At 43.2% G+C, this 144,179-nt stretch overlaps 1 protein-coding gene across 2 annotated transcripts; it reads left to right on the forward strand.

The window, feature by feature from the left end:
• Positions 1 to 16,723: 16,723 nt before the first annotated feature.
• Positions 16,724 to 87,438, forward strand: DYTN (dystrotelin). Of its 2 annotated transcripts, none has more exons than XM_068246926.1 (7): positions 16,724 to 16,891; positions 25,213 to 25,286; positions 27,255 to 27,351; positions 54,195 to 54,265; positions 77,059 to 77,218; positions 80,336 to 80,780; positions 84,737 to 84,910. In XM_068246926.1, the coding sequence occupies exons 2-7, from the start codon at positions 25,231 to 25,233 to the stop codon at positions 84,808 to 84,810; spliced, it is 903 nt and encodes a 300-aa protein (XP_068103027.1). In that variant the 5' UTR covers positions 16,724 to 16,891; positions 25,213 to 25,230; the 3' UTR covers positions 84,811 to 84,910. The 2 variants fall into 2 exon arrangements, with proteins under 2 accessions (XP_068103027.1, XP_068103026.1); XM_068246925.1 differs by lacking the exon at positions 84,737 to 84,910 and adding an exon at positions 87,270 to 87,438 and having other exon boundaries at positions 16,726 to 16,891.
• The last annotated feature ends 56,741 nt before the right edge of the window (positions 87,439 to 144,179 follow it).

A 144,179-nucleotide genomic window follows, 5' to 3' on the forward strand; every position in this document is an offset into this window, starting at 1 on the left:
CGATATAATTGAAAAGTCGCACAGTGATTGGTCTAACCCAATTGTGCTCGTACCAAAACCAGATGGCACACTACGCTTCTGTAATGATTTTCGGAAGTTGAACGAGGTGTCTAAGTTCGACGCATACCCAATGCCCAGAGTTGACGAGCTAATAGAGAGGCTCGGTATATTACTACGCTTGACTTAACTAGGGGTTATTGGCAGATACCTCTTACTCAGGCCTCCAGAGAAAAGACAGCCTTTTGTACTCCAGAAGGGCTGTTCCACTATAAGAAGATGCCCTTCGGGCTCCATGGAGCCCCGGCCACTTTTCAACGCTTGATGGATGAAGTCCTAAGGCCACATCACAAGTTTGCTGCAGCTTATCTGGACAATGTTGTGGTATACAGTCAGGACTGGGAAAGCCATCTCCCCAAGCATTAAGCTGTTCTGAGTTCGATCCAGAAGGCAGGCCTGACAGCCAATGCAAAAAAATGTGCTATTGGTCTGGAAGAGGCCAAGTATCTAGGGTATGTCGTGGGTAAAGGACTTGTGAAACCCCAGAGCCAGAAAGTTCAAGCAATTTGGGACTGGCCACGTCCAAAGTCTAAGAAGCAAGTGTGTGTTTTTTTGGGGATAGTCGGGTATTATCATCGCTTCATTCCTGATTTCGCCACCAAAGCTGCTCCTCTGACAGATCTAACAAAGGGTTCAGTCGAATGTAAAGTTACATGGTCTGAAACCACTGAAAAAGCTTTCACTGAGCTGAAGAGAGCCCTTTGTGAAGAACCCGTCCTACTTGCTCCAGATTTCTCCAAGGAGTTTATAGTCCAGCCAGATGCATCAGAGGTGGGGCTGGGAGCTGTACTGTCCCAGGAAATTAATGGAGAAGAACATCCAGTGATATATCTAAGTAAGAAGCTAAGCCCCGCCAAACAAAACTACAGTGTGATTGAGCGAGAATGCCTAGCTATCAAGTGGGCACTGGAAGCACTTTGCTATTATCTTTTGGGGCGAAGATTTAGACTTGTCACAGACCACGCGCCATTGAGATGGATGGCTCTGGCCAAAGACAGGAATGCAAGAATCACACGCTGGTTCTTAGCTCTGCAGGATTTCAAGTATTCAGTGGAACATCAGCCTGGGAAACTTCATGGCAACGCGGATGCCCTCTCCAGAATGCACTGTTTGGTAGCCCACTACATCCCTGTTGGAATTATTGTCATAACTATAACCATTACAGAGATATTCACGTTCGAACCCTTTTCTGACTTTTCTTCAATTTTGAGCTTCTGGTGCACAGGGGAACCCCCAAGTGAAATATCAAGTCAATTCAAGAGGTTCAAAGTGATTTTTAACCACTTGCCGACCGCACACTCATACCGTGCGGCAGCAAAGTGGTAGCTGCAGGACGAGCGATGCACATCTGCGTCGCCGGCTGCAGGCTAATTAATTTGCTACGTCACACTACTCAGCCCCCTTGTGACGTCAACCCGCTGGCCAATCCGCAGCGCCGGCGGGTTGTAAATCTTTGAATGGGCCAATAGAATGCGTATAATACAGTTTGTTTACGAAACAAACTGTATTATACTGCCTGCCTACCTGCTGGTGGTCACACTTAGCGATCGACCACCAGCGAGGAGAGCAGGCACAGTAAGAGAGAGACACACACACTTTAGGAGCCCCACAGACCCCCCGGTCACCCGTAGCACACATCAGACCCCCCCCCGTACCCAGCTGCAGCCCACAGTGTCCACCTAACCACCCCCCATATCACAAATCAATCAATCAATCAATCCCTGTTCCCACCTGTCACTCCTATCCATCAGATCAGACCCCCAACTACCCCTTAGGGGTATCTGATCACCCCCCACCCCTTCAGATCTCCCCCAACCCTGTCCCCCCCTGTATACTACATTTGTCTGACTCTCCTGTAATTGCCCACTAATCTGCTGTCAGTCACCTGTCAGTCATCCCTTGTCACACCTGTCACTCCTATCCATCAGATCAGACCCCCAACTGCTGATCACCCACCCCCCCTTCAGATCTCCCCCACCCCTGATACCCCCCCCCCCCCCGTATACTGCATCTATCCGTCTTCCCTGTAATTGCCCGCTGATCAGCTGTCAATCACCTGTCATCTGTCAATCATCCCTTGTCACCACCTGTCACTGCCCCCATCAGATCAGACCCCTAACTGCCCCGTAGGGGTTTCTGAACACCCACCCTTTCAGATCCCCCGAGCCCCCCCCCGATCACATTAGCAGTCCATTGTTTACATCTGTCTTTCCCTGTAAACACCCACTTATTACCCTTCAATAGCCCATCTATCACCCCGTCACACCTGTCACTCCTATCCATCAGATCAGACCCCCAACTGCTGATCACCCACCCCCTCAGATCCTCCCCACACCTCCCTAGTGCCTTGCTTGGGTATATTCTCCCCCCTGCCGTTGTGTATCTTATCTCCTGTCTGTAAGGCTTGATTGTGCTTTGTTTGGCTACAATTGTCTCAATTGCCCTGTGATTGGCATCAATTGTCACGTAATTGGTTTTCGATTGCTCAGTGATTGGTTTCAATTGCGCCGAGATTGGGTTTGATTGCACCAATTGCCCTCTGATTGGCTGTTTTGCCCTGTGTCTCGATTGTCTCAATTGCCCTGTGATTAGCATCGATTGTCGTGTGATTGGCTTTGATTGTCACGTAATTGTTTTTTGATTGTAGTGTTATTGGATTCAATTGCTCCTTGATTGGCTTTGATTGCGCAGATTGCTGTAATTGTGTTGTAATTGCCTCGTGATTGTTTTTGATTATTTGTGATTGCTCTCTGATCCCCAACCAGTGATCAGTGAAAACTGTCACTTTTTTAGTATCACTAGTGGTAACAGTTATGCCAGTTAGCTAGGCAAAAGGGTTGTTAGTGTCAGTTAGTGCTCAGCCCACTGCACCACAGTCACTAATTAGCGTCATCACTGTCGCTAATCAGCATTGGTACTACAGTATATAGTATCTGTAAGTGATCATTAGTGATCACAGTCAGATCTATATTAGGGTCACTAGGATCCACAAAAAAAGGCAGTGTTTGCCCGATCAGACCTGATCGTTCGCCTGCACTGCGTTCAGCCCGCCCCACTGCAGTGACAGAATTTTTTTTTCTGATCACTGCAAAAAACACTGTACACTAGCTGTGGCACTGTAAACATCAGTTTTGATTTTTTTTTAATCAAAACTCATTGACCACAGCTTTCTACCTCTCAAATACTCCCTTTCACTAGGTAGGTGCTCTTTTTCCTGGGTAGTCTCAGAGGAATACCTCCTAAATAGTTTAATTGTTAAGGGTTCTGCCTCTGACACAGGAGACCAGGGTTCGAATCTCGGCTCTGCCTGTTCAGTAATCCAGAACCTATTCAGTAGGAGACCTTAGGCAAGTCTTCCTAACACTGCTACTGCCTATAGAGCGCCTCCTAGTGGCTGCAGCTCTGGCGCTTTGAGTCCGCCAGAAGAAAAGCGCGATATAAATGTTTGTCTTTGTCTTTTTTAAATTTAGCAGGCCACCATGGCAAAAAAGAGGTTTTCCAATGAAGACATCTACAGGTACTTGGACCAGTCAGATGAGGATGATTGGGTCGACTTATTCGACGAATCTTCTGGTTCAGAGTACGATCCTGTAGACAGCAGTGGCTCTCTGACCGATAGTTCCGATGACGAGGTTGAGGTCCCGTCTAGAGCCAGGTGTACCACACCCCATGTCACTGGACTGCAGGTGGCAGAAGATCAGTCTCAAGGGCAGCAGAGTGGTGCTGGCGCTGATCTGATTTTTCTTGGTGAGGCATGCACCAGCAGCACAGCATCTCCTGGACCTATCAACACCAGTACTACTGTAGAAGACCCTGGTGAAGTGGCGAACACCAGCCTGGTAGTAGAAACTGGTTCGGTGGTACGTGCATTAAGACCCGATTCACAGCCACCAAGTAGACGGGCCCGTGCTCCCATTAGTTTTCCAGAGGTGCTGGCAAACCCTGATTGGCATTCCCCTGATCCCGCCGCACCCGTACTGCCCCCTTTCACCGCCCAGTCTGGAGTCCAGGTGGAGATAGTTGAACTAGGATCGTCCCTAGACTTTTTTGAACTGTTCGTCACCCAGGATCTCCTTGACTTAATTGTGGCTGAGACCAACCGTTATGCCACACAATTTATAACCGCCAATCCGAAAAGCTGCCACGCCCAGCCTTTTCGGTGGAAACCACTCCAAGTTTCCGAACTTAACATTTTTTTGGGCCTTCTCCTCAACATGGGTATTACCAAAAAAAATGTATTGCTCTGCTGCCATGTCCAGGTCACGATTTGAGATCATCCTGTGCTTCCTGCATTTCAATGACAACAAAACCTGTCATGCAAGAGACCACCCAGATTATGACCTGCTCCACAAAATTCGGCCCCTCATAGACCACCTGTCATCCACATTTGCAGATGCTTATACCCCTGAACAGAACATCTGTGTAGACGAGTCCCTCGTACATTTTACCGGGCACCTTGGCATCAAACAGTACATCCCAAGCAAGCGCGCCCGGTATGGGGTGAAACTGTATAAGCTCTGTGATAGGGCCACAGGCTATACATCTCGTTTTAGGGTCTATGAGGGAAAAGACTCAAAATTGGAGCTGGTCGGATATCCTGACTACCTGGGGAGCAGTGGAAAGATTGTGTGGGACTTGGTGTCACCCTTGTTTCATATGGGGTACCATCTTTATGTGGACAACTTTTACACAAGTGTGGCCCTCTATCAGCACTTAAAGTTAGAAGGAATCCAATGCTGTGGCACTGTGCGGCCTAGTCGCCGGGGCTTCCCCCAACGGCTCGTTAACTCCAGACTTCAACGGGGTTAGAGGGCCACCTTGTGTACCGATGACTTGCTCTCGGTGAAATGAAAAGACAAGAGGGACGTTTACCTCTTGTCTACCATTCACACAGAGACGACAGTACAAATTACACGGGCAACAGAGGTCATTGAAAAGCCCCTCGCCATCCACGACTATAATGCCAACATGGGAGGGATGGACTTCAATGACCAGATGTTAGGGCCCTATTTAATTTCCCAGAAAACCAGACGCTGGTATAAGAAAGTGTCTGTGTATTCAATTCAATTGGTGATGTACAACAGCTTTGTTCTCTACAGTAAGGCTGGGAGAACGGGATCTTTCCTTCAATTCCAGGAAGAGATCGTTTTGGCACTCCTGTATCCAGGAGGTGCCAGAGCCCAACCCCCAAATGCAACTAGCCGTCTGCATGGAAGGCATTACGCCTACCTGATTCCCAGTACCCCAACTCAACGCAACCCCAGGAAAAGATGTCGTGTCTGCAGCAAGGCTGGAATAAGGCATGACACCTCTGTTTACTGTCCCTCCTGTCCTGACCAGCCTGGCCTATGCCTAGGGGAGTGTTATGAGAGGTACCATGAGAAGGCACACTTTAGAACCTAGGGAACTACAGACACAGCAGTAGGCACACAAGGGTCTCTCAGTGCTATTTCACACTGGCGCGATGCGTTAGGGCAAATTGCCTAAAGTCGCACTTTGCGGTCCCCCCCTACGCCGGAAGTGCTTGACTTAACGCTAGTGCATGCCTACGTTATTGTGTGGCTTTTGCGGCAATTTGGGTCAGCCCGCAAGTCATGTTAGTCTACGGCGACGCAGTTAATTACTAGGCCGAATTCTACTCTTGTGGTATTCCCTGAAGGTCTGTTTCAGCTCAACCGACCGGATAGGCCAGTATGCAGTGTGAACCCAAACATCAGGTTTTGAGAGATCCAAATACACTGGCCTGCCAGAAACCTCTCCTTTCACTTGGGACAGAATGCATAATGTACTTCGCCACATACCTGTGCAATTTGCACTTTGCACATTGACCCATGGGGGAGGAGAAGTTTGTCCTCAGATCGCAAGTAAAGAAAACAAAACAAAAAAAAAACAGGTAAGCAAAAAAGTTTAATGTTTGGTTACCAATGTTATTGTTTGGTTTGAACATATTTAATAAAGTTTAAAAAGTTAATGTTAATGTTATTGAAGTGCTTTGTTGCTTGCTTGCTTTTTATTTATTTATTTATTTATTTTTCTTCTTCTCTCTTTTTTCCAACCGACCAATCAGCTGCAGCACTGATGGTGCATCCTGACAGAAGCATTGTGCTTCTGTCAGGTTTCACAAAATCGGTGCATGCATCGCTGTAGGACGAGATTTCTCCTCCACAGTAAAAAAGATACGTTTGCCGAGGCATATGGGCTGAGGAGCGGTGTTGGGGTTCATATGGTTTGACAAGCACTTTGTATCAAAAAAGAACTCAAGCAATGATTTCTCCATTCACATCGATCGATGTGGATGAATAAATCAGGTTTGCCTGGGCATACGAGCTGGTGGGTTTGGATTTTTGGGGTGGCAGCTCCTATGTCCAGACGGACGCCTTCCCCTCTTTCTTTCTTTTTTTTCACATTTTTTGGCAGATATTTGTTCATCCACATTGATTGATGCAAATGAAGGGATGTTTGCCATTCATTTTTCCTTTCAGCCCAGAATGCACTACCTGTATGCCCAATATAAGGAGTATAGCAGAAATACTGGCCATACATGTTATGATTGCAGAGACCCTAAAATGCCAGGACAGACCCCACAAATGACCCCATTTTGGAAAGAGGACACACCAAAGTATTCTGTGAGGTGCATGGTGAGTTCATAGAAGATTTTGTTTTTTGTCACAAGTTAGCATAAATTATTGTTTTTTTTGTTTTTTTTTACAAAGTATCCTTTTCTGCTAACTTGTGACAAAAATTATTTTTTTTTTTATAAACTCACCATGCCCCTCATTGAATACTTTGTGGTGTCTTATTTCCAAAATGGGGTCATTTGTGGGGTTTGTTAACTGCCCTGTCATGTGGGGGGGGGCTAAATTGTGAGCACCCCCGTAAAGCCCAAAGGTAGTCATTGCACGTTGGGCCCCTTAGCGCAGTGAGTACATTTGAAATCGGCGCCAGTAGACTTGGGCGCAGGATACAGCGGTATATAGCTGATCCTGCTTCTGCACAAGTCCGGGCCGATTTAATTACTATTCCCCCTCCAGGCCGACATGGATAGTGGGGGAATGAAGTAATTCGGCTTCCAGCGATTGCTGGAGGCCGAATTATTATGTTTTTAAGCAACTTCGGCTCCGTCTTCTGACGGAGCCGACGTTACTCACTGAGCGCTTCAATAGGAATGATTCCTATTGAAGTCTATGGAGGCGCCGGCTGCGCCCAAATCTAGCAGCGCTGAAAAGCACTGCTCCGTGCGCAGTTAGGCTGCAAAAAATCGCCGTACCCGGGAGAAGTAGTATAATGTGTTTTAGGGTGTATTTTTACACATACCCATGCTGGGTGGAAGAAATCACTCTGTAAATGACAATTTTATGATTTTTTTTTACACATTTTTTTTACACACAATTGTCCATTTACAGAGATATTTCTCCCACCCAATATGGGTATGTGTAAAAATACACCACAAAACACATTGTACTACTTCTCCCGAGTATGGCAATACCATATGTGTGACACTTTTTGTTTTGCAGCCAAACTGCGCTAAGGGGCCCACAGTGCAATGACTACCTTTAGGCTTTACAGGGGTGCTTAAAATTCAGCACCCCCCAAAATGCCAGGACAGTAAACACACCCCACAAATGACCCCATTTTGAAAAGTAGACACTTCAAGGTATTCATTGAGGGGCATGTTGAGTCCATGGCAGATTTCATTTTTTTTGTTACAAGTTAGCAGAAATGGAAACATTTTTTTTTTTTTGTCACAAAGTGTCATTTTCCGCTAACTTGTGACAAAAAATAAAATCTTCTATGAACTCACCATGCCTCTTAGTGAGTACTTTGGGATGTCTTCTTTCCAAAATGGGGTCATTTGGGGGGTATTTATACTATCCTGGAATTTTAGCACCTCATGAAACATGACAGGTAGACAAATCAGAGATGCTTCAAAATGGGAAAATTCACTTTTGGCACCATAGTTTGTAAACGCTATAACTTTTACCCAATCCAATAAATATACACTGAATGTTGTTTTTTTTAATCAAAGACATGTATCAGAATAACTTTCATGCTCAAATGTATAGGAAATTTTACTTTATTTGAAAAATGTCAGCACTGAAAGTTAAAAAAGTCATTTTTTTGACAAAATTCATGTCTTTTTTTGATGAATATAATAAAAACTAAAAATCGCAGCAGCAATCAAATAGCATCAAAAGAAAGCTTTATTAGTGAGAAGAAAAGGACGCAAAATTCATTTAGGTGGTAGGTTGTATGACCGAGAAATAAACCGTTAAAGCTACAGTGGTCTGAATGGAAAAAACAGCGCTGGTCCTTAAGGGGGGTAAAGGCTGAGTCCTCAAGTGGTTAAGAGAAAGGACTGCTCGCAGCGATGCGCGCACCTGCAAGAAACTAGGCATAATTGTGGCACATGGGTGGGGACACTGTCCTCCTAGTATCACATTTCCTCAAACAGACATAACAGTATACAATGACATATATGTCTGGTATTCCTAGTGAGCATCAGTACTCACTGCATGTGCACAATCATGCCTAGTTTCTTGCAGGTGCGCGCTTCGCGCTGTACTGGCATGCCCCCCCCCCCACCCCCATTGCGAGCCCTATGCAGGTATGTGCGGGTGACACATTGCTTATTGCTGCTATGGCAGCCGTGCAATGCGCCCGCTACACTGACGGCGAATGGAGAGCCAGGATTGGCCGGTGGATCCCAGGCCCATACCCACAATGTGACGTGTTTGCTTGGTGGGATAGGCCTGGCCGTTTCCACAACAACATCTGATATGACGTTTCTGGTGCATGGCAGGGGTTATGGTTACCACGGCGACGGGGTGTGGGATGCTCCGATCGCTTGGCGGATGTGACACAACGGGCACTTGGAGCACTCGGTATCGGTTGCAATGACCGTGGCGCGAAACAGCAGCCTATGGAATTTGAATGGGGACGGATTTCCGCCCCCACTGGCATTGATGGACACAACGGGGTGAGTTAACACTGCCCTCGTGGGCATTCTTAGACTGGCATGATATGCATGACTAGCTCTAATGTGTGAGCCAGATGGCATGACCTCTGCATATAGTTGTGTAACATGAGGATCCTTTCATGCGATGACTGGTACTGTATAAATCTGTTATGTTGTTTATATGTGATGGGAGGAATGAAGGGGAGGAGTTACTCTTTGATTGTCATGGGTGGCTATCCACCTTATAGAGCATATATTTGATGTGCACTGATTTGGTGAATTGTTTGTTTGCACTATCTGAAGAAGGGGACCCGCCATGGCCCCAAAACAATTGTCATTTTTCACGTGCTTATGAAGCAATAAATTGAGACAATCTGCATTTTGAAAAGGTGTGCTGACCTGGACTTTACCTTTACCTTGCTGAGGAATCATGCTCTTGATCCGTGAGGGAGTGCAGACTGATTGGCTGCCATGTGCCTGCTGACTGTGAAGTAAGGGGTCAAAGTTTAGCCTAATGATAATGTATGGGGGCGGATCAAATATCAGACACTATAACTACACTATATATGCACTATCAAACTGAAAATATATTATGCAACAGTTCGAACGCAATTTAGTGATAATAACAGATGCCCTGGAGCACTAGTGTGCTTGTAGTGGGCACAGGTCACAATGATGGGTGCCTGTGGGCTGTGGAGTGTCACACTCAAAAAAAAACCACAGCAGAAGCAGGAAGTAGCCTTCAGAAGGGCTGTTTGGGGTGATTAAACAGCAATCAGCCAGCGAGGATCAAAATAAACAAACCTAGCTATCGCTTTCTCTATCTCCAGCAAGCTCTGTCCCTTCCTCTCTCTAATCCACCCGAAGACAGACTGGAACATGCAGGCACGGGGGTCCGTGAGGGAGTGCAGGCTGATTGGCTGCCATGTACCTGCTGACTGTGATGTAAGGGGTCACGAATACCTGACCTTCACAGAATAGTGCTCACCAGCAAACTATTCGTGCCATTTAATAGAAACCCACTATGAGCCCACTATGATCATTTTACTTCAATCGTTTAAATGATCATTCGCACCATCATGAACGTGGTAGTGAAGATGGATCAGGGCACAATAAAATTCTATTATCCACAATAGTAGAATATCAGTAATAAAACCGATATTCTACTATCACCCACTGTGCCCTAACTCTCACCTGAATCCTCCGCTAACTATGCCTAACCCTAGCCACCCATCAACTACTCCTAACCCTAACCACCCACCACCTACTTCTAACACTAACCAGCTCCTATTTGAGTGAACTGCAAAACAGCCATTAACACACCTTGTGAATAATGGATTTATGTGAGTTCAGTTTGTTATCAAAAAACCCATATGTGACCTCATTTTAATCATAATGAGTTGTAGAATACATTTTGATGTGTCTTAACCACTTAAGTGGTTTGAAATGGTATTTCTAAATCCCGTAGGACTTTAGTTCCTGCCCAGGGATGTAGATATTCGTCTACTGCAGTGGATGGCCAATGCTGCATGCACTCGCGCGGGTACTCGTCACTGCCCCTGAGAGGGGAGAGGAATAAATGGTAACACAGTTCCCCATTCATTCATCTAAGTCCCCGTGTCAATGATCGCCGGCATCAATGAGATGCCGCAATCATTTGTAACATCCGAAGTAACATGTCCCCGCATTACTTCCTGTTAGTGTTCTTCCTGTACGCTAACAAGAAATAATGCGCCAGGACATTCTTTGGCGAAATAGTAAAATTACACCTACATTAATTTATTTTAATAAAAAGACCCATATATACATATAAAATTAACCCCTTACCTCCCACCCTCTCCCATATTTACCTAAATAAATTACATGCATATAAAAAAAATGATGAATATAAAAAATACATAAGTAGTTAGCTTAGGGACTGAACTGTAATAAACTTATCTGGTATGATCTCGAGTCTGGAAGCTTTTCTGATAGTGTGGAGCAGCTGGAGAAAGCTTCCTCTTCCTCTTTGATCAAACACATCCCCAGTTCCCCTGTAGACGTAAATCAGCATGATGGCATCCCCCGCTCCCCTGTAGATGTGGGTCGGCGTGTTGTTTCTGGCAGGACACGCGCAGCTCAGAGCTGCCTTTATAGGCTGAGGAGGCGTGTCTGATGGGGTGTTAGCTGTGATGTCATCAGCTGACACCTTTTTGCAGGAGGTGCTGTCAATTCTGGGGGCTGGGCTTTTGCTCTGCCTCCTGAGTACTTAAGGCCAGAGTATTCACTTGCTTGTTGGCCTTGATACTAATCAGTTTGCTGGTTCTTGGCCCTAGCTAGGGAGAAATTGAGAGCTACATTTTATATATTGTGCATCAGTGCAATATATATGTACACTGCCATCTGATATATGTGTATTACTCGGCCTGTCCCTAACTTTGCTACTGTTTGATCCTTCCAATACGACTGACATCTGACTTATGTGTATGACCCTGCCTGTTAATTGACTACGATTTTGCCTAACTCTATTGTACTTCTCTCATCTGCTCTTGTGAACGACTTCGGCCTGACCCTGACTACGCCTTTCTCACTAGAACTGAGAATTACACTAGTTACGCTAGATCTCTTCACGTATCAGCGTGATATTAACTTTTTTTTATATGCATGTCAAAAGGGTATATTTCGTACTTCTTGGACAGCACACCTATCTTGCTTCAACGGCTGTGCCAGGTCTAGCCTGTGTGGCTGATACAGACTTGATGTAAGCAAAAAAGTAAAGATGACCAGCACTTGCCAATTCTTAAAAAGCTGAATATTTATTCACAAAAAAGAGTGAATAAAAATAGCCATGACATCCGGACTCCCAGAATGTAACTATAGCTCTTGGTAGTAAGTATAGCTCTTAGCTGCATACAATGGCATGAGGACTTCCTCCAGAATAGGTTACGCCTCCATTGCAGCCCAATTCTAGTCACAAAGGACTGTCGCCGTTTCAAACGGATAAACCGCTCTTTGTCAAGTGAAAGCATGGTTTCACTTGACAAAGAGGAAGTCCTCATGCCATTGTATGCAGCTAAGAGCTATACTTACTACCAAGAGCTATAGTTACATTCTGGGAGTCCGGATGTCATGGGCTGGCTATTTTTATTCACTCTTTTTTGTGAATAAATATTCTGCTTTTTAAGAATTGGCAAGTGCTGGTCATCTTTACTTTTTTGCTTGTCAAAAGGGTATATTAATGTCATTTATGAAATTATGGTATTGTAATTAGTGATGGACGCAAAATTTAAAAAATGCACCTTTATTTTCAAATAAAATATTGGTGCCATACATTGTACTAGGGAAATATTTTAAATGTTTTAATAACTTGGGCAAATAAAGTGTGCGGGTTTTAATTACTATAGCATGTATTTATATTATTAATATTTATTAACCACTTTGTCCTGACGTATTTATACATCAAGGAGGACAGGCACGCTCCCGCGGCCGATCGCGTGCATGCACACGTGCTCCCAGCCGTGGATTCGGTAGTCCAGGAATCAGGGAATCGAGCTATGGTGCCCGATCACTGATTCCTCTCCCCCGCAGAAAAAGCGACAGCTTCTCTAAGAAGCTTCGCTTTTTCTAATTCCCATGTCCCTCTAAGCGTACATTGTACGCTTAGAGTGACGCAATGTAAACAAACTCAAGGTTGCCATCTTGTGGCCAAAAAGTAAAACTACATCTAAAAGTAAAAAAAAAATAACACACTCATATATTTCCCTAAATCAAACCCTATTTACATCCCACCCTTCCAAAAATGACCCCATAAAATGTTTAATAAAAAAAAACAAAAAAAAACATTACAATAAAAAAATAAAAAACACATAAATATTTACCTAAGGGTCTAAACTTTTTAAATATCTATGTAAAGGTGAAATATTTCTATTTCTTTTTTTTTATAAGCTTGTAAATAATGATGGATGCAAAACGGAAAAAATGCACCTTTATTTCCAAATAAAATATTGTCACCATACATTGTGATAGGGACATAATTTAAACGGTGAAATACCCAAGACAAATGGGCAAATACAATACGTAAGTTTTAATTATGGAGGCATGTATTATTTTAAAACTATAATGGCCGAGAAATAATGAATTTTTTCCGTTTTTTTTCTTATTCTTCCTGTTAAAATGCATTTACAGTAAAGTGGCTCTTAGCAAAATGTACCCCCTAAAGAAAGCCTAATTGGTGGTGGAAAAACAAGATATAGATCAGTTAATTGTGATAAGTAGTGATAAAGTTATAGGCTAATGAATGAGAGGTGAACATTGCTCGGATGCATAAAGTGAAAACGACTGAGAGCTTAAGTGGTTAATATAATGGTTGAAAACTGAGTAATAATGCATTTTTTTCCTTCCCCCCCCCATTTTAATCCCCCCGATCTATTTACCTGTGGCTTCCTCCAGCTCCTTCCATGCGAAATGTCCCGCGACGCAGCTCCGCTCGCGGTGTCCCCGCCAGTACCGAGGCCATAGTTCTGTGCCTGCACAGTACACCATGTACAATGTGGCCATGATTGACAGTGGCGATCGCGCAGGCACAGTACGAGGCCAACCCTGAGGTCAGCCTCAGTACCGGTGTGGACACTGTACTGCGAGCGGAGCTGCATCATGAGACATGTTGCTGGGAAGGAGCTGGAGGAAGCCACAGGTAAGTAGATTGGGGGGGATAAAAAATGGCTGATGATTCGCTTAAAGCTTCCTTTAAATAGCCCTGGTTGTTATAGCTTTCCATAATGGTGACATTTGTGGTCCTTTTTCTGATGGCTATTCTGGGGTTATGCAAACAAAGAATGATACTGTAACAAGTAGTGCAAAAAATGGCCTGCAAAATGCCATAGGTCCACCTTGAGATTTATGGATTGCTCTGCATCTAGTTTGTTATCAAATGACGTATATGTGATTTCAATTTAATCACAAGAAGTTGTAGAATAAATTTTGATGTGTCGTATAGCTTGAACCCCTGTCACCTTTAAAATAGGTAGGGACAAACTCAGTTATGATCAAACTTAAGTTTCAGCAAAACTACACAAATCGATAGCTTACAAAATGCCCACATTTGAATTGCCCTGGTTTTAGATTTCCATAACGGTGAAATTTGTGGCCTTTTTCTGCTGCTAGGACTCTTTTAGGGCTAAGCAAACAAATCATGGCACCAAAATACTTTGTGGAAAATTGGCCTGTACAAAGCCACTTGCACACTTTGGAGTTAATGGCCTGCAAGATGCCCGACCAACCATCAACTGAGACATATGTGGTATTATTTTAACTGTGAAAAGTTGTAGAATAGATTTTAGGGGGTTTTAGGGTTGAGGCCTATGTGTTGTGAATTTTTTTTTGTGACAAACTGGCAAACTGAATGAAAAGCAATAAAATGTTTTGTTTTTTTTTCATATATTCTGTACCAACCTATAAAGCTTGTAAAAATAAAACAAAGAGACAGAATTTAACCACTTCCCTTCCCCCAGGATGAGTAACTACATCCATGCAAAATCCCATATCTCCTTGCAGGAATGTAGCTACTACGTTTTCCCCGCCACACACTCCTGCTCGTCCGCCCCCAATCCCCCACCTTCCCCCCGTGCGATCATTACTGAAGCTGATCGTTAGCCGGAAGATCAATGTATGGGAACCATCCATGTGATGGCATCATCATTCACAAACTCCAATACTTACACGTCTATGCATAACTTCCTGATTACGTAGTAATACTATGCATAGGGAAGTTATGCGCAAGGACATCTTGTGGCCAAATAGTAAAATTAAATCTAAAACCTTTTTTTTTTTTGTTTTACTAACAGACTTTTTTTTTACATTTAAAATTAACCCCTTACCTCCCACACTCCCCAATAGTTCCTCCCCAAAACATTTAAAAAAAAATAAATAAATATACAATTAAAAAAAATACATAAATAGTTACCTTAGGGAGTGAACTTTGTAATATTTATGTCCAGAGGTATATTACTGTTTACTTTATAAATGATGGGCTTGTAATTAGTGATGAACGTAAAACTGAAAAGATGCACCTTTATTTCCAAATAAAATATTGGCGCCATACATTGTACTAGGGAAACAATTTAAACGTTGCAATAACCGGGAAAAATGGGCAAATAAAATGTGTGGGATTTAATTACGGTAGCATTTATTATTTTAAGATTATAGTGGCCAAAAACTGAGAAATAATGTTGTTTTTTTTTCAATTTTCTTCTTATTTTTCCTGTTAAAATACATTAAGGGCCCTTTTCCACTAGCAATCACTAGCGTTTGTGCTGAACGCTAGTGATTGCGATTCAGCAAATGCACAAAATTTTGCGGCGATTTTCCAACGTTTGCGATCGCAATTTTGCTATGCTATGCACTGCATAGCAAAATCGCGGCAATAATCGCTCCGCCGCACGATCGCGATCGGGTAAAAAAATGAATCGCGGTAGTGGAAATGACCTACCGCGATTCCTATGTTAAAAGCAAACTGTAGCGATTTGAAAAATCACTAGCGGTTTGCAGTTTTGCGATTCAGCCATCGCAAACGCCGTAGTGGAAAAGGGCCCTTAGAATAAAATAATTCTTAACAAAAAGTACCCCCCCCCCCCCCCAAAGAAAGGCTAATTGGTGGCTTCTGCACATATGGCCTGTAGTCTGCTCAGGCACAGTACAAACCTGATGATTTGGGGGCATTCCTACGCATGTGCAGAAGCACAGACCTGCAAACGGTTCGGCAAGCTTTACAGGGCAAGTTTACGGGGGAGTGGAACAGTGGGGAGCACCCGAACTGAGGCGAATGGCCCACAAGACTTCTAGGGGCTGGAAGAAGCCCCAGGTAAGTAAAGATTGCTTTTCTTTTTTACATAAGGAGTCCTTTATATATGTAGGCCATGAGGGTATACGTGTGCACAAAAGCAAATATGATAAACTGTTTGGGTAACAAAAAGTAGGAAAATGTTTTTCATTGACTATTATGCCCGAATTAAATCCTTTCATTTGGATTTTTATCCGGATAAAAGGAATCCTATTACCTTATTACCTTTCTAATAGTTTTTCAGATTATGGCATTGAGGGCTCGTTTCTACTATTGCGGTGCAGAATCGCCTGGATTCCACGGCTGATGAAATCGCATGCAGGTGCGTTTTTTTACGCGTTATTTTACGCGATTACGCATGCGGTTAGGCTATATGCGTTTTTAACCATGTCACTGCTTGTGTTAATTTACATTGGTTCCTATGCGGAATCGCACTAAAAAAACGCGTAAGAAAAACTTATGCGATTTCCCTATTAAATACATTGCCTGCGATTCGCATGCATTCCACTCGCAGGCGAATTCTGCGGCTCTTTTGTGCGTTTTTTCACCGCTAAAAAAAACGCACCTCAACAACGCTACAGTGGAAACAGACCCATCCACTTGCATTGCATGCGTTGGATGCATGCGGATTCGCGATAGTGGAAACGAGCCCTGATGGGTTATCTACCCTCAGAATAATCTAGGAATGAAAAAGCACAGCAGTTTTTTCTACAATGTTTTAGCTGCAGAACCAGTATATATTCTGCGTGCAAAGCTTGATTTCTATTTCTCAATTTCTTTGCAGTTAATTGTAAAGTTTTTTTTTTTACAGTTAATTGTGTTTAACCTCTGATCAGTATCATGTATGTAACCCTGGCTTCATTATGATACTTGTATTACTATTACAGGAAGTGTCTAAATTAGGTTATCTACTTCCAGGCTCAAATATGAAGGTTTCCACTTGCTTCTTCAGTTACTAGGGAAACGTCCAGTTTCTAAAGCAACAGGAATTGCTTTATATTACCTAATACTGCATCCAAGCAGCCACGCTAAAATTACCTTCTGAATGAAGATCAAGGAAGGTACTTTAATTATTCAGGGTATCCATTACTAATTAATGAACTGCTTGATTAGTCATACTTGCACAACCTACACGTTGCTGTACAGGCAGGCTTTCTCAACGAAGATAGCTGGAATAGCCAGGGACACAGTAGTTTAGGTATATCTTATAGTTACAGAGATATAGAAAAAGCATTTCAGCGTGATTCACAAGGAATGACAGGAAGAAACTACAATTAAGGTAGGATACTGCACTGCCATATGCATATGGGTACATCAGAAAACTGGTGTGCTTAATCATTTATAACTGCACCACACACATACTGTACCTACCTACATACATACACATACAGTGTTTCTAGAAGAGACCCTTTTTTCCCTTTACATTCATGTGTGTAATTTGCTCTTCAACTGTTGGTTTCCTGATGTTACAAGACATGTACCTATATTATATAGCAGGAATACAAAAGAATGTTAATATGGAAGATACTATTATGATTTGCCTGAACATCATGTACTTAGTGCATTTTTATTTGATTATTTTACTTACTTATTTTAGATTAAATGTTGCATATTTCAAAGGATTTTCTTTTAACTACTTATTGTAGCCATTTTGCTTATTTATTATTGTAATGTCTTGCACCATGTTGGCTAGATTGGTAAACTGCCTTTTCATTAGATTTTTTTTTTTAATCACTTATGCTAGGTACACTCAAATCAATTTCACTTCCAATTGACGGGTAATCTGACAAGAAGTTGTATTATGCGTACATATCAGTTTTCCTATGATGACTTTGCAAAATTGACCCTGTTATCGATCGGGAGCAGGTCGGACATGTCAGAAATAAACTCCCAATCCCATCAATCAGACAGGAAATTGCATCACGTGTATTTAGCAGTTAAAACAAGCCTGCATTAGTTGCAAGAGAGCACACACCAACATTCCTCACACAACAACATTTTAAACCTGAACCCAGGGCCGGATTTGTGGGCAGGCCGAATAGGCCCGGGACTAGGGCGGAGCTTGAGCTGGGGCGGAGTTGCAGCTGACAGATCAGCTGTTCCATAATTACCTCTCTGCGCAGGGACTTCCTGTGGCCGCCTGAGTCTCTCTCACACACGCTGTGTGCAATGACCCATCCCGCCCTCCCTTCTGACAGTGGGGCAGAGAATTTGGACAGACTGTTCCAACTTCCACAAGAGCAGAGGGGTTGATGCTGAAGATGCGGTAGAATCCTCTTCCACACAAATGTCACATTTTCCCTGTCACGGAGGGAAGACTATACCCGCCCTCCTCACAGATCAGGAGTTTGGCCAATAGCAGCAGCAGCAGCTGATGACTAGCCAATGCTGTTGCTGTTGTGGCCATTCAAATGTCCAATAAGAAGTGGAGGGAGGGGCAGCATTTCAAAGAAGCCCGCGCAGTTCTGCACTACAGAAATCACTTGCACTGCAGAGAAGTCAGCTGGGATCACCTCTGCCGTGCACTGTGTGCAGTTCTTCTCTCACATGATGACAGAGTGAGCTGTGCGAGTGAGTGCAGATTCAGGAGGGCCCTCCCCTCCCCCCTCCCCCGTTTTTTTTTTGTTTGTTTGTTATAGCTTTTCAGGGTGAGATTATGTGTTGTTGCATGGAGAGGAGAGTGCTTATTATCAGCATTGCGGTCCTGTTGTAAAAGGAACCCCTGCAGTGAGCTAATTTAAGAATGGGATGCACATCAATCAAGTGTTCCAATGTCTCTGGCACAAACTTGTTTTTATCACTAAGAAAAAGGAAGACCTGATTGATAGTATTCCATCCCACTTGCTGTTAAACTGGTCACTGCTGTTCACTTAAGGCAGCCATACACTGGATGATTTGCCATCAAATCGACCAGCAGATAGAGCCCTCTCTGATCGAATCTGATCAGAAAGGGATTGTATGGCTGCCTTTACTGCAAACAGATTGTGAATCGATTTCAGCATGAAATTGATTCACCATCTGTGGAGCTGCTTTTGTGTTTTGTGTGCGTGCGGTATGCTGTTGGTCAGGGGGCGGCTGGTGATTGTGGGCCTAGGGCGGTAAAGAGTACAAATCCGGCCCTGCCTAAACCTACAAATATCAATTCAAAGTAACAATAAGGATTCTTTGGTGCACAGGCCAGTGGATTCCCCGGCCATTACCCGTGGTCACAATGGCAAACTTTCCCTCCATAATAGATTCTCATTGAAGGTACTGAACAACAGGCAGAAAAAGAAATAAAAAAAAATAGATGTAAGCTTTAACAATGGTAGAGAAAGAACCATCGAAAGTTGATAAGGCAGTCAGACATTACCTGATATCACTGAGGAAGAGCAATCTCGCCATGGTGCGCACCAGTCCAGCACGGTTGTCACTATACAAACAGCTATTTGCGGTGCGTTACACAGTGATTTTGGTGTGTCAGTGTGAAGCAGTACTCTAATTACACTCCCTGATTGATGTATACGTATGTAAGATGTTTTAAAGCACTTTAGGCCTGCAATTTAGCATGAAATGTGATTTCTGCCCTTAAAACGCCGATGTGCGTCAAATCCATATTTTTCCCCGGGACTTTTGGCGTCTATCCCACTCATCCATGCAAAAACTCAGATGTTAGACCCCTTGAAACATCTTTTCCATCACTTTTGTGGCCAGCATAAATGTTTCTAGTTTTCAAAGTTCGCCTCCCATTGAAGTCTGTTGCAGTTTGCGAAAGTTCACAAGTTCACGAGGTTCGGGCTATCTCTAGACATCACACAGCTATTATTATTATTTAGTACTGATATTGCGCCGACATATTACGCAGCGCTGTACAGAGTATATTGTCTTGTCACTCAACTGTCCCTCAGAGGGGCTCACAATCTAATCCCTACCATAGTCTTATGCTAGGTACACACCATACAATTTTGTGTTAGATAGATGTTTGGATAGATAGATTAGATAGATGAATAGATAGATAGATCGATAGATAATTTCCAACATGTCAGATCTTATTTTCGATTGTTTTTCTGATCGATTTCTCATAGAAGTGAATGGAAATATATAAGAAAAGATAACAGAATCGAATCGGAAATCGATTGGATGGAAAATCGACCAAAAAAACGCATTGTGTGTACCCAGCTCCAATCAGTATATTTAGGCAGCACTGCCTCCCAAAACACAATCAGGCAAAGTTTGATACTTGTATTAGCATATTGTTCAATAACCAAGAGGCCTGAATGACAATTGTAGCCCTCAGCCCACATATAAAATACAGCCTCTCCCCCACATATGAAATGCAGCCCTCACCACCGACATATGAAATACAGTCCTCAACCCCACATATGAAATGCCTCCATTACCTCCACATGCAAAATGCAGCCATTAACGTGACATGTGAAATTCAGCAGTCACCACCCTCACATTGGAAATGGCCCGAACAGTTCGCTGGTGAGCAGTATTCTGCGAACATCCGCTGTTCACATTCACGGCAAACAGCGAACATTTGCTGTGTTCGATTTGCCCCCTATACATCATCATTGAGCTAAACTTTGACCCTTTACATCACAGTCAGCAGACACATGGCAGCCAATCAGCTAGCACCCCTTCTTGGACCCCTCACCCCTCTATCAAAAAGCAGTTGCAGTGGCCATATTGAATCAATTCTCTGCTAGATGCTGACTGTTAGTGAGAGCAGGGTCAGACTTGCTGCAAATAGGTAGGGAAATTAATAGCTAGGCCTGTGGTCTTGTTCCTTACTTGCTGTAAAAGTACTCCAAACAGCCCTTTTGAGGGCTAGCACATCGGCCTCCTGTGTTTTTTTGTATGTGACACTCAACAGCCCACTGACACCCAGGTCCCAGAGCTGTGTGCACACTACTGCTGTTGCCTCATTAAGTTGCAGGCACAGAACCACTCCAATGCATTATTATTTCACTGTATGCTGATAGTACTATTGTATCTCTCTGTGTGAGACACTCCATAGCCCACTGACACCCAGAGCTGTGCATAATGTGATTTCTGCCCATTAGGGTTTAAAACCAAACTGTGTGTCAACTCCATAGTTTTTGGTGAGACTTTTGGCATGGGTCCCCCTCTGGCATGCCCCTATCCAGATGTTAGACCACTTGAAACAACCTTTTCATCACTTTTGTGGCCAGAAACAGTGTTTGTAGGTTTTAAAATTTGCCTGCCCATTAAAGTCTATGGCGGTTCGCTAAATACGCCTGTTCGCGAACATTTTGCGGAAGTTTGCCGTTTGCGAACAGAAAATTCTATGTTTGAGACATCTCTACCTCACATATGAAATGCAGAAATCACACTCACATATGAAATGAAGCCATTGCTCCCACATGTGAAATGCAGCACCTACCCTACAAATTAAATGCAGCAATCGCCCCACATGTAAAATGCAGTAATCACCCTTACGTTATTATTAGCTTTATTTATAAATGTATAGACAGCCTTTAACAATAAATAGGAGAATTATTACAGTTTTATTATGCTCAAGCCCACATGAGAGGGTGGCCAATGGGGTCAATTCTTCGGTTGATAATGCAGGGGAGGAGGCATCCTCAATTGTGAGGAGAAAGAGTTTATCAAGATGAACACTTATTGTGTCCCCTTGCTCTACCTGATACCCAAGGTTAACATGAACCTCAACCACCCCCTGGCCATTGTCCACGCCATTGAAGGCCCCACCAAAAGTTTTGGTAAGTGGGTTGACGCTAAACTACAGGACATTGAGGTTGATGCACTAAGCTGCTCTGCTATAGCAGCATGAGTTAAAATCAGCAGCGTGTGTTATGAAATCAATGCATGCACACTACGCGTGGTAGTGCTCATAGCGTGCGCTCCTATGTTACCCGTTATTTCAAGTACCGGGCGCTCCTTACTGATCTGCCGTGAGATGTGAGGGATCCCAAGCGGTATACTTCACTAGACGCTCAAAAATTATCGCAAGCCTTCACATCTCGCAGCAGATCAAAGGAGTGCCTGGTACTTGAAAGCAGCACAGGTAACATAGGAGCGCACATTACGAGCACTACCACGTGTAGCATGCGCACATTGATTTTTTTAAACGGCGCTGCTGATTTTAACTCACGCTGCTATAGCAGTGCAGCTTAGTGCAACCCTATTGTGCCCTCCTTGCCCTTATTTGTTCAGGATACCCGTGATGTGTTGAGGAACTTAGCAGATGTCAGGGTTGAGCCAGAGGATATTCTAGTGGGGATCGACGTGGAGAGTCTCTACATGTGGATCAACATTAGACAGGGTTGGCAGCTGTGGATTTCTTTTTACAGGATGCATATTCCGCTATCCCTGCCCGTAATCTGTTTGTGAGTACAGCTATGAGGTACACTCTGGAGTACATCTGTTTAAATGTTTGGTGGTTCCCACTATAGGCAGGTGCAGGGTATGTCTATGGGAGCTGCCTGCGTACCTGCCTATCCCTGTCTCCATCTAGGCAAGTGGGAGCAACAGGACATGTATCCCTTGGAGGCGTTTGAGGCACACGTTTAAGTGTGGGTCAGGTACATTGTTGATGTGCTGGTTACATGGAGGGGGAGTAAGGGGGGGACTAGAGCGGTTTGTTAGTTTGCTTAACCGCAGCCAGTGTAACATCAATCTCTCGTATGTATGGAACTGCTCTGGGATTTCATTCCTAGATTTGTGGATTTAGATGGAGAATGGTAGTTAACGTATCAAAACCTTCCATACACCAACCACAGGCAACACTCTCTTCCCCACCACCAGCCATCACCCTCGTAGTTTGAAGGAGAGATTCCCCATAGGTCAATTAATGCAGATCCGCCGCAATTGTTCATGGGAGAAAGATTTCACAGGAACACGGAATGTATTGACGCTTTCACAAACGGGGATACAAGTAAGAGACGTGCTACAGCCATGAAAAAGCTGTAAGTATATTTTGACAGGAACTGCTGTTGGGTAGAAGGGATCACAAGAACCCTGGTAATGTGTTACGCTTTTGTAGCCCCTTTAATTCATCATAGGCCTGTCTTAATGACGGACCCAAAGACTGCGTCTGTAGTTGGAGCTCGGCTTATGATGGTGGCACCAAGGGCCCCTAGTCTGAGGAACATGTCATTTCACTCCCTTGTGCCCCCCATAAATAATTCAACATGGTTGGGTGGACGACCACCGAGTAGAGATGTCGCAAACATTACATTTTGGTTTCGCGGACACTGAACTCGAACTTCCATAAAATTTTGAGTTCACTTGAACTGGGCGAACTGCCATAGACTTCAATGGGCAGGCACATTTTAGAACCTACAGGGAGTCTTTCTGGCCACAAAAGTGATGGAAACGTTGTTCCAAGGGGTCCAACACCTGGACTGTGGCATGCCGGAGGGGGGTCCATGCTAAAAGTCCCACCAAAAATGACTTAGTTGACGCAGAGTCGTGTTTTAATCCCTAAATTAAGGGCTGCTTTAAAATGTCTGGAGTGTGTACACGTGGTGGTAGTGTAAGGGTTATGTCCACTTCACACTGACAGACCAAACTCTATGTTTAACGCACTGGAAACAATCGCAAAGAGTTGTTAATAGTTGACACTCTCAGGTGTTAAATGTTAGTCCTCTCGGCGGCAATCTTTGTGTAGTGGTCGCCATGCTTGTGTGTACGTTGACGAGAGTGCAGGTGATGTCGGTTTTCCAGCTCCTATGGTCAGGCGTCCTGTCATAGCTGGTGCGGCCATCTGAGGAGGAGGATTATTGGCACCTCTTTACCATCATGCTGTGGATGCATGCTGTGACAAAATCTGGGGAAAAGCCCACCTCAAAAACCGCACCAAACTGATGGCCTCACGTGCATCCTGATGATCAATGTTGGTATAAAGTGACTCAACATCACATGTAATAAAATACGATCCTGGGGGTATAAAAATACCATTTAGTTTGCCAATATGATCCAAGGAATCTCTCGCATATGAGTCCAACACAACAACATGGGGTTGCAGAAAAAAATCAAGAAAAGCACAACTTTTCTCAATAAGGCTCCCTATACCTGCCACTATCAGCCTACCTGGCATTTTATTTTTGTTTTTATGCACCTTAAGGAGCAAATAAGAAGTGGGTGCCACTGGTTTACTAATCGTCAGATATTGTTTCTCTCTGGTTGAGATGAGATGAGATGAGATCTCTTAGCTGTGTCCAGGAGGTCATCCAATTTCTTCTTGAAGACTTCTGTTGGATTTGTTTTTAGGATCCTGTAAAATTTGGTATTATTAAGTTGTTTACGCGCTTCAGTAATATAATCATCAACAGCCCAAATCACCACATTTCCCCCTTTGTCTGCCTCCCTGATGATGATATCATCCCATTTAGTGAGGGTTTCCAATGCCTTTTTCTCATCTGGAGAAAGATTAGAACCTATACCCCTATTGGTAGGTAATTTTTCTATGTCTCTTCAGAGTTTCATTAATTGCAACTCGGGATGGACCATATATCTATTTACGCGTCCATGCCCAAAGATGTACGTCGGCCTGGCCACTAGACATTTGAAGAAATTTGTTGAGAAACATGTGAGATGAAAAGTGGCAAACAAAATAATGCTAATATAGGAGTTCTGTGGCAGAACACTTTGGAGCCGTACATGGGGGTAATCTGGCTGGATTAAAAAATTAATGGGGATACATAAATTGTTTAACAATAGGAGAGGGGGCAATAGAGAGAAGGCACTTCTCCAGAAAGAATCTCGCTGGATATATACTCTCAATACATTGGCACTTGTTGGTCTAAATAGTGAACTGGACTTTGCCCCTTTTCTCTGAATGGGCCACTGTTCATGTGGTATGCAGCCTCTCACCCTTTCTGAGTGTCTCTTCCCCTTCATCCTCTTGAGGAGATCTGTATACTTCCAATTATTGATAGTGGTCTAAAGTAAAAAGTGTTTCCCCATGCAGCATATTCTCCCCTCCCCATAGTGCAGACATCAACCTCCATCATTAGCGCTTAGTAGCCTTTATCAATGTGCCTCCTCAATGCAGCACATGCCCCCTATGCAGTCACTATCCCAAAATCAATAGTGTCGGTGGGCAAAATGCACTCCCATGCAGCATATTCTCTACCCCTTTACCCCCAAAGTGCAAGTGTAGTTTTTCAGGCCCCTGTTTGTGACACATAGTGGCGGCAGTGTCAAGACTTGGGAGAGGAGGGAAGGTGATTGTACTGGCTTGGACATGCATGGGCCCTCTCAAGAACATGGGGGCAGTCAAGGCTGTGATCACTGCGAGTGTTGGCCCTACGTCCGTGTGTGTGTGCGCTTGTGCGTGTGTATATCCTATTGTGCTACATGTCGCTACTTTAAACTTATAAATAACACTTTTTTTGTTTTACTTTTGCAGAGTCATCATCACCACAAAATGTTTATACTGGAGGAAATGGAGAGAATCAGGAATTTAGCAACTGTCAAAAAAGAGTGAGTCAGAGACATTCAAACCTGTATCGTGCTCCCCGTAATGTTTTGGTTTTAGTGTAAACATTTCTGCATGCGCCAACTGTTTCATTAAATATATAAACCAAAAATATTTTGACAGCATTAATAATTTGTTTTAAGCCCAACGTTGAGTAAAACTTTTACGTAGTATACAGTTGATGGAAAATGTTGTTTTGACCAAATGTTTGTTTCTTAATCAACTATCCATTGTTTTACATATAGTGGATCTGACTAATGTTGTAGTGCATGCCAATTATACTGTAGTGTGAAGACTTGTTTTGACAAATAGTTCTAAGAAATCAGAGTAGAAAACACCTGCTATTTTCCACTCTGACTGGCCAAAAATACTAGCCAATCCGCATAGTGAAAGAGATTTACCAAAACCAATACAGGGTTACAACAAAACTTCAAACCATCAACTAGAATAATTTTTCTTATTGTGTGTCTGCTTCCTATTTATAAAACATAGTCATTTTTCCAACTGAATAAGGGATTTATGGAGTGCAGACCAGACACAACCTGAGGCTCCTACTGCAAGAAAAAACTTTTTTAATTTGTCTGTGTCTTTTTTGGGTGCTGCTGATATACAATACAACCTCATTTCTATCTAAAAGTTGGTATGTAGCTTTCAAAGTGACCAGTCCTCACCACTCTACCTTTTTTTTGTTCTTAACAACATGTTCCCCAGACATACTACGGTAAATCATGGGCATCCCATGCTATTTTGTTGTATTTGGATGCTGTAGTTGAACTCCAGAGGCCCGAAAATGCCACCTAAAATGTGCAACCTTTTAACACCAGTAGTGGTCAGGTTCAATGCCGTTGGAATCCTGAACACTTGGATCCTTCAGCTGAATCATCCTTAAAGGGACTCCGAGCAGTGCAGAAACTATGGAAAGATGCACATCATTTTAAAGCTTTCTTTCTCCTCTTTCCAATGATATATAAACCGCCACCCTACGCCTTTTAGTTTTCTCTATTGTTGCGATTTAAATTGCCGCGGCCGCGATTTCAATAGCGAAAATAGAGAAAACTAAAAGGCGTAGAGCGACGATTTGGGTGTCGCCAGAAAGAGGAGAAAGAGAGCTTTAAAATGATATCCATCTTTCCATAGTTACATTGTATTACACAGGGCGACTTTTTCTGCTGAATTGAGCTGCTGACACTGGGGAAAGTGTCGTCCTGTGTAATACAAGTAACTATGGAAAGATGGATATCATTTTAAAGCTCTCTTTCTCCTCTTTCTGGCGACACGTAAATCGTCACCCTACGCCTTTTAGTTTTCTCTATTTTCGCGATTGAAATCGCGGCCGCTGCAATTTCAATCGCAAAAATAGCAAAAACTAAAAGGCGTAGGGCAGCGGTTTATATATCATTGGAAAGAAAAGAAAGAGAGCTTTAAAATGATATGCATCTTTCCATAGTTTCTGCACTGCTCGGAGTCCCTTTAAAGTGAATGGAAGCACATTCACTCATCCCTAATTGCTATTTCATTGGAGGTAACAAATAGGTATATGTGCCTTAGAATTGATCTATCACATTTGTTCAGTACTGTTCTTCAACTAGCATAAATAGTAAGCACTATCAACATTTTTCAAAGTATAGCTATAGTTTATTTTACTATTTCAAACAGTTTATACAGCTACAAACAATGCAGCATTTTACACTTATGAACTGCAGTCTGCAGTTGGTTCCCGTTGAGATCCCCCGTAGGGACCATGTTATGGCATCTGTTTTTATGCAGAGATCACAATACTTTTTCATGACTTTTGAGTGGGAGTTAAGGTACGGATATCCCTGCACTTCTTCTACAACATCACAAAATAAAGCCGTGTTTTGGAGAGATTTGCATCGAAGTCAACCATAGGTACACTTTCCTGAAAGAAATTTTGAAATGTATTTAATTTTTCTATTTAATCATGCAAAATATTCTATGTATTTTTATTTTAGTACAACTAAGCAAAGACCAAGAAATACGGAATTATGTGGATGTCAGAAGGAAAAAGAAGTAGAATGTTATAAATGTACAGAAACCCAACCATTGCAGGTACATCTTTTTTTAGAAGTAATGGGTTAAATACTAATAAAGATGCATAGCTGTGCTCTGTGGCAATAAAAAAGACTAAAATGTAGACGTAAAATGAAAAATATTAGTTTCAGATGCAGGAAGTTTCTGTTTGCATGCTGCCTGGCATGTGTAGCATAGAGTTCAGTTCTACACAGGGATCCTTGTTGCTGGTGAACTGGCTTTACAACTAACTAACACTGAGGCCTGGGACCAACTAGAGCATTTTTTTTTTTAGCATTTAGGGTTCGCTTTCAATCGCTAGCGATTTCCCTAAACGCTCTGCCAATGTAAATGGATGGAACAGATTCCCCTAGATTGATTGCGATTAGGCAAATTGCAATCGCAAAACTTGCAGCATTTTGTGAGTGTTTCCATTCTAATGTATTGTATAGGAGCAGGGAAATCACACCCAAAATCCCTTGCAAAGTGCTACCACAAATCGCTAGCGATTGCGATAGCACTTTGCGCTTTCTAGCAGGCCCCAGGAGTAAAGTATTATTGCAAACTAATAACTATTTTGTTTTGGAAACTACCTTTATGTCAAAATATCTGTATGTATAAAAACAATAGTATAAAACCGCGCATAAGGATCTTGCGTGAAACCAGTACTATGGTGGAGTGCTGTAATTTAGACCACCCAAAAATCCAAAATGCATACAATCCAATTATTTCAGTGCTCAGTGTTCAAGTGCAGCAGCATCTAATTACTGCATACTCCTCTGATCACATTAACACCGTAAAAAATAAGCAAATTAAAAAAGACAGATCATAGTGTAGACTGAATTATTCACTGCAAAATCAACTTGTATATGCCCACAAAGCATGCAGCCGCAGATTATCACGGGAGTGTGAAAAAAATCAGTCACTAAGATATCGGGGTCACGCCCCCCTTCATTCCCCTGCTCACCAGAATATCTCTTGTATGCAGTTTTATCAAATGATGTCGCTCCCTTTAGCATCCAGACAAGACCATCCAATTGCACCTCAAAGACAAACGCTATCCATGTGTAAAACCAGCGTTGTTTTAATAAGCAGACACTAAAACCTATATGCGTACATTAAAAACCTCTTGTAACAGACATCGCATATTCACCATCTCCTCAAAAGGGGTCCCGGCCACGGCTGCATACAATCTTCCTTCCTTGTGTAAGTCCATCGCGTCTATATTAGCTCCGCCCGACTGGTTTCGTCAGCACTGCTGACACATCAGGGGCTGGAGAGCATGTGCCAGGACTTAGATTAAATAGCTTAGACACCGATGCGTCTAGCGTAAGCACACCCCTCCCCATCCACACTCTAATTGGTTAAAAATTCCCCTTCCTAGCTGTCTATCAAGCGCGTCCTGGAGCCTTTCATCCAGACAGAGTAGATTATCAAAATACACAAAAAATACATAAAAATATACAAACTTTTGCTGCCAAGCATGAGAATGTTCATTCCCTAATGGAATTGGGCCTTAAATAAACTTCTGGATCACGCCGCAACCCACAGTGGCAGTCCTTATGCATTCCACTATTACATCGGTATACCGTAATACTCCCAGTTGAGTGCATATACCTAATTCCATCTATAAACGACGCTTTTTACATAACCCTACACATGCACATATCGATCCCTGATTGCATTGTTGCAGCGTGATCCAAAAGATTCCATATATCGGCAATATAAACCAATAGTCAACTGATGATTAGAGATGGCCCGAACTAGTGTTGGGCGAACAGTGTTCGCCACTGTTCGGGTTCTGCAGAGCATCACCCTGTTCGGGTGATGTTCGAGTTCGGCCGAACACCTGATGGTTTCGGCCAAACTGTTCGGCCATATGGCCGAACTAAGAGCGCATGGCCGAACGTTACCCGAACGTTCGGCTAGCACTGTGATTGGCTGAACGGGTCACGTGTAGTGTTGGGCGAACATCTAGATGTTCGGGTTCGGGCCGAACATGGCCGCGATCTTCGGGTGTTCGAGCCGAACTCCGAACATAATGGAAGTCAATGGGGACCCGAACTTTCGTGCTTTGTAAAGCCTCCTTATATGCTACATACCCCAAATTTACAGGGTATGTGCACCTTGGGAGTGGGTACAAGAGGAAAAAAAAATAGCAAAAAGAGCTTATAGTTTTTGAGAAAATCGATTTTAAAGTTTCAAAGGGAAAACTGTCTTTTAAATGCGGGAAATGTCTGTTTTCTTTGCACAGGTAGCATGCATTTTGCTGCCATGCAGTCATAAATGTAATAAAGATAAGAGGTTCCATAAACAGGGACCGGCAACGCTAACCCAGCAGCAGCACACGTGATGGAACAGGAGGAGGGTGGCGCAGGAGGAGAAGGCCACGCTTTGAGACACAACAACCCAGGCCTTGCATGAGGACAAGAAGCGTGCGGATAGCAATTTGCATTTTGTCGCCATGCAGTCATAAATGTAATACAGATGAGAGGTTCAATGAACAGGGACCGGAAACGCTAACCCATCACAGATGTTCATTGTTCATGTTACTTGGTTGGGGTCCGGGAGTGTTGCGTAGTCGTTTCCAATCCAGGATTGATTCATTTTAATTTGAGTCAGACGGTCTGCATTTTCTGTGGAGAGGCGGATACGCCGATCTGTGACGATGCCTCCGGCAGCACTGAAACAGCGTTCCGACATACTGCTGGCTGCCGGGCAAGCCAGCACCTCTATTGCGTACATTGCCAGTTTGTGCCAGGTGTCTAGCTTCGATACCCAATAGTTGAAGGGTGCAGATGGATTGTTCAACACAGCTATGCCATCTGACATGTAGTCCTTGACCATCTTCTCCAGGCGATTGGTGTTGGAGGTGGATCTGCACGCTTGCTGTTCTGTGTGCTGCTGCATGGGTGTCAGAAAATGTTCCCACTCCAAGGACACTGCCGATACCATTCCCTTTTGGGCACTAGCTGCGGCTTGTGTTGTTTGCTGCCCTCCTGGTCGTCCTGGGTTTGCGGAAGTCAGTCTGTCGGCGTACAACTGGCTAGAGGAGGGGGAGGATGTCAATCTCCTCTTTAAAGTCTCCACAAGGGCCTGCTGGTATTCTTCCATTTTGACCTGTCGGACTCTTTCTTCAAGCAGTTTTGGAACATTGTGTTTGTACCGTGGATCCAGAAGGGTATAAACCCAGTAATTGGTGTTGTCCAGAATGCGCACAATGCGTGGGTCGCGTTCAATGCAGTCCTAGGCCGAAGAGGTCATAGCCTAGGGTCACAAAAACCAGTTTATTTGGGCTATTTCAATGGTAGTGATGGTGACGTACATAAATCTCAGCCATGGCCGTTAGCAACGTCTGAATTTCACGAAATGTCTCATGCAGGTAGAAGACATATTGTTAGACTTGGATTCCAAAGATGGGGTCCCTACATCTCTGCAAACCAGAGTTACAGGGCTCCAAAATTGGTAAAATCCCCCATAGGCTTTAATTGGGCCTACTATTTACCGTTCCAAAATCTCACACCATTTCAAAGGGCAATGGCTCAGCAGTGGCAAAACTCACCAGTCATGATCCCCCTAAGGGTCCCTACAATGCTAGAAAATTTGGTACTGCTGAGCCATTGCCCTTTGAAAAGATGTGAGATTTTGGAAAGCTCTAATACCTGGAGCCACACCTAATTGAGTGAAATACACATCACTGCTGGAGGACCCGCCCACCCTCCCTCCTCCAAGCAAGGTCCTTTATACCATTTGCCTACCTACACTAATTAGTTATGGGACAGCTGCTACACACTCTGCTAGGGAGATTCCGGTAGGAGGGAGGAGGGAGGGTGCAATTAAAATCTCCCTAGCAGAGTGTGTACCAGCTGTCCCATAATTAATTAGTGTAGGCAGACAACTGAGTAAAATGGTATAAAGGACCTAGCTTGAAGGGAGGGTGGGCGGGTTCTCTAGCACTGAGAGCAGTGTTTGACAATAACATGTCTGCTGACAGTGATATGGAGGGTCAAAATTTTGCTCTAATAGAGCATTATGGGGCGAATCGAACTTCCGCAAAAGTTCGCCTGATGCAGGCGAACGCGAACCCCCAAAGTTCGCCTGGAACCGTTCGCAGGTGAACCGTTCGGCCCAACTCTATTAGCAACGTGGTGTGTGACAATGGCAGCAATCTCCTTTCCGCGTTGAATTTGGGAAAGCTGACACATGTACCCTGCATGGCACATGTGCTGAATCTAGTCATTCAAAGATTTGTGTCGAAGTACCCAGGCTTAGAGGACGTCCTGAAGCAGGCCAGGAAGTTGTGTGGGCATTTCAGGCGGTCTTACACGGCCATGGCACGCTTTGCGGACATTCAGCGGAGAAACAACTTGCCGGTGAGATGCTTGATATGTGATAACCTGACTCACTGGAATTCGACCCTGGTCATGTTCTCTCGCCTGCTAGAACAGGAGAAAGCAATAACCCAGTACCTGTACAATTACAGTAGAAGAACACAATCTGGAGAGATGTGGATGTTGTGGCCCAACAACTGGACACTGATGCGAAATGCATGCAGGCTCATGCGGCCGTTTGAGGAGGTGACCAACCTGGTGAGTCGCAGTGAAGGCACCATCAGCGACTTAATCCCCTACGCTTACTTCCTGGAGCGTGCCGTGCGTAGAGTGGTGGATCAAGCTGTGGAGGAGCGTGAAGAAGAACAGTTATGGCAGGAAGGGCCTTGGGAGCAATTTTCATCAGAACTAGATGTTTCCTCAACACCTGCGGCAGCACAGAGGGGGGAGGAGAAGGAAGAGTTGTGTGGAGAAGAGGAGTCAGACTCGGATGATGAGGAAGGTGTTTCTTTGGAGGAGGAGGAGGAGGCGGCGGCACAAGAACAACTGCAGCAGGCATTGCAGAGGGCTTGTGCTGCTCGACGTTCCCATGGTATTGTTCGTGACTGGGGGGAGGAGGAGGACTTACGTGATGTCACTGAGGAAGAGCAAGAGGAGATGGATAGTACGTCTGGATCCAACTTTGTGCAGATGGCGTCTTTCATGCTGTCCAGCCTGTTGAGGGACCCCCGTATAAAAAAACTCAAGGGGAATGAGCTGTACTGGGTGGCCACACTACTAGACCCTCGGTATAGGCACAAAGTGGCGGACATGTTACCAACTCACTAGAAGGCAGAAAGGATGCAGCACATGCAGAACAAGCTGGCAAGTATGCTTTACAAATGCGTATAAGGGTGATGTCACAGCACAATGCAATAAAGGTACCACTGCCAGTAATCCTCCTCCCATATCCACGCAGGGATATGGACGCTACAGCGATCTCATGGTGATGTCGGACATGCGGACATTCTTTAGTCCAATGCCTCGCCTTAGTGCTTCCGGATCCACCCTCCACCAACGCCTGGACCAACAGGTAGCCGACTACCTGGCCCTAAGTGTGGATGTAGACACTGTGAGCAGCGATGAACCCTTGGACTACTGGGTGCGCAGGCTTGACCTGTGGCCAGAGCTGTCCCAATTTGCCATCCAACTTCTGTCTTGCCCTGCCTCAAGCGTCCTGTCAGAAAGGACCTTCAGCGCAGCTGGAGGCATTGTTACTGAAAAGAGAAGTCGCCTAAGTCACAAAAGTGTTCAGTACCTGACCTTTATCAAAATGAATGAGGCATGGATCCCGGAGGGCTACTGCCCGTCCAAAGACTAAGTCAGTCCCCACACACAGCATCACTGCCTGCACGCCGTGTGACTGGCTGCCTGCCCCAAGACTAAGTCGCTCCCCACACTGCACCTCTGCCCGCAGGCCGCTTGACTGCCTTCTCCACCACCACCAACAGCTTCCAGGACTCCAGGCGGATTCCTGAATTTTTAAGGCTGCTGCTAGCAGCGGCCGCTATAATAATTTTTCTGGTTTGTGTACATGCCTGCCTAATTTTTCTGGCTGCACTCTGGGGGGCTGCAACAACAAAACAAAAGGCATGTACATGTACCCATTCCCCTTCATGATCATTACCTTGCCACGGTGAAGGGGCTTGCATATCACAATGAAGCAATGACCGCCGGCTATATGAGTGTCTCGGGGGTTGGCACACCAAAGATAATAAGGTCGTTGCTTCATTGTGGTCAGACCAAATTTGATCAGCTGGACAGTCACTGTTGTTCTATCATTGAGCTTCCACAGCCTGGCGACCATATGGGCTTGAAAACCACAGCCTGCACTCTGGCCATGGTGCGCACCAGTCCAGCACGGCCGTCACAACGCAAACAGCTGTTTGCAGTGCGTTACACAGTGAGTTTGGTGTGTCAGTGTGAAGCAATACTCTAATTACACTCCCTGATTGATGTACACATATGCAAGATGTTTTAAAGCACTTTAGTCCTGCAAATTTAGCATTCAATGTGATTTCTGCCCTTAAAACGCTGCTTTGTGTCCAATCCAGATTTTTCCCCGGGACTTTTGGCATCTATCCTACTCATCCATGCCCCCTCCAGGTGTTAAACATCTTTTCCATCACTTTTGGGGCCAGCATAATTTTTTCCAGTTTTCAAAGTTCGCCTCCCCATTGAAGTCTATTGCGGTTCGCGAAAGTTCTTTTGCGGTAGGTTTGCGAACCGGGTTCACGAACCTAAAATCGGAGGTTCTGGCCATCTCTACTGATGATCTAATTTTTGATCACATATACAATACCACTCGCATAAATTAACATTTTATATTTATTTATTTATTTACTTAAGTATTTATATAGCGCCAACATATTACACAGCGCTGTACAGAGTATATATTGTCTCTTCACTAACTGTCCCTCAGAAGGGCTCACAATCTAGTTCCTACCATAGTCATATGTCTATGCATGTATCGTGTAGTGCATGTATCATAGTCTAGGGCCAATTTAGGGGGAAGCTAATGAACTTATCTGTATGTTTTTGGAATGTGGGAGGAAACCGGAGTGCCCGGAGGAAACCCACGCAGACACAGGGAGAACATACAAACTCCTTGCAGATGTTGACCTTGCTGGGATTCGAACCGGGAACCCAGTGTAGCAAGACAAGAGTGCTAACCACTATGCCACCGTGCTGCCCCATTTATATTTTATATCTAAATAGCATGCATATTTAACGACCATAAACATTCGCCATATCCTTATTGCCATATACTGCTATTAATCTATTGTTCAATCACATAAATTATTATGCTTTTACACCTTATATTTTACACCTTTTATAAATCCAATATAACCAAATAGCATAATTTAAAGTTAATATCATAATTCGTAATGCAAAATTACTAACCCGTGTATTCCTAAACGCTTACATAACCCATTTTTTATTAACTCTCTATCTACACCACTATTTTTGCGCTACACTTTTATATTACCCTGCTGTATTAAAAATTACCAACTACATCCCTACAAATGCTATAAAGATTTTATACAATCTCATATATACTTGCAGATGCAAATTATACATGATACCCCACACCTCCATGTGAACCCTTCTCACCTACACTCCTACAGAACAGGGTGTATACTCCCCTAGCTTTATTTTATTATTATTACAAATCAATGTACATCATAGTGTTCCCCATTAACACAAAATCAAACGGAAAAAAAATGAAGAATAGACACCAATAAGGTTGCATATTATTATGTGATCAAATCCCTCAATCATTTGTCAAAAATATCATATCAATATTCAGTCCATCAGGTTCAAGGGTGTTATAATTTAAGTAGGCCTCAGTTACTTGGCCTGAGTTTTATGTAAAAGGCTTGTCCGCAGTGTATGCCTTTAAAATAAATAGAGGTTTTGTGATGAAGGCAGAGGCATCTCAGGGTCTGCGTGTAGCAGAGGATACACGCAGATACTGAGAACATGTTCCTAAAAGAAGGCCATCGGACTACTCTGACCTCAACCACAGGAACAGAAAACATTGGCCATGTTTACTAAACATCCACGGTCCTGCATACAGGCCAAATGCCTCATTGATTATTAATCAAGTAGGTGTGTATGATGACACCACGAGTGGGTCCACCAATAATCTGGTCTAGGGGGTGGCGAAGATGATGTCATATTTAACTCTTTCCTAGTCAGTATTAAAGGCTGAGGGAGCTACGAGAGGTCACTTCTGCTTCTGCTTCTTCCTTCTGCACTAGCTAGCAAGGCTGACTGGGACGACTTCTAAGCATGTTCTTCCTTTCTGTAATCTGATATAATGTATGCTGTACATAGGTAGTTTAGTGTAACGTAGTTAGGAAGAAGGTACCTGATAGACTCCAGCAGGGAGTCTAATCACGAGCTTGTAATGCAACATGAAGATTGGCATGGCTAGGATATGATGTATGTATCTATCTGTATTCCTGTTTCCTGAATAAATAACGTAAACATTGAAGAAGCCTGAGAAAGTCTATATCCTGTTTGCGGTGTGGAGAGTCAAGTGATCTCACAGTCTGTGAGAGGATGGTGTCGAAGCAAGGTGATTAGAACAGTTTATAACAGTGGTGCTGAAATCCTTCCCTGCCTAGCAATACAGGCAGACGGGGCCGGGGCCGAAGAAAGTGGTTTCAAGATATTCCACAGCAAAACAAGCGGAATAGACGGACACGGACTGTAAAGCTTATCAAGCTGATACTGATAAGCTGGGGTGAGTGTGTGGGAGCCGAGCACACACGGGCTGCAATTCGAGGGAACCAGCGGCGACACTCGTGGATGTTAAACTTTGACTGTAAGTGCACATCAGTCATAGCCTAAACCGGATCGCAGGTGACTGGAACGCTCCGAGGCCGGCTGGCAGCTGCCGCTGGATATCGATCCGCTGAGCCAGTGTGGGTACACAGAGATGACGCTCAGGAGTTCCAGAGATCCACTCAGTGTCGTGAAAAAGTTGCCATAAGCTGGTCGAATTCGCAGGCTTACGAAGTCCTCTGCTCAGGCAAGTATGTTTTACGTTGTTATGTTGCATTATCTTTATTGTATGAGAGGAGGATAATGTGTTCTGTGTTTTGTGTTAATTGCAGCGTGGAGGCTGCGGGTTTCGCATCTTGTAAATACAGAATGTGTTTTCAGAGTTTATGCGCTTTGATTGTTTCTTAGGATTCGATGTTCCTGTGTGGCAGATGTTTTGTTTTCTCTCTCTCTGGGTTTTGTTTTGTTTTTCTCTCCCTGTCCAGAGACTGGGCAGGATGATAGATAAAGGGGGGGGGGTCCCCCGCGGCAGAGGGAAACCAACAGTGTTAGTGGTGGACAGGGGAGAGAGGTAGCCGAGTAGACAGGAGAGGGAAGGAGAGAACAGTTGTAAAACTTAGAAGTAAGTTTTTTCTCGGTGAGCTGTTTTTTTTCTTTTTTCTTTTTTTTCGGGGAGCTGGGTGGACAGCCCTTGTCTCTGGGTAGCTGTGTAAGTTCGCATAGTGACAGCTGAGATAATGGGTGAGGTTTTTGTTTGTCTTTCCTCCGTGCGTTTCCAGTCAGAGTTGCTAACATGCTTGTACATATCCGCATCTGTTATGTTGTTCAGCCAGCTCGTCTGTTGTTCGTCTAAGCAGTACTAGCCGTTAATGTGGTTTAGAGTCATGCGGCGTGCTGTAGTAGTTCTGAGTTATGGCTGAGATAAGCTGCAGGTGATTTGTGGAGAGAGGGAGTTTTCCACGTCCCAAGGATTTCTCCTTGGGTTTTTACGGACATCCAGGAATGTATGATTTTTTTTTTACTCTGCATTGTGGATAGATGCTTTGTAATTATGCATAAAATGTTTGTTCTGTTTGTATTTTGTTTTATCTCCTAAGATATAGGAACGAGAGGCTGCTATGGGAGCAGCCATCTTAGCTGGCAGTCCAGGACTCAAAATGGCGGCAGTGGAGAGAGCCCGCCCCCGAGAGTCATGGCCCCCACACGTCATGGCAGGGGGGGAGGAGGGGCTGGGGGATCCACGTCACGTCAGGCTGTGCTCGCGGCTCCGGGCAGAGCAGCTGAAAGGGAGGGGGGTAGAAATACAGAGACATGCTACTGTGTGTCTCGGGTCTCAAAGTATTTCCCCAGAGGTTTTCCCTGAGTCCGTGGAAAGGAATGCCAGGATACGTGCAACAAGCTATTACTGTATGATTAGCAGGAGCACGGATAGGAAAAGTGTCCCAGCTAGGTGCAGGGACACACGTAGCAGTGCAGGTCAGGGAAGTGTCTGTACTGAGTTGCTTACGGGATTATTCCTGTAAGTGGGGCACCTTAATGGGTGGTGCAGCATGAGTTCCCAATAGAGTATAGGGGGGGACAGGGCATCAGGGGGGTGCCGGAGTTGGAAAAAAGGGAGTTGACCAATTCGGGTTTCCGTCGCCGCTTCTGCAGAGCGGTAACGTTTTTTTCCGGTTTTTGTCGTGGACAGGGCCAGAGCTTGACTGAGTGGTCTATGCTGGGCTGGGGCTGTTTTTTTTTGTGCGTTTTTTTTCGTCCACTGATTGGTCAAATATGTTTTTTCCAGCTCCTATCAATTGTAACACAAAGAACAAAAACTGACCGCAGTTCTTGGGGCAATTATACAGATGATAGAATTGCCATGTACAGAGTGACAGTGTATCAGTACGCTGTTTGCCATGTGACTTCCTACCATGTGGGTATTCAGGGATCTGCATACAGGCATGCGACGCTGGTATGCTTAGCCCTGCACCCTGTGTAGTTTAAGTGCAAAGTGCTCCTTCCTACAGGGAGGCAGCCGTTTTTTTTGGTAGTCTAGGTAGTGGCACGGCAAACATTGATCAGAGGGTACAACACACAGAACTTCTAGCAGAGCTGGTATCGCGAGGAAGTTCTAGATAAGTAAATGCGATAATGAGTAAGAGCATTGAAGGCTCACCTGCAAAGCAGCATCAGGTGTGGCATCCGTAATCTGTGCATGCGACGGCCCCGCATGGACAGATGAGGGGGGATGTGGAGTGAGCTGCAATGGGGTGAGAGCTTCCAAAGGTAAAGCGAGCTTCCAAAGGTGAAGTCCGCGGGAGCATATTTTAAACTGTTAAGTACTGAGGATAGTACTGAGGTAGGGGGGTGAAGTTTAACTCCAATCTACCAATAAGAGTAAACAGAGTTCATGAGAACCATAAAACAACGAGATCAATTACGGTATATATTGATCATTTTAAAGGGTAAAGAATACAAGCCGCAGGGCGAATCCCAAATCATTAATAAGAATTGATGTGTTTGTATTTCGATTTCAGGTGTTTGGCAATATGGAATGGAGACAGCTGCAGTGCTGGCAGCAAGGATGGAGATATCAGTCGGATAAGCGAAAGGTTCCAGATGCCAATCTAAGCTTGGAGGAACACGAGATTCCTGAAATCGGAAAGAGACTAAAACACGAGATTCCTGAAATCGGAAAGAGACTAAAACACGAGATTCCTGAAATTGGAAAGAGACTAAAACACGAGATTTCGGAGATCGGAAAGAGACTAACAAAACTGTCTGAGCAAAGCATAATGCAAAGTGCTAATGTTTTTCTTTCCCAAGGTGGTGCTTTTATAATGAAGAGTACCATGCTGATGGTGATCCTAGGTTGCCATTCCGTCCTAGGAGAACGAAGAGAGGACATTCTCATGTATAATAAGGGGTTAATGAGAATGCAAGGCCCAAGCATGTTAATGTTGGGTGACAAAGGTACTGATCCTTTCACACCTCCCTCTGATTGGCACAGATGGACCAAGCAGGGATGGAGGGAAAGAGCACTTGTGCCAGGAGAAAACAAATTTCATGGCACAATGTGGGTGAAAGGTTTGAAGGGTCAGGTGTGCGGGCAGTGGGGATTGAATGGCAGTGTAAATCTGCTATTTAATACCACACTCCCAGAATCGACGCACCGATCCAAAGGTTTGTTAAAAGGTACATTGCAGTACAATGGGTACGTGCAAAAGGTGGAGTGTGTGATTCAGGGGTACCTTGTCTTGGTTATGCAGAGTGAGATGGTTCCAGATTGGAGAGGAACGAGTAGGAGGCGTCAATTCTCCTGCCGGAGAGACGCGGGGGACAACATCACACTCTGGAGCTACCAACAGAGAGTGCCTCTGAAACAACTTTACACACGTAAAGGCTGGAAAGCCGAGGGTGGGTGGTTCTCGAAACAAGAAGTAAAAATCGAGATCAAGCCACATTTCCAGGTGACAAAGAGGGTGGGGAGAGCGGTCCCGGGGGAGGGAAAGCCCACACAGGGAACCCCATTCACACCACACGGGTCACAACAGGGGACGATATTACACAGTCCATATGCAACAGCTTATCCTCATGATAGTTGGGTAAGTGAAGAGGTACTCTTAATCGAACGATTGCAGAGAGTACAATCTTCCCGACCTCAGGTACATAGTGTGCCTCAGGACATAAGGGGGGAAGAGGTCCAATCAGGACAGCTGGGGACATATTTTGTCAGCGAGAGATTGGACAAGGGGAGGTATATTAATTTTTCTGGAGAAGGATCTTTTGCATGGCAGCTTCGAGATGTTTGGGTGAACAAATGGAAACGGTGCAACATTCCTTTAGGCACCGCCACTTCCTTAGTTCCCACCTCAACCCGGGTCTTACACCAGGACCTGAGAGGTCAACCTTTTTTGGTGCTAGACGGGGAGGTGAAGCAAGTAGAGTTGTCCTCATGCGGGCAATTCTTGCAGAAGTACCTGCGTTGGCCGGGGCAAGTCAAATTTAGTGAAGAAGCCTGCAGGCTCAATAACGCAGAATGCGAGGCTACCATTCAAAAGATCCACCCTGAAGCCCAACCGATAGTTCCGGTGGCGGAAGGAAAGGTTTGGTTTTTTAACATAAGTTCTAATGATACATTCAAGGAATATTCTCATAATTGTTCCGATAAGGGGGAGTTTCCAAGGGGAACATATTGTGGGAGCGGAGATCCCATATGGATCCAGTCATCCAGGTTGTATGACGTTGTTTCTCAAATTGTTAAGAGAACTCAAAAGTGCAAAGTTTCATGGGTAGTTTCCGTCCTGAAAGAGAACATGACATGGGACAAAGGGGAACAGGTTTTGATCCAAGACGACCACATTTTGTTACAAAGGTTAAACAAACAGTACACTAAGTTAGAGGTAAGATTTCACCATGATACAGGTGATCTTCACGAGGTAGAATACAAAAATGAGCAGGTGAGTTCCAGTCTGACCTGGTGGACAAAGGTTCCGGTGATGTTCCAGGGACACTCGGACTGGGCCTCTGCGGTTCCAAAGTTCTTTCTACACCCACTGGTCGTCTGGATGGGGATGACAACTTTAGGCATCATTATCCAGGTGAGGTTGCGTGTTAAAATTACGTAAAACAAATTAACCTGGTCCAGAGATTGGTGCCTCATAAACAATCTCCTGAACCGATATTTTCAAATTAAGGGATATACAGGGTTACGGGTATAGGTTTAGTAGCAGTGGCGTAGCTAAGGAGCTGTGGGCCCCGATGCAAGTTTTACAATGGGGCCCCCCATGCACTCTATACATAGCAATTGAAACGGCGCACTAAAAGCTGCCAATGGCAACTACAATGTCAGATGTGCAAGAAGGGGATGGGGAATAGTTTGTTAATGATTACCACTATTCAAAGTATCTATAGAAGTGATTATTATGAGCACAGGACCAATAGAGAGCTAATACTGTAGTTGAGGGAGGGCCATTCGGGGCCCCTCTGGCCCAAGGGCCCCGATGCGGTCGCTACCGCTGCACCCCCTATTGCTACGCCCCTGTTTAGTAGTACCTGTGATGGAGCTGATTGTATAAAGGCGTTCTTTTAGAAGGCACCTGGCACTGCTCTCTTGAGTAACAACCAAACGAGTTTCACTTTTCTGTGGTCATGCAAGTTTGTGAGTGATACGGAAGTGACGCAAATGTTGAGCATGTGGTATAGAGGGACTTAGAAGTAGGGCCTCCCCAGAGAGCCTGGTTACAGGAAGACCAAGAGGTCTTGCTCTCTCTCTTCCAGGGGTAATCGCCGAGAGCAGAGAAGTTGTGTGAGCACGAACATCGAGAAGTGAAACATAAAAGAAAAGAAACCAGGTACTGGGAGGTTCAGACGCTGGGATCTGCGGGTCAAGCCGTTTTAGGGGGGATTGTTATAATTTAAGTAGGCCTCAGTTACTTGGCCTGAGTTTTATGTAAAAGGCTTGTCCGCAGTGTATGCCTTTAAAATAAATAGAGGTTTTGTGATGAAGGCAGAGGCATCTCAGGGTCTGCGTGTAGCAGAGGATACACGCAGATACTGAGAACATGTTCCTAAAAGAAGGCCATCGGACTACTCTGACCTCAACCACAGGAACAGAAAACATTGGCCATGTTTACTAAACATCCACGGTCCTGCATATAGGCCAAATGCCTCATTGATTATTAATCAAGTAGGTGTGTATGATGACACCACGAGTGGGTCCACCAATAATCTGGTCTAGGGGGTGGCGAAGATGATGTCATATTTAACTCTTTCCTAGTCAGTATTAAAGGCTGAGGGAGCTACGAGAGGTCACTTCTGCTTCTGCTTCTTCCTTCTGCACTAGCTAGCAAGGCTGACTGGGACGACTTCTAAGCATGTTCTTCCTTTCTGTAATCTGATATAATGTATGCTGTACATAGGTAGTTTAGTGTAACGTAGTTAGGAAGAAGGTACCTGATAGACTCCAGCAGGGAGTCTAATCACGAGCTTGTAATGCAACATGAAGATTGGCATGGCTAGGATATGATGTATGTATCTATCTGTATTCCTGTTTCCTGAATAAATAACGTAAACGTTGAAGAAGCCTGACAAAGTCTATATCCTGTTTGCGGTGTGGAGAGTCAAGTGATCTCACAGTCTGTGAGACGATGGTGTCGAAGCAAGGTAATTAGAACAGTTTATAACAAAGGGTTCTTAATGTATATACAGTATCCATTTTGTTTCCTTTTTACTAACTTCTTATAATTTATGACACCCTCTCCAATTAGGTTCAAGTTTTTCTATAGCACACACCTTCATATTGACTGGATTACAAGCATGTTTCCCGTTAAAGTGTCGAGAAACACTGTGATTGTCAGGTCCTTTATTTATTTTGTTTATATGTTCTCCTATACGATCTTTAAGTAGGTGTGTGGTTCTTCCCACATATTGATACCCACATGTATATGTTAACAAATATACTACACTAGGCCTAAGGCCCATTTAAAAACAGGTGCTAAGCTCTGGACACGACCCCCACACTGGCTCTCCCCGAAAAAGCCACCCGCGCGCACACGCCTGCCCCCCCCCCCTGGCCCAGTCCTCCTCATTTAAAAAAAAAATCACGCAAGAGCAACATCTTGTCCCCAGCTCTGCACACTGCTTCCCTGTTGCCCTAACAACCACAGGGATGCCCTCAGAGCTGTTAGAGACAGCTGAAATATGCACATGTGCACAGATGGTTTTCAGCATGGACACAGGGACATGGGACGCAGAGACACAGGGATATTATTATATAAGATGTCTACTATTACAGGAAATTAATTGATTAACCTTATATTCCTGGTTAGTGACCTTTGAACAAAAGGTAGCAACTTTTTGTGTCAGACCCAATTTGCAGGCCCTGCAATCTCTACAAGGAAAAAAAACTACTTTACCATCCCCGCAGTCTTTTCTTTATAGGGGGTCCACACAACTTGGGACTAGTTCATCTCGCAGGTTCAATGCCATGCGGTGTATAAACTTAGATACTGGGAGTAGGCATATTTTAACCACTTCAGGACCACAGTCTTTTCGCCCCTTAAGGACCAGAGCCTTTTTCTCCATTCAGACCACTGCAGCTTTCACGGTTTAATGCTCGGTCATACAACCTACCACCTAAATGAATTTTACCTCCTTTTCTTGTCACTAATACAGCTTTCTTTTGATGCTATTTGATTGCTCCTGCGAGTTTTACTTTTTATTATATTCATCAAAAAAGACATGAATTTTGGCAAAAAAATGATTTTTTTAACTTTCTGTGCTGACATTTTTCAAATAAAGTAAAATTTCTGTATACATGCAGCGCGAAAAATGTGGACAAACATGTTTTTGATAAAAAAAACCCCATTCAGTGTATATTTATTGGTTTGGGTAAAAGTTATAGCGTTTACAAACTATGGTGCCAAAAGTGAATTTTCCCATTTTCAAGCATCTCTGACTTTTCTGCGCACCTGTCAGGTTTCATGAGGGGCTAAAATTCCAGGATAGTACAAATACCCCCCAAATGACCCCATTTTGGAAAGAAGACATCCCAAAGTATTCAGTGAGAGGCATGGTGAGTTCATAGAAGATTTTATTTTTTGTCACAAGTTAGCGGAAAATGACACTTTCTGACAAAAAAAAGGAAAAAAAAAAGTTTCCATTTCTTCTAACTTGCAACAAAAAAAAATGAAATCTGCCACGGACTCACTATGCTCCTCTCTGAATACCTTGAAGTGTCTACTTTCCAAAATGGGGTCATTTGTGGGGTGTGTTCACTGTCCTGGCATTTTGGGGGGTGCCTAATTGTAAGCACCCCTGTAAAGCCTAAAGATGCTCATTGGACTTTTGGCCCCTTAGCGCAGTTAGGCTGCAAAAAAGTGCCACACATGTGGTATTGCCGTACTCAGGAGAAGTAGTATAATGTGTTTTGGGGTGTATTTTTACACATACCCATGCTGGGTGGGAGAAATATCCCCATAAATGACAATTGTTTTATTTTTTTTACACACAATTGTCTATTTATAGAGATATTTCTGCCACTCAGCATGGGTATGTGGAAAAATACACCCCAAAACACATTATACTACTTCTCCTGAGTACGGCGATACCACATGTGTGGCACTTTTTTGCACCCTAACTGCGCTAAGGGGCCCAAAGTTCAATGAGTACCTTTAGGATTTCACAGGTCATTTTGAGAAATTTCGTTTCAAGACTACTCCTCGCGGTTTAGGGCCCCTAAAATGCCAGGACAGTATAGGAACCCCACAAATTACCCCATTTTTGTCACAAGTTAGCGGAAATTGATTTTAATTGTTTTTTTTCACAAAGTGTCATTTTCCGCTAACTTATGACAAAAAATAAAATCTTCTATGAACTCACCATACTCCTAACGGAATACCTTGGGGTGTCTTCTTTCTAAAATGGGGTCATTTATGGGGTTCCTATACTGCCCTGGCATTTTAGGGGCCCTAAACCGTGAGGAGTAGTCTTTAAACCAAATGTCGCAAAATGACCTGTGAAATCCTAAAGGTACTCATTGGACTTTGGGCCTCTTAGCGCACTTAGGGTGCAAAAAAGTGCCACACATGTGGTACCGCCGTACTCAGGAGAAGTTGTATAATGTGTTTTGGGGTGTATTTTTACACATACCCATGCTGGGTGGGAGAAATATCTCTGTAAATGACAATTGTTTGATTTTTTTTTACACACAATTGTCCTTTTACAGAGAGATTTCTCCCACCCAGCATGGGTATGTGTAAAAATACACCCCAAAACACAATATACTACTTCTTCTGAGTACGGCGATACCACATGTGTGACACTTTTTTGCAACCTAGGTGCGCTAAGGGGCCTAACGTCCTATTCACAGGTCATTTTGAGGCCTTTGGATTCTAGACTACTGCTCACGGTTTAGGGCCCCTTAAATGCCAGGGCAGTATAGGAACCCCACAAGTGACCCCATTTTAGAAAGAAGACACCCCAAGGTATTCTGTTAGGAGTATGGTGAGTTCATAGAAGATTTTTTTTTTGTCACTAGTTAGCGGAAAATGACACTTTGTGAATAAAAAAACAATACATATCAATTTCCGCTAACTTGTGACAAAAAATAAAATCTTCTATGAACTCATCATACACCTAACAGAATACCTTGGGGTGTCTTCTTTCTAAAATGGGGTCACTTGTGGGGTTCCTATACTGCCCTGGCATTTTACGGGCCCAAAACTGTGAGTAGTCTGGAAACCAAATTTCTCAAAATGACTGATCAGGGGTATAAGCATCTGCAAATTTTGATGACAGGTGGTCTATGAGGGGGCAAATTTTGTGGAACCGGTCATAAGCAGGGTGGCCTCTTAGATGATAGGATGTTTTGGGCCTGATCTGATGGATAGGAGTGCTAGGGGGTGACAGGAGGTAATTGATGGGTGTCTCAGGGGGCGGTTAGAGGGGAAAATAGATGCAATCAATGCACTGGGGAGGTGATCGGAAGGGGGTCTGAGGGGGACCTGAGGGTTTGGCCGAGTGATCAGGAGCCCACACGGGGCAAATTAGGGCCTGATCTGATGGGTAGGTGTGCTAGGGGGTGACAGGAGGTGATTGATGGGTGTCTCAAGGTGTGATTAGAGGGGGGAAATAGATGCAAGCAATGCACTAGCGAGGTGATCAGGGCTGGGGTCTGAGGACGTTCTGAGGTGTGGGCGGGTGATTGGGTGCCCGCAAGGGGCAGATTAGGGTCTAATCTGATGGGTAACCGTGACAGGTGGTGATAGGGGGTGATTGATGGGTAATTAGTGGGTGTTTAGAGGAGAGAAGAGATGTAAACACTGCACTTGGGAGGTGATCTGATGTCGGATCTGCGGGCGATCTATTGGTGTGGGTGGGTGATCAGATTGCCCGCAAGGGGCAGGTTAGGGGCTGATTGATGGGTGGCAGTGACAGGGGGTGATTGATGGGTGGCAGTGACAGGGGGTGATTGATAGGTGATTGACAGGAGATCAGTGGGTTATTACAGGGAATAACAGATGTAAATATTGCACTGGCGAATTGATAAAGGGGGGTCTGAGGGCAATCTGAGCGTGTGGGCGGGTGATTGGGTGCCCGCAAGGGGTAGATTAGGGTCTAATCTGATGGGTAACAGTGACAGGTGGTGATAGGGGGTAATTGATAGGTGATTGATGGGTAATTAGTGGGTGTTTAGAGGAGAGAATAGATGTAAACAATGGATTTGGGAGGTGATCTGATGTCGGATCTGCGGGCGATCTATTGGTGTGGGTGGGTGATCAGATTGCCCGCAAGGGGCAGGTTAGGGGCTGATTGATGGGTGGCAGTGACAGGGGGTGATTGATGGGTGGCAGTGACAGGGGGTGATTGATAGGTGATTGACAGGAGATCAGTGGGTTATTACAGGGAATAACAGATGTAAATATTGCACTGGCGAATTGATAAAGGGGGGTCTGAGGGCAATCTGAGCGTGTGGGCGGGTGATTGGGTGCCCGCAAGGGGTAGATTAGGGTCTAATCTGATGGGTAACAGTGACAGGTGGTGATTGATAGGTGATTGATGGGTAATTAGTGGGTGTTTAGAGGAGAGAATAGATGTAAACAATGGATTTGGGAGGTGATCTGATGTCGGATCTGCGGGCGATCTATTGGTGTGGGTGGGTGATCAGATTGCCCGCAAGGGGCAGGTTAGGGGCTGATTGATGGGTGGCAGTGACAGGGGGTGATTGATGGGTGGCAGTGACAGGGGGTGATTGATAGGTGATTGACAGGTGATCAGTGGGTTATTACAGGGAATAACAGATGTAAATATTGCACTGGCGAATTGATAAAGGGGGGTCTGAGGGCAATCTGAGCGTGTGGGCGGGTGATTGGGTGCCCGCAAGGGGTAGATTAGGGTCTAATCTGATGGGTAACAGTGACAGGTGGTGATAGGGGGTGATTGATATGTGATTGATGGGTAATTAGTGGGTGTTTAGAGGAGAGAATAGATGTAAACAATGGATTTGGGAGGTGATCTGATGTCGGATCTGCGGGCGATCTATTGGTGTGGGTGGGTGATCAGATTGCCCGCAAGGGGCAGGTTAGGGGCTGATTGATGGGTAGCAGAGACAGGGGGTGATTGACTGGTGATTGACTGGTGATTGACGGGTGATTGACGGGTGATTGACAGGTGATTGACAGGTGATCAGGGGGGATAGATGCATACAGTACACGGGGGGAGGGGTCTGGGGGGGGGGTCTGGGGAGAATCTGAGGGGTGGGGGGGTGATCAGGAGGGGGCAGTGGGCAGGGGGGGGGATAAAAAAAAAAATAGCGTTGACAGATAGTGACAGGGAGTGATTGATGGGTGATTAGGGGGGTGACTGGGTGCAAATAGTGGTCTGGGGGGTGGGCAGGGGGGGGTCTGAGGGGTGCTGTGGGCGATCAGGGGGCAGGGGGGGGGGGGAAATCAGTGTGCTTGGGTGCAGACTAGGGTGGCTGCAGCCTGCCCTGGTGGTCCCTCGGACACTGGGACCACCAGGGCAGGAGGCAGCCAGTATAATAGGCTTTGTATACATTACAAAGCCTATTATACTATTTCCATGCGGCGATCCGGGTGCTAGTAACCCGCCGGCGCTTCCGAACGGCCGGCGGGTTACTACGAGCGGTGGGCGGAGCCAGTCCCCGGCGGCTGATCGCGTCACGAATGACGCGATCGCCGCATAGCCACCCACGCAGCCGCCCCCGCCGATGGGCGTATTGCGGTCGTTTGGGCCCGGACTTTGCCGCCGCCCATCGGCTGGGGGCGGTCCTCAAGTGGTTAAGATTAGGGTCACTCAATAAAATGGGCCAGTGTTCTCTAATTACCTTCTCCACACGTTTATATTGTCTTGAAAACTCACTCACAAAGACCAGCTGGAACCCATCATCTGATATTTTTGCCCAATAGGGCATTTCTGTCTTTAGCCCCACCTCCCTTATTGCCTCTTCCAATTGTGATTTCTCATATCCTCATATCCTATCTTTCAGAGTTTCTGCTTGTCTCTCATAATCCTCAATGTTTGTACAATTACGCCTTATTCTAGTAAATTGCCCCTTCGGGACCCCCCTAATCCAGTTTGGGTGTGGGCGGTGGGAATTTGAGGTAGGTATATATCCATTTCTATCTTCTTTTTTTTTTAAAGCATCGTGTTGTTATATTTGGAACATCCTGAATGATTTCCAAATGTAGAAAGTGGATATTTTCATTACTCTGCTCAACTGTAAATTGGATACTGGGGGCTATGATGTTAATCTCCATTATGTATTCTTACAATTATTTTGAATCCCCCTGCCATAGTAATAGCAGGTCCTCTATGTACTTTTTACATAGACTGAAGTTTGCCCCTCCTCTTTCAATGGCCTTCTCGTCCCAGCTGGCCATATATAGGTTCAGCAGGGAGGGGGCATACGAAGCCCCCTTCACACAGCCATATTGTTGACAGAAATATTCATCCCTATACCAAAAATAATTATGAGTACGTGTAAATTCTATTAAACAGAGCAAAAATTATATTTGTTTCTCTGGTAGTATCCCCCACCATGCGGTTTGAATATAATGAAGAAGCATCAGCTTTGGCCAAAATAGTGGTTTCAGAAAGTACTGTTTATTCCAGTATTTGTATAGTATGGCTAGTTTTAGACACTTGGTAATTTATCTGTATGTATACACTTCTGGGAGAAAGAGACTAATATTGGTTTAAATTTGATTTGGTCCCTTCACTTTGCATTTGCCCATGCCCTGCTTAAGGTTTCTGTTAGAGGAGCACAGATACACCCGTTTGCTCCTAGAGTAATAGGTGAGCTGAGTAAAGTGCAAGTTTACAGCAAAAAAAAAAAAAAATATATATATATATATATATATAGAGAGAGAGAGAGAGAGCTATGGGGTGGAGGGGGGTAGAAAGAGAGTGCTGTAGTGACTGCTATATATACAGTGGGATGCAAACGTTTGGGCAACCTTGTTAATTGTCATGATTTTCCTGTATAAATCGTTGGTTGTTACGATAAAAAATGTCAGTTAAATATAACATATAGGAGACACACACAGTGATATTTGAGAAGTGAAATTACGTTTATTGGATTTACAGAAAGTGTGCAATAATTGTTTAAAAAAAACGTCTCCCCAGGTGGCGCCTGTACCCCGCAGTACAGCCCGGTCGCCTGGCTGAATTGTGTTTTGTCGCACATGCGTGGCCCAGCCATGCATGCGCCCCATCACATTCCTGTGTCTGGGAGCCTTCTGCACCTGCGCAGTACTACTGCGCAGGCGCAGAATGCTACCGACAATGGGAGCGTGACACGGGCGCACATGCGGCCGGGGCACGCAACTCGGCCAGGCTACTGGGCCATACTGTGTGGAGCCACCTGGGGTGATGGCGAGGGACCGAGCGGCCTCAATGGGACTTAAGGAAGCCCAAAGTAAGTATGGTACCTGAGATGTGTTTCATTTTTGGTTTGCTTTGAGGTATACAATACTTGCGTTAACTTGCGCAACTTGGGTTGTGTTAATTAGTAATGCACCCAGTTTCTGCATTTTAGATGTGTTTTTTTTTTCAATAAATACATTTAACGTATCTACCTGGACTGTGGAGGGCAATGTCAAAGAGTGGCATATTGCCAGCAGATTGGTAGTACAAAGTAGATCAGTTGACCTCCTCCCACTACCGAGAGATATTTACTCTTATTATGGAACACAGCAACTACAGCTCAGTAGTTTCTCTTCAGTGGGTGTGTATTTCAGCATTAAACCCTTTCCACACCCTTCGGGTGTATTTATCAAAGTCAAGTGTAAATCACCAAGCCCTGCTTGCAATAAGAAGCCATTTCTTCTTCTTCTTTTTTTTTGTACACACAGAGCAGAAAACAATTAGACAGCAATTGATGATGAAGCTTCAGAGCTGTAGGGCTGTCCACAAAGAGTTAATCTCTGAGCAGCACAGAGGAGGTGGGCAGGATCAGGTGAATAACTTTGTGTTCATTGATAAAAGAGGGCTTGTGCACCCTACCAGCTCCTACCTGACTTCCTGACTGCTGTTCAGGCCAACCAAGCTGCATCTGACATCACATAAGGTGACAGTTTTACAAGGTTAGCAAGCAAGGTAATAAAAAGGATTAATGCAGTTGGTTGCTGTACAATGCACATTTCTTACATTTAAACTAATGATATATTCCACAACATGTATTAGTTTAAAAAAACACAAGTATTAACTAGGGCTTTATATACATCACTCAATTATCCAAACCTTATTTAATTCATAGCTTAACTAATAAGCTTAAAACGATGTTAAACATACATCCCTTACCCCATTTACAGCCAGCAGACAATCACTTTAGAGCTGGTACAACAGACTAACAAAGCAGCCCAGAACTACGAGGAAAATATAGGAGGCTAAATGAAACCAAAAAGCCCTCCTACTAAATAGCAACGCTCGGTGTAATTTGCCTTCTTACAGAAGGCATTTACAATAATTCATCTTTAACGTACAACTGAAGCAAGAGGGTTGTGGAGGCTGCCATAGTTATGTCCTGCTAATGCTATGCGGTACCAGTTGCCTGGCTATCCTGATGATCCTCTGTCTCTAATACTTTAAGCCCTAGCCCCTGAACAAGCATGCAGCATGACAACATTTTTGTCAGATCTCACAAGATTAGCTGCATGTTTGTTTCTGGAGTGATTCAGATACTTCTGCAGCCAAATAGATCGGCAGGGCTACCAGGCAACTGGTATTGTTTCAAAGGAAATCGACATGGTAGCCTCCGTATTCTTCTCGCTTCAGTTGTCCTTTAAGTGAGCAACTGTGGTTTCTCACAATGCATCACTACTGAATATGCAAAGTATCTCTTTATGCCACTGAAGCCAGGCTTACATTCAGAGCTGCTGGTGTATAGCAAGCCTATAGCTTTCAAGTACAGTCATTCCAACATGCAGACAGCCTGTTTTGTACTTTTGATGCTCATCAGTGCATGGCAGCGATTGATATGGCTCTACGGGATAGGGTGTGGATTAATGTGACTCCTGTTACATGCTGCAATGCATTCTTTATATAGGTCTGCATTAAAGCAGATAGTAAGATTTCAGAAAGGAAAGATGGCACTGAAAATGAACAACATTACCATTAACTCACATTTCCAGTTTCTAAAAAATTGAAAGTTAAATTGGCCATTGTGTCTTGCGTGCTTCACTTAAAAATTAGTGGCTTTCAGTTGTTCATGTAATTGCCATTTACAATTAATTATATTCTAGTGCAACAATGTTCCTTCAGCATTTTACTGGCTGCTTAGACATTAGTGTTATCTTGAGTAACAGACAGAGTCACAAGAATATGCTTTTATAACCAAGGCCGTCAAAGTAGGATAGGCAATGGAATGGTGCACTTCAATCAGCTAGCCAAACAACACTAAATATTAAAATATCATAACTTTATTGTACTGATATAAAATGGAATAAATCTATCTGACATCCGGGCTAGCCACACAATCACACAGCATGCACTCCCATATCACACTCGTAGGGAATAAGATGGTGATCTCCTATGAAGCCAGCTGCTAGAAAAGTTCATAACTCCGCTCCAGAGAATAAATGTTCCCAGTAACAAGTTCAATAAAAGTATAGTGGTATGGCAACAGGCTAATCCACATCAGCACAGTTCCAGTATAAACAAGATTGCTTGAAAAAATGCTTTTATAACAAGCTGAATACAGCATAAAGTCTCATCATCATTCTTTGTGAAGCAGAGAACAGTAAATGTAATGTTCCATGAAGAAAATACCTGTACTATACTATCTTCTCTTTATTCTTTCCACAGATATTCATTTTGTGTAGTTGGTGAAAGACAGCTTGAAATTCTATAGCGAAATATTTTGTGCTGTGCCTGTAATGTATTTTTCATGTTCTTGGTTTTAGAACCAGATATGAAATGGATTAAATAGTCAGCGCATCAGTTGATGTTACATATTCAGGGCTGTTTCTTGGGCAGGGCGACTGCCCTGAGCGCAGACCGCCAAGTAGAAGAAGGGGAGCGCAGGCAGAAGGACATAACCGCTAGGGAGCTGGTGACGCGCGATGCAGCCAAATGAAAGAAGATTTCCAGCTCGATCACCTTCCTTGACTCCTCCAAAGCTGCCTGCGTCAGATGTCCAGTCATCATCATGTCACCAACGCGTGATGACACCTGATGTCCTTTAGCAGTACTGTAGGCAGTGCGTTGCGCCCATGGAGGAGTCGGCTTTCTCTTCGCCTGTGTGTTTTACTGGTCCCTGCTTCCTCCTGGATGAGTGGCTGGTCTCTAGTAAGTAGGCAGATCTACTTGAGACCTGTGGCTGTGAGACTGTCCCTAAAGAGTAAGGGTTTTCAAGTCCACGGTGGTGGGGGGAAGGGGGTGCAATTTTTACACCCTCACCCTGGGTGCAGTTTAGCCTAGAAACTGCCCTGTACATATTAACCCCTTCTTCTAGATAGTGACCACAGGTTTATTAAAGAGTACCCGAGGCAGTGGGTGGGGGGGGGGGGCACATGGGACACAGAGGCATGTTCCCTGCTGCAGGACATGCCTCTGTGTCCCCCTGAAGCCGATCTCTGAAACCACTGCGCTATCACCCCCGAAATTAGTGACAAGCAATTGTTGCTATTCCGGAGAGTAAGGGAGGAAAGTGATTCCCTGCTTAAACACCCACTAGGGGCATTCTTGCAGGCCTTCCGAAGCTGCCATTGGGCAGCTGTCTCCCCAGCTGTGCCTCCTGCCGCCTCCCCGCCTCCCTGCATGCTACTCTGTGAGAGCACCTCTTCCGGTGTTGTGGTCCCCAGGGGTCCGGAGCAGTGGAGAGCGGATAGTGGCTACCTGAACTGCCCAGCTCCCGGATCAGGTAGCATTGTTCTTTTTTAAATTTTCATCCCCACCTCAGGTTAGCTTTAAGGTGCCCATTAATGGTACAATATTTTCCTCAGATGTGGTTAATTGATCAGATGTACAGAAAAACCATGCAGTATTTTAATAAAATCAACACACAGTAAATTATTCTATGGTCGATTGGAATACAGAATTTTGCTGATTATAATATTGAATTTGATGATCATTTCTGAGGAGAGGGAGTGCCCTAATCAACCTGTTCATGGAAACAATCAATAATTACCTTCCAGTTACTTATGGTCCCGCAAATCTGAATGATCACAACAAAGAAAACATTGTACTGTTAATTGAGCACCTTTAGACATTCTAGTGTCACTCAAGTGAGGATGGAGTCAACTTCTTCATTTGCTTTCACAGTGTTTACCTGAGGGGCAACCTAGGTACTACTACATTCTTTTTCCACTGAATAATATCTCTGCATTGACATTCTACACTAGATTGGATCATGGTTTTTAAGGTTCCTCAGAACTTAATCTCTCAGTTTTAGAATGATGATGTATGATACCTGATAGCTTGTGAAATTAATCAGTTTATTAGGTATCAGTTGTTAACATTCTGAATTTGATTAGTCTTGTGCAAAGTTCCTGTTTGGCCCACATTAATTTCTCTGATGTTAAGCCTCAGTGTTTTTTGTAGGAGGAGACAACTGGCAGAGATACTGGCAGAGCTCTCTGCTTTGTATTCACAGCTGCTAATAAGATAGTTTGATCTAGCTAAAGAAAACAAATACAATAAATCGTATATGTAGAATGAAGATGTTTCTGGAACTCTATGTGGGATGAAGACTTTTCATTGTGTACTAGGATAGAGTTTCAGTCCCCTTCAAACTGTAACATACATGCAGTAAAGTGTATCATATTCTCGCATCCAGCGCTGCACATTGGTCCCGCCTTCTCTTCATAGAAGTTGGCTGGCTGTATTTTTGCATCTGTGTGATTCCCGAGTATGTCATATGTTCAGGAGTTGCACGGACATAAGAGTTCAGTAGGTGGCTTGCTAATTTTTGTGAAGGGAAGAGGAAAGCATATGAGTATATTACACACTGCTTGGTAGCACTTCTCTGCATGTTATTGCAAGGAGGGTGGTAGGAAGAAGGCAGACTACGACTGGGGGAGGGGAAGTTTGAGAAAGGAGAGCAATGCTCCCACCTTGGCACTGCGCTAAAAGGTGGGAGCCTCTGTCACCTCTGTCTAAGCCCAGTCCTATCACATTTTCTCATGATTAGTCAACAGCATACCATAGGTTTTGGATAACACCTTGTTTTGGGGATTCTTTTTAAAGCCATGGTATACTTTTTATCTTTTCAAGGCCCTCCAGTTTATCAAAGCAGAGCTTCTGAAGACGCAGAAATCCATAAGTGAACTACAGGTTGAGCGCAAGTAAGTAAATGCATTAGAACAAAATGATTTTTCATTTATCTGATCACATTGTCTTCCTGTTCTTTTTGCTTATGTTATGTGGGGATGCCTATTCTGCTTATGTAATACTTAAATAGTTTTATTACTGCTGGCACAATGCTAGCAAGGAACCCATAGAACATTACAGCATTACATAAATGGCACTTTGTTGTTTGTGATCTGAGTGTTTTACTGCTATATCGATTCAAAAGCAGTATCAGCAACTTCTCACATGGTGATGTAATCTAATATCTTAACTACGTTAATAATAAGTGGATACGATGTTAAATTACCTTTTATTGGGCTTTAACTACATTTCAAACAAAATCTGAATGATAATAAATAATCAATAATAAATACGGGTTGTCCCCGGGTTACATATGTCCCGAGTTACATATAACACGCCAATACAAACGGCAGGCAATGATGATTTTCAGGTACTTGGAGATAAACTTAAAGCAAGGACCTCCAAGGTGGTGTTCTCTGAAATACTGCCAGTGGTGCCACGTTCTACATCTGAGAGACAGAGGGAGCTTAGGGAGTTAAATAAGTGGCTGAGAAATTGGTGTAGGAAGGAAGGGTTTGGGTTCCTGGAGAACTAGGCAGACTTTGCAGTCGGCTACAGGTTCTACAGCAGGGATGGGCTGCACCTTAATGGGGAGGGTGCAGCTGCATTGGAGGAGAAGATGGCTAAACGGTTGGAGGAGATTTTAAACTAGGATCTGGGGGGAGGCGGGAGGATAAAGTCTCAATATGTAGACAAGATAAGGTAAAAAGATAGTGGGACCCTAACATTATGGGGGGGGGGGTGGAGAGGAGGGTGGGGACAGTGTAAAGATTAAGGAGGTTGGTAAAACTTCAAGTAGCCCATTTCATGTAAACAAAATTGGTAAATGTGGTGGTGAAAATATAAAGTGCATGGTAACCAATGCTCGGAGCCTTGCAAATAAAATAGACGAACTAGAGTTCATTCTGAATGACAAAGGCTATGACATTGTGGGAATAACCGAGACATGGATGGATGAAAGCCATGACTGGATAGCTAATTTAAAAGGATACAATGTGTTTAGGAGGGATAGAACAGGGAAAAAAGGTGGAGGGGTTTGTCTCTTTGTTAAGAATTCTTTTACAGCTGTCCTCAACGATGAGATGGAAGAAGATTTTGCGAAGATGTGGAGTCCGTTTGGGTAAATATTCATGGTGGAAATAAAAGTTGCCAATTGCTTATTGGGGTATGCTACAGACCACCTCATATTAATGAAGCTGCAGAACTGCGATTACTACAGCAGATTGAAAAAGCTGCAAGTAAAAATGAGGTCATAATTATGGGCGACTTCAACTTTCCAGACATTGACTGGGGTATTGAGGCTACCCATTCTGGTAAAGGCAGCAGATTTCTGGCAACACTACAGGACAATTACTTGACTCAAATGGTAACGGAACCAACTAGGGGGAATGCGTTACTGGATCTGATCATTTCTAATAGACCAGATAATGTATCAAATGTGCAGGTTCAAGAACATTTGGGAAATAGTGATCACAACATGATAACGTTTGATCTGGTGACTGATAGGCCACGGGGCAGCGGGACCACTAAAACTATGAATTTTAGAAAAGCAAAGTTCAATCAAATTAGGCAGGCACTAAGTTTGGTGAACTGGGAAAATGTACTACAAGGGGAGGACACTGAAGGGAAATGGCAAGCTTTTAAACTTATTCTCAATCAATATTGTAGTATGTATATCCCGTATGGAAACAAAATGTCTAGGAATAAAAAAAGGCCTCTATGGATGAATAGAAACGTTAGGGATAAAATGAAGAGGAAAAGGAATGCCTATAAGGTCCTAAAACAGGAGGGGACCGAGGCTGCACTAAGCAATTATAAGGAGTGCAATAAAAATTGTAAAAAAGAAATTAGGCTGGCAAAGATCGAAGCTGAAAATCAAATCGCTAGGGATATCAAATCTAACCCAAAAAAGTTTTACAAGTACATCAACTCTAAAAAAAGAAAGGTTGACTGTATAGGACTCCTAAAGGATGAAGGTGGGAACTCAATGGTGGATGACCAAGGTAAGGCAGAGTTACTAAATGCTTTCTTTGCTTCTGTCTTCACAAAGGAAACAGCACTGTTGCAAATTACAGAGGCAGAAGAGTCTCAATCTTCTAACTGTAATATTAAATACTTAAAGCAGGAAGAAGTGAAGGCAAGACTAAATAAATTAAAAATAGACAAGGCACCTGGCCCGGATGGCATGCATGCTCGGGTCCTAAGGGAATTAAGTTCAGTTATAGCTAAACCCCTTTATCTTATCTTTTGTGACTCTCTTGCAACTGGCAGAGTCCCAGTGGATTGGCTTACAGCCCACGTTTTCCCATTATTTAAGAAGGGCAAAAAATCAGATCCAGGAAATTATAGACCTGTAAGCTTAACATCAGTTGTATGCAAACTATTTGAGGGGTTACTAAGAGATACTATACATGACTTCATAGTAGAAAATAATCTTATTTCTCAGCATCAACATGGGTTTACTAAAGACAGGTCCTGTTTGACTAACATGCTCAGCTTTTATGAGGTAGTGAATGCTAATATGGATATTGGGAATGCTGTAGATGTGATATACTTTGACTTTGCAAAGACCTTCAACACTGTTCCCCACAGAAGTCTGGTGCAAAAGTTGAGGATGCAAGGACTGTGGAAGAGTCTGTGTGCATGGATAGGGAACTGGCTAATAGACAGAAAACAAAGAGTTGTGGTCAATGGATCGTACTCAAAATGGGAGACTGTTAGCAGTGGGGTCCCACAGGGGTCTGTACTGGGTCCAGTGCTCTTCAATTTATTTATTAATGACCTAGTAGATGAAGTAGTGAGCAATGTTGCTATTTTTACAGATGATACAAAATTGTGCAGAATCATCAACTCTCAGAAAGATAGTGTCATATTGCAACAGGATCTGGATAGGATGGCTATATGGGCACACACATAGCAGATGAAATTCAATGTTGACAAATGTAAAGTCATGCATTTTGGTCGTACCAATGGTCTAGCACCATACAAAATAAATGGGATACAGTTGGGGACATCAAACTTGGAGAAGGACTTAGGAGTACTCATCGACAACAAATAATTAAATAATCGTGCGCAATGCCAAGCCGCTGCAGCTAAAGCTAACAAAATTTTGGGATGCATTAAAAGGGAAATAAAAACTTGAGATGCTAGCCTAATATTGCCCCTGTTATAACTCTCTAGTAAGGCCACATCTGGAATATGGAATTCAGTTCTGGGCACCACATTACAAAAAAGATATTGCAGTTTTAGAGCAGGTGCAGAGACGAGCAACAAAATTGATACGCGGGATGGAAGGTCTCGCTTACCAAGAAAGGTTAGATAAACTGGGTTTATTTAGTCGAGAGAAAAGACGCCTTAGAGGAGATCTAATTAACATGTATACATACATCAGAGGGAAATATAATAGCTTGGCGGATGAGCTTTTTGTCCCTAGGCCTTCTCAAAGGACTAGAGGACATGATCTGCGCATGGAGGAAAAACGTTTTAGCCATTTATTTAGGAAAGGGTTCTTTACAGTAAGAGTGATTAAGATGTGGAATGCATTGCCACAGGAAGTCATTATGGCAAACTCTATACCTGCATTTAAAGGGGGCTTAGATGCTTTCCTTGCGTTGAAAGACATCCATGGCTACAATTACTAGGTTATGCCTAATGATGTTGATCCAGGGATTTTATCTGATTGCCATCTGGAGTCGGGAAGGATTTTTTCCCTTTTGGGGCTAATTGGACCATGCCTTGTAAGGGTTTTTTCGCCTTCCTCTGGATCAACAGGGACATGTGAGGGAGCAGGCTGGAGTTGTACTTTGTACTGGTTGAACTCGAAGGATGTATGTCTTTTTTCAACCAAAATAACTATGTAACTATGTAACTATGATGTCACTTCCATGCCAGGAGGAGAAGATGTAGAGTGCAGATAGCTTTATCAGAGCTGTATGGGACATTTTTAGCGGTGAGTAAACTAATTCTTACCCAGCAACCATAAACTGGATTTATCTAGAAAACTTGAAGCACAAAGCCTGCAAAAGCAAAATACTACACAGGTCATCTTTTAGTTAATAATGTACTATAGAAAAAATCAGTCTCTATCTCAATATAAATTAACCACTTAGTAATATTTTTTTCTTTTTAATGTGGGTAGAGGTCAGGCAGTCCTTTGAGACTTTTGCATTCTATACTATCCCAACATTTTTCCACATGAGCCTGATGCATATAAAAAAGAAAATTTCAGTTCAGCACCAATGAGCTCCTGATAACACACTAGTGTGGAAGGCCTAAATATTAGGTGATCTGTACATACCTGTTCCTCTTAGCAAAACCTCTGCATTGTTTAGTGGATAAAGGTCAACCTGCCAGACAGAGGGCTGCAAGTGTGGCCCCCATCACCACCAAAGGGACTGTGCTTATAACTTGCAAAATCCCTTATAGATTAAAGAAATTAAGTAGTTATGTGCATAAAAGTTATCTTTGTTACAGGCCACATAAGCAAACATCTGCACAAAGGCATTGCCAGTGTACTCCTGTTTTGCTCACTTTTTTGAAATTACAAGGTGAAATCTCTGTATGTTCAGCTAGAACAGTAGTGCTAAAATTGTTAAGCATTGCAATTTTCATTCCTTTGCTTTCCCTTTAATGTTATTTTTCATATGGCTTTAGTAAGAACACAGGAAGCCCCAGATTAAAGCCAAATGGGGCCCCAGACAAGGTAGGAGCTTTGGGTCTTTCTGCTTTGACACTCCAATGGTGACCACCTAAGGATCAAGCCAATTTTCAAACTTCTGCAATGCCTTTGCTTAATCACTTCAGCCTTCAGTCGTTTTTCACCTTATGCATCCGAGCAATTTTCACCTCCCATCCATTCACCAATAACTTTATCACTACTTATCACAATGAATTGATCTATATCTTGTTTTTTCCACCACCAATTTAACTTTCTTTGGGTGTTACATTTTGCTAAGAATTATTTTTTCCAAATTCATTTTAACAGGAATATTAACCACTTCACCACTGAGGGGTTTTACCCCCTGACCACCAGAGCAATTTTCACCTTACAGCGCTCCTTTCACTCATTCGTCTATAACTTTATTATTATTTATCGCAATGAAATGAACTATATCTTGTTTTTTCCGCCACCAATTAGGCTTTCTTTAAGTGGGACATTATGCCAAGAATTATTTTATTCTAAATGTGTTTTAATGGGAAAATAGGAAAAGTGTGGGAAAAAATTAATTATTTTTCAGTTTTCGGCCATTATAGTTTTTAAATAATGCATGCTACTGTAATTAAAACCTATGAAATGTATTTGCCCTTTTGTCCCGGTTATAAACCGTTTAAATTATGCCCCTATCACAATGCTTGGCGCCAATATTTTATTTGGAAATAAAGGTGCATTTTTTTCAGTTTTGCGTCCATTCCTAATTACAAGCCCATAGTTTATAAAGTAACAGTGTTGTACCCTCCTGATATAAATATTTAAAAAGTTCAGTCCCTAAGGTAACTATTTATGTATTTTTTTTTATTGTACATTTTTTAATTTTTTTTTAATTACAAAAAAAAAAAAAAATTGGGAGTGTGGGAGGTAATGAGTTAATTTTTTGTGTAAAAGTAATTTATTTGTATGGGAAAAATGCTTAGGGTGTAGTTTTACTATTTGGCCACAAGATGGCCACAGTAACTTTTTGTTGGAATGCGACCTCCAAGCGTCCTTCCGGAAGCTTGGAGGAAGTACTTGGAGGCTGGGTAAGATCACAATGATCGCGCTGCCCATCGGAGAGCAGCGGATCATTGCGGGGCTTAGATCAACGAACGGGAATGGATTTTCCCGTTCATTGATCTCCGGGTGAGCGGGCGGCGGCGTGTTTACTAGCGGCGGGTGGCGTGTTTACGAGCGGGAGCGCGGGCAGAGGCTGATTGCGCAAAGTACGGATTTCTCCATCCCTGGGGGTTAAAGGATGGAAAAAGGGACGGAGAAATTCGTATGCGTGGGGGTAAAGTGGTTAAGAAAAAAAATGGAAAACAATAATTATTTCTTAGTTTTCGGCCACTATAGTTTTAAAATAATACATGCTACCATAATTAAAACCTACATATTTTTTTTGCCCAGTTTTGCGTCCATCACTATTTACAAGTTTATAATTCTAAAAAAATATTAGTTGTACACCCGCTTCACATGCATATTAAAAAATTTCAGACCCTTCGGTAACTATTTAAGTTTTTTTTTTTTTTTATTGTAATTCTTTTATTTTTTTTGTTAAAAATTTTATTTGGGTATTTTTTAGGTGTGGGAGATAAACAGTTAATTTTAAATGTAATTTGTTGTGTCTTTTTGTAACAAAAATGTATGTGCATGTAGTTTTACTATTTAGCCACAAGATGGCCACAGTGAGATTTTTATTTTTCTATCCTGTGTGCAAGCGTGATTTTTTTTTTCTCAGCAAGACCGTGACCTCTGAAAAGAAGCTGTATGTTTTTCTACCGGGGACTTAGATCAATGAATGGGAGCAATTTTCCTATTCATTGATCTCTGGGCTAATGGGGGAGGCACAGGAGCGTGCCGGCGTGCGCACGATCGAGCGCGGGAGTGCACAAACGTGCACAGCAGCAGACCAGCAGCTTTTTGGACATGGAAGTCATGTCCAAAAGGTGAAAATAATTAAAGGACCACTATCGCGAAAAAAGTAGGGTTTTCTTTGTTTTCAACAGCATTTCCTGAATGGGAGTTTAACTTCCCAAATAGTAAGATACCAGCCAGCCTCCCTACTCACTTGTCACTTTGTCAGTTAGACTTTGCAACTGCTGTTGAAAACAAAGAAAACCCTGAGAATCCCCCATGAGGAGATGGACTGGCCCAAAATCTGTCAGTTCTTTCAGACTTTAACTACCTACTTTTTTCGCGATAGTGGTCCTTTAAGTTAAAAGATCTCTTGCCTTTTTAGTCTACCCAACCACATTTAGACATGTTGTTTTCAACAGCATTTCCTGAATGGGAGTTTAAAAAGAACAGGAAGACAATGTGATCAGATAAATGAAAAATCATTTTGTTCTAATGCATTTACTTACTTGCGCTCAACCTGTAGTTCACTTATGGATTTCTGCGTCTTCAGAAGCTCTGCTTTGATAAACTGGAGGGCCTTGAATGCTGTAGATGTGATATACTTTGACTTTGCAAAGACCTTCAACACTGTTCCCCACAGAAGTCTGGTGCAAAAGTTGAGGATGCAAGGACTGTGGAAGAGTCTGTGTGCATGGATAGGGAACTGGCTAATAGACAGAAAACAAAGAGTTGTGGTCAATGGATCGTACTCAAAATGGGAGACTGTTAGCAGTGGGGTCCCACAGGGGTCTGTACTGGGTCCAGTGCTCTTCAATTTATTTATTAATGACCTAGTAGATGAAGTAGTGAGCAATGTTGCTATTTTTACAGATGATACAAAATTGTGCAGAATCATCAACTCTCAGAAAGATAGTGTCATATTGCAACAGGATCTGGATAGGATGGCTATATGGGCACACACATAGCAGATGAAATTCAATGTTGACAAATGTAAAGTCATGCATTTTGGTCGTACCAATGGTCTAGCACCATACAAAATAAATGGGATACAGTTGGGGACATCAAACTTGGAGAAGGACTTAGGAGTACTCATCGACAACAAATAATTAAATAATCGTGCGCAATGCCAAGCCGCTGCAGCTAAAGCTAACAAAATTTTGGGATGCATTAAAAGGGAAATAAAAACTCGAGATGCTAGCCTAATATTGCCCCTGTTATAACTCTCTAGTAAGGCCACATCTGGAATATGGAATTCAGTTCTGGGCACCACATTACAAAAAAGATATTGCAGTTTTAGAGCAGGTGCAGAGACGAGCAACAAAATTGATACGCGGGATGGAAGGTCTCGCTTACCAAGAAAGGTTAGATAAACTGGGTTTATTTAGTCGAGAGAAAAGACGCCTTAGAGGAGATCTAATTAACATGTATAAATACATCAGAGGGAAATATAATAGCTTGGCGGATGAGCTTTTTGTCCCTAGGCCTTCTCAAAGGACTAGAGGACATGATCTGCGCATGGAGGAAAAACGTTTTAGCCATTTATTTAGGAAAGGGTTCTTTACAGTAAGAGTGATTAAGATGTGGAATGCATTGCCACAGGAAGTCATTATGGCAAACTCTATACCTGCATTTAAAGGGGGCTTAGATGCTTTCCTTGCGTTGAAAGACATCCATGGCTACAATTACTAGGTTATGCCTAATGATGTTGATCCAGGGATTTTATCTGATTGCCATCTGGAGTCGGGAAGGATTTTTTCCCTTTTGGGGCTAATTGGACCATGCCTTGTAAGGGTTTTTTCGCCTTCCTCTGGATCAACAGGGATATGTGAGGGAGCAGGCTGGAGTTGTACTTTGTACTGGTTGAACTCGAAGGATGTATGTCTTTTTTCAACCAAAATAACTATGTAACTATGTAACTATGATGTCACTTCCATGCCAGGAGGAGAAGATGTAGAGTGCAGATAGCTTTATCAGAGCTGCATGGGACATTTTTAGCGGTGAGTAAACTAATTCTTACCCAGCAACCATAAACTGGATTTATCTAGAAAACTTGAAGCACAAAGCCTGCAAAAGCAAAATACTACACAGGTCATCTTTTAGTTAATAATGTACTATAGAAAAAATCAGTCTCTATCTCAATATAAATTAACCACTTAGTAATATTTTTTTCTTTTTAATGTGGGTAGAGGTCAGGCAGTCCTTTGAGACTTTTGCATTCTATACTATCCCAACATTTTTCCACATGAGCCTGATGCATATAAAAAAGAAAATTTCAGTTCAGCACCAATGAGCTCCTGATAACACACTAGTGTGGAAGGCCTAAATATTAGGTGATCTGTACATACCTGTTCCTCTTAGCAAAACCTCTGCATTATTTAGTGGATAAAGGTCAACCTGCCAGACAGAGGGCTGCAAGTGTGGCCCCCATCACCACCAAAGGGACTGTGCTTATAACTTGCAAAATCCCTTATAGATTAAAGAAATTAAGTAGTTATGTGCATAAAAGTTATCTTTGTTACAGACCACATAAGCAAACATCTGCACAAAGGCATTGCCAGTGTACTCCTGTTTTGCTCACTTTTTTGAAATTACAAGGTGAAATCTCTGTATGTTCATCTAGAACAGTAGTGCTAAAATTGTTAAGCATTGCAATTTTCATTCCTTTGCTTTCCCTTTAATGTTATTTTTCATATGGCTTTAGTAAGAACACAGGAAGCCCCAGATTAAAGCCAAATGGGGCCCCAGACAAGGTAGGAGCTTTGGGTCTTTCTGCTTTGACACTCCAATGGTGACCACCTAAGGATCAAGCCAATTTTCAAACTTCTGCAATGCCTTTGCTTAATCACTTCAGCCTTCAGTCGTTTTTCACCTTATGCATCCGAGCAATTTTCACCTCCCATCCATTCACCAATAACTTTATCACTACTTATCACAATGAATTGATCTATATCTTGTTTTTTCCACCACCAATTTAACTTTCTTTGGGTGGTACATTTTGCTAAGAATTATTTTTTCCAAATTCATTTTAACAGGAATATTAACTACTTCACCACTGAGGGGTTTTACCCCCTGACCACCAGAGCAATTTTCACCTTACAGCGCTCCTTCCACTCATTCGTCTATAACTTTATTATTATTTATCGCAATGAAATGAACTATATCTTGTTTTTTCCGCCACCAATTAGGCTTTCTTTAAGTGGGACATTATGCCAAGAATTATTTTATTCTAAATGTGTTTTAATGGGAAAATAGGAAAAATGTGGGAAAAAATTAATTATTTTTCAGTTTTCGGCCATTATAGTTTTTAAATAATGCATGCTACTGTAATTAAAACCTATGAAATGTATTTGCCCTTTTGTCCCGGTTATAAAACCGTTTAAATTATGCCCCTATCACAATGCTTGGCGCCAATATTTTATTTGGAAATAAAGGTGCATTTTTTTCAGTTTTGCGTCCATTCCTAATTACAAGCCCATAGTTTATAAAGTAACAGTGTTGTACCCTCCTGATATAAATATTTAAAAAGTTCAGTCCCTAAGGTAACTATTTATGTATTTTTTTTTATTGTACATTTTTTAATTTTTTTTTTAATTACAAAAAAAAAAAAAAATTGGGAGTGTGGGAGGTAATGAGTTAATTTTTTGTGTAAAAGTAATTTATTTGTATGGGAAAAATGCTTAGGGTGTAGTTTTACTATTTGGCCACAAGATGGCCACAGTAACTTTTTGTTGGAATGCGACCTCCAAGCGTCCTTCCGGAAGCTTGGAGGAAGTACTTGGAGGCTGGGTAAGATCACAATGATCGCGCTGCCCATCGGAGAGCAGCGGATCATTGCGGGGCTTAGATCAACGAACGGGAATGGATTTTCCCGTTCATTGATCTCCGGGTGAGCGGGCGGCGGCGTGTTTACTAGCGGCGGGCGGCGTGTTTACGAGCGGGAGCGCGGGCAGCGGCTGATTGCGCAAAGTACGGATTTCTCCGTCCCTGGGGGTTAAAGGATGGAAAAAGGGACGGAGAAATTCGTATGCGTGGGGGTAAAGTGGTTAAGAAAAAAAATGGAAAACAATAATTATTTCTTAGTTTTCGGCCACTATAGTTTTAAAATAATACATGCTACCATAATTAAAACCTACATATTTTTTTTGCCCAGTTTTGCGTCCATCACTATTTACAAGGTTATAATTCTAAAAAAATATTAGTTGTACACCCTCTTCACATGCATATTAAAAAATTTCAGACCCTTCGGTAACTATTTAAGTTTTTTTTTTTTTAATTGTAATTCTTTTATTTTTTTTGTTAAAAATTTTATTTGGGTATTTTTTAGGTGTGGGAGATAAACAGTTAATTTTAAATGTAATTTGTTGTGTCTTTTTGTAATAAAAATGTATGTGCATGTAGTTTTACTATTTAGCCACAAGATGGCCACAGTGAGATTTTTATTTTTCTATCCTGTGTGCAAGCGTGATTTTTTTTTTCTCAGCAAGACCGTGACCTCTGAAAAGAAGCTGTATGTTTTTCTACCGGGGACTTAGATCAATGAATGGGAGCAATTTTCCTATTCATTGATCTCTGGGCTAATGGGGGAGGCACAGGAGCGTGCCGGCGTGCGCGCGATCGAGCGCGGGAGTGCACAAACGTGCACAGCAGCAGACCAGCAGCTTTTTGGACATGGAAGTCATGTCCAAAAGGTGAAAATAATTAAAGGACCACTATCGCGAAAAAAGTAGGGTTTTCTTTGTTTTCAACAGCATTTCCTGAATGGGAGTTTAACTTCCCAAATAGTAAGATACCAGCCAGCCTCCCTACTCACTTGTCACTTTGTCAGTTAGACTTTGCAACTGCTGTTGAAAACAAAGAAACCCTGAGAATCCCCCATGAGGAGATGGACTGGCCCAAAATCTGTCAGTTCTTTCAGACTTTAACTACCTACTTTTTTTCGCGATAGTGGTCCTTTAAGTTAAAAGATCTCTTGCCTTTTTAGTCTACCCAACCACATTTAGACATGTTTATCATTACCATTTAGTTATTAGTCTGTAATCTGCCTGTTTTTTTTTTTTTCTTTCAAAGCAAACCTAAAGCGAAAATAAACTTATGAGATAATGAATTGGATTTGTAGTACAGCTAAGAAATAAAGAATTACCGTACAGCGAAGAGTCTAAAAACTTCAGTTGCTATCTATGCAAAAGAGCTTCTCTAAGGCTATTCGACCCGACTTGGGTCGGATACAGTCCTGTCTTCTGAAGCACTTAAACAGCCAAGACACAGTGAGAGACAGCTTGAGATAAGGTTTTACTGCAGGAAAGTTTAAAGGCTTATTATTTCTGCTTTGTTTAATAGTTTAAAAGACAGACCACGTCTCCCCTCTGTTTAGATTTAGGCAGCATTGGCGTAATAATAGGCCCTGCAGCCTCTGCCCCCTGGGGCCCATCCGGGGCTGCTTTGGGGGGCTGAAGTGGACGCAGCATGAGGGGAAAGCTATGGCCACACTCGGCGGGGAGGGGGGACGGCCCCCCGATCCCTCACCTCGGGCTTTCCCCTCTGTGCTCCCCTCCAGCTTCAATAAGTGTCCGTGAGCAGCGGCGGGCAGTGGCGGCAGATACATACCTTCCGTGCATTCCAGCGTGGACGCTCCTCTCTCTGCTCTCTGCCTGACTTCCTGTATGAACAGGAAGCCGCGTCAGAGACTAGAGGGAGAAACTTCCACGCTGGAGCGCACCGAGCCGCTGCTCACGGACACTTATTGAAGCTGGAGGGGAGCGCAGACGGGAAAGCCCGAGGTGAGGAAAAGGGGGACCGTCCCCCCTCCCCGCCGACTGTGGCCATAGCTTTCCCCTCATGCTGCCTCCCCTCCAGCCCTTCAAAACGGCCCCAAACGGGTACGCAGTACGAAATAAGGTACTTCAATGAATGTGCCATTGAGCAAAAACAATAAAACAGTAAAAATGTAAAAAGTAGATGTAAATATAAAATAAAACCATGGAATATCTTAAAAAGTCATTTTTAGGAGGATAGAAACAATTGTTTATTTCATTAGTTTATGTTCACTTTGGGTGTATCATTGTATGTATTTATTGTCCAGCACTGCATAATATTTTAGCGCTTTATAAGTGCAATAAATAATAATAATAAATGGCAAATATGACAGAATGATGCAATGTTATAAAAAACCTATAAAACTGAAACTAAAAATATGAGATGAAATGAAATAACTAGGCTGTGTTACTTTTTTCTTTCTCTGCCTGAAAGAGTTAAACATCGGGTATGTAAGTGGCAGTTCCTGTCTGAGTCAGGACTGGGTCAGACTACAGTGTGACCCTTACTGATAAGAAATTACAACTATAAAACACTTTCCTAGCAGAAAATGGCTTATGAGAGCAGAAAATAGATAAAAAGGGTCAGTAGTTCATAGATTTTAGCTCTGGTATACTTCAATGAATGTCATTTTGCAAAAAGGGTGTGTGCATCAACCAAGTGAACCCTTATATACCTGGCTTAGCAGATGAAGCCTAATTAGCTTATTTATGAGGCATAGCTCAAGCAAGTCAGCATTCGCTTTCGCTTGCCAGGATATGCAGGGCTTTGCCAATCAATTCACCGCAAAATTTTTGCCCTGCGGGGGATTAGTTTGCGCAGCATTTAGCACTTATCCACTGCTCAGAGACCCTGTAGCCGCCTCCCTGGGGGGGAGGCTGAGAAGTGCGGGCGGCCCCCTCAAGCGCTGCCACCGCCAGAGAGAGCTGCCCTCACCCACCTCCCAAAGGATAGGACCTACCTTATTTCGTACTGCGTCCAAGTGCATTATTATGCCAGGCCAAATGTGCGCAACTTGGGAGCACTATGAACAGGGGGGGGGGGGGGTGGAACAGAGGTCACCCCAAGCCTGATAAAGTTCAAGGGTGACTCTACAGCTCCACACCCCAATGGGGAAGCAGGCTGCAGACAGCCCTTAGTGAGGGTCATCCACCACCTGCCTCCAGAAGAAAGAAACAAACGACATTTTGCAAAAAGGGTGTGTGCATCAACCAAGTGAACCCTTACTGTATATACCTGGCTTAGCAGATGAAGCCTAATTAGCTTATTCATAAGGCATAGCTCAAGCAAATCAGCATTCGCTTTCGCTTGCCAGGATATGCAGGGCTTTGCCAACCAATTCACCGCAAAATTTTTGCCCTGCGGGGGATTAGTTTGCGCAGCATTTAGCACTTATCCAGGATCGCCACGTGGAGGCCCCCCCAGGATCCCAGGAAAAGGGGGGCCAACAGAGCACTCCAAGCACCCTCACTGCTCAGAGACCCTGTAGCCGCCCCCCTGGTAGAGTTGGGCCGAACGGTTCGCCTGCGAACGGTTCCACGCGAACTTCGCTGGTTCGCGTTCGCGTCCCGCAGGCGTTCGGTTCGCCCCATAATGCACATGGAGGGTCAAATTTGACCCTCTACATCACAGTCAGCAGGCCCAGTGTAGCCAATTAGGCTACACTAGCCCCTGGAGCCCCACCCCCCCTTATATAAGGCAGGCAGCGGCGGCCATTACGGTCACTCGTGTGCTGCCTGCGTTAGTGAGAGTAGGGCGAGCTGCTGCAGACTGTCTCTCAGGGAAAGATTAGTTAGGCTTAACTTGTTCCTGTCTGGCTGCATACCGGTTCTGTGAACCCACCACTGCATACCTGTGCTGTGAACCCACCACTGCATACCTGTGCTGTGAACCCACCACTGCATACCTGTGCTGTGAACCCACCACTGCATACCTGTGCTGTGAACCCACCACTGCATACCTGTGCTGTGAACCCACCACTGCATACCTGTTCAGTGAACCCACCACTGCATACCTGTGCTGTGAACCCACCACTGCATACCTGTTCAGTGAACCTGCCACTGCATACCTGTTCTGTTCAGTGGACCCGCCACTGTATACCTGTTCATTGAACCCACCACTGCATACCTGTGCTGTGAACCCACCACTGCATACCTGTTCTGTGAACCCACCACTGCATACCTGTGCTGTGAACCCACCACTGCATACCTGTTCAGTGAACCCGCCACTGCATACCTGTTCTGTTCAGTGGACCCGCCACTGTATACCTGTTCAGTGAACCCGCCACTGCATACCTGTTCTGTTCAGTGGACCCGCCACTGTATACCTGTTCAGTGAACCCGCCACTGTATACCTGTTCTGTTTAGTGAACCCGCCACTGCATACCTGTTCTGTTCAGTGGACCCGCCACTGTATACCTGTTCAGTGAACCCGCCACTGCATACCTGTTGTGTTCAGTGAACCCGCCACTGCATACCTGTTGTGTTCAGTGAACCTGCCACTGCATACCTGTTCTGTGAACCCGCCACTGTATACCTGTTCTGTTTAGTGAACCCGCCACTGTATACCTGTTCTGTTTAGTGAACCCGCCACTGCATACCTGTTCTGTTCAGTGGACCCGCCACTGTATACCTGTTCAGTGAACCCGCCACTGCATACCTGTTCTGTTCAGTGGACCCGCCACTGTATACCTGTTTAGTGAACCCGCCACTGCATACCTGTTGTGTTCAGTGAACCTGCCACTGCATACCTGTTCTGTGAACCCGCCACTGTATACCTGTTCTGTTTAGTGAACCCGCCACTGTATACCTGTTCTGTTTAGTGAACCCGCCACTGCATACCTGTTCTGTTCAGTGGACCCGCCACTGTATACCTGTTCAGTGAACCCGCCACTGCATACCTGTTCTGTTCAGTGGACCCGCCACTGTATACCTGTTCAGTGAACCCGCCACTGCATACCTGTTGTGTTCAGTGAACCTGCCACTGCATACCTGTTCTGTGAACCCGCCACTGTATACCTGTTCTGTTTAGTGAACCCGCCACTGTATACCTGTTCTGTTTAGTGAACCCGCCACTGCATACCTGTTCTGTTCAGTGGACCCGCCACTGTATACCTGTTCAGTGAACCTGCCACTGCATACCTGTTCTGTGAACCCGCCACTGTATACCTGTTCTGTTTAGTGAACCCGCCACTGTATACCTGTTCTGTTTAGTGAACCCGCCACTGCATACCTGTTCTGTTCAGTGGACCCGCCACTGTATACCTGTTCAGTGAACCCGCCACTGCATACCTGTTGTGTTCAGTGAACCCGCCACTGCATACCTGTTGTGTTCAGTGAACCCGCCACTGCATACCTGTTGTGTTCAGTGAACCTGCCACTACATACCTGTTCTGTGAACCCACCACTGTATACCTGTTCTGTTTAGTGAACCCGCCACTGTATACCTGTTCTGTTTAGTGAACCCGCCACTGCATACCTGTTCTGACCCACTACCTCTACAACTACAGTAGAATGAAACAGTCTGGGAAGATGGGGATGTTCTGGCCCGACAACTGGACACTGATGGAAAATGCATGCAGGCTCATGCGGCCGTTTGAGGAGGTGACCAACCTGGTGAGCCGCAGTGAGGGCACCATCAGCGACTTAATTCCCTACGCTTACTTCTTGGAGCGTGCTGTGCGTAGAGTGGCGGATGAAGCTGTGAATGAGCGTGACCAGGAACCGTTACGGCAGGAACAGGCATGGGACCAATTTTCATCAGACCCAGCTGTTTCCTCAACACCTGTGGCAGCACAGAGGGGGGAGGAGGAGGAAGAAGAGAAGTCGTGTGCAGAAGACGAGTCAGACTCAGAGGATGATGAGCAAGGTGTTTCTTTGGGGGAGGAGGAGGAGGGGACAGCGGCAGGAGAACAACCTCAGCAGGCATCGCAAGGGGCTTGTGCTGCTCAACCTTCCCGTGGTATTGTTCGCGGCTGGGGGGAGGAGGTTGACTTACCTGACGTCACTGAGGAAGAGCAAGAGGAGATGGAGGGTACTGGATCCGACTTTGTGCAGATGTCGTCTTTTATGCTGTCCTGCCTGTTGAGGGACCCCCGTATAAAAAACCTCAAGGGGAATGAGCTGTACTGGGTGGCCACACTACTAGACCCTCGGTACAGGCACAAAGTGGCGGACCTGTTACCAACTCACCGGAAGGTGGAAAGGATGCAGCACATGCAGAACCAGCTGTCAACTATGCTTTACAATGCCTTTAAGGGTGATGTGACGGCACAACGCCAGCAAGGTACCACTGCCACTAATCCTCCTCCCGTGTCCACGCAGTCAAAGACAGGACGCTCCAGCGATCTCATGGTGATGTTGGACATGCGGACGTTCTTTAGTCCAACGCCTCGCCGTAGCCCTTCCGGATCCACCCTCCACCAACGCCTGGAACGGCAGGTAGCCGACTACCTGGCCTTAAGTGTGGATGTAGACACTGCTGTGAACAGCGATGAGGAACCCTTGAACTACTGGGTGCGCAGGCTTGACCTGTGGCCAGAGCTGTCCCAATTTGCCATCCAACTTCTCTCCTGCCCTGCCGCAAGCGTCCTGTCAGAAAGGACCTTCAGCGCAGCTGGAGGCATTGTCACAGAGAAGAGAAGTCGCCTAAGTCACAAAAGTGTTAAGTACCTCACCTTTATCAAAATGAATGAGGCATGGATCCCGGAGGGCTGCTGCCCGCCCCAAGACTAAGTCAGTCCCCGCACTCACAGCATCTCTGCCTGCACGCCGTGTGACTGGCTGCCTGGCCTGCCCCAAGAAGACTAAGTCGCTCCCAGTCCCTCCACACAGCATGTCTGCCTGCAGGCCGCTTGACTATCTTCTCCGCCACTACCAACAGGGTCCGGGACTCCAGGCGGATTGCTGAATTTTTTAGGCCGCTGCTAGCAGCGGCCGCTGTAATAATTTTTCTGGTGCGTGAACATGACTGCCTAATTTTTCTGGCTGCACTGCGGGCAGCTGCAACAACAAAAGAAAAGGCATGTACATGCGCCCATTCCCCTTCGTGATCATTACCTTGCCGTGGTGAAGGGGCTTGCGTATCACAATGAAGCAATGACCGGCGCCTAGATGAGTGTCTCGGGGGGCACACCCACGATAATAAGGTCGTTGCCTCATTGTGGTCAGACCAAATTTGATCAGCTGGACAGTCACTGTTCTGTCATTCAGCTACATCAGCCAGGCGACCATATGGGCTGTAAAGCCACCAAAACCTGCACTCTCGCCATGGTGCGCACCAGTCCAGCACGGCCGTCACTACACAAACAGCTGTTTGCGGTGCGTTACACGGTGAGTTTGGTGTGTCAGTGTGAAGCAGTACCTTAATTACACTACCTGATTGATGTATACACATGCAAGATGTTTGAAAGCACTTTAGGCCTGTCATTTAGCATTCAATGTGATTTCTGCCCTTAAACCCCGCTTCGCGTCAAATCCAGATTTTTCCCCGGGACTTTTGGCATGTATCCCACTCCGCCATGCCCCCCTCCAGGTGTTAGACCCCTTGAAACGTCTTTTCCATCACTTTTGTGGCCAGCATAATTATTTTTTTTTTTCAAAGTTCGCATCCCCATTGAAGTGTATTGCGGTTCACGAACTTTAACGCGAACCGAACCTTCCGCGGAAGTTCGCGAACCAGGTTCGCGAACCTAAAATCGGAGGTTCGGCCCAACTCTACCCCCTGGGGGGGAGGCTGAGAAGTGCGGGCGGTACCCCCAATCGCTGCCACCGCCAGAGAGAGCCACCCCCACCCGCCTCCCAAAGGATAGGACCTACCTTATTTTGTACTGCGTCCAAGTGCATTATTATGCCAGGCCAAATGTGCGCAACTTGGGAGCACTATGAAAGGGGGGGGGGTGGAACAGAGGTCACCCCAAGCCTGATAATGCTCAGGGGTGACTCTACAGCTCCACACCCCAATGGGGAAGCAGGCTGCAGACAGCCCTTAGAGAGGGTCATCCACCACCTGCTTCCAGAAGAAAGGGAAGCCAGTGGCATTTCACCGGAAATAAAAAGAATTCTGAATATTTCAAACAAAAATATGTAAATATCTCAAATTGCAGCAGTAAAACGTTCAGAAATGGATTTGTTCCATGCAGTATATTTTCTATGCAGAAATGTCGAAATTCTGGTATGTTGATGATTTATTTTTAGTTACACTGCAGGGGCAATACATAGAAGTGAAAAATAAGATTTAGAGAAAAAGTGATAATTATGTGATCCTAGTGATCAGGTGATAAGGAGCATCATTCCTCATTCCTTCCAGAATGTGTCAGCTGTCAAAGCAAGCAAGAATGCTGGAGTAAAAATCTACTATGTTTCAGAAACTATCATTCATATAAGGTCAGTTAATGATCGGTCCTAAAGAGGGTTTATGGCATAGAAATTACATTTTATTCTTTAGATAGTAGGCCATCAAGAAAATACATCTGGCCCACCATCTGCAGACTAGTCTGTTAGCATGCCCCAGAATATCAAAAGACTAGCCAGCACAAAAATAACCAGGGTGGAGGTGAGTATATAGGAGAAATAGAGACAGCCCACACATTGACATTTACAAACAGCACTTTGTGCATGCTTAGGCTTGGTCCACACTACACAGTTCAGTGCCATGGACGATGGATGCGTGGTGACAATATCCACGGAACGGAACATCAGACATGTCCACCGCATCAGACATTTCTTTCATTATAGCATTGTTACTATGACATGTCCGACTTCTCTCCTCCAGTGTGCATAATTACATAACTGAACATTTTTAAGACTGCAAATTGAAAAATTATTTTTTTCAGTACATACCGTAACACCTAGAAAAATGCATCAAAACATGCAAAAATGCACAGAAATGCATTAGTGCACGAGGAATCAAGTGTAAGATGCATACAAATGTGCATGTGTTTTTCCATCCACTCCCCACCTCCACCACCACCAATTTCACACAGCATAACAAAATAATTGATGCTTAGTGAAATGTATATGCAAACATTACTGTCACGGTGTCACCTAAAGCATTCCCAAATATTGTTTCAAGTGACAGATATACACGGTTTGTACATTGCTTTTAAGGAGAATCCTACCCAGCCACATTCATCACCATGAGTGATGGTGAGCACAAGCTATGTATACCCACTTGAAAAAAGGCCATGTCTTGATCCAGGTTTTTAAAATGATGGTGTCCTAGCTTTTGAAGATGCTCTGGGACTACTTTGATGGTGATAAAATGGGAGATTTGTACAGATTAAAATGGACCTTGAAGAAAGATGGCTGTCACTTCACTTTTCTCTGCCATGTCATTCCATATGAATGGGGTTTGATTGGAACCAGTTTCCTTCTACAACAGGACAGTTCCAAAGCTCAGCTCAGTGTATGGAAGACCTACGGTATTTAGGGAAGATGAAGTCAACTGCTATTATGTCTGTATTGAAGTGGTTTCAGCCCTACTGAGCTGTTGTGGCCATAGTTTGAACAAAACTAATGCCCATCAAATTGAGTGAACTTGTGGGAGGTGCCTCAGGAAGTATGTTGTGAAATTTCTTCATATTACCTAAACAAATGGATCATTAAATGCTGATGCTGGAATTCTCCAAGGCTGTCATTGGTGTAAATGGAGGACTTTTTTTATCTTTAATAAAATAAGTTTTGAATGACAGAATAATTATTTGAACTAAAAAAATTTAATTTCCTCGTCTTGTCATTGGCTATATTTCCTGTTTGTTTTGCTATATTTCCTATTCAGACTCATTTCATGTATTTTGTTCTGGATGGAAAAAATACATTTCTGAGTGGCCTCAAACTTTTAAACAGCGCTAAACATAAACTAGTTATGTGGCTGTGTGTGCCATTGGAAATGTAATGCTGAAGAACTCAGTGCAAGTAACTATACCACTGCACTTGTGCAAGTCAATAATTGCAGGGTCTGGGGCCACAGCAAAGACAGTTTGGTTCTATAGCTGAAGCTGGAATAGCGTATTGGGAAGCAATATAATGGGGTGCTATTGCTGGGAGCACTATAATCAGGACACTTTCAATGTAGCAATAAAATGGGGGCATCATATTGAGGAGCATTGTAATGGGGGCACTATAACAACTTATATTGAAGTTTATTATAAGAAGGGCATCATTATTAGGAGCATGTTAACAATAGGGCTATTATGGGATGCAGTACAATCAGGGTATTGTATTGGGTAGGATGATAGCATAGGCACTATAACAGAGACATGATTAATGGGAGCACTGTTATAAGGGCACTATTATTCGGGAAGCACTGTAATGATTTGTTTATTCTAGGGAACACTAAAACAAGGGCGTTATTATTGATTTTTCATGTTTTTGCTGTAAAAATATAGATTTTTCACGTTTTTCCCCAAAAATGCAAAAATACAAGCAATTTTTCTCGAACATTTCTCAAAATTGAAAATTGCACTTTCAATGCAAAACCGACTTTGGAGAAAATTTGAAAGCAACACTGGGTGTTAAACCTTTTGGAATGCCAGTTTTATTTGTGTTAACTGACTTGAACTGAATTAAGTGGTTTCTATCTCAACTGTTGTACCACGCGCCTACTGTAGATATTGTATGAGAGTTTCTATAACTATTTTATAGCTTCAATATACCATACAAGGCTTAAAGCCTAACTGAAGATAATCTAAAAATAAAGAGTTTAACTTACCTGGAGCTTCTGCAAGCCCCATGCAGCCGTCCTGTCCCATGGCGCTCCTCAACGATCCTCCGTTCCCCGCCGCCAGCTAGCTTCGTTACTCAACTTGTAAGTCGAGGGGCTGCCAAGCATACCCTTTTTACGCGTTCCCATCTGCAATAGCACTATTGCGGACTGGAACTCAAAGAAGGCTACGCGTGGCCAGAGCCGCGTAAGCGCAGTGGCCCGATGGGGAAACCAAAAGTAACTGGCGGCAGGAGAACAGAGGATCATGGAGGACCGGCGCATGACAGGACGGTTGCAAGGGGCTTTCAGAAGCCCCAGGTAAGTGGAACGCTTTATTTTTAGATTATCTTCAGTTCCGCTTTAAAGTGTACCAGAGCTCTCCAAAACAAAAAGATTTATACATACCTGAGGTTTCCTCCAGCCCCATCTGGTTGGATCGCTCCCATGCCGCCGTCCTCCGATGTTTGCAGCTCCGGTACTGGGTCCCCGCACTTCCATCAGTTGGCTCCAGTCTATGCAGGGGAAGTGCGCTCTTTGTGTATCTCTCCAGCAGTCGCTGGAGTGATTCATAGAGAGCACACTTCCCTTACGTCAGACTGGCACCGACTGACAGAAGTGTGGGGACCCGGTACCAGCGCTGCAGAAGATTGAGGATGGCGGCGTGGGAGTGATCCAAGCGGATGGGGCTGGAGGAAGCCCCAGGTATGTATACATCTTTTTGTTTTGGAGAGCTCTGAGTCCCTTTAACCTCCTTGCCGGTCTAATTCCCCCGGCAAGGAGGCAGCGCAGCACTTTTTTTTTTATTTTTTATTTTTTTTTTACATCATGTAGCGAGCCCAGGGCTCGCTACATGATAGCCGCTGAGCAGCGGCAGCTCTGCAGCCACTACGATCGCTTCCGGCGATCGGAGTAAGCAGGAAATCCCGTTCAGAACGGGATTTCCTGCTGGGCTTCCGCGGTCGCCATGGCGGGATGACGTCATGGACGTCGGGACGTCAGAGGGAATCCCGATCCATCCCTCAGCGCTGCCTGGCACTGATTGGCCAGGCTGCTCAAGGGGTCTGGAGGGGGGGGGTCGATGCGGCGCGGCGGATAGCGGTGGATCGGCGACGAGCGGAGGAGATCGAATGTTACAAGCAGCTAGCAAAGTGCTAGCTGCATGTAACAAAAAAAAATTATGCAAATCGGCCCAGCGGGGCCTGAGAAATCCTCCTGCACAGGTTACCCCGAGCTGAGCTCGGGATAACCGGCAAGGAGGTTAAGGTGGCCACACACCATACAATTAAAAGATCTAATTTTTCACCAATTCATTAATTACGATCGGTTGTCCCGAAAAATTGAGAACTTTTCTTTCGATCGAGAAAGATTTCCCGTTTTTTTTTATTTTTGGAGATTGGACATGTTGGAAACTTCAGACGAACTTTATCAAGATAGCAAAAGCAGATACAAATCCATTGTCCTAACTATGGTTTAAATGTTTTATAACCTGGTTTAAGATTCAACAGTAAACTAGTTTTTATAGATAGGTGTGTATTTTTTTCGACCCAGATCACCCAGCTGTTGTTGCTGTCCAATAATGAAGGAATACATAGCATTCTCAAGTCACATATTTTACAGTTTTAATCTTTATTTTTTGTAACATAGGTTGCTGAGGAAGCAATTGAGTTGCTGGACGGGAGCAGTCCAGGTTCTTCAGGAATCCCAAGAAGACCATCATTGCAGAATAGAAGCACAGATACGCATGTTAGCCACAAGCAATGAGTGTATGAAAAAAGAACTGGAAGAACTCAGACATAATTCACAGGTATTGTGATAAAGTTGCTGTTTTACTATGCCAGACGAAGCAAAGTTAGTTCTCAGATATAAAATATACTTGAAGCCTGGTAAAAAAAAAAGTTACTGGATGTCTTTACAAATTATAGAATTTATGAAAGTATGCAGTGGATGGATAGTGTACTGGTTATAGTATGCAGTGGTGGCTGAATAGTGTACTGGGTTCAAATCTCCGCTCCTTCTTTTCAGCAAGAAGTCTTTGGGCAAGACTCCCTAACACTGCAGAGTGGCCTATTGAGCACCCTTAGTGGCTGCAGCTCTCAAGCACTGAGTGCAATAGGAGAAAAAGTTAGGATTAGTATTATTAGTATTATGATGGCAATCTGCTGCTTCTAAAACTAGCACATTTTTTTGTATTTATTTGTACTGTATATAAAGAAGCATTGATGCAAAAGGAATACTTGTTTTAACCTAATGCAAAACATTCTTTGAAAAAACATTGTGAATATGCAGTTTATTTTTGGGCACCTATTCAAACAAAGATGTTCTGGAGTGGGAAAAGGTATGCAGAAGAAATATTACTAAGCTAATATGGGGACTCTCCAATTATTTATTTATTTATTTATTGTATTTATAAAGCGCCAACATATTATGCAGCGCTGTTATCATATAATCACTTGGTGTAATCATATAAATGGCACCTACTCAAACGTTACTGAAAATATAGTCACTTTAATTTGGTGCTAAAACTGCTAAAAAAGGATCTGCTTTATAATGTTATATAATTGTATTACTAATTTTGCAGGAGTTCTAAGAAACATTTTTTGCAAAATTTACACTACGTAAAATGAGCCAGGAGCAGCCCCACTCCAAATGAAATGTTTACAGACCATCAGGTGAATCCAAAATATCAAAAAAAAAAAAAAAAAAAAAGACAGAGCCAGGAGCCTCTATGTGTAGTAGGCTTGCAGTAGTAATGTGAACAGCATACAAATCTACTCATTACAATAGGTTACTTTCCACACAACCAAATTTGGCTGGCCTGCAGGCTAGCATCATGTCTGTTACTAAAGCCAGGTCTAGTTGCATTCAGTATAGGTCCCCCCAGTATAGGTAGCCAGGAATAGGTACCCCAGTATAGGTAGCCAGCTATAGGTCCCCCCAGTATAGGTAGCCAGGCATAGGTGCCCCAGTATAGTTGCCCCCAGTATAGGTTAGCCAGGTAGGTGCCTACAGAATAGGTAGCCAGTATAGTTGCCCCCAGTATAGGTTAGATAGGCAGACGCCCCCGGTATAAGTTAGAAAGGTAGGTGCCCCCAGTACAGGTTAGCTAGGTGGGTGCCTCTAATATAGGTAGCCAGAATAGCTTCCACCAGCATAAGTTAGATAGGTAGGTGCCCCCAGTATAGGTTAGTTAGGTAGGTGCCTCCAATATAGGTAGCCAGTATAGTTGCCACCAGTATAAGCTAGCTGGGTAGGTAGGTACCCCCAATACAGGTTAGATAAGTAGGTGCCCCCAGTATAGGTTAGATAGGTAGCTGCCCCCCAGTATAGGTTAGATTGGTAGCTGCACCCCAGTATAGGTTAGATTGGTAGCTGCCCCAGTATAGGTTAGATAGGTAGGTGCCCCCCCAGTATGGGTTAGATTAGGTAGGTGCCCCCGAGTATAGGTTAGATAGGTAGCTGCCCCCCAGTATAGGTTAGATTAGGTAGCTGCCCCCCAGTATAGGCTAGATTAGGTAGCTGCCCCCCAGTATAGGTTAGATAGGTAGCTGCCCCCCAGTATAGGTTAGATTAGGTAGCTGCCCCCCAGTAAAGGTTAGATTAGGTAGCTGCCCCCCCAGTATAGGTTAGATTAGGTAGATGCCTCCAGTATAGGTTAGGTAGGTGGTTAGGTAGGTAGGTCCCTCTCCATAATGGAGGCGGGGAGGGCAGCCCGACCTCTCCCTCCCTTCCTCTCCCCAGGCCGCCCTCCATGCTCCCCCCTCCGACTGCAGAGTGATTGCAGCAGGGAAGCGCTGTAAATAGTAACTCACCTCCCTGGTTCCAATCGCCGATCACTTACTAGCCGCCTGTCTCCTGCTCTGCATAGATGCGTATACACATGCTGCTTCCTGCTAAACAGGAAGTATAGTGTGTATAAGCCTCTATGCAGAGGAGAAGACCAGCGGCTAGTGAGTGATCGGCGATTAGAACTAGGGCGGTGAGTAGCTATTTACAGAGCTTCCCTGCTACAATCACTCTGCAGTCGGAGGGGGGAGCACGGAGGGCGGCCCGGGCAGCGGAAGGGAGGGAGAGGTCGGGCTGCCCTCCCCACGGCTGTGGCTCCCCCTTCCATTACAGCGCCCCCCTACCAATAGCGCTCAGGGAGGCCACACAGCTGCACGGCCCATAAAAACGGGCCTGTACAGTGCAGCCGAAGTCAGCAGAGGGGGAAGATGGGCAGGATCTCGGCATATGCTGTCTATAACCTTTCAAGCAGGCATTTAAAAAAAAAACGCTTAGTATCTGATGCTCCTTATATTAGGTACATGCTACCAAGGTTATCCCAGTAGCCTAATTTTCACCATAGTGTCCCTTTAAAACATTTAACTAAGCATGTTAAGTGAACATGGAATGATGATAAATACTAGAATTCTAATTTACTATGTTCTATAGATTAACTTTGCTTTTGTTTTTAGATTGTTGAATTCTTGGCATATGAAGTATTTTGCAGGTAGCACTGCACAAATTGTTATTTTTAAATCAGAATGAGGGTTACTGTAAAACTTCTATTCAAATAACTACACTTAAAATCTAAAGACAGCACAATGGCCCATATGCAGTTCACTGTTTCTCTTAAGTTTTCTCCTGGGTGATATTTTTATAAGTTGTCAGAAAATGTATTTTAAGCCACCAGCAAGCAAGAAAATAATATACATTTGATAGTAATTTTTATTATCTTTTGGGTACTTTTTCAATTGTAAAATGCAGAAAATTTAGTTTAAAGCTAAGATGAAAATGATCTATTAGGAGATAACTCAAGTGAAAAAGTTAATTGCATGTGGGCCAATGTTGACTATGCATTTAGGGATAGAAAAAAAGTGTAGAGAACTTTAGTTTTATAGTGCACATGAAATTAATTTGAAATCTTTCATTATGTTTTAAGGTTGTACGTCAATTTTCCAAGTTAAAACACAGAATACATGGAAAAGCACAAAGATTTCATAATTCCATCAATTGGGCTGTTTGTGACTTAAATACAAATGGAACATCTGTGAAACGGAGTCAGACAGTCTCTCAAGATGTTCATCTTGGATTAAGGAGAGAAAATGATCATCTCAGAGCTCGGAACAAGCAGACGCTGACACACATGAGACATTTGTGTGAGTCTGTTAAGACTTTTACCAGCTGCAAAGAAAATGGAACACTAGGAATTCAGCAATGTGAAAGAACTGATGAAATAACTGAAAAAAGTAGCTTCTCAATTCAAGATGTAATGAACAAGCATTTCATATGTGAGCCTCAAGAATCTTCAGGGAAGAATGAGGAAGCCAAACTCCAGGAGCTAATAGAGAAATTGAAAGAAACCCTATCTCTCCAAATACAATCAGGTATTACAATTATTATTCACTGGCTACTAGAGATGAGTGACTTTGCAAGTTCTTATAACTGGCTAGTTTGTCTAACTTCAGTGACAGAGTTATTGTCCACTATCCCTAGCTATCTGTCCATGCTGGGCCCACAATTTGACTTCTACAGGAGGCACGGGGTTGGATACATTCATCCACATGCTACTGTGCATGAAGCTCTTCTACTATGCTACCCATGGAAGAATTCTTCCATACTTAAAAAATGGCTACATTTGCAGTAGGAGACCTTTGTGTGCCAGCTGTTGATATGTGGGTGGAATATTTTAGTAACATTTGTTGTGTTTTATTGCTCTTTGATGTAGGACTGTTTCACACTTAAAACATTTGTCCTTTCAAATAGTCTTTTAACCAATTCAGCCTACAGTGTTGTTTTACCTTATGCATCCGAGCAACGTTCACCTCCCATTCATTTGCCAATAACTTTATGACTACTTATCACACTCAAATGATCTATATCTTGTTTTTTCCGCCACCATTTAGGCTTTCTTTGGATGGTACATTTTGCTAAGAATTATTTTATTTTAAATCCATTTAAACAGGAAGATTAAGAAAGAAATGGAAAACATTCATTATTTCTCAGTTTTTGGTCATTATAGTTTGAAATTTATACATGCTACCATAATTAAAACCCATGTATTTTATTTGCCCATTTGTCCTGGTTATTAAAGCATTTAAATGATGTCCCTATCACAATGTATGGCGCCAATATTTTATTTGGAAATAAAGGTGCATGTTTTCAATTTGCGTCCATCACTATATACCCTTCGGTAACTATTTATGTTGGTTTATTTATTAAAATTGTATGTGGATGTAGTTTTACTATTTGGCCACAAGATTGCCACAGTGAACATTTTTTTATCCTGGAAGCGAACGCTCTCGCTTCCAGGAACCATAGAGCATTTTTTTTGCACAGAAAGACCGAATGCCTCTGATAAGAGGCCATGTTCCCATTCATTGATCTCGGAGCTAATGGAAGGCAGCGGGAGCAGACCTAAGTAGTTAAAATCATTTTAGGGTGCGTGTTGTTTAACTTCTTGCCGACCGCTCCACGCCAATTGGTGAGAAAGTGGCGGCAGCCCCAGGACCACTCCACGCTCATTGGCATGAATGGCCTTCTATGTGGCTAGCAGCAGAGCGTGTGCGCCGATGTGCGCACATCTCCACTTGGAAGGTGGAGCTCCACTCCCCCTTCAGTCTCCCAGTGGCGATCGCCGCTCGGAGACTGTTAGACGGCCGTCTAATATACCTGTACAGCGCTGCGATCTAAGGCAGCACTGTACTGGGGACAGCGATCGGATGGTGGAGAGAAAAGGGGGGCGGGGGGGGAATCACTTGTGTGCTGAGTTGTGCGGCCCTGCAGCGAGCCCTTAAAGCTGCAGTGGCCTAATGTATGAAAATTGGCCTGGTCTTTAGGGGATTGCACACCGCGGTCCTCAAGTGGTTAATTTCTGGCTAAATGGCTTGTTTTGCTTTATAGAAAGAGTTGGAGAGCAAATGTGTGAATGGCAAAATGCTGTGGGAACGCCCTTTGAAGTTCTTGCCGAACAATAAAACAGGCCAACACTAGTCAATTTAACCGTCGATATACAGCACTGTGATTGAATCTGCTGTGAAATCAGTAATGCAATGTTGCCTGATTGATCAATATCTGTCAGAAATCAATCGATTCGGACAATCGGACAGGACAGAAAATTTTGCTCAATCAGTAGCTGGTTGGAAGCGTGTCACTAGCACCTTTAGATTCAATGACACCTGACTCAAAAAAAAGGCAGTACTCTCAACTGTCTGGCTTGCGCCTGTCTGCCTGGGTCTAGGGCTTTAACTTCATGCCTCCTTCTCCCTTTGTCCTCTTCTCTTCAGTGTCATGTGACACATGCTGAAATTCAAACACTAGAGCCGCATGCTTGACAGAGGTGTAGTGTTTGAACTTCAGCTTGTGTCACATGACCAGAAAGAAAAGAGGACACAGGGAGGAGAAGACCGGCGGCATGAAGTTAAAACACTGGACATGGGAGGACATGCGTGAGCCAGACTGGTGAGAGTAATGCTGCTAGCTGGGGGGAGCACAGATGGGGTGAGCGGGACAGGCGGTGGCAGCTCCACAGATTTTGAATTGATTTCATGCTGAAATCAATTCAAAATCTGTGTGCATTGTGTGGGCAGCCAATAGATCTCTCTCTGATCAGATTCAGTTAGAGAGGAATCTATCTAATCGGTCTGGTGGCCATTTATAAGTGTATGGCCACCTTAAAGTGTACCAGAGATCACGGTAATGCAAAAATCGATACTTACCCAGGGCTTCTTCCCACCCCATAAACACGTGTGAGTCCCACGCCATCCTTCCCTGGTGGTGCCTAACCCTAAATTTCCCCTGGTGGCGCCTAACCCTAAAACCCCCCTAGTGGTGCCTAATCCTAAATCCCCCCGGGTGGTGCCTAACCCTAAAACCCACCTTAGTAATCGCTTTATTGTGTGGATAATAATGTTTTACAAATAGTGACTGTAAAAAATATATTACAATTGACGTACTGATCGCTTTATTATGTGGTAAATAATGTTTTACAAATAGGAAGGGATAAAATTTTAAACAGCATTTTAGTTAAATACGATAAATACATTTATAGTATTTTTATAAACGTTATTCGTCACGGGCTCATTTTGTAAACTTTAAGAGGAACTGTAAGGTGTACACCACCTATGTGTACATCAAGTCCACTTTATAGGAGAAAAACAAGTATTTCCTTGTAAATATATACATTTACTTAGTTTTTGAAGCTTTAAGGAGTAAGCCACACTCACCACATTGACTAGGTCCACGGCTGTATATTAATTACCCTACACCGCATTGCCTTCTGGGTAGTTATGTAGAAACATCACAACAAGCTCGCTCCTTATGTTTGAAAAAAAAAAGTCTCTTTCAAGAAGAGATAGGCAGCAGAGTGAGCCGGCCACGCCCCCAAATCTTCATCCAATGCCAGCAGCTTTCAGGAGAGTGAGCAGCATGTATCTAGCAGTCTGCTGATCATTCATCCGCCATCCTTCCCACTGTTTCTCTCCCCCAGGCATAGCAGGCAACAGGTAACCACCAGCACCTAGTGAATTGTATACATTGTAAAAATGAGCTACCTGTCTGATCCATCTGGGGGAGGGCGAGACACAGCAGGAAAGGTCTGATTTCGTAGCTCTGACCATTTTTTTTAGTTTCAGTTCAGAAGCAAAGCAGAGAGCAGTGCAGGCCCAGTGTCAAGCTTTCAGCCTGCTGTGCACTGCTGTGTCCAGTGCAGAGCTAGGAAGTCAGACCTCTCCTGCTGTGTCTTTCTGCCCCAGCCCAGCTGGAATTTTCTGTGTACCCCCTCCCCAGCTGAAATTTTCTGTGTAAAAGCTAGGGTTTGTGTCACTGAGCTACCTGTAACTAATGCTATACAAAAATGCAATGTAGACCTCCTTAAAGGGGCCCTGACGTGTGGCAAACAAATTAAATATGGACTTACCTGGGGCTTTCTCCAGCCCCCCGTAGCCTGTGAGGTCCCGGCATCCTCTTGGTCCCTTCCGTGGTCAGCTGGTGGCTCTGGTAATCCGGCAACTTCAACCAAAGTCGCATGTGCGTGCTCTTAGATCATCATCACGTCGGTCACCATAAGCGTCCTGTGCATGTGCAGTTCTCTAAAGACTGAACCATGCATGCACAGGAGGCTTATGGTGACCGGCGTGATGATGTGCAACTTCAGCCGAAGTTGCCGGATTTCCAGCTGACCACAGAAGGTACCAAGAGGATGCCAGGGGTACTCACGGGCTGGAGCTTTTTTTCCACCACTCAGGGCCCCTTTAATGAACTCATGGAAACAAAAGTATTTTGTCATTTCTTATTGGGGCACCTCCTTATCCTTGCTTTTATACTTGTTCTCTTTTTCATTGAGGGCCCTTTCACACTGGTGCGTTGCAGTGGCCTGGTTTCGCCGCAGGCCACCGCTATGCCAATGACAGTCTGTGAGGCCTTTTATACCAACGTGATGCAGCACGATGCAATGGAATTGATGTTTTCGCTGCATCCCTGAGGGGAGCGCATACCTATGTTTCCATGCGACGATGTGTGGTGGACCAAAAGTTATGTAAGTCCATGGCGATGCATGTTTTTAAAAAAAAACGCCACAAGGTTTACACGTCGCGCATGAGTGTCAGGGTATTTTAGCAATACGTTTCTGCACAAATCATCAATTCGGCCACAGGAAGTGAGCGCTAGAGAGCCTCACTTCCTGTATGGCCTGCTGCCAGACGGGGATTATCGCATATCAACGCACTAATCCCCAGAGGTCTATTTTTGGCTATGCCGTCCCAGCACCGCTACCGCGAATATGCAGTGTGAAACCGGCCTGATGGTGTACACACTTTGAGTTATGCATTGAGTTATGTACAGGTTATAATGCCAGCGGAGCAGTACTCTCACAGCATGAAAAACTCCTTTGCATTGTTGGCTGTAGCCCTGAATGACTTGATGCATATGGAGCAGTTAAGGTAGCTACACATCTTTTGATCTGCCAACAGGTGGCTATCAGATAGTTCCCTCTCTGGTCAAATCAGGAAAGAGAGGGATCTATTGTCTGCCCACACACTGCAGACAGATTTCCAATAGATTTCAGCAAGAAATCTATTGGAAATTGTCCTAGAGCCGCCACCTGAATTCACCCCTCCCCCTGTGCCCGTGGTGAGCATTGCATGTTTACCTGTCATGCTGGCCAAAATCCTCGCCCTCTCCTCCGGTGTCAGGCTTCTTTGTGCATTGTCATCATGAGCACCTGTACCATGTGACACAGGCGAATATAGTGGCGTATGTACATGCACCAGTTTCACATGGTTTAGGCATTTGTGGTGGCAATCCAAAAAGACACCGGAGGAGGCGAGGATTAATGCCAGTGTGATAGGTAAGTACGTGAAACTCACCACATTCATGGATGGTGGACATATACACTTGGGGGAACACTGGCCAGGGGTCAGTTGGTACTCGGGAAATTGAACACTGTCCACCACGCACCGGATTGAGCCCTTGTGACCGAAAATTTGCAGCATCACAATCACTCCAATGAGATGAATCCCATAGGGCTTGATTCACAAAGTGGTGCTAACAGTTAGCACGTTGGTAAAAAAGCCCTTTATCACGCCTAAACTCAGTTTAGGCATGATAAGTTTAGGTGTGATAAGTTTAGGCGTGATAAGTTTAGGTGTGATAAGTTTAGGCGTGATAACTATAGCACCAACTGGGTTAGCACCGCAGTGCACAGCTGGTCAAAAGTTTTGCGCTAGCAAAGTCTGGTGCACTTTGCATAGAGTTTAATGGCGCTGCTTTGCGTGCGGGACTTTGCGCGCAATCTAAACTTATCTAAACTTATCACGCCTAAACTTATCATACCTAAACTTTTCACGCCTAAACTAGCTTTTCACCAGCGTGGTGCAATGGTTATCACGCCTAAAGTCTTTTAGGCATGCTAACTGGGTTAGCACCACTTTGTGAATCAGGCCCCTAGTGTTGCTTATGCAAAAGCGCTGTGCTGATTGCCGGTGATCAGCAAAGCACGAATCGCATCGGCACGCGTGATCCTCTGCAACCTCCATTCTGAGCCATTCACGCCAATCAGTGTGGAGTTCTCCTGGGGCTGCCGTGCTGCTCACGCCAATCGGCGTTGAGCAGTCGTTAGGCAGTTACACAACTTTTCCATGACTTTTGTGGCCAAAAACAGTCCCTATAGGTTTTAGCATTCGCCTACTACCCGTCTATGGCGGTTCACGCAGATTTGCGCCAAATTACATTTCAAGTTTGTGACATCACTATACCTGATCTGCTGCATGCTTGTTCAGGCTCTATGGCTAAAAGTATTAGAGGCACAGGATCAGCAGGATAGCTACGCAACTGGTATTGCTTAAAAGGAAATAAACATGGCAGCCTTCATATCCCTCTCACTTCAGGTGTCCTTTAACTATGTGGAGATGAGCAGTCCCGCTCTAGTTTACTGTTAATATTGCTGAGTAGATGTATTATTGGTAATGTTAAAATGTTTAAACATCTAACGTACTACATACTATACATATTATTTCTCATTCTGATCAAAATAGATACATTTAGTAAATGCAGATGGACTGCTAGAGGTGAAGAATCATAAAGTACATGTGCCATAGTTTTGTGGTCTTCAGGCCACTAAAAATAACTAAAAATGCCAAGAAGAGTGCCTTGTATTCATTTTTTTATCTGCATAGTTTATACTTCCTTGTGTCCAGGTTACACCTATGTGCAGGGAATCAAGACAAATCAAGCTGAATTTGAGTTCATCTGTGTCAGTTAATGCAATTTTCTAGTGTCCTATATTTTAGTCCTTGGCTTATTTATAATCTTGCACATAAAGAGCTATTTATAGTTTTCAGTAAATGATTACTGAACTGAATTGTACTTGTTTATTTCAGGTCATGTTCCCGGAATTAAAATAGAGCTGCTCAATGCTGCAGGACAAGTTTGTAGGTCATACTCTGACCTTATTGGCAAGATCATTGAACCAACTTCAAAATGATTGCAGAGGAGCTCCTGTTTAATGAGCCAGAAACTACTGGTCTTAATAAAATCCACACATGGAAATCCATATAACAGACATAATTCAATGTTGAATGCATTCATGTTAATGTAAACCTATCTATAACTTTCTATACTGACATATGCAGGATAACCAAGCAGCTCGTGGTGACCCAAAACTACTAGGAAAGTATAGGGGACTAAAAGAGACTAAACAGTCTAAATAGTCCTCCTACTAAAAAGCAATACTTATTGTGAATTGCCTTCTTAAGACAATTCAGCTTTAAGTGAACAACTGTGGTTATCCACATTACACCACTACTGAATATTCAAATTATCACTTTATGCCCTCTGAAGCCAGGCTTACATCCACAACCGCTGGCATATAGCAAGCCTATAGCTTATAGATTTTACAGATCATGTTGGGTTGAAATGGCTCTGTGAAAGGTATTGAGTGTGATGAATATAGTGGTGCTTATATCATTAAATCTCATTTCCTTGGAGCATTTGTCTTTCAGGTTTTGTCTTCTGAGGTTTACTTCCACACATTTTGGATTTTGGTGCAGATCACTCACTTTTTTGTTACATTACAGAAATCAATGGGGCAGTTTTTCCTATGCAATCAATCAATCAATCAATCAATCAATCAATCAATCCACTGTCACATCATCAATAACTGTCTGGTTCGGCTCATACTTCGAACTGGAGAAGGTGAGACTGCAGTACATAATCCGATCAGCAGAAATAATTATTGGCATCAATTTACCTTCCCTGCAAGACCTTTACAATAGCAGGTTCAGAAAGAGAGTGACCAAGATTGCCTCTGACCACTCTCACCCTGCCCACTCCATCTGCCTCCAACCTTTGCCTTCCGGAGTAAGATATCGGTCAGTTGTTACAAAAACTTCCAAGTTTCATCCCTCAGGCAGTAGCCCTGCTTAATGCATAACCATGTTAATTCTAAAACTTCTAGGACTTCAAAACATTATTGCACACAGCTGGAACTGGAAAATGAATTCTTCATCCTGTTTTCCAGATATTTTAATTTCTATAAACTCCTTAATTTGCAATTATCTATACTGTCTGTTCTTGTATAACATTGTGTAAGCAACTGCCAAGTCAAATTCCTTCTAAGTGCAAACTTATTTGGCCAAATAAAATGATCCTGATTTAAGCTAGGTTCACAGTAGTCAATTGCGAATAATTCTGCATGTCAACTCACTGCTCATACAACTCACCAGCTCTCTCTCTCTCTCTCTCTCTCTCTCTCTCTCTCTCTCTCTCTCTCTCTCTCTCTCTCTCTCTCTATATATATATATATATATATCTCTCTCTCTCTCTCTCTCTATATATATATATATATATATATATATATATACAATATTTATTATATAAACTCCTATTTATTGATGATGGTCAGTACTGGTGAAAGCAAATAGAACACACAGACACTGGTGCCCACTTTGGTGTAATAATGCCAATCAATGGCAAAACAATAACGTGTGAAAGTAAATACTCACAAGTGTGGGTTGCTCAATGAGGCAACCACTCGTCTGGGCATGTGGGGCTATTGTGGATGAAGTGTTGGTTGCTGCTCCAAAAAAGTATCATGACACAGCCAAGTTGTGGGGTGAATACCCTACAGATGTTGGGTAATAACAATACAGTGCACTAGAACAGCTAGGAGGTGCCTAAAAAAAGAAGATACTATAACTCAAGACACGAGATAGAAAATAATAATGGAAGAACAACGCGTTTCATGGCATAAGCCATTTCCTCAGGTCAAATTATGTGCCTTACAATAAACAGATGGTGGTGCTCAACCAAAAATGACATAATAACTAATAAATGAATAAGAAAAAAGATGATTAGAAATGTTTAGTTGTTTGTTTCCTATTTATCAGGATATCTCTCGTGGAGGAAGAAGGACATTGCCCGGAGCCCCTCCTCATGTGGAATCGAAGTGTACAAGGATTCCACATCAATTCCCACAAGGACGGACCCCGGGGGAAGCTCAAGACCGGCAAGGACACCCAGGACATCGTGTGTCCTGAACATAGGAAGGGAAGGATTGCACAAGGGGATTCAATTTCCTGTCCACAAATTGGCCTAATCGTTGGGTGGGGCTTCCAGTGGAAGACACGATAGGCCTTCCTGGAGGATTAGAAAGAGATTTATGCAATTTAGGTAAAATATGCAGTGTTAGGATTTTGTAGGCGTCAACTTTCAGGTATTCCCATTCAGATTGAGAGATATGGTTATAAAAAAGGCCGTCATCCAAGAGATCATTAATTCTATCCTTTATTAATGGAAATGGATTTTCCTTCAATGGTAAATATGTATTTCTGTCACATAAATGTCTCTCTATCTCAGATACATACATATGCTCATCAAGGAGAACAATGTTTCCCCCTTTGTCACTTAGTTTAATGACTATTTTGGGGGCAGCAATTAATTCCTTTAAAGCTTCTAATTTTTCTCCATATAAATTTCTGTTATCAACAGTTGAAGATAATTTTAACTTCCAAAGTTCTTTTCAATAGTGTCAAGAAATACTTTTATATGTCTATTCTGGGATAAGGGAGGCATGTAGCTAGATTTCAAACGTAACCCAGATGGTGGTGGCTGAGAAAAGGTTGGTTGGACAACTGAAGAGGTGTTAGGCAATGCATCAGTCAACCGTTCATAATGGACTGCAGAGGAGAGGTTACTATCGTCTAAAGTTGACACCTCAAATGGATTTTCATCAAATAAGGTCTCCAATGCAGATAAAACTTCTCTTTCATTTACGGTTAAACTAACATAATTATTCTTTTCCCGTCTATTTTCCATATTGGTGTCACCATAAGTTATTTTCAGTAACACCTTCCTTAACCTATCTTGGTTTCTGGACGTAGAAACTACGTCCAGAAACCATGTGCGCTACCGCGCGCCCCCGCGGCCGATCGCGCGCGTGCACGCGCACTCCCGGACGCGGATTCGGTAGTCAGGGAATCAATGTATCGGACTATGAAGTCCGATCACTGATTCCTCTCCTCCGCTGAAAAAGCGACAGCTTCTCTCGGAAGCTGCGCCTTTTCTGGCCATTCACTTCCTGATGCGCCACTCTAAGCGTATGTTACGCTTAGAGTGACGTCATGTAAACAAACTCATGGCCGCCATCTTGTGGCCAAAAAGTAATACTACACCTGAAAATAAAAATGAATTAAAATCAACACACATTTACATTATAAATCTATTGTTTACCCCCCACCCTCCCAAAACTACCCAAATAAAATGTTTACTATAAAGAAAAAAACCATTACAATAAAAAAAAACATGTAAATATTTACCTAAGGGTCTAAACTTTTTAAATATCAATGTAAAGATGAAATATTTCTATATTTTTTTATTTTTAAACTTGTTAATAGTGATGGATGCAAAATGGAAAAAATGCACCTTTATTTCCAAATAAAATATTGTCGCCATACATTGTGATAGGGACATAATTTTAATGGTGTAATAACCGGGACATATGGGCATATACAATACGTGAGTTTTAATTATGGAGGCATGTATTATTTTAAAACTATAATGGCTGAAAACTGAGAAATAATGAATTTTTCCATTTTTTTCTTATTCTTCCTGTTAAAATGTGTTTACAGTAAAGTGGCTCTTAGCAAAATGTACCCCCCAAAGAAAGCCTAATTGGTGGCGGAAAAAACAAGATATAGATCAGTTCATTGTGATAAGTAGTGATAAAGTTATAGGCTAATGAATGGGAGGTGAACATTTCTCTCGTGAAAACCACGGAACCTGAATGGGTTAAAGAGAGTCTGAAGCGAGAATAAATCTCGCTTCAGACCTCATAGATAGTAGGGGCATGTGTGCCCCTGCTAAATTGCCGCTATCCCGCGGCTTAACGGGGGTCCCTGATCCCCCAAATCTCCTCCGTACAGCCGGGGAGCGCTTCCTGGTTGGGGCAGGGCTAACCGCCGCAGCCCTGCCCCACGCGCGTCTGTCAGCGCGTATCTCTGCCTCTCCCCCGCCCCTCTCAGTCTTCCTTTACTGAGAGGGGCGGGGGAGAGGCGGCGATGCGCCGCTGATAGATGCGACTGGAGGCAGGGCTGCAGCCGTTAGCCCTGCCTCCAGGAAGCAATAAATCTGCGACCAAAAGACGACCAAGGTTTGCGGGGGTGGGTTTGGGGGTGAAGGGACCCCCGTTTAGCGGCGCAATAGCGGCGGTTTAGCAGGGGCACACATGCCCCTGCTAACTATGAGCTCTAAAGCGAGATTTATTCTCACTTCAGATTCTCTTTAAAAAAAGGTAAATGTCCTTATATATCTCAAATACATCCCCTGAGGTTACTGGTGGAAATGAAAGTCCTCTATTCAAGAGGGAAATATGCTTTTCCTGCAAATCAAAAGTCCCATGAGTGTTTAGACTGTTGTTTTTATGGCTGTCTCGCTCCTTGTAAGTCGTCTGTCTATTGCTATCTCCAATTCCGCTTGTACTTGTTCCATCTCCTCTAATTCTCTCTGTCGCCCACTTCTTGCTCTGTTTCTCTCTCTGCTGCTTCTTAGGGTTAGGCATCACCAGGGAAATCTTAGGGTTAGGCACCAACTGGGGGGTCTTAGGGTTAGGCACCACCTGGGGAGTCTTAGGGTTAGGCACCACCAGGAGAGTCTTAGGGTTAGGCACTCCCTGGGGGGTCTTAGGTTTATGCACCACCAGGGGGGTTAGGGTTAGGCACCATCAGGGGAGGGTTCTGTGTGAGAGTAGGGAGAAGTTAGGTCACAGTAATCACTTTTCTCAGCTATATATAGAGCCCTTTTATAGCCCAACAAATTTTGCCTGTAACAGCATCCTTTTTATAAACTAAAATTATATGGCATATATGGGCTACAACAGGCGCCCTTTGTAGCCGAATTTGACATATATGGGCTACACCAGGTGCCCTTTGTAGCCGAATTTGGCATATTCAGGCTACACCAGGCGCTCTTTGTAGCCTAATTTGGCATATATGGGCTATACCAGGCGCCCTTTGTAGCCTAACTTGGCATACATGGGCTACACCAGGCGCCCTTTGTAGCCAAATTTGACATATATGGGCAACATCGGACGCCCTTTGTAGCCGAATTTGGAATATTTGGGCTACACCAAGCGCCCTTTGTAGCTGAAGTTGGTATATGGGCTACACCAGGCGCCCTTTGTAGCCGAAGTTGGTATATGAGCTACGCCAGGCGCCCTTTTTGTAGCTGAATTTGGCATATATTGGCTACACCAGGCGCCCTTTGTAGCTGAATTTGGCATATATAGGCTACACCAGGTGCCCTTTGTAGCCTAATTTGGCATATATGGGCTATACTAGGCGCCCTTTGTAGCCTAATTTGGCATACATGGGCTACACCAGGCGCCCTTTGTAGCTGAATTTGACATATATGGGCAACATCGGACGCCCTTTGTAGCCGAATTTGGAATATATGGGCTACACCAGGCGCCCTTTGTAGCCGAAGTTGGTATATAAGCTACACCAGGCGCCGTTTTTGTAGCTGAATTTGGCATATATTGACTACACCAGGCGCCCTTTTTTCCAGGCGCCCTTTTCAAATAGACCCGATAAAATGTGTGGGTTTTATGCACAGTAGCAGTGTTTATATTAAAACTATAGGGGATGCAATTGGAGAAATGGTGTATTTTTTCATTTTTCCCTTGTTTTTCCTTTTAAAATTCATAGAAAATAAAGTAATTACTGAAAACAAATATCAACTCCAAAAAGCCCAATTGGTGGTAAAAAAAAAACAAGATATAGATCATTTCATTGTGATTAGTAGCGATTAAGCTATAGGCAAATGAAAGGGATGAGCACTGAAAGGTGAAAATCGCTCCTGGGGTGAAGTGGTTAAAAGGAAACAAATATGGCAACCTCTAGATGCATGTCACTATAGGTGTCCTTTAATGAGGGAGTAAGAAAGTGTGTGTGTTTATGTGTGTGTTTTTATATGTGCGTGTCTGTCTGTCTCCTGCTTCTTCACACCTACTTCACCAGCTTCCAAACATACACTACTCTGGTTAGATACAGAATAGCATGCAATATCAGAACAACTTTGGAAAAAAATGTTTAATTTATCTTTGAGGACCTGTATTTCTACTATTTTACTTATATGTAGCTTAATTAGAGTTAAGTACTACTATTATGCATCCCATGGTGATCCACGACTAGAAAATGAAGACGGCAGCCTTTAGCAAAGCATCTTCAGCAGAAACTATGTAATCAAAGTGAGACTATCTTATGTAGTCGAGACAGTGCATGCCTGGAGTACCAATTTGTAAGTCTAACAAGTTATGTAATATTAACTTTTTTGTCCACATGATTCTTTGAGATGATCTCATATATATGGTTAGAAGGGATTTAGCTTTCTTCTCTTCACTGATTACAAATCTTTAACTTTATCTGTTCTTCTGTGTTGCTTCTTTCTTGACTGCAGAACTCCAACCTTACACACACACACACACACACGCACGCACGCACGCACGCACGCACGCACGCACACACACACACGTTTGGGCAACCTTGTTAATCGTCATGATTTTCCTGTATGTATAGTTGGTTGTTATGATAAAAAATGTCAGTTAAATATATCATATAGGAGACACACACAGTGGTATTTAAGAAGTGAAATGAAGTTTATTGGATTTACAGAAAGTCCACAATAATTGTTTAAATAAAATTAGGTAGGTGCATACATTTGGCCACTGTTGTCATTTTATTGATTCCAAAACCTTTAGAACTAATTATTGGAACTCAAATTGGCTTGGTAAGCTCAGTGACCCCTGACCTACATACACAAGTGAATCCAATTATAAGAAAGAGTATTTAAGGGGGTCAATTGTAAGTTTCCCTCCTCTTTCTATTGTATCTAGTAGTAGCAATATGGGGGGTCTCAAAACAACTCTCAAATGACCTGAAGACAAAGATTGTTCACCATCATGGTTTAGGGGAAGGATACAGAAAGCTGTCTCAGAGATTTCAGCTGTCTTTTTCCACAGTTAGGAACATATTGTGGAAATGGAAGACCACAGGCTCAGTTAAAGTTAAGGCTTGAAGTTGCAGACCAAGAAAAATCTCGGATAAACAGAAGCGACGAATGGTGAGAACAGTCAGAGTCAACCCACAGACCAGCACCAAAGATCTACAACATCATCATACTGCAGATGTGCATCATTTAACCATTCGGCGCACTTTACACAAGGAGATGCTGTATGTGAGTGATACAGAGGAAGCCTTTTCTCCCCACAGCACAAACAGAGCAGCTTGAGGTATACTAAAGCACATTTAGACAGGCCAACTTCATTTTGGTGCTGTGGACTGATAAAACTAAAATTGAGTTATTTGGGCATAACAGGGAGTGTTATGCATGGAGGAAAAACAACACAACATTCCAAGAAAAATACCTGCTACCTACAGTAAACTATGGTGGTGGTTCCCTCATGCTGTGGGGCTGTGTGGCCAGTGCAGGGACTAGGAATCTTGTCAAAGTTGAGGGACACATTGATTCCACTCAGTATTAGCAGATTCTGGAGACCAATGTCCAGGAATCAGTGACAAAGCTGAAGCTGCACCGGGGCTGGATCTTTCAACAAAACAACCCTTAACACTGATCAAAATCCACTAAGGCATTCATGTTCTGGATTGGCCTCCTCAGTCCCCAGACCTGAATATAATTTAAATCTGTAGTGTGAGTTAAACAGAGCTGTCCATGCTCAGAAGCCAACTAGAATGAACTAGAGATGTTTTGTAAAGAGGAATGGTCCAAAATACCTTCAACCAGAATCTATGCTCTCATTGGAACCTACAGGAAGCGTTTAGAGGCTGTAATTTCTGCAAAAAGGAGGCTCTATTAAATATTGTGTTCATTTCTTTTTTGTAGTGTCCAAATTTATGCACCTGCCTAATGTTGTAAGGACCAGGGGGTTTTCTAATGATCGGTGCTGCGTGGGCTCGACAGCCCGCAGCCCCGATCAGGTATGTGCCAGGGTGATCAGACTTCCCCCCCTTTTTTCCCCACTAAGGGGATGTCCTGCTGGGGGGGTCTGATCTCCGCCGGCTATTATTGATTTGCGGGGGGGGCTCCTCAAAGCCCCCCTCCGCAGCGTTTTCTGCACTCACCTTGGATCCCTCCCTCTCCCTTCCCCTCTGAGATGATGATGTAGTATCCCACAGCGGTTGCATTTAGAGGTTCTGTGCCCCCCATGGGGTTTAAACGGCATTGAGACAACAGAATGGCAGGATGGCTGAGTAACAAAACAATTTAAATAATTTAGTATCCGCCTGTGTGGACCTGCCCTTAGGCATTAAAGGATAAATACTATTGCAATCACAGATGTTGTGTAATGCTTGATGGTTATACTTTGACCACCCAGAGCAATGAGGCTGGTAGCTGAATAATGGAAGAAGCTACACAGGCTGCTCAGAGCAACTGCAGGTCTGGGCTTCCAATATTGCTACAAATAAAACACAATGGCAGCGCAGTGTGATGTTGTGCTGCCTTAGTTCGCACTGTGCTGCCTTAGCGATACCAAGCATTCAGACAGGTGCAAGACAGGACTATAGATTGGAGCGTAACTAGTAGCAACCACAGCTCACAGTCACGTCTACAGAAGCAGAGCAGCTCGCTAACAACAGTCACCAGCAAGCATCCACCCAGGCAAGACAACAGGATAGAACGTAACTAATAGCAACTGCAGCCTATAGTTACGTTCCCAGAAACTAGAGTAGCAGGAATACTACCAGTCACCAACATGGTGATGGCAGAATCCAAGCTATCTGGATAATGGACTTCACTGACCCACCGCGGATGCAGCGAACATCCATCAAGCATGGAACTAGGCAATACACAATAATAAGAAAAATAACAAACGGCTCAACTAATGGATAAATATATATTAGCAAGTCTGCATATATATTTATCAAGAAACTAGCTAAAGCACAAGTAATAAGGTCGCATAGAGCTACAATAACAAAACTATACAGAGTAACAAGGTGCCCAGCAAACCAGCGTACTGACCGCTATGACCGGCAGGGTCTAAAATGGGAGGTAGACTTTTAAACCAGCATCAGCCAATGGATGCGAGTATGCAAATTTCCACACAGCTGAATGGTAATCATTCAATACTGAGCTGGCTTGATTACTATTTGCTAGCTGGCTGTGAATGCAAAGGACTCCCATAAGAAATACATGCAGTATTATGTAACAACTTGCATGCAGGAAATCCAGGGCTATCTGGCCACAGCTCAGCTGCAACAAGCAATTGGTGGAATGATGACAGCATCCTGAGCTGCCCAGAACTGCAGAGCAATTGCAAATGACAATGAGACTTATTGCGAATGCACAACCGAATGCAAGCAGATAACTGGCTCCACTGCAATGGACAAAACACGCTACAGGAAGGATCCTTACAGTACCCCCCTCCTTTAAAAGCGGCTTCCAGACGCCTATAGAAACTGGCATAATTCTCCTGAACCACCCAAACCAGAAAATCAGATGCAGAAAATCCAGCAAACAGATCTGACTGATAACTCATGAAGGTCGGGACAGCCTGACAAGACCAAATTCCAGAATCAGTCACACCAAGACTAAACCAATCGGAACCAGAACCTCCAGAACCATGCCCATCAGTACTACAAGCCCCAGTGTGATACCCATCAGAACTGTGATTTTCAGGAAACAGCCGCCCGAATCTCTCTGAGCGATACCCACCACCTTTCCAGGGACTGTCCAAAAATGCCAAACCTTTTAATGCAATGCCCACCGGAACTGTCCTTTCCAACACAGTACCCACTGTCGAACCAGTCCAAGGCACCAGGAGGACGAGTTTCCTCAGAAATCTCCCAGAACACTTTGAAGCTCCATAGAGGTCCCAAGAGGTTAGAACGCCTGGCTTACATGTTGCTTTTGAACTGTACTGTCTCTGATAACAAACTAGAAGATCTTTACCATATTAAGCCCGGAGGACATTGTATCCATATTTCCATAGAGAATTTCAACTGTTGATTTGATTGACCATAAGGCAGTTTTCCTCTGTGCTTCTGTCCTTCTTAAATGAGCTGTTAAGATGTGATGATTAAATGTGGTTTCTTCTGTGGAATGGTAGTATTTTCATTTGCATTTGTGTAAGCTGTTATGGGCAGTGTTCACAGTGTTTTGAATGCTGTGCCACCTAGGGGCCTGAAAACTATGGCTAATCAATACTGGCTTTTGGCCCAATTTCTCCAGATACTTTCAATATTTTATGCTATGTACTGATTATGGAATTCACATATTCTTTGCAATGTTATTATTTTATTTTCACACTGTTATTCTTAAATAGATACAATATTTACCTGGACAGTGTTTCACATAGCCATATACCCTTTCCATTTTTGCTTCTGAGATAATCAGCCTCTCTGGGATGTTTTGTAGTTTTTTTTTTTTTTACACCCAATCATGTTATCAACCTGCTGCCAATTACGTTGATCAGTCAAAAGGGTTGTTTCAACATTATACAACTTTTACAAACTTTTATAGCACTTGTCCCAACATTTTGAAATGTGTTGCTGAAACCAAGTGCAACTTAAGTGTTTAATTTTTATTTATTTATTTTTTCACATTTTATACAGCATCACAACTTTTTTTTTCAAACAGTGTTGAACACTAAATCATGTTGAAAACGTTTTTATTTTGCCATGGCTACTCTTTTCATACCTAGAATTTTTCCCCATAAGGATTGGATATGCTATAAGTTTTAGAGGCCTTTTAGGCCCGGTTCACATTAGCGGTTGTTTGCCAAACGGACCGGATGACCTGACCGGATCCGGACCGGATCCGGATCGGAACCGTACGGTTCTGATCCGGATCCGATCCGGATCCGGTCAGGTTGCATCAGGTGTCCATCAGGATGCGATCCGGATCCGTTTGGCAAAAGTAACGTTAAAAACAAAAAAAATGTTGGGGTCTGGGAGGTCAGCAGAAGGGGGACCTGTGGAATCAGGCCCTCTGCTGTTTAGCACTCACCTCCACCTCCGACATGCTGCCAACATCTCCGGATCCGGATCCAGCTGTGCTGCTCCACTCCAAAATGCTTGCCCATGTGTCCCCATCCAATATCGCCGCAACAATCCCCATAGGAAGTGGGGTAGAACATCCGGATTTCTCAGCCAGTGTGTTGTGCGCTCTCCGGTTCCCATTGGTTTGTATTGGCCGGATGGTGCAGTCCGGCTCCGCCCCGGATACGGCTGCCGGAGGAGCCGGATGAAAAAATAGCGCATTTTGGAACGGAGGCCGGAGTCCGGATCCGGCCCGGATCCGGTCCGGCTCCGGTTCGGCAGAACGGACGCATGTGAACGGACGCATAGGCTTTCATTGCTATGCCGTGCGTCCGTTCCGTCCGTTCTGCAAGCGGTGCGGCTCCGGCACGGCGATTCCGGAGGGCCACCGCAAGTGTGAACCGGGCCTTACACTTAGAATTTGCGTGCGTCATGTGGTTTGCAGTTTGCAGTTTTGCATTCATTGCACAACTAATGTATTTTAATGATACTGCATTTGACCAGCATCTTTTTGTGCATGTGTTTTTTCTGCATTTATAAACTACACTACAGTAATGCTTTTTTTCCATGCGTGATTCATATTTAATGTAAGCCAATGGAAAAGCAGTGAAATTGAATTTGTTTTGCAAAAATTGCATCTGATTTTTAAGCTAATTAGATACATTCTCTTGTAAATTGACTTCATTGGTGTGCATTAAAAAAATTGCCACCTGAAGATTGCATAAACAACAAATTTAGAGGGGAAAATCAAAAGGACAAAACCCCCCAAATCATTAAGAGCCCGTTTCCACTAGCGCGGAACCCGGGCCGATTCCGCAGAGTTTCCCCGCAGGCAATTTGCGCAGGGAAACTCTGCCATAGGGAAGAATAGCGCTGCTGGCAAAATCACTTGCGCTAGCAATTCTACTGGCATCTCCATCCGAAATGGTGCGGGAGGCTGTTAATCCCATAGCCGTGCATGGCACGGCTGATGGGATTTGTCTGCATCCCCGCAGACCCGGAGGTGACGCCGCGCGTCTTGCAGACGCGTGCGGCACAAGTGGAAACCGGCCCAAAATGTGAATTAAAATTCACATTTTGTTGTTCTGCAAAGTTTGCAGCTGCACAGGATACATACAAAATATGTTTGTCTGTTTATTCAATGCAACATATGACAGCTAAGGGAAATATATAATAGCAAACAGTTCGGAATAAAAACAAACAAACAAAAACAAAACAGAATCTGTTTTGAATCTGAAGGTACACTAAGCCAATTAGCCTGCACCTGTGATCATTTTGATAAATTCAACATAAAAAAAGATATTCCTTGAACATTCCAGTACTTGGTAGTAAAAATGACAGCAAACAATCTGTTATGGGTAAAATACCACAGGCATTAAGCTGTAGATGGACACAAGTCAGGAAATGAATAACAAAAAAGTTTTAAAGACTTAAAGAGAACCTGAAATGTGAGACGTGGTGGTGGCCATATTCATTTCCTATTAATTAATACTAGCTTCCTGTCCTGCTGATCTCTTTGGCTCAGGGGCGTAACAATAGACCCTGCAAGGGATGCAGCCGCAGGGGGGGCCAGAAGCCTCAGGGGGCCCTGTGGGTCAGAAATCTCTTTTCACTGTCCTGAGAGACTGACAACTAAGGGCACTGAGAGAAAAAAAACCTTTCTACTCTTGCACAATAGTTTTAATGACTGCATCTGTTCAGCTACTGATAAGGAATCATGCAAAGTTTTGTAGACAACGATTTGTAGACAGCCCCTATTCAGTGTGCAGCAGGCTCTTGTGTACAGTGCCCAGCCGCATCCTCTGTAACCCTTCCCAAGTGCTGTGTACTGTAGAGATGTTTGAGCCAGTTCTGTTCCACCAGAGAGGAACAGAGTGAGTGTAATAAGCTGAGACTGGGAGCATGCCCGTTTCTAGGGGCGTGCCAGGCGTGCAACTGCACTGAGCGCTGTGAGGGACGTGGGCGCAGTCAGGGCTGGATATAAAAAAAAAAAAAAAAGAGTTCCGAGGTTGTGGGCGTAGCCTAGGTCTATTGTGGGCGTGGCCTAGGGTGACAGACAATCAGCGCAATACGGGCAGCTGGCTAGCACTTGCCAACGATAGTGCCATTTCTGATGCCAGCCCTACAACAGCTGCGCCCCCCAGGTCCTTCTAGCCTCTGTCCCCAGGCAGAATTCTCCGACATGACAGGACTGCAGTGCACAGTGTAACTCCTGTCACTAGAGAGCTGCATAGTCTGCCACTATCAGCAGCGGCAGCCATGTTTTTGTAGCCCCATTTTGTATGCATTGTCTATTATGGCAAGGAGACCACAGCCTCCTTGCACTGAGGACACTTTGTGGGAGGCTGTCTTGCTCTGACAGCCTCCATCACACAGTCATGTGACTCGCCTCCCCTCCTCCCGCGGGCTTTCTGAATCTGCAGCAGCCAGCATGTGTCTCCTTCAGCTGGAAGAGAGACCTGTGTGCACTGTGCAGCCAGCCTTCCAGCATACACACAGCAACAGCCAAAAAGCCTGCATTATCCTGTCTGAGTAAGTGTGCTGAGGGGGAAAAGTCTGGAGGAATGTGTGTCTTACAGTATTGTTTATATATATATATTGCTGAGTGTAGTGCTGTATTGTGTGTTTGTGTAGGTTTATGCAAGTGTGTGTGTGTGTGTGTGTGTGTGTGTGTGTGTGTGTGTGTGTGTGTGTGTGTGTGTGTGTGTGTGTGTGTGTGTGTGTGTGTCTCGTATTATTCTAAAATGTTATAGTGTCCCCTTCACCTTTCCTATGTTTAGCATTCTAAAGGTGAACATTTACAGTACTATCCTGCAGCCGAATGTTTCTGATTGCAGCGGTAATGGATTGTTCGTGTCCGTTTACTGCTGAATTCCCACTAACCAAATCGATTAGATCAGTGGTATTGATCTTTTTTTGGGATCAATCCCATTGATCTGATCTAATTAGTTAGCAGGAATTTGTGAGTTAATAGGCATTACCGATTGCTTCCAGTCGATTACCAAGGTGATCAGGAACGATTGATTCGCTCTGGAATTGTACCAGTAATGGATACGTTTAGACTTGGCACTCTCTGTGCCCTGACTTCCCAGCTATCCACCTATACCTAGCTAACCTATACTGGCGGCACCTATACCTAGCTAACCTATACTGGCGGCACCTATACCTAGCTAAACAATACTGGCGGCACCTATACCTAGCTAACCTATACTGGCGGCACCTATACCTAGCTAACCTATACTGGCGGCACCTATACCTAGCTAACCTATACTGGCGGCACCTATACCTAGCTAACCTATACTGGCGGCACCTATACCTAGCTAACCTATACTGGCGGCACCTATACCTAGCTAACCTATACTGGTGGCACCTATACCTAGCTAACTTACACTAGTGACTGGATAGTATACTGGTTAAGGGCACTGCCTTTAACATGGGAGACCAGGGTTTGATTCCTGGCTAGGGTCAGTACCTATTCAGTAAGGAAAGACTCCCTAACACTGCAAGGTGGCCTCTTGAGCGTGTCCCAGTGGCTGCAGCTCTTGAGCGCTTTGAGTCTGACAGGAGAAATGTTTGCTATTATTATTATTATGTTATTATCTATACTGGGGGCACCTGCAGCTGGCTAACTATACTGGTGACACCTATGCCTGGCTACCAATACTGGGGCACCCGTACCTGACTACCTATACTTGGTCCGTAGTATGGATTTGCAAGTCCAGGGGGGGCGCAATTTTTACACCTTCGCACTGGGTGAGCTTTAGCCTAGAAACTGCCCTGACTGGGAGCACACTCATCTGTTGGTTTTCTGAGTGCGTTTTCTGCACACCATGTCTGTCTGTTTGTGTGAAAACATGCACAATTTATTACAGAAGCTAATATAATTGATAGAGAAAATACCTGCAGTGCTTCACCTTTGTCAGTTTTTATCTGCATGGGGAAAAGGCAACAATATCACAAATTCTCCACCAATGTAAAGTGTATTGTAAGGTTGCAAGAAAAAATCACATATATATATATATATATATATATATATATATATATATATAATATTTTTCTCTTGACTTTTATAAGGTGCATTAACTAAGTATGTGGAGAAATTATGTATTCTTGTGTGTTCATTACAGGCTGCAAAAAGCAATTTTTGAAGGGGGTTATTCTGTTTCTATACCCTTACTACTTACGGTAACATAAAGAGTTAAAATGATCACAGCATGAACAAATAGCAAAAGTCATATTAGTGTGAATAAAAAATATATATTTTAAAAATTTATCTTTTTTTTCTTAAACTTGTTCTTAAGTACTTTATCATTGTGTCTTTATTTACTTAAAATGTATTTTTTATGGTGTGGTTGTTTTTGCTTTTCAATCCTTTATGATAAATAGATAAGAAGTCATAAATGCTAAGAATTGGAATCCTTAACCACTTTGGTACCAGCAGCCTCTGCCCCCTTAAGGACCAGAGGCTGCTGGTACAGTAAAACGGCGCTTCTCGACGAATCGCCGCAAAAATCTGCCGCTCCCGCCGGTCACGCCTCTCTGTCCCACAGGCTCCAATCTCTGCAGTCTCTATGACGGCAGAGCACTGTGCGCCGGTCAGGAGCCGCTTTCATTGGCTCCTGGGCCTGTCAATCATGTAAGCCAATGGGATTGGCTTACAGTGGCTTACAGTGATGACAGGGCCAGGAGCCAATGAAAATGGCTCCTGCCTGGTTCACAGTGCTCTGCAGTCATAGAGACAGCAGAGCGAGCAAATTGCGGCAGGAACAGAGCGGCGAGAGCGGTGTGATCGGCGGTAAACGGCGGGTACGCACGGTCAATGCGACATAGAGTTTACATCCAGTCAGGGGCGCAGCACCACCTGCTGGACGTAGATTCGTACTGCATCTGTCCGGATTCGGTTAAACAGGCTCTCCTTTCTGGCTTTTGGGTCAATTCAGTTTATGCTGTAAAGGTTGCGAAAAAGGAAATGTATCGTTTTATGAGATCGGTATTGGGGTTCTTGTACTGTGTGTTTGAAGAATTCAAAAAATATGTTGTCAAAGATGTTTTTATATCTTTTATAACATATTTAGTTAGCAATATTCTGCAAATAACATACTTAAGCAGCATATTTCCCTGCATTACTAGATTATCAATATATCCCCCGAAAATAAAATTAGGCTTCATGTTCCCTAAATAACATAGTTATGTAGCCATGCCCCCAAAATAACAATTACATGTCTCCCAAACATTTTAATTAGGCAACATGTCTCTCAAACAATTTAATTAGTCCGCCTAATCCCCAAATAATAAGCCTAAGCAGCATAGTCTGTATTTTGAGTGTTTTTTTTTTTTCCGTTTGTGTGTTTTTTGCTTGAAAGTACTAAAAATATATTTTATGAGTGAGAAAGGGAGGATAAGGGAAATAAGCTAATAAAATGTTTATTTATAGCGTAAACATTTAACACGCTTAGACTTAAATTATGGAAATATGTACTGAGGTCAATTTACATGCAAACAAACATTAATCATCTGTACTCAAAACACAAGCTCATAACAAGCTGTAACATCGACAGGAATAAAATCGACTGAAAGTTTTAAAAATTGATAATTTTAGTTTAATAAAAGACTGCTATATCTTTTGTACTCAGTCAGTTTACCCCTTCATGGTTCCTTCCATGGATCTGGCCCCTACTTTACCTACACGAGTTAGCATGCAAGCAAACATTTAAAGCTGTAGATGCCTGAGTTTCAAGCTAAAGTCAACTCGTTTTTTAACCTTTAAATAATCTAGCGGCACACTGGTCTAAAATATTCTTGAACTGTGCCGCTAACATCCAGAAAATACTTTTAAAATTAAGGGATTTCCAAGAATTTCCCAGATAAAGACTAGCCCAAAGCCTGTCAGTATAGTCAGATTAATAATACCTATGGTATGTGACAGCTACTTAAGAAAAAATTATTTTTTTAGTTCATTTTACTTTGGGATAAATCTACATTACATATGTGTGCATACACGAGCATTTTAAATTTAACAATGAGAGTTGTCCTTTAATAATTGTTTGCATATAGCGGTTTGCAGTTAACATGAAAATATGCTGTACTGTTTTGCTTATTTACCACATTACAGAGAAACATGATGGCATCTATAAAATGATGTAAAAACATTGAGTATTCTGTAATAGCTGTTTATTTAAGGCATTTGTATCAAACAAGGTTTTTAAAATTTCTGTGTGCAACCTAAAAATGAATGCATGATAAACTTTATTTTTTTGCTCAGGGTTTATTAATTTATTGATGAAAAATGTCATTTTGATATTGTATTGTCTTTAAGCTATTTCCTTTTGATGCCTCTTTTGATAGTGCTGAGTAATCTTGATTCACTTCTGTTTACACGGATACCTATTAACTGTTCAATAAATTCTTTCTGATCCCATTGTAGAGGCCTTCGATTACGGGAAAAAGTCTCTGAAAAATAAAAGTTAACACAATAAGATAGATTGCCTAGGCATTGCAAATCAACAACATCAACAATATATTTGTAGCTACCTTAACCACTTGCCGACCGCACGCTTATACCGTGCGTCGGCAAAGTGGCAGCTGCAGGACCAGCGACGCAGTACTGCGTCGCCAGCTGCAGGCTGATTAATCAGGAAGCAGCCGCTCGCGCTAGCGGCTGCTTCCTGTCAATTCACGGCGGGGGGCTCCGTGAATAGCCTGCGGGCCGCCGATGGCGGCTCGCAGGCTAAATGTAAACACAAGCGGAAATAATCCGCTTTGTTTACATTGTACGGCGCTGCTGCGCAGCAGCGCCGTAAGGCAGATCGGCGATCCCCGGCCAATCAGCGGCCGGGGATCGCCGCCATGTGACAGAGGACATCCTGTCACTGGCTGCACAGGACGGATAGCGTCCTGTGCAGCCCGGATCACTGGGGGGACAGGTAGGAGAGGGAGGGGGAGGGAATGTCGCCGCGGAAGGGGGCTTTGAGGTGCCCCCCCCGCAACATGCCACCAGCAGGAGCGATCAGACCCCCCCTGCACATCATCCCCATAGGGGGGAAAAAGGGGGGGTGATCTGATCGCTCTGCGTGCCCGCTGATCTGTGCTGGGGGCTGCAGAGCCCACCCAGCACAGATCCCATCAAACAGCGCTGGTCCTTAAGGGGGGGTAAAGGGTGGATCCTCAAGTGGTTAAAGGACATCCTTCCAATAGACAGTGCACCAATGGTGATTTTCACATTTTGTTCATCCGACAATGAGGCAGTGATTAATTAAGGGGTGCACTTTTTGACCCCAAAACATTATTTGAATTTGTTGGTGGGTGAATAAAATGTGAACATTGCTTTTGGTGTACTGATCAGTGGAACGATTTATGTTTGTGGAGGTGGTGGCAAACTCCCTTAGTCCAAACACCCAATAATTAGGATTGATGATGTGCCAACATGATTCTTGAGACTTAGCTGGAAGGATAGATGCAACATTTACAAAACTCATGTAGGCATGATAAACACAGTGCATAATAACAGGTACACTAGACTGCTAAAATGTATGTAAACACATAAACTAACACGCATATGAACTTGATGAACTTCACACTTCAAAAACATAGGAATTAATATGGAGTTGGCTCCCCTTTGCCTTATGCAGTGAAAGTATGCAGTAAGTTCTTGGAGGTTGAGTGAGCTGTAACCATTGACTTGCCTGACCTAAATCCAATAGAGCACCTCTGGGATATTGTGTCTTGGTCTAGACACTGCCATGTTGCACCTTAGACTGTCCAGGAGTTCAGTGATCTGGTCCAGATCTGGGAGGTAATGCATCCAAGCATGTGTGGGACATACAAACTACTAAGTACAATTTTTATTTTCTTCTGTGAAATTTCTTCAAAATGGACTAGACTGTCACATTTTTTTCATTTACATTTTGGGGTTGTCTTTGAACTTGAATATTGTAATTTCCATGAAATGATTTGGCATTGTTTTATTCCTAATACATTACCTAATGGAAGATAACAGGAATAGAGACACCCAAAATAATAAAATACTAATGTTAATATACCACATTTCAAAGTTTAGGAGTTGTCTTACTTCATGAAAGATGTCTAGACTTTATAGAGGTGCCCTGGGCTCCACCTGCTAGCTAATTTGGCACAAAATTGATCTGAGTATACACTGCTTACATTTTTCAAATTTGTGATATTCACATTCGTTTTTTTTTTATTATTTTGGGTGCCTCCCATCCTTTTATCTACCATTATGTGACCCTTCCTGGGATGAATGGGCCTTTAGTCCCAATCTGTTTTTAGAGAAATCAACCATCCCTAGAGAGACCATTCTACCACCCAAGTGTAGAATGGGTGTGTCCAACATGCGTAGAAGGTGGTTGCTATCAGCTTCGTTTGTGAGAGCCCCATTTACTTTTCTTATCACGCACGCAAGTGCCAAGCATATTACACTATATTGGGCTCCTGCCCTTCTCTTGTGTGTTTTTTTCAAGGTCACTTGACCACCCGCTAATAGATTACACAGTTCATATTAGAAAAAAAAGGACAGCACGCGCTGTTGCTTTGAAATGTATCGGGCAGCTCTGCTTGTAGACACTTCTGAGACGGGTGCCTTTGCCGGGGGGCACTTGGTGGTCGTGCTTGCTGAGATACTTGATTTTGGGCCATGTGATAATTTGGTGGTGTGGGGGTCCCTGCACGTGCTGTCGCTTTGGATGTATCTGGAGGCTCAGCCTGCAGCCACTTCCTAGATATGTGCTTTTTGCCAGAGCGCACTTAGTGGTCATGCATGCTGAAACACTTGATTTTAACATGTTATGTACGGGCATCATGTGTTGGCGTTGCGTGTCACCCGGCATCAATGACACCGGGCGTGTGGTATGGCCCCCCGACTCTTTAAAGGATTCTGGGGGTTGAGAGGCGTCTTGTACCCCGGAGGATATGGTATTCTCTCCTTCTCTGAAGGTAGCTCTTCTTTCTTCTTTCTTCTTTCTTCTTTTGGTCTGTTTCTCTTTTCCCCTCTTTATTTATTCCTATGTAATAATTAAATTTGGCAAATTCTGATTGCCAAACATGATGATACTTTATGCCCAGCACCAAGAGCGTGGTGATGAAGCCTATCAATATTGTAGGGCCTTCATAAACTGTGGCTAGACTCTGAGCTAATCAGAAGAAGAAAAAAAAAGGAAAAAGGGCAGCACTGATATGATTGCGGTGTAAGAATGTGCAAGGATTCACCCATATACCAATGGGACTTATACCAGTATCCAGTATAATCCAGCACAGCTCTATAAGTCAAATTTGCTTTATTAATCGAAGTGCAAACAAGTTACATTAAAAATGCTGAAATGTGGCAACAGCCTGCCATTTTGAACCTCCCTACTAGCTCTTGTTCATGCCACACACCACAATATGGTATGCAACTCTATTCCTTATATAGTACCCACAAAGTAACAACCAGCCAACCACAGTTGTGTATGTAAAATAGTGGACCTGATGTGGAACAGGCAGAAGATGGCTATTATAGCCACTCCCCCCATTTCCAATTGGTCACACAATATTCAACAAGGCAACATCCACCAATCAGTATACATCCACATAATAAATAGATAGCACCCACCCATATAAGCATGCAATCTCCCATGATGCGGGGCTAATAGCACGCAGAGGACTGGAATGTCCACAAGACAGCAGTATACAAGCCACCCTAGAACAGCCGCTTTAACATTTGCTATGGGTGACACATAACGGCAACGAAAACCAAAAACGGAAATACATCATCTGTAAACAACGCTGAAAAACAGAAGTGACCATCGCCGCGGCAACTGGTGCAAAACACTGGAACTATGAGGTCCAACTGCATGCCCATGTAGCCATACAACGTGGGTAAAATCAAACCAGTATAATTATCTCTATATTACCCAGCCCACTTCCACCCCAAACCACAGCACCATTATTAAATAAAATTAAGATCATTCTCCTGGTTGAGTTCCCCTTTCCTTGTAGTACCTTGCTCTTTTATCCAGCGAGCCTTTCTCCTAAGTAGTTCTTTCTTCTTATCCCCCTTGAAAGTCCTGGGTACCCCATCTATGTTCATATTGCCTAGGAACCCCATCTATGTTCTATGTTCATATTGCCTGTTTCCTTCCTTGGACTTGATGGCTCTATGTCTTTTTTCAACCAAACTATGTAATAATGATGGCTGATTATTAGGGAGTATTACTCAGGTAAAAGCATGAAATTAATAATAGGATAGGGAGTAAAGAACTCGCTCGGTGACAATATCACCCAAGCAAGTTATTTTCCACTGGGGGGCTGTTATAATCAATTGGATCAGGAGATGGGAGCATCACTTAATTTTAGAACCTGGCTGGCACTGGCGAGTTCTGCAATAGGATATAGCTTGTAGTTGAGAAACAATTTGTTTAAATCTGGCGAAATGCTCAGACTCGGCCTGCTCAAAATGCCCCCCCCCCCCCCCCCCAATTGCTGATTTAAAGGAAGAAACACATTTTTGCATGGTCTTGCATTTTTGCATGGTCTCCCACACACTTTAATCAATAAAGCAAATTTGACTTAAGGAGCTGTGCTGGATTGTACTGGACACTAGTTATAGACTTAGTATATTAGTATACTGGAAGTACTAGAGAAAATAGAATATGGCACAAGCACATTTTTCTTTAAAGAAAGTATAAGAAAGTGTTTCTGACAGAAAATAATGCTTAGCACATTATTTGAAAAAAATTTCCTTGTCACTACTGAAGAAATCTACCCAATTACTTTACAGTAAAGATTGCATGGGATAGGAGGTTGAGATTGCTAGTGTTAGGGTAGGTTGGACGGTTATGATCAGAGCAGCTGATGGACAATATTCAGGAGAATTATTTATGCTCAGTAACTGTTAGACCTATAATTGTATCTAAATCCAATGGATTTATTAACCATTTAAAGGACAGCCAAGGCAAAAATAAACAATTGTATCTATCTTCCTTCTCCTAAAAAGGACTTTTTAAGATATTCCACAGTTTTATTTTATGTTTAAATCTATTTTTTTTTTATTTTAACTGTTTTATTGTTTTTGCTCAATCACACATTCATTGAAGTACTCCAGAGCTAAAGTATATGGACTATTGACCCTTTGTATCTCTTTCCTGCTCTCAGAAGCCATTTTCTGCTAGGAAAGTGTTTTATAGTTGGAATTTCTTATCAGTGATGGTCACACTGTAGTCACTTCCTGTCTGAGTCAGGACTGAGTCAGCCACTTACATACCTAATATTTAACTCTTTCAGGCAGACAAAGAAAAAAGGAACACAGCATAGTTATTTTTGTGCTAGGCACTGTACATACACATGTCTATCTCATCATGTCACATGTCACCTCGGGTATCCTTTAACCACTTAACATCTCAGTCGTTTTCAGCTTATGCATCCGAGCAATGTTCACCTCCCATTCATTAGCCTATAACTTTATCACTACTTATCACAATGAACTGATCTATATCTTGTTTTTTCCGCCTCCAATTAGGCTTTCTTTGGGGGGTACATTTTGCTAAGAGCCACTTTACTGTAAATGCATTTTAACAGGAAGAATAAGAAAAAAATGAAAAAATTCATTATTTGTCAGTTTTCGGCCATTATAGTTTTAAAATAATACATGCCTCCATAATTAAAACCCACGTATTGTTATTGCCCATTTGTCACGGTTATTTCACCATTTAAATTATGTCCCTATCACAATGTATCGTGACAATATTTTATTTGGAAATAAAAGAGCATTTTTTCCGTTTTGCATGCATCACTATTTACAAGCTTATAAAAAAAAAAATAGAGAGAAATATTTCATCTTTACATAGATATTTAAAAAGTTTAGACCCTTAGGTAAATATTTATGTTTTTTTTTTTTTATAGTAATTTTTTTTTGTTTTTTTTTATTAAACATTTTATGTGGGCATTTTTGGGAGGGTGGGATATAAAAGTGTTTTATTTGGGGAAATATTGGTGTATTGTAATGTTTTTGGGCATTTACTTGTAGTTTTACTTTTTGGCCACAAGATGGCAATCTCGATTTTTTTTACATGACTTCACTCTAAGCGTACAATGTACGCTTAGAGGGACATAGCTTCAGAAAGAGCGAAGCTTCCGAGAGAAGCTGTCGCTTTTTCAGCGGGGGAGAGGAATCAATGATCGGGCTCCCTAGCCGGATACATTGATTCTGTGGCTACCGACTCCGCGGCCGGGAGCGCGCCTGTCCTCCTTGATGTTTTTATACGTCAATTAGGACAAAGTGGTTAAGCCACCTGGACGTGATTGTCACGTCCAGGCGGTTGCTATTGCACTGCTGCGTGCCCTTGTGCGTGATTGTGTGGGCTCCCGTGTGCCCGTGTTGCCCCCTGTTAGCCCAGAGATCAATGAATGGGAACATAGTTACCATTCATTGATCTAAGTCCCTGGTAGAAAGACTGACAGCTTCTTATCAGAAGCCGCCGTCTTTTAAAAAAAAAAAAGTTTCCTGTCCTCCCTATGCTTCCTGGAAGCGAGAGCGTTCACTTCCAGGACTAAAAATTTTTTTTTGACTGTGGACATCTTGTGGCCAAATAGTAAAACTAGATCTACATACATTTTTTTTATAAGATAAACACACATTATTACATATAAAATTACCTGTTTACTCCTAAACCAAAGATTACGCAAATAAAATTTTGAATGAAAGAAAAAATACAATTAAAAAACAAAAAAACTAAACATAAATAGTTCCCGAGGGTTTTAATGTTTTTAATATGCATGTGAAGAGGGTATATTACAAACATTTTTAAATTATAAGCTTGTAAATAGTGATGGATGCAAAACTGAAATAATGCACCTTTATTCCAAATAAAATATTGGCGCCATACATTGTGATAGGGACATAATTTAACCACTTAAGTATCAGCGGTCTCTGCCCCCTTAAGGACCAGAGACCGCTGGTACATGAACACGGAATCCTGACGAAATACTGACAAATTGCCGCACATACCCGCCGCAACCGCCGTATCGCCGCTCGCCAGGACCCCCAGGATATAGACTCTGCTGTCTCTATGATGGCAGAGCCATGTGATCCGGTCAGGAGCCGCTTTCATTGGCTCCTGACTGTGTCTATCAATCTAAGCCAATGGGAGCAGCTTACATTGATAGACACGGCCAGGAGCCAATGAAACGGCTCCTGGCTGGCTCACATGGCTCTGCCATCATAGAGACAGGCAGAGCCTGTGAGATGCGGCGAGACTCGTCGGGTTTGAGCGGCGCGATCGGCAGGGAGCCATGGAAACTGCGGATGCGCGCAGCGGCGGGTAATTGAAATCTACGTCCTGCCATCCAGGAGCCCACCAAAACAGGGCAAAGATTTCAATTACCGCGGTCCTTAAATAGTTAAATGGTGTAATAACCGAAACAAATGGTCAAATAAAATACATAGGTTTTAATTATGGTAGCATATATTATTTTAAAGCCATAATGGCCGAAAACCAAGAAATAATGAATTTTTTTTAAAAAAATGTTGTTAATATTACTGTGAAAATGCATTTAGAAAAAAATAACTCTTAGCAAAATGTACCACCCAAGGAAAGCCTAATTGGTGGCAGAAAAAACAAGATATAGATCAATTCATTGTAATAATTAGTGATAAAGTTATTGGCGAATGAATGGGAGGTGAAAATTGCTCGGATGCATAAGGTGAAAAATACCCGTGGGCTGAAATGGTTAAATTGTCCATGTCAAAGCTGGATGAAAAGAATAAATGCTCAAACCACATTAAAAAACACAACACAGACTTATTGACAGAGTCACTACATCTAAAAAAGGACTAAAAAGTGAAGCAGTTTTTTCACATTACCGATTAAAAAACATTGTAAAGTTCATTATCGCTACAGTCTCAGTTTTTATGACACCCATTAAAGAGACAATGAAACGGAAAAAAAATTATGATATTATGATTTGTATGTGTAGTACAGCTAAGAAATTAAACATTAAGATCAGATACATCAGTCTAATTGTTTCCAGTACAGGAAGAGTTAAGACACTCCAGTTGTTATCTCTATGCAATAAAGCCATTAAGCTCTACGACTTTCAATGTCATGGAGAGGGCTGTTTTCTGACTTTTATTATCTCAACTGTTCTTGAACTATTTACTTTTACTCTGCCAGAGGAGAGGTCATTAGTTCACACACTGCTCTGAAAGAATCATTTTGAATGCTGAGTGTTGTGTAATCTGCACATATTATAGAATAATGCAATGTTAGAAAAAACACTATATACCTGAAAATAAAAATATGAGAATATTTTGTTTGCTGCTAATCTTCTAGTAATTATTCATAGTACACAACCAATTCACTATATCATATTTTTTTTTCGCTTCGGTGTCTCTTTAACTATAACTTGGATATATCTACCCAAAAATTCAAGGTTTACGAAAGGACAGTTATAGTGACTATCCTTATTTTTGTTAATTTCATTTCCTAACAGACGAGTATGAAAATTGAAGAAATTAATTAGGTCAGGTATATTTTTAAAAACAATTTAAAATATATTGGACACTAGTGAAATATGTATTCTGTATGACAATTTTTTTTGATAATTTAAGATTATGGCAGTGTCTGCCGTGAAAGACGACGGGAGACCTGAGTATGGTATTGAAAAGGGAGTGTGCTTAAGGTTAGACGAGATTTGGAGCTTAGGTTAGTGGAGTTTGTGGTATCCTGGTGGGTTCCCTGCCCATATTGGGCGCCTCTGTCAACTACTATACATATCAGATACTAACTCCATATGCATTAAAGAGACACTGTAACCTCAAAAAGTTCCCCTGGGGGGTATTCACCTCGGGTGAGGGAAGCCTCAGGATCCTAATGAGGCTTCCCACACCGTCCTCTGTTCCACGGGGGTCTCGCTGCAGCCCTCTGAACAGCCGCCGACAGACCCGATTGTTAATTCAATATTTACCTTTACCCAGGCTCCAGCGGGGGCGCTGTGGCTGCTTTTGGCTCCAAAGTAGACGGAAATACCCGATCTCAGTCAGGTCCGCTCTACTGCGCAGGCACCGGAGACTTGCGCCTGCGCAGTAGAGCAGACCCGACGGCGATCGGGTATTTCCGCCTACTTTGGAGCCGACAGCTGCCAGAGCGCCTGCGCAGGAGCCAGGAAGGTAAATATTTACATCGCCGCTGTACGGAGGGCTGCAGCGAGACCCCCGAGGGACGGAGGACGGCGTGGGAAGCCTCATTAGGATCCTGAGGCTTCCCCCTCCCAAGGGGAGTACCCCCCAGGGGAATTTTTGATGTTACAGATTCTCTTTAAAGGGAATCGGAAGTGAGAAGAATATGGAGGCTGGCACCTTTATTCTCTAATAAACAATACCAGCTGCCTCTAGCACTTTAAAGGACTTACGAGGCCAATAACAAAAAAAATGAAGTGAAGTGCCTGCATCAAGTTTAAATGCACGGAGGACGCCATTCGCGCCCTCCATGCAGTTCCGCTGAATCCCCGCAGTGCAATCGCTCTCCGTGTCGCTCCCGACCCCATAGCCTGGATCGGGCTCTCCTGCCGCTCCTAATATGGCCGCCAGAGCTGGCCGCGGCTGCGCAGTCTGCATAGACGCGAGTGCGGCTGCGTAGCTCTAGGGCCTCCCCCCATCCACGCTACAGGCTGTCTCCTGTGCATGGATGGGGGGGAGGCCCTAGAGCTGCGCAGCCGCACTCACGTCTATGCAGACTGTGCAGCCGCGGCCAGCTCAGGCGGCCATATTAGGAAAGGCAGGAGAGCCCGACCCGGGCTGTGGGGTCGGCAGCAGCACGGGGGCGATTGCACTGCGGGGACCCGGTGGAACTGCATGGAGGGCACGGATGGCGTCCCCCGTGCATTTAAACATGATGCAGGTACTTCACTTTTTTATGTTTTTGGCCTCGTAAGTCCTTTAAGTCACTGGCCCAAAATGAGCATACAAATCAGATACTTTGACTTTGGTCTGACTCCACTGGCTCCATGCTTGTTGCTGGTATGTGATTCAAAAATATATAAAGCCAAAAGTTCAGTATGGCAGCCAGGCAACTGGCATTGTTTATAAGGGAATGAAGATTGAAGCCACTGTATTCCTCCCACTTTAGGTTTCCTTTAAAGAGGCACTTAATTCTAAAAAAAAAATGAGTTTTACTCACCTGGGGCTTCCCTCAGCCCCCTGCAGCTGATCGGTGCCCTCGCCGCGTCCCTCCGATCCTCCCGACCCCGCCGGCGGCTACTTCCGGTTTCGTTGTCACCGTCCGTCAGGCTGGGAACGCGAGTGATTCTTCGCGTTCCCAGCCACAATAGCGCCCTCTATGCTGCTATTGTGGCAAGGAAGGCCACAATAGCAGCATAGGGGGAGATATTGTGGCTGGGAACACGAAGAATCACTTGCATTCCCAGCCTGTCTCGTCCTGACGGCGAAACAGGAAGTAGCCGCCAGCGAGAACGGGAGGATCGGAGAGACACGGCAAGGGCACCGATCAGCTGCAGGGGGCTGAGGGAAGCCCCAGGTGAGTAAAACTCATTTTTTTTTTAGACTTAAGGTTCACTTTAAGGGTGGCGAGGGAGAAGAAGGGGGTCAGTTGTTCATTAGAAAAAAAAATATACATGGGGTATTTTTATCTGTAAACTTAAAATCAGACAACCCACAATTGGGTTGTGTTCTGTGCACCTTTTATTTCTATTGTGCCATGTATAGTTGACTATAATTTATCTCTATTGTGTACTAATTAAAACAGAACAAATTACGTTCAAATAGTGAGCAAGGTGCATATTAATGACTGAGCCTTATCTTGAAGCATTCATCTTTGAAGGTTAGGCACCACCAGGGGGGTTAGGCATCAGTAGAGGGAGGGTTCTGTGTGAGAGTAGGGTTTTGTTAGGGTCAAAGTAAAATACCGGTAAAGATTACTGATATTTTTCTATTGGAATTAATTTTAGCCATTTTAGCCGTTTGGACATGACTGTCACATCCAAACGGCTGCTGTTGTGCTGCTGCGCGCTCCCGCGCGTGCCCACGCACTAATATATTGCCCCCTATTAGCCCACAGATCAATGAATGGGAACATAGTTCCCATTCATTCATCTAAGTCCCGGATAGACAGAACATCAGCTTCTTATCAGAAGCCGCGGGCTTTCTGAGCAAAAAAAAAATTAAAAAAATTATGTCTTCCTTGTACTTCCTGTAAGCAAGAGTGCTCGCTTAACAGGATGGATTAAAAAAAATGCCATCTTGTGGCCAAACAGTAAAACAGCATGTACATAATTTTTTCCCAAATAAATTTTTTAACTAAACAAAAATCAAAAAAATTACCTAAGTCTAAACTTTATTAATATGCATGCCAAGTGATTATATTGCTAATCTTTTTTAAATTATAAGCTTTTAAATAGTGATGGACACAAAACTGAAAAAATGCACCTTTATTTCCAAATAAAATATTGGCGCTATACATTGTGATAGGGACATAATTTTAATGGTGTAATAACCGGGACAAATGGGTAAATAAAATGTGTGGGTTTTAATTATGATAGCATGTATTATTTTAAAACTATATTGGCCAAAAACTGAGAAATAATGAATTTTTTCATTTTTTTCTTAATTTTCCTCTTAACTACTTGCCGACTGCTCCACGCCAATTGGCGTGAGCAGTGCGGCAGCCCCAGGACCGCTCCATGCCCATTGGCGTGAATGGCTGTCTATGGGGCTAGCAGGAGATCGCTGTGCGCGCATCTCCTTCTTGGAAGGCGGAGCTCCGCCCCGGCTTTAGTCTCCGAGTGGCGATTGCCGCTCAGAAGACTTAGACGTCGAAACTGCCGTCTAATTGCTTTGTACAGCGCTGCAATCTGCAGCAGCGCTGTACTGGAGACAGCCGTGTGACATGGCTGTCCCCCTGGGACACAGGGAAGTGATCTGCTGTGATAGGCTGAAGCCTATCACAGCTGATCGCGCTGAATGGCTGGCGGAAGGAGGGTAATAAAGTTAATTTAAAAAAAAGGATTTTATTAAAAAATAATATAAATAAATATTTATAAAATAAAACAAACACTGGGGGGGACGATCAGAACCCACCAGCAGAGAGAGCTGTATGCCCTGCAGCTTAGCCTTAAAGGAGTCATCAGGGATAATAATGTAAAATAAGTGCTACTTACCAGGGGCTTCCTCCAGCCCTAAGCTCCCAGCATGTCCCTCGCTGCAGCTCTGCCCGCAGCCGTTCGCCGCAGCTCCGTCCTGCTCCCCGGCGATGACGTCAGAGCGACCTCCAGGTCGCTCTGTACTGCGCCTGTGCGAGCGGCGCTGTCAATCACCGCCATGTGGGCCGGAGCGGACTGCGCAGGTCGTTCAGGAACATGCTGGGAGCTTGCGACTGGAGGAAGCCCCCGGTAAGTAGCACTCATTTTACATTTTCCCTGAAGACTCCTTTAAAGCTGCAGTGGCCTATTTAACTAAAAATGTCCTGGTCACTAGGGGGGGTTAACACTGCGGTCCTCAAGTGGTTAAACTGCATTTAGATACAAATAATTCTTAGCAAAATGTATCACCCAAGGAAAGCCTAATTGGTGTTGGAAAAAATAAGATATAGATTAATTCATTGTGATAATTAGTGATAAAGTTATTGGCGAAAGAATGGAAGGTGAAAATTGCTCGGATGCATAAAGTGAAAAACGACTGAAGGCTTAAATGTTTAATAGAACAAAGGTAATTTTACAGATATACTACTAGCAGCGATATCCAGCACTCTTTTTGCCGTGCATCTTTTTTACATGTCAGACCCTCTCTGCTCCCATCACCCATGTCTGCACACTGGAATGTGAGTACACCTCTGTATAGGTTATTCACACAGAACTAAAGTGGAAGTCCAAACACATTGCTGTTGATTGATGAATAGTGACAAATGTTTTCATATCTTTTTCCGGTCAGAGGAGTGAAATCAAATGTACCAGTTCTAATTATTGTTATACGGGATACATTGTGCTAGTGTATCAGATATCTGGATTACAATGGTATACTTTGTTCATTACTGTAAACTATTAATACAGTAATGTATGCACTGATATCCTAGACTGTACACAATATAATATTTAACTTCAAAGGAAAGGTTAAAAATTAAGTTAAAAGGACAGCATATTAGAGGAAAACTCTGATAAAAGTAATTGTTTGTTTATTTTATTTGTGCTTAAGTGATAACATTTTTTTTATTTCCCCTTATGATTTATTGTAGACATGTATTTTATCTCCTTAATTATTACATTTTATTTCCTGAGAAATATGTGAAGGCAGTGGTGATTCTCAGGGGCCCCGCAAGGCATAAAGCGAACCAAGCTTGGGGCCTCAAGATCTTAGGGGCCTCGGCGGCTCCGTGACGTCGGCGTGACGTCACTTTTTTCCCGCAGCCCCGCGGGGCTGGCAGAGCAGAGCAGGGCTACGGGAAGATGGCCGCCGCCGAAGCCCTGCTCTGGAGACTATGTCTCCAGTACAGGGCTTTGGGTGGCCATCTTCCCGTAGCCCTGCATGAATCAGCGCGGGAGATTGGAGGAGGGAGCCAGGGAGGGAGCTCCGTGGGAACTGCGCGCCTGAGGAGCCGGCCGGGAGAGGAGACGGGGAGAGAAGACTTCTGCCAGTGCCAGCCTGCCAGGTGAGTAAATTCTTTTTGCAGCCCTAATTGCGATTGATTTCTGCTGAACTGTGCCCTAATTGCGTTTGATATCTGCTGAAAATGTGGCCCTAATTGCGATTGATTTCTGCTGAACTGTGCCCTAATTGCGTTTGATATCTGCTGAAAATGTGGCCCTAATTGCGATTGATTTCTGCTGAACTGTGCCCTAATTGCGTTTGATATCTGCTGAAAATGTGGCCCTAATTGCGATTGATTTCTGCTGAACTGTGCCCTAATTGCGTTTGATATCTGCTGAAAATGTGGCCCTAATTGCGATTGATTTCTGCTGAACTGTGCCCTAATTGCGTTTGATATCTGCTGAAAATGTGGCCCTAATTGCGATTGATTTCTGCTGAACTGTGCCCTAATTGCGTTTGATATCTGCTGAAAATGTGGCCCTAATTGCGATTGATTTCTGCTGAACTGTGCCCTAATTGCGTTTGATATCTGCTGAAAATGTGGCCCTAATTGCGATTGATTTCTGCTGAACTGTGCCCTAATTGCGTTTGATATCTGCTGAAAATGTGGCCCTAATTGCGATTGATTTCTGCTGAACTGTGCCCTAATTGCGTTTGATATCTGCTGAAAATGTGGCCCTAATTGCGATTGATTTCTGCTGAACTGTGCCCTAATTGCGTTTGATATCTGCTGAAAATGTGGCCCTAATTGCGATTGATTTCTGCTGAACTGTGCCCTAATTGCGTTTGATATCTGCTGAAAATGTGGCCCTAATTGCGTTTGATTTCTGCTGAACTGTGCCCTGATTGCGATTGATTTCTGCTGAACTGTGCCCTAATTGCGTTTGATTTCTGCTGAAAATGTGCCCTAATTGCGTTTGATTTCGGCTGAAAAGGTGCCCTAATTGCGTTTGATTTCTGCTGAAAATGTGCCCTAGTTGCGTTTGATTTCTGCTGAAATGTGGCCCAAATTGCCTTTTTTTTCTGGTGTCTGGGGTAACTGTTGCTGCATTTATTATTTAATGGTCATAGTTGGCTATATTTTCTGTGCTACGGTTAAGCTTCGCCCATACAATGTCATGGCCATGCCCATCTTTCGGCGCGCTACGCGCGCCTCAATCACCCCCACATCCATTTTTCCCCGCAAACAGCCCCGCCCCAATCCGCCCTCCTGCTCCACCCACATGGCATGGCCACGCCCACTTATGCGGGATAACCACACCCATTTTTCGCCGCGGCTAGGGCCTCTTGCTACAGTCCGCTTGGGGCCACAAAAACCTTAGCTGCACCCCTGGTGATCCCCCCCCCCCCCCTTTTCAATAAACTGATGAAATCTAAGGTACAATATTAATTGAGTTATGGGACATTAGAATAATTAGAGTATCAGTTGTTTATAGAGAAGTTAATTTCATGTTTCATTGAGCTTATTGTGGATACAAGCAATTGAATACGTCCAGTTGCTATGTACTTTAGTAACGTTCAGTTGTAATAAAATATTTGGAGTGTCATGAGGTATATTTAAAGGGACAGCTGTAGTTATATCATCTGAGCTGTAGTCATCTAAGCTGTAATGGTACAATAAAGTTTAAGAACGATTAAAATATAGTTATATCAAGGTACATCAGAAAAGTCTTTATAGAAATTATGTGTTGTTCAATTCTGAGATATTATTGTGTAAGAAATGCAAAGGTTTCATTTTTATGGTAGAGGAGTTACATATAGTTTACTTGCAATTTGCACACTCACACACAGCAAGTAGATTAGCTGATAAAAGAAACGAGAATACACACAAAAGATTCATGCTGTGAGAAACACAAAAGATGTAATCACACTTGATATTGAAAATACATATACACATGAGATTAGCATGTTATGTAAACGCACACACACAAATTAACATGCTATTACACATTTACATAAGACAAGATATTATGGCGTTGTTCAAGGTATGAACAAGGTTTATGAAGTTATGGAAATATAACATTGTTGTCCTCACAATAAGATGTGAGGGGTGCTTTAAGATGACACTGTAGTTTTTTTTAGTAGGTTTATCTAAGGCTATGAAACTTATGTTTATTAGATAAACAAGATGTGTTAAGGTTCATGATAGAATGTGTGCCCTCATCAAAGGATTTCAATTGTTTAGACAATGTCATAGTAGTTTAATATTTTGTTTGTGGTGGAACAAAGGTTTGAAGTTATTTTTTTTTTTGAGACAAGAGTTATGATACTGCATTTCTTGTTATAGATTTTATCTCTAATGATCCATTCACGGTTGGTGATGACATGCAGAGGTGGCAAGGTCACAAGACACAAACTAAAGAGCCAATTGAGATGAAGAAATGAATGGCATTTCTGAAGTTTGCAAGGAAGAAGAAGGGCTTAGGCCTGGAAAAACTTTGAAGAGTTTTTTTTGTTCCTCATGAACTGAGTTACAGTGAGTCTTACATAGTTTATACATTGAAGATGAACTGAACTGGAGAAGTGAAATCTAATATCTCTACACACATACAACTTACTTGACACATATGAAGAAGAATTTTTGTATTGATGTTTTATGTTCAATTGTTTGTTTTGTTTATGTTAGTATACAGGGTTCATAGTGAACATTTTTAAGGAAGTTTTTTTTTATTTATTAACATATAGATTTAATCATTTTTTAAATGAAGTAAATGTATGATTATTGTTTGGAAATTGAATATTTTGATAGAGAAAATTTCCATAATATATTTTGTATGCAAAGATATTTTGGAAGTTTGATGGAATCATTAATGAACAAGTTTTAGATGGTCTAAAAATTATTGATTCTATAATTATTGGTTTGTATTTAGAGATTTTGAAATCTGATTTAAAGGCAAAGACCTTAACAGAAAGCAAAGGGCTAGATAGATAGCATAATTATGTCAATTTAAATCAGATGATATAAAATGGCATCAGTATCTTGTCCTTCAATGATACATTTTTTATGATATTTTTTAATTTTGATCAATAGTGAGCAAAAACATAATTGTCAAGTATATGTTTGAGAGTTCACATTGAAAATATCAAAAATTTCCAAACAATAATACAAACTTTTTAAGGAGATAGAACTTGATTAAAAAAATGCAAGGTATACATTTTATCATATAGATTTGGGATGGATAAATTATATGAATGCCATCAAGATGAATTATAACATCTTAATGATATCAGTAGCTGGAAGGCAATACATTTTAATATCTAACATTATTGAGATATCCGCCTGGGGCTCTCTCTCCTCTCTGCTGCCTGTCACATGTGCCTATCCGGATAAGTATATTGCCTCACTATTACTGTGTCAGCCTCCTTAGTATGCAGTATCATAGTCACAGTTCCTGAGTGTCATTGCTTCACTTCTTTTTGCACTTGTGTTTTATATTTTTTGATCATATTGCATCTGACCTTTTCATTTTTTGCATCATATTGATGGGATTTGTTATGCACTGTGTGTTCACTAGGTACCTGTCACTGGGTATTACTTGCACCTCTTTCTAGCTATATACTGAACTCAGGTTCTATCACTGGGGGTAGCTCTGTATTGAGCACCCCGCAGTGTGATTTTGCTGAATATTTCCAGGATTATTACTGATTATTGGGCGCTTATGATAATATATTATATACCCATTGGGTATATGCATCTTTAATATGGTGATTACAGGCAGCATGATTCATTTTTAATTGTTTTTAATTGTTGTTCTATAGTGATTTATGATGAATTGTTACAAATACATTTTGTTATTTCTTTGAATACTATAATTTGTGTGTTGCTGTGTTAAATGGACTTGCTCCTTTTTTCTTTTTAACATTATTAGGGTGATCCAATGAGTTATATACATTATTATTATTAATTTATCAAGGGTTTTATGATTTTGTAATGGATGAAAAAGTAATGAAATTCAAAGTTTAGATTTGTCATCATGATTGTATGTTTAGTCCAAGGATATTAATTTGATTTTAAGAAGAGTCTATCCTTTTGTCTGATGTGAAGATTTCTGTACACTAACTAAAAGGGTTAACTTACACACTGACACATGAGACATAAAGAACAGTTGCTGTTAAATAAGGTCCAGCAAGGGAGTAGTTAAAAGTTTTTTTCCTGGACCAAACATGGCGGCATACCTATGGATTCTAGCCCTGAACCCGATAGGACAGACTACCTTTAAGACCTTTTGACCCACCCCCTCCAGCCATTCTTTTTTTCTGTCCTCGAATGGACAGGTTACCTGTATTTTTTATCTTTTCTATTTTTCGTTATTTTACTTACTTTTCTTTTTGCGTGGGAACTCTCGCAAGATGCGAGATTTTGCCGTGAGACCGCTGACTGGATGGTCGCCTGGATTTGGGGAGGTCCCGGAAGCGGCTCAGTGTGTCTGCACGCTGGTTTGACGTCTCTGGATTGAGACAGCAGGCGCTGAGAGGAGACTGAGCTGGAGGCTGTTCAAGCTGAAGCCGAGCTGGGATTTCTTTTAACCAAATTACATTTTGGTTTTTGTCTGCTGGAGTAGGTATAATTTTCATTACAGTTATGCAATGCAATGCTATGCGACTTTGTATTGTGGTTTTGCAAGTTTCTGATCGCTCTTTATCTTTCTCTTAAATAGAGAAATGGATAATGTTGAGCATATGGAGGAGGTGGTCACTGTCAGGTAAGAGGCTACTAAATGTAGCCTTTTCTGATTATGCACACAGGGTGATCTTTTTAAATTCTCCCGTGCACAGGGGTCTCAGGTTTTAAAAGAGTGCTTTCCCTTTTGTATTTTGTTATCATACATGGATTCTTGTGGAAACATATATGTGTATTCTATGTTTCCACAGTTGTGGGGAAGGAGGAAGTGGCCAGGTGCCGAAAGATTGCAGATCTGCATCTAAGAGACGGCAATCTCGGTCACGTTCAAGAGACAGGAGCCATCATTCCTGTAACAAGTCTGCAGTCAGGAGAAGATCCTCCAGAGATCATAGGAGTAGATCCCGGAGAAGACCCTCTAGAGATCGCAGAAGTAGATCCCAGAGCAGAAGCAGGAGGAGTAGAAGACATTATAGGGAATCATCTAGGAAACGGCAGTACCGTTCTAGATCAAGATCATCGCTTAGACATTCCAGAAGGAAGAAGGAGAAGGCGGTCCACAGATCGCTATTCTTCTGATAAGCGGAAAGGACACTATGAGAATAGGTCCCCTAAGAGAGGCAGGGGAGAGTGGAATATGTCTCCAGAATCAGATCCCTTTGAGCCTTTCCAGAGACCTGTTCAGAATCAATGCTGGTCATGCTCCCTGCCAGCAATGCCTGACAAAAGGGTTTGTGAAGCCTGTTTTGCAGAACTTGGAAGGGACAGAGATTCTGATAACCAACAGGTGTTAGCTTTCATCCAACAGGCAGTCCAAGAGACTTTCCAAAATAAAATGTGGCGCCTCCTCAGCCTGGGTCAGCGGCAGTTGAGCAGGTCCTTCCAGAAGACCATTTGGCTCAGGAGGATTTATCCCCAACGGGATTTAATTTTGCCCTAGTGCCTGCATTTCTTACAGCTTTTAAGGCAGCTATTGAATGGCAGGATGAGGAGGGTACAGTGCAGGAGCCAGATAAGTACTATCCTCATTTAGACCAGCAACCAAAGGTTTTTCAATTCATGAAAGTAATAAAGGATGTTATGCTGAAAGAATGGAGTAAGGTGGAACAGAAACCATCTCTCAATAATAAGCTTTCTAAACTTTATCCACTGAGGCAGGAGGATGCAAAGTTATTAAACTCTGCGCCAACTGTAGATGCATCAGTGGCTAGACTGGCCAAGCATGTGACTCTGCCTATGGAGAATGTTGTTGCCTTCAAAGAGCCTTTAGACAGGAAAATAGATACAGATGTCAAAAAGGCCTTTTTGTCTGCTGGTTCAGCCTGCAGGCCTGCCGTTGCCTAAATCTCTCTAGAAAGTAAGATGCTATAAGCCGGGGAGGCAGTTTAACAGAAAATGGAAAGGAACACAGTCCACCTTTATGAAGGGGGTAAAGGCAAAGGCTGCCTCTGATTCTTTACAAAATCCAAAGCGTTTTTGATGGGACGCTCACTCAGGGTTGTCCGGTAGGGGCCAAATTAGGCCTCTGTTGGAAATCTTGGGTAGGGATAATCAGAGATCACTGGGTGTTAAACACTCTGAGAACAGGTCACTCTTGGAGCTTCAAGAGGAATCCTCCACATTTCAAGTTTATGGCCACATCTCTGCCACGAGACAAGGAGAAATCTCAGACTCTAGACGAGTTTGTAAAAACATTACTGACGGAAGAAGCGGTCATTCCATTGTCAAACAAGGAATGTCAGAGAGGAATCTTTTCTCCGCTATTCTTAGTAAAGAAGTCGTCAGGAGGTTGGAGACCAATGCTCCACTTAAAGTATCTGAACAAACACATAAAGATCAGTCACTTCAAGATGGAATCTCTGCAATCCATTATCTCGATGGTAGCTGTAGGAGACTGGATCTCGGCGGTGGATTTATCCGATGCCTACTTTCACATTCCCATAAAGAGGGAGTTTCAGAAGTTTCTCAGGTTTTCGGTAAACGGAAAAGCCTATCAGTTCCGATGTTTGCCATTCGGTCTCAATGCTTGGGTTGGTTAGTCAATACCAGGAAAAGTCAGCTTTCTCCTTCACAGGATCTGATTTTTCTAGGAGCAAGGTTCAGGACAATCCAGAATCAAGTATGCCTTCCGGATCAGAAGATTATAACAATCCAGATGAAGGTACAGAGGGCCCTGCAGGTTCCCTTTCTGACTACCAGGGACTGTTTAAGTCTACTAGGAACTTTATCTTCATCTATCCCGATGGTAAAATGGGCACACTGGTTCCTCAGGAAGCTTCAGACATTCTTTTTACGTCATTGGAACAGAAACAGCTTAGTACAGAAGTTCCATCTTCCCCTCGAGGTGAAGATCTCCCTCAGATGGTGGACCAGGGAGCAGAATCTAAGGAATTGTCGGCAGATCCAGCCAGATGTGCCGATAGTAATTACCACAGATGCCAGTATAAAAGGTTGTGGAGCTCACTGCAATGGGATTCAGATGCAGGACAAATGGAGATCAATACAGGAGGGAGTACCTTCGAATCTCCTAGAACTAAGAGCAGCCTTCTTGGCCTTGAAGGCCTTCCGGCACCTCATATACGGAAGATCGGTCCTATTGAAGATAGACAATGTATCTGCAGTGGCATATATCAGGAGACAGGAGTCGGTCACTCCTTCAGGAGACTGGACATCTAATGTATTGGGCAATAAGGAATTTGTCAGACCTCACAGCAACGTATCTGCCGGGAGAGAAGAATATATTAGCGGATCACCTAAGCAGGGATTTTGCAAACCCCCACGAGTAATCCAGAAGATTACCAGGAAGTGGGGGTATGCGCAGATACTGTGGGCCTCTCCACAGAACAACAAGGTACAGAAGTTCTTTTCTCTGCTTTCATCACCCAGCAGCAGCAGTGGATTGCCTAGTTCAGAAGTGGGACTTCTCCCTGGGATATGCCTTCCCACCGATTCCTCTAATTCCCAGGTTTCTTCAAAGGCTTTGCAGGGAGCAATGCACGATCATCGCTATACTTCCCTTTTGGCCCAGGAGACCTTGGTTCGCTTTAGCGATGTTTCTGAGCATAGAAGATCCGATCAAGTCACCACCAAATTACGATCTTCTGTCACAAGTCCGCCTTCTTCATCCAGGAGTCAGCGGACTGAGTTTAGCAGCCTGGAGATTGAGAGGAAGAGGTATACTGATGTCGGATGCTCCTCTCAGGTAGCAGAGACTCTGTTTTAAGCGAGAAATCCTTCTACGAATTCTACTTATTATCGTATCTGGGAGAAGTTTGTTACCTATGCTCTGGATAACGGCTTTGACAGTCGGTGTCCTGAGGTCCAGAATATACTGGATTTTTTACAATCAGGAGTTGACAAGGGTCTCAGTGTGGCAGCTATTAAAGTTTAGGTGTCTGCCCTTTCAGCCTTAACAAACTACCGGTGGGCTGTCCATCCTTTGGTGATACAGTTTGTGCAAGCAGTTTTCAAAAACCGTCCACCCAGAAATCCTTTCTTTCCGAAGTGGGATCTGGCAATGGTATTGGAGGTTTTGTCTTCCCTTCCTTTTTTTTCCTCTTCAATCAGTCTCTTTGGAAAATTTTGTCCTAAGAACGGTCTTTCTAACGGCTATGGCATCAGGAAAGAGAGTCTCGGATTTACAGGCTCTGGGTTGTTCCAGTAACCTATTGGAGTTCTTCCCAGACAGGGTAGTAGTTAGGCCTGTGTTGCATTTCATTCCAAAGGTCGCTTCAGGATTCCATGTAAATTAAGAGCTCTCTCTACCCACATTCTTCTTGGAGGAAGAATGTCCTCCACTGGATGTGGGACAATCAATTAGATCATACCTGGAGGCTACGGCTTCATTCAGATCATCCGACCACTTATTTGTTAATTTCAGAGGTCCAAGAAAGGGCATGCAGGTTACCTCTAGGACCATTGCTTCATGGCTAGTCAAGACTATTCAGAAATATTACAGCATTAAGGGTTTACCTATTCCAAGAGAAATTAATGCTCATTCTACCAGGGGCATGCTGCTTCCTGGGCATGTTTTTCTAAAGTTTCAGTTGAGTCTGTATGTAGAGCAGCAGGATGGTCTTCTGTAAGCACATTCCTTAAACATTATCACGTTGATCCTGCTGCCTTGTCTTCTGTGGATTTTGGAAGAGCTGTGTTATCTGTGTAAATAAATTTTGTTACCTTTGCAGCATTCCCTCCCTCTTGTGTGATTTGTTACATCCCGTAGGTATGCCGCCATGTTTGGTCCAGGAAATCGGAAAATTGTATACTCACCTTCCGTAATTTTCCTTTCCTGGATCAAACAAAGGCGGCATACGAATTCCTCCCTCTTGTCCATTCGAGGACTGATTTTTACCAAGAATGGCTGGGAGGGGGTGGGTCAAAAGGTTTTATAGGTAGTCTGTCCTATCGGGTTCAGGGGTCGGGGCTAGAACCCATAGGTATGCCGCCATCGTTTGATCCAGGAAAGGAAAATTACGGCAGGTGAGTATACAATTTTCCGATTTTTTTGCCTCTTTGAGTTCATTCACAAAGGATGTATGGAGCAGTTATATAACAAAGAGAAGCATATAAATGCAATTAGTTTAAATAAAAGTTAACGGTTTCTCTATATAATATATTGTTATACATAAATTAATACATTTTCCGAATAAGATGGGTGAAAAAATTGAAATTATTAGAATTAAAGGATTGTTATTAGCTTGTCTAAAAACAAGAGGTAGCAAAGTTTAAATATAATTATCAGTAAGATATGATAGAATATAATTTTGTTAAATTTGTAATTACATTTTGATAATGATAAAATTATACAAAAATATATTTATAGAAGTAAAAGTAATTTTACTAAATGATTTAACTTCTATAAACAGGGGGATGTTATATGTTGAATGTTTTGAGATTTTAATCAAATGATATATATATGACGGATTTTAAATTCTACATTTGGCTAAGGGCCCTGCCGGATGAGAAATTATATCTGTAGGATGTCATGAGATTGAGATATCAAAGCTATTGTTTAATATAGTGATACTTATACAATATTGGCTAATAGATATACAGTATAAGGTTTATAATGAACTTTCAGAAGTCTGCTGAGCTTAGGGTATGTTCCTTTCCTTGTGGAATTTAAGGTCACAGATGTCAAGACCAATCATCATTAGAAGTGTAAAAAATAGATCTCTGTCAAGCCAGGCTTCTGGTTGTAGAAATTGTATCTTGGTTACATAATCAACAGCTGGTTGTTATGCGACGTGATCCAACCTTAGATTATTCTGAGTTAGGAAAAGAGGCTTCGTTCCATATGTAGTTGAAGACTAAAAAGTTAAATCACAGCATTATTGCGGGTCCAATCAGAAGGCAGTACAGTAGGAATACTGAGAACTAACATATATATAAGAACCAGCAGGAAGGTCTGCACTTACACATTCATTCATTCTCTTTACATACATGCACATATACACATATACATACGCTCAAAGAAGATTACTACAGACAACAGATTTGATATACAGATTACACAGCAATTTAATAATTCTGTTTTTATATCTTTTGTAACAAATTTTTGATGTACCAAAGAACTGAACCTTATTGATAATTGAACATCTACGAAGATCAATAACGTCCAATTAAAATCCACATTTTACTGTCTCCTGAGGACTTTGTTTCCAAACAAACCTTTTAAACCCCTTTTTAACATTCATACTGATGATTACTTTATTTTTGTTCCTTACTAAATTCCATCATACTCTTTCCTCTCCTCCTCTGCCATCTGCACAAGTTCAGTTACTTCTTCAAGCCTGCTACCAGCAAATACAGAATATTCAAGGCATGGTGAGTGAAGCCTGTATCATCAAAGCTAAAATTATGACTAAACCTGCCTTATCTCATGAAATTAGTTGCCTCTTGTACATCCATTCATTTTTTTTGTTAAATATGAGGAAATGATGCAGATTCTACCTGCCAACTAGAATGGAAGGTTTCTTCTTAAAACTGGATCTTTGGAGATTTTGATCACTGCCTCTTGGTCAGTTTGACTCTCCGATAGTATGGTTGTCAATGAAATATGCCATGTTCCTTCATAGCTGTTTTTTTAAGCATTGAATTGGCAGCTAACCATGTCTAGTCAACTGGTTGCATAGAAAGGTGAATAAGAAATAAGCATCATTCACAACCGGCTATATTTCTACGATTTTTATTGTTGTCCTTTGGCCCCATTGTAGAGAATTTCCACCACTTCCAGGAAGAAGAGAAATCTCTCTAACAATGACAGAAACCTGCAACAAATAAAACATGTTTGTTGCATAAGAAAGAACTAAAGTTGATTGCTTTGCAGATTTTCATTTTTTGTCACTAGAACTGCCAGTTTTTATATTGAAAAAAAAAACATCTTTTGAGTGAGTACACCGGCAGCAGTAAGTACCAAAAAGCTTTCTAACACATTTGCACATTTATGAAAATGAAAATAAAACCCCAGTCTCTGCCAAAGTTACCGGCCAATATCCCTGCTGAACTTGGACGCCAAAATATTAGCAAGAATATTGGCCGTAAGACTTCAAGAAATAGTTGCAGAAAAGATCAACAACGACCAGGTGGGATTTGTAATGGGAAGAGAAGCACGTGATAACACCATTAAAGCAATCGGGATTAACTCTTGGCTCTCTCGGCATCCGGTGGAGGGAATGTTCCTGTCCACGGATGCCGAGAAGGCATTTGACAGGGTCGCATGGGACTATATGTTTGCGGTCTTGTCCAACCTGGGGCTGGGCCCGGCAATACAATCCTGGATGACACTCTTATACTCTAACCCATCCGCTAGAGTCCTTGTAAATGGGACACTATCAGAGTCCTTTACCCTGAAAAATGGGACCCGGCAGGGATGTCCCCTGTCACCCCTCATCTATGTCTTGACTCTGGAGCCCTTCTTAAACATGATAAGAGACAACCCAGAAGTGAAAGGAGTCACAGTGGGCAAATCAGAGTATAAAATTGCAGCTTTTGCTGACGACTTGCTGTTTTTCTTAACTGACCCAGTGAACTCCCTCAGAAATGTAATATCAGCCTTCACCTACTTTGGTAAAATATCAAATCTGAAAATAAATTACTCTAAGTCTTTTGCCCTCAATGTGTCGCTATCCCCCCAAACTCTTGAAACATGCCAAAGTCTCTTCCCCTTCCAATGGGACCCAGAGTCAATAGCATACTTAGGGATTAAACTACCTTCCAGTCTAGAGGATTTGTATAAACTAAACTATGCTCCCCTGGGACAAAACCTAGGGAAACTCCTAGAGGACTGGAACTCTATCACCTCCCTATCCTGGTTTGGCAGAGTGGCGGCTGCAAAAATGTCGATTCTACCTAAGTTCTAGTCAGGCTCTCCCTATCCACCTCCCACCCACCTTCTTTAAAAATCTACACAAGCAACTTCACCAATTTATATGGGCCAAAACACGACCACGCATTGCAGTTTCTACACTGAGGAGAACAAAACTAGACGGAGGAATAGCCCTCCCAAACTTTAAAACATACCATATGGCCTCACAACTCACCAGAATCATTGACTGGTCTGTACACGCAGACACCAAGGACTGGGTGAATCTTGAACAAACCTTTGTGGAACCCCAAATAGCGAGCTTACCCTGGTGCCCACCCAATCCCAAAGCCAAAATGCCCACTTCCCACCCCCTTATAACTGCCTCGTTAAAAACCTTCCAAAAAGCCTCTAAACAATACTCCTTATCCCATCCAAAGGGACCTATGATCCCCCTTTGCCATAACCCAGATTTCATACCTGGAATGGGTAAAGACTACCTGAAGGGATGGACCTCCCAAAATCCACCCACAATAGGAGATTTTCTAACTAATACTAAAGTAACCCCCTATCAACAATGCAAAAACTTAACAGTGCCAAACCAGATTTCTGAGTGGTCTTACCAGCAAATTAAACATTACATTTCATCAATAAGGCCAACAACCAACTTAAAGAGACTCTGTAACAAAAATTGCATCCTGTTTTTTATCCTCCTACAAGTTGCAAAAGCTATTCTAATGTGTTGTGGCTTACTGCAGCACTTTCTACTAACACAGTCTCTGTAATAAATCAATGTATCTTTCCCCTGTCAGACTTGTCGGCCTGTGTCTGGAAGGCTGCCAAGTTCTTCAGTGTTGTGGTTCTGCTATGAACTCCCCTTTATGCACACTGCCTGTGTGTTATTTAGGATTAGAGCAGCTTCTCTCTTCTCTCTCTTATCTTTTACAAGCTGGATAAATCGTCCTCTGAGCTGGCTGGGCTTTCACATACTGAGGAATTACAAACAAGGGCAAAGCTGTTTGCAGGAAGAAAAGAGCAGCCTGAAACTTCAGTGCATGGGGGAAAGAAACACACAAATGATCTCTTGAGATTCAAAAGGAAGGCTGTATACAGCCTGCTTGTGTATGGATGTATTTTCTATGTGTGGACATACTGTACATCAACCTACTTCCTGTTTTGGTGGCCATTTTGTTTGTTTACAAACAAACTTTTAAAAACTGTTTTTAACCACTTTTAATGCGGCGAGGAGCGGCGAAATTGTGACAGAGGGTAATAGGAGATGTCCCCTAACGCACTGGTATGTTTACTTTTGAGCGATTTTAACAATACAGATTCTCTTTAAGGCTTAACTACACTGCTTTTAAAATGTAGATCACAAGAGCACCAGAGACACACCATTTCCTGGCTATATAATCTACTTAGTCCAGTAGACACCCAAGTCTTACTTCCCTTCCAAAAAGAATGGCACCAAGCTCTAGGCAAACAGCTCTCAGACGCCCAATGGGAACAACTCTATATCAAGGCTCATAAGTCCTCCCTTAATGTCCTAGCCCAAGAACAAAACTACAAATTCCTCACATCCTGGTATCGCACTCCAGCAAAGCTCCAAAAAATCTTACCCAACACCCAGCACACCTGCTGGAGATGCCAAACCAATAAAGCCGACCTCAAACATATAGCATGGGATTGCCCCATGCTACACTCTTACTGGACAAAAATCCACCACACAATCAACCAGATCACTGGTGCCAATCTCCATTTTAACCCTGAAACATTCCTACTACACGGAGCCCATGATTCACTAAAAACCTACAAAAAGACCTCAATCCCAATCCTAATTAATGCAGCCAGGGCGCTTATTCCAACTCTCTGGAAATCCGCAACCACCCCAACTTTCAAACAATGGATACAGAGAGTGGAAAAAAATTAAAGAAATAGAGGAAAACATCTTACTAGCCCAAGACAAAGCTGATAAAATATCACTCATATGGGCCACATGGTATGAATTCCAAGACTCTGATACCTACAGGCAAACCATGCTCTCCTCCGTATGACGTCATAATACAAAATAGCACTATCACTCTCCGTCTGCTAGCAACCCAGTGGAACCCACTTGGGGACCCTAACCTGACCAGCCCAAAATCCAAACTAGGTCGCCCTAAGCCCAGATGGAAACCCCCAAGCATGCACCCAACCTAATCTTAAGACCTAATCTGTGAACCCAATAACCTCATTCACAACTATAACTATGAATATGGCTGCACCCAGTAACATGGGTGCAGTACCAGACAAGCTGTCTATAAAGTCAAACCCATAAACAACCGCCACATTGAACCCTTTCTGACATACACATCCCAGAACTGCCTGACACTCTATCCAGGTACCCGCTTGCCTATCTAAACCAGGAGTAGCCTCTTCCACAGAAATACCGCATCAGATACTTTCAGCCCGGATGGTCTCCCAGTTACAGTTATACCAAATGTTAAAAATTTAACTTGTATACGGCTTAAGTTCTGAAAGAGCCCTGTTTAAGTTACTGTTCTGAACTAAATGCAATGTTATACCTTGTTGTAATTATTTTGAACATAAATCAATAAAACATATTGAAACAGAAAATGAAAATAAAAGAAATCCTGGAATTGGGCTTTGTTTGCACGTATTTTGAAAGCCTGTACATTTGAGATGTCATTCCTTTATATCATAGGTTCTCAACGTGTGGTACGCGTACCCCAGGGGGTACTTCTGATGGTTCCAGGGGGTACTCGGGCTTGATATACTTAACCAAAAATAACACATTTAGAGTATTAGAAAATGATAAATATTATTTAAACAGCACTAACTTAGTATTTTAGCTAATTAAAAGCAATAGTAAATGCTTGGAAATTGTTTAGAACCAATTATCATGTACTACGATTAAATATATATTTGTCAAGGGGTACGTGTGATTTTGTTTACTATACTAGGGGGTACTTGGTGAGTCCAGGGTTTTAAAAGGGGTACATACCAAAAAAATGTTGAGAAACACTGCTTTATATTATATGGACTTGGCAGGTCTGGACAAGAAAAAAAAAGCTGTACTAACTGATGCAGAACAATAAAAGTGCTATTTTGAGGCATATCATAAAACTGCAGAGCTATAATAATTTTCACTAACATGTTGAAGTAGTATTTCATTGATACCAAAGAACTTTTTTTCTTGGCTCCACAGTTGGAACTGGGTTTGAATGAATAAAATCCAGATGTGGTGCAAATACATAAAGTAGCGTCCCTGGGACAAACAAAGTTCATTTATGTCCTGGATATAAAGTTTGGCCTATTAACAAATCATAGCTAGCAGTGCAGGCCAATACCTAATACATAGGAACTCTAAAACATGAAATGTTTCATGTTTAATGGCATAATTTAGAATTTGAAAGGGTAATGAGGCAGGTGACTAATAAAATAGAGAATGAAAATAGCAAATGAGAAAACCCAAAGAAGTTTAGCAAAGAGATAATGCAATGACATCTTATGTAAGGTAACTTGCAAAATCAACAAGGGAAGATCGAGAACCCGTGATGGTGTAGTATGCCAAGAAAGGTGACTATATGTGTAAACAATTGTGACTGCATACACACAAGGATAGGTTACCTCCAAGGCAAAAGCTAGAAATAGCAGGTGGTTACCCAAACCCACTCGGGTTAAGATGGGGGCAACACCCCTCCACCAAGGGTGGACAAATGGACGGTACATAAATGAAACAGAGGTGCCTAAAATAGAATAAAATATATTAAAAACTGTTTAAAAAATGGCAAAATGCCAAAGACTCATATTGTCTCATATTTACCCTGGATCCTCCAACTTATGTTGGCAAGGCTGTGGCCTTAAAGGGACATTAGATCACATTTTTTGGTCTTGCCCTGTTCTGACCCCTTTCTGGTTGGATATCCAGAAATTAATCCATCAGGTTTTGGAGGCGACTGTTCCCCTGGACTTATGCTTTTGGGCAGATCCCCTCCCGAGACCCACAAATTTGAAATAATTTAAATTATTTGTATACTTACTGCAGCTAGATTATCCATATCCTCTAATTGGAAAAACAGAGCTTCTCCAGAACTCTCTGAAGTCTTAATAAAAATTAAATGAATTAAGCTAATGGAAAAACGTACAGCTACCCTTAGGGATACTGAATTACGCTTTGATAAGATTTGGGGTCCATGGGAAAGCCACTTCTCCAACAACTGATGCCTTCTGGATACTCACAGATAATATGGTCACCTCTAGGGCTCACTCTGGTCCGCTACTTTGGCCACTTTATATTATATAAACGTAAGGGAACTAACCAAACCTTTTTCTTTTTATTATCCTCTCCACTTTATCAAACTCTACATTGGTCTTCATGATTAGACCCGGGGAATGTTCTTTATTTTAGATAACAGTATATTATATTCTGTTTAGTTGTAATTCTAAGCACATAAATACTGCTTTACTGTATTTTTTTTTTGGGGGGGGGGGGGGGGTTTCCTCTCCTATCAGCAGGCTCAAAACTTACTAATCGTTCTACTTCAAAAAGCTTCCTGGTCTTGGACAATGGCATACATATAAACTCTCTCTCGGACTCTGGTCAATACTCTCTATGTCCACTGTATTTGTAATCATTGAGCCTGTACATTGTATGTTGTTGTGTATTTCATATTATGCTGATAGTCTGTATTAATAATTTCAAAATTGAAATAAAAATAGGGCTACAAAAAAAACTGTTTAAAAAGTGAGGTAGAGGCGGACTTACCTGGAATACCTCACCATTGAAAACTTGATTAGTCAGTTTACATAGACAAAAACTTTAGTGCCCCTGTTTTGATTATCTACCTTATATAAGAGAAAAATGGGAAGGTAGAAAAGCAAAAAAGGATGCATTTTTATTTTAAAGAGACACTTAAGCCAGAAAAAAAATGAGTTTTACTCACCTGGGGCTTCTACCAGCCCCCTGCAGCAGTCCTGTGCCCTCGCAGTCACTCAATAATCCTCTGGTCCCCCGCTGCCAGCTAGTTTCGTTTTTGCCGACAGGCCCGTCAGGACTGGCCACGCGCAGCTTTTTCAGCATTCCCAACTGTAATTAGCACTATTGCGGGCCGCAATGCGTACAAAAATACGCGTTGCCACATTTCTATGCGTGCGTAATGCGGCAACGCGTATTTGTGTACACAAATACGTGTTGCCGCATTACGCATGCATAGATATGTGGCAACGCGTATTTTTGTACGCGTTGCGGCCCGCAATAGCGCTAATTACAGTTGGGAATGCGGAAAAAGCATATCTATGCGTGCGTAATGCGGCAACGCGTATTTGTGTACACAAATACGCGTTGCCGCATTACGCATGCATAGATATTTGGCAACGCGTATTTTTGTACGCGTTGCGGCCCGCAATAGCGCTAATTACAGTTGGGAATGCTGAAAAAGCTACGCGTGGCCAGTCCTGACGGGCCTGTCGGCAAAAACGAAACTAGCTGGCAGCGGAGGACCAGAGGATTAGTGAGTGACTGCGAGGGCACAGGACTGCTGCAGGGGGCTGGTAGAAGCCCCAGGTGAGTAAAACTCATTTTTTTTCTGGCTTAAGGTTCACTTTAACTACTTGAGGACCGTGGGCTTTACCCCCCTTAAGGACCAGGCACTTTTTTTCCATTCAGACCACTGCAGCTTTCACGGTTTATTGCTCGCTCATACAACCTACCACCTAAATGAATTTTGGCTCCTTTTCTTGTCACTAATAAAGCTTTCTTTTGGTGCTATTTGATTGAGATGCGATTTTTACTTTTTATTATATTCATCAAAAAAGACATGAATTTTGGCAAAAAAATGATTTTTTTAACTTTCTGTGCTGACATTTTTCAAATAAAGTAAAATTTCTGTATACATGCAGCGCGAAAAATGTGGACAAACATGTTTTTTATTAAAAAAAAACCATTCAGCCTATATTTATTGGTTTGGGTAAAAGTTATAGCGTTTACAAACTATGGTGCAAAAAGTGAATTTTCCCATTTTCAAGCACCTATGACTTTTCTGACCCCCTGTCATGTTTCATGAGGGGCTAGAATTCCAGGATAGTATAAATACCCCCCAAATGACCCCATTTTGGAAAGAAGACATCCCAAAGTATTCACTGAGAGGCATAGTGAGTTCATAGAAGATATTATTTTTTGTCACAAGTAATCGGAAAATGACACTTTGTGACAAAAAAAAAAAAAAGTTTCCATTCTTCTAACTTGCGACAAAAAAATAATGAAATCTGCCACGGACTCATCATGCCCCTCTCTGAATACCTTGAAGTGTCTACTTTCCAAAATGGGGTCATTTGTGGGGTGTGTTTACTGTCCTCGCATTTTGGGGGGTGCTAATTTGTAAGCACCCCTGTAAAGCCTAAAGGTGCTCATTGGACTTTGGGCCCCTTAGCGCAGTTAGGCTGCAAAAAAGTGCCACACATGTGGTATTGCCGTATTCAGTAGAAGTAGTATAATGTGTTTTGGGGTGTATTTTTACACATACCGATGCTGGGTGGGAGAAATATCTCTGTAAATGACAATTTTTTAATTTTTTTTACACACAATTGTCCATTTACAGAGGTCTTTTTCCCACTCAGCATGGGTATGTGTAAAAATAAACCCCAAAACACATTATACTACTTCTCCTGAGTACGGTGATACCACATGTGTGGCACTTTTTTGCACCCTAACTGCGCTAAGGGGCCCAAAGTCCAATGAGTACCTTTAGGATTTCACAGGTAATTTTGAGAAATTTCGTTTCAAGACTACTCCTCACGGTTTAGGGCCCCTAAAATGCCAGGACAGTATAGGAACCCCACAAATGACCCCATTTTAGAAAGAAGACACCCCAAGGTATTCCGTTAGTAGTACGGTGAGTTCATAGAAGATTTTATTTTTTGTCACAAGTTAGCGGAAAATGACACTTTCTGAAAAAAAAACAATAAAAATCAATTTCCGCTAACTTGTGACAGAAAATAAAATCTTCTATGAACTCACCGTACTACTAACAGAATTTGGGTCTCTTCTTTCTAGAATGGGGTCATTTGTGGGGTTCATATACTGCCCTGGCCCTAAACCGTGAGGAGTAGTCTTGAAACCAAATGTCACAAAATGACCTGTGAAATCCTAAAGGTACTCATTGGACTTTGGGCCCCTTAGTGTACTTAGGGTGTAAAAAGTTCCACACATGTGGTACCGCCGTACTCAGGAGAAGTAGTATAATGTGTTTTGGGGTGTATTTTTACACATACCCATGCTGGGTGGGAGAAATATCTCTGTAAATGACAATTGTTTGATTTTTTTTACAAACAATTGTCCATTTACAGAGATATTTCTCCCACCCAGCATGGGTATGTGTAAAAATACACCCTAAAACACATTATACTACTTCTCTTGAGTACGGCGATACCACGTGTGTGACACTTTTTTGCAGCCTAGGTGCGCTAAGGGGCCCAACGTCCTATTCACAGGTCATTTTGAGGCATTTGTTTTCTAGACTACTCCTCACGATTTAGGGCCCCTAAAATGCCAGGGCAGTTTAGGAACCCCACAAGTGACCCCATTTTAGAAAGAAGACACCCTAAGGTATTCCATTAGGTGTATGGCGAGTTCATAGAAGATTTTATTTTTTGTCACAAGTTAGTGAAAAATGACACTTTGTGGAAAAAAAAACAATAAAAATCAATTTCCGCTAACTTTTAAAAAAAAATTAAATCTTCTATGAACTCGTCATACACCTAACAGAATACATTGGTGTGTCTTTTTTCTAAAATGGGGTCACTTGTGGGGTTCCTATACCGCCCTGGCATTGAGTGTCTCAGGGGGTGGTTAGAAGGGAAAATAGATGCAATCAATGCACTGGGGAGGTGATCGGAAGGGGGTCTGAGGGGGATCTGAGGGTTTGGCCGAGTGATCAGGAGCCCACACGGGGCAAATTAGGGCCTGATCTGATGGGTAGGTGTGCTAGGGGGTGACAGGAGGTGATTGATGGGTGTCTCAAGGTGTGATTAGAGGGGGGAATAGATGCAAGCAATGCACTGGCGAGGTGATCAGGGCTGGGGTCTGAGGGTGTTCTGAGGGTGTGGGCGGGTGATTAAGTGCCCTAGGGGCAGATAGGGGTCTAATCTGATGGATAGCAGTGACAGGGGGTGATTGATGGGTAATTAGTTGGTGTTTGGAGGAGAGAACAGATGTAAACAATGCACTTGGGAGGTGATCTGACGTCGGATCTGCGGGCGATCTATTGGTGTGGGTGGGTGATCAGATTGCCCGCAAGGGGCAGGTTAGGGGCTGATTGATGGGTGGCAGTGCCAGGGGGTGATTGATGGGTGGCAGTGCCAGGGGGTGATTGATGGGTGGCAGTGACAGGGGGTGATTGATGGGTGATTGACAGGTGATTGACAGGTGATCAGTGGGTTATTACAGGGAAGAACAGATGTAACTAATGCACTGGCGAATTAATAAGGGGGGGGTCTGAGGGCAATCTGAGCGTGTAGGCGGGTGATTGGGTGCCCGCAAGGGGCAGATTAGGGTCTGATCTGATGGATAACAGTAACAGGTGGTGATAGGGGGTGATTGATGGGTAATTAGTGGGTGTTTAGGGTAGAGAACAGATGTAAACACTGCACTTGGGAGGTGATCTGACGTCGGATCTGCGGGCGATCTATTGGTGTGGGTGGGTGATCAGATTGCCCGCAAGGGGCAGGTTAGGGGCTGATTGATGGGTGGCAGTGGCAGGGGGTGATTGATGGGTGGCAGTGACAGGGGGTGATTGATGGGTGGCAGTGCCAGGGGGTGATTGATGGGTGATTGACAGGTGATCAGTAGGTTATTACAGGGAAGAACAGATGTAACTAATGCACTGGCGAATTGATAAGGGGGGTCTGAGGGCAATCTGAGCGTGTAGGCGTGTGATTGGCTGCCCGCAAGGGGCAGATTAGGGTCTGATCTGATGGGTAACAGTGACAGGTGGTGATAGGGGGTGATTGATGGGTGATTGAAGGGTAATTAGTGGGTGTTTAGGGTAGAGAACAGATGTAAACACTGCACTTGGGAGGTGATCTGACGTCAGATCTGCGGGCGATCTATAGGTGTGGGTGGGTGATCAGATTGCCCGCAAGGGGCAGGTTAGGGGCTGATTGATGGGCGGCAGTGACAGTGGGTGATTGATGGGTGATTGATGGGTAATTGACAGGTGATTGACAGGTGATTGACAGGTGATCAGGGGGATAGAGGTATACAGTACACAGGGGGGAGGGGTCTGGGGGGAGGGGTCTGGGGAGAATCTGAGGGGTGGGGTGGTGATCAGGAGTCCCCAGGGGGCGGTTTAGGGTTAAAAAAAAATAGCGTTGACAGATAGTGACAGGGAGTGATTGATGGGTGATTAGGGGGGTGATTGGGTGTGAACAGGGGTCTGGGGGGTGGGCAGGGGGGGGTCTGAGGGGTGCTGTGGGCGATCAGGGGGCAGGGGGGGGGAGATCAGTGTGCTTGGGTGCAGACTAGGGTGGCTGCAGCCTGCCCTGGTGGTCCCTCGGACACTGGGACCACCAGGGCAGGAGGCAGCCTGTATATTACACTTTGTAAACATTACAAAGTGTATTATACACTTTGTATGCGGCGATCGTCGGGTTAACATCCCGCCGGCGCTTCCGTATGGCCGGCGGGATGTTGCAGCGGGTGAGCGGAGACAGGCGCCGGCGGAGGATCGCGTCACGGATGACGCGATCGCTCCGCCCATGCCCCTACATAGACCGCCGCCTTTGGGCATGAGCTGGTCCTTGCGGGCTCCACTTCCCAGCCGCCTCTGTGCGTTAGGCGGTCGGGAAGTGGTTAAAGGCAGCTAAAGGGGAAATAGGGCCATTTTCAGGTTCAAGGAAAAAGTCAAACAAGACAAAATCAGACACCAAGTTTATTTGCAATTGAAATATTACCTACATATTACTGGGAATTTTAAATTCTTGAATGCATCCCACTATTCGGTCATGGCCCAAAATATTAGCACCCTTGCATTTAAGTCAGAAACACACCATTTCTCACAGAAAATTGTTACAATTTCAAATGGTTTGGTATTTTCATGCTTATTTCTTTTGTTGGTACTGGTAGAACACAAAAAAATTGGAAATATTCCACATTCGAATTCCAATATTCCACAAGTATGTTTCTTCCAGACTAAAATGAGCCATACATTATTTTTCTACCATGTTTCTTTCACTTACAGTAGGTAGTAGAAATCTAAATGAACTGACAGGTTTTAGACTAGTCCAATTCTTCATGAGGGATTCTCAGCAGGGCATTTCTTCTTTATAAGGACACTCCCTGAAAAGGATACATACAAAGATGCCAGCTGACCCCCCTGCTTGCTGCACACTTTTTTGGCAGTTGGACAGAGCAACTGCCATTCACTAAGTGCTTTTGAAAATAAAGAAAACCCTGAGAATCCACCACAAGGAGATGGGATGGTCCAAACCCTGTAAGTTCTGTAAAATTTTTACTACCTACTGTACGTGATAGCAACATACAGGTATGAAAAAAAATAATTTATGGCTCATTTTACTCCGGAAGAAAATTATTTTTTATTTGTATGTGTTAACATGTTTTTTTAATTTTACGCTTTTCATGATAGTGGTCTTGTAACTACTTTTTCCACCACTACAATAGATCTACGTCCTCTGTGACTTCATCTAAGCCATGAGGATGTAGATATAAGTCGTGTAGCTGAAGCACAGCTGCGCATGATTGGGCTTGCTCCTGTGCAAAACCTCTGGCACTATCTGCAGCAGCACTAATTGATGAAAGCGAATATATGTTCCCTGAGCCAAGAAGATTGATTTTTACCATTAAAAATACTTATTATTGCTGATTAAATAGGGACATAGCTAAAATGTCAAAACTGCTCTGGTCCATAAGGGGGAAACAAGGTCTGGATGTGAAGTGGTTACATTATGGACCACCCTTTCTTTGCAAGCTGCTCCAGGTATAATGTCATGCAAACAGTCAAGACTAATGTGCCTGAAGTAATAAGGCGAGCCCAAAACATCAGTGAATCTCCTACATGTTTGACTGTAGGGACTATGTACTTTTCTTTGAAAGGGTTATTCTTATTTTCTGTAAAAAGTCAATGATGTGCAACATCAGAAAGCTGTGTTTTTGTCTCATCTGTCCAGAGGACATTCGCCCAAAAGGCTTGTGGCTCCAAAGGTAAGTTTTAACAGATATCAATCTGGAGGTTTATTTACTACTAGTTGACCTAAGCCCTTTTAAAAATGGGCTCTAGGTCTCTTCACGCCGCCACTGTCACCGCTTGGCTGGACGGCTGGCCTACCCTGCATCCTGTCCCAACGGCTGTCAGTGCTTGATATGCGTAGTAGTGCAAAATCACTGACACACGGACAAGACACAGGGACACTTGTAAATTATTATGGATGTTTGTTCCTCAGCAGTGGGGTTCTACATGGTTTCCTGCTCTAGTCTCCCTTTCAATTTAGATGGCATCAGTGCAAGCTGACACAAGACTGAATCACCTCTTCTCCATTTTAACTAGTTGCAAGTGGAATTTCCATACTCCTCAGCACTAGTTAAATGCTTCTGGGGAGTTGTGTTACAAAGTAAATGAGTATCACATGCTTGAAATACAATTTTTCATACAAAGCTGATAAGGTGCCAATAATAATGTCCAGGCCATTTTCAATATTTTGTGTGGAGATATTTTTTCTTCGTTTTCATGTTCTTCCAGTGCAAACAAAATAAATGACAATAACAAAGAAAAATTACAATAACAAACCATTTTTAATTGCAAAAATCCTCTGGTAGAAGTTTTCTGGAATAAATTCAAGGCTGCCAGTATTTTTGGCTGTGACTGTATGTAAACAAAATTAACCACTTCTGTGCCAGGGCTTTTTTTGCTGATCGGTGCTGCGTGGGTTCTCCAGCCCGCAGCACCGATCAGATAGCAGCCAGGGCGATCAGACTTCCCCCCTTTTTCCCCACTAGGGGGATGTCCTGCTGGGGGGGTCTGATCGCCGCGGGCTGTTTGCACTTGCGGGGGGGGGGGGGGGCTCTTCAAAGCATCCCTCCGCAGCGCTTTCTGGCCTCCTTCCCCTTCCCTCCCTTTCCCTCCCCCTGTGAGCGGCGCAGGACGGATTTCCGTCCTGCGCCTGATGGGATAGGCTTCAGCCTATCAGATGCCGGCGATATCCGGCCAATCAGAGGCCGGGGATCGCCGATCTCCTCTACGGCGCTGCTGTATATATGTAAGCAGCGGGGAAGATCTTCCCCGTGTGTTTACATTTACCCTGCGAGCCGCGATCGGAGGCTCGCAGGGTGTTCACGGAGACACCCTCCGTGAACTGACATGGAACTCCATGGAATCCACTTCAGGATTCAGGGGCGTACTTAAGCGTACGCAGAATCCTGAAGTGGTTAAAATGCTTTGCTGTAATTGCATAGCTTAATATAGTTGTAATAATGAATCTTCATTGTAACATACCTAAAAATGCATCCTTACATGGCAATACTATAATATCCTTTCATTGGAAAGGGAGTTATTTCTATAGATAGACATAGAGCTACTATTTGTGCAATTTTAATTACTTTGTGTGTTTTTATAGTTAAAAAATAAATTACACTATTTAACAGACTTACTGGATGTAAACCGTGAGATGACATTTATTTTCTTCTCTCCTTCATTCAGCTGTCTCCTACCAAGGCCATGTGTTCTGGAGAGTACACAATCCACATAGATGTCCCAAAAAAGTTGTGCTAGGTCCCAAAACAGAACACCATGCTTAAAGTTGTCAGATGACTTCAAATGTATCATAAAATCCCAGAACCCAGAAACGGAATCTGCTATTCGGGGTTTCTTCATCTCCAAGAGTATTACTGTAGATGACTCCCAACACTGGGGATCTGCACGGCTTAGAGCCAGTGGGTCTACCTGACCGTGACAGCAGATGGTATGGATACCAAATATTCCCAGAAATAGCAATGAACAAATAAGTTGCATACTACTGTATGCTTGCCCTGTGCGTCCAGTTCTCATGTTACTTGCAAGTCCTGAAATACAAATAAACATGTAATAAGACTTTGGGATGTTCAGTTATTGAGAATAGATCAAATGTAAATGGATTAATGATTTCAAATATACAGGCCAACCTCATCAAGCAGTAAAGCTTTAATTAGATGTAATCAGATGTATTAAGCTGACATTTTTCTGGAAATGTTATTTGTACCACAAGAATCACTAAGCATTTGTGACTAGTGATGACCGTAATATGCTATAATTTTCTCCGAAATTTCACACGAAATCGCACAATTATGGCCACATGTAATTACTGTTTCGAAATTCAATTGATTTTGCGTAATCTTTTCATAATTTTGTATAATTCTTTTTCATTTTGTGCAGACTTTAGCAGATACTATCAAAGCCCTCGTACATGCTATCATCACCAAAATTGCTATGTATGTTAAAGAGAACCTGAAGGAATATGGAGGCAGCTACATTTTTTAACTTTTAAACAATACAAGTTGCCTGGCTGTCAGAATCAGAATCAAATTTATTTCACCAAGTACAACGGGGGTTGTACCCGGAATTATTTTTGGCTCATACAGGGGCGGAGATGGTACAAACACATGCAGCAATTCAACACATACAATCAGGTGCAATAGTACAATTAAGCATATAATATATACCTATATATACATATTACCAAAAACTGTAGTGGAGGACGCGTGGGGAAATCTGGAGTGCTATGTGAGGGGAGCAGCCTGCCAACTATCGACGGCGCTCGCTCGCTCCACAGCAGCTCCAGATGCCCCGCAGTGTGTCCTGGATAGAGAAAGAGAGAGAGAAAGGATAGCTAAGAGAGACGAAGAAAGAGAGAGAGAGAAAGGATAGCTGAGAGAGACAAAGAGAAGACCAAGGCAAGAAGAGAGAGACAGAGACAGAGGCAGAGTCCCTGGGGCTGCAGATTGAAAAGCACCCCTGGGTCCGGCCATCAGTCCAGTCCAGTTGTTGTGCAGGGATCTATTGTGGATGCAGGCAGATGGGACCCTGTGCTTCTGGCAGCTGTAGCATGCAGATCCAGGACCGGTGGAGAAAGGACCGAGCTCCAGGGCCCATGGGAGTCCAAGTAGACAAAAGGATCCTCCGGCCTTGGTGGATGGGCCTGTCGTGGCGTGTCCCTCGTGCAGTGAGAGTCTGGGAGCAGCTG

This window comes from Hyperolius riggenbachi, chromosome 7, assembly GCF_040937935.1.
Source record: "Hyperolius riggenbachi isolate aHypRig1 chromosome 7, aHypRig1.pri, whole genome shotgun sequence".
NCBI classification, from domain to species: domain Eukaryota; kingdom Metazoa; phylum Chordata; class Amphibia; order Anura; family Hyperoliidae; genus Hyperolius; species Hyperolius riggenbachi.

What these genes read in the sequence shown, in the direction of transcription:
- DYTN (XM_068246925.1), top strand. Translation starts at nt 25,231, where the DNA reads ATGTTTATACTGGAGGAAATGGAGAGAATCAGGAATTTAGCAACTGTC. An exon ending in TTAGCAACTGTCAAAAAAGA is followed by an intron (nt 25,287 to 27,254) that starts GTGAGTCAGAGA and finishes TTTTTATTTTAG; the next exon opens with TACAACTAAGCAAAGACCAA. An exon ending in CAGAAACCCAACCATTGCAG is followed by an intron (nt 27,352 to 54,194) that starts GTACATCTTTTT and finishes TATCTTTTCAAG; the next exon opens with GCCCTCCAGTTTATCAAAGC.